Source organism: Lepidochelys kempii, chromosome 21 (assembly GCF_965140285.1).
Source record: "Lepidochelys kempii isolate rLepKem1 chromosome 21, rLepKem1.hap1, whole genome shotgun sequence".
Taxonomy (NCBI): Eukaryota; Metazoa; Chordata; order Testudines; family Cheloniidae; genus Lepidochelys; species Lepidochelys kempii.
The window spans coordinates 8,818,229-8,960,111 of record NC_136400.1 but is presented as its reverse complement, the minus strand read 5'-3'; the positions used below and the strand labels follow the sequence as shown (position 1 = coordinate 8,960,111).

At 46.5% G+C, this 141,883-nt stretch overlaps 6 protein-coding genes across 17 annotated transcripts in view; 2 read left to right on the top strand and 4 right to left on the bottom strand.

Moving 5' to 3' along the window:
- The window catches only part of FRS3 (fibroblast growth factor receptor substrate 3), a 23,768-nt gene extending 21,016 nt beyond the window's left edge, over positions 1-2,752 (bottom strand). For 2 of the 5 annotated variants that reach the window (XM_073319521.2, XM_073319518.2), the window contains exon 1: positions 2,568-2,752. The gene's annotated coding sequence lies outside the window, so the exon portion shown is untranslated. Of the gene's footprint in view, positions 584-606; positions 841-2,567 lie in introns of those variants that run through there. The other 3 variants (XM_073319523.2, XM_073319522.2, XM_073319519.2) reach the window with 2 other exon arrangements.
- Positions 2,753-6,702: 3,950 nt separating this feature from the next.
- PRICKLE4 (prickle planar cell polarity protein 4) lies at positions 6,703-27,535 on the top strand. Of its 2 annotated transcripts, none has more exons than XM_073319593.2 (8): positions 6,703-7,305; positions 17,358-17,526; positions 19,348-19,455; positions 20,330-20,458; positions 20,617-20,820; positions 21,258-21,444; positions 21,695-22,033; positions 22,532-27,535. In XM_073319593.2, exons 1-8 carry the CDS (start codon positions 7,085-7,087, stop codon positions 23,083-23,085), a joined length of 1,911 nt encoding a protein of 636 aa, XP_073175694.2. In that variant the 5' UTR covers positions 6,703-7,084; the 3' UTR covers positions 23,086-27,535. The 2 variants fall into 2 exon arrangements, with proteins under 2 accessions (XP_073175694.2, XP_073175695.2); XM_073319594.2 differs by having other exon boundaries at positions 6,704-7,305; positions 17,347-17,526.
- Positions 25,176-48,949, bottom strand: LOC140901196 (uncharacterized). 5 transcript variants are annotated; one of them, XM_073319599.2, is made up of 14 exons: positions 48,839-48,949; positions 38,663-38,738; positions 37,651-37,806; positions 34,660-34,809; positions 33,741-33,812; positions 33,023-33,146; positions 32,435-32,490; positions 31,390-31,509; positions 30,536-30,667; positions 29,647-29,847; positions 28,641-28,772; positions 28,153-28,284; positions 26,505-26,636; positions 25,176-25,632 (listed from the first exon to the last, which is right to left on the bottom strand). In XM_073319599.2, the coding sequence occupies exons 2-14, from the start codon at positions 38,729-38,731 to the stop codon at positions 25,450-25,452; spliced, it is 1,659 nt and encodes a 552-aa protein (XP_073175700.1). In that variant the 5' UTR covers positions 38,732-38,738; positions 48,839-48,949; the 3' UTR covers positions 25,176-25,449. The 5 variants fall into 5 exon arrangements, with proteins under 5 accessions (XP_073175700.1, XP_073175696.1, XP_078705887.1 ...); XM_073319595.2 differs by lacking the exon at positions 48,839-48,949 and adding an exon at positions 46,916-47,132; XM_078849761.1 differs by lacking the exon at positions 48,839-48,949 and adding an exon at positions 46,916-47,131 and having other exon boundaries at positions 29,647-29,772.
- A 7,991-nt stretch (positions 48,950-56,940) lies between these two features.
- Positions 56,941-60,898, top strand: TOMM6 (translocase of outer mitochondrial membrane 6). The gene is made up of 3 exons (XM_073320481.2): positions 56,941-57,176; positions 59,361-59,465; positions 60,523-60,898. Exons 1-2 carry the CDS (start codon positions 56,974-56,976, stop codon positions 59,455-59,457), a joined length of 300 nt encoding a protein of 99 aa, XP_073176582.1. The 5' UTR covers positions 56,941-56,973; the 3' UTR covers positions 59,458-59,465; positions 60,523-60,898.
- Positions 60,899-64,215: 3,317 nt separating this feature from the next.
- Positions 64,216-124,442, bottom strand: USP49 (ubiquitin specific peptidase 49). Of its 2 annotated transcripts, XM_078849735.1 has the most exons (8): positions 124,370-124,442; positions 113,647-113,760; positions 86,144-86,289; positions 83,387-84,797; positions 79,335-79,539; positions 75,085-75,193; positions 71,519-71,724; positions 64,216-70,767 (listed from the first exon to the last, which is right to left on the bottom strand). In XM_078849735.1, the coding sequence occupies exons 4-8, from the start codon at positions 84,767-84,769 to the stop codon at positions 70,577-70,579; spliced, it is 2,094 nt and encodes a 697-aa protein (XP_078705861.1). In that variant the 5' UTR covers positions 84,770-84,797; positions 86,144-86,289; positions 113,647-113,760; positions 124,370-124,442; the 3' UTR covers positions 64,216-70,576. The 2 variants fall into 2 exon arrangements, with proteins under 2 accessions (XP_078705861.1, XP_073176581.1); XM_073320480.1 differs by lacking the exon at positions 113,647-113,760 and having other exon boundaries at positions 124,370-124,431.
- Positions 124,443-129,275: 4,833 nt separating this feature from the next.
- MED20 (mediator complex subunit 20) lies at positions 129,276-141,245 on the bottom strand. 2 transcript variants are annotated; one of them, XM_073319921.2, is made up of 4 exons: positions 141,052-141,245; positions 135,604-135,758; positions 132,491-132,744; positions 129,276-131,153 (listed from the first exon to the last, which is right to left on the bottom strand). In XM_073319921.2, the coding sequence occupies exons 1-4, from the start codon at positions 141,207-141,209 to the stop codon at positions 130,938-130,940; spliced, it is 783 nt and encodes a 260-aa protein (XP_073176022.1). In that variant the 5' UTR covers positions 141,210-141,245; the 3' UTR covers positions 129,276-130,937. The 2 variants fall into 2 exon arrangements, with proteins under 2 accessions (XP_073176022.1, XP_073176023.1); XM_073319922.2 differs by lacking the exon at positions 141,052-141,245 and having other exon boundaries at positions 132,491-132,739; positions 135,604-135,678.
- Between the last annotated feature and the right edge of the window lie 638 nt (positions 141,246-141,883).

Below are 141,883 nucleotides of genomic sequence, written 5' to 3'. Positions count from 1 at the left end.
CACTCCTCATTAGGAGCAGTGGATGCATAAGGCTAAATTGAAAGCTTTTGGTTTGCAAGCTGATTGACAGCCAGCATTGAACATGTGAGCGAATACCCTTCCAATTGGCACAACACTACCAGCAGAGACCATGTTAAGACCGATACCAGCCCTGGAGCAAAAATGTTAATAAGACACAGGCTTTCAGGAGTCTTTAACCCCTATTTATTGTGTCTTCAAATCCCAATCTGGAGATTGCCCACTCTGTGGGTATGTCTATATTGCAACCAGGAGGCGCGATTGCAGCATGCATAGGCATAGCCGAGCTAGCTTTGAAAACAGCCGTGTAGCTACAGGGGCATAGGCTAGCAGCCAGGCAGGATCATATGCAGGCAGCTAGCCCATGCTGCCTCAGCTACACCACTATTTTGAGTAAGCTGGCTTGAGCAAAGCTAGCTCGAGCATCCCAACACGTGTTGCAAACTTGCCTGCCGACTGCAGCGTGGATGAAGCCTGCGAGAAATGCAATGCCTAGTCCAGCCATTTGTATCTGGAAACAAGGCATATATCACTCCCAAGCTCAAAAATTTTCACTGCCTTCCTATCCATTAGAATTCAGATCCAAACCTCCCGGTGAGTCTTCATGCTCCTCCATGGACTCCCCCAAACTTGAATTCATCTCTAATTGACAGTTTTCTTCCGCTCTCTAAATATCTCACATTTGTGTCCAACATTCCCTGTCTCTCCAGTGCCGGGGGTGTCGGGGCAGGAGGTACTGAGGGGTCAGAGGGAGGGGATAACAGGGTGTCGGGGCAGGAGGTGCTGGGGGGCTCAGGAGAAGGGATAACAGGGCTCAGTGCTGGGGGGGGTCAGTGCAGAGGGTGCTGGGAGTAAGGGGAAGGGATAACGGGGGTCAGCGCTGGGGGGTTCGGGGCAGGAGGTGCTGGGGGTCAGGGGAAGGGATAACGGTGGGTCAGCGCTGGGCGGGTTGGGGCAGGGGGGCCAGGGAAGAGATAACAGGGGTCAGTGCAGGGGGGTCAGTGCTGGGGAGGGGATAACGGGGGGTCGGCGCTGGGGGTGGGGAAGTGGGTGCTAGGGGGAGGGGATAACGGGGAATCGGCGCCGTGGGGGTCAGGGCAGGAGATGCTAGGGGGAGGGGATAACGGGGGGTCAGCGCTGGGGGTGGGGAAGTGGGTGCTGGGGAGGGGATAACGGGGGTCGGCGCTGGGGGGTCGGGGCAGGAGGTGCTGGGGGAGGAGATAACGGGGGTCAGTGCTGGGGGGCAGGGGGTGGGGCAGGAGGTGCTGTGGGGTGCTGGGGAGGGGATAACGGGGGTCGGCGCTGGGGGGTGCTGGGGAGGGGATGACGGGGGACGGAGCTGGGGGGGTGATGGGGGGGGTCAGGAGAAGGGATAACGTGGGGTCGGCGCTGGGGGTGCCGAGGAGGGGATGACGGGGGTCGGCGCTGGGGGGATGGGGATGACGGGGGGGATGACGGGGGTCGGCGCTGGGGGGGGGGGTGCCGGGGAGGGGATGACGGGGGTCGGCACTGGGGGGGTCAGGAGAAGGGATAACGTGGGGTCGGCGCTGGGGGTGCCGGGGAGGGGATGACGGGGGTCGGCGCTGGGGAGGGGATGACGGGGAGGGGATGACGGGGGTCGGCGCTGGGGGGGTCAGGAGAAGGGATAACGTGGGGTCAGTGCTGGGGGGGCAGGGGGTGCTGGGGGGGCAGGAGGTGCTGGGGGGTGCCGGGGAGGGGATGATGGGGGTCGGCGCTGGGGGGGGGGTGCCGGGGAGGGGATGACGGGGGTCGGCGCTGGGGGGGTCAGGAGAAGGGATAACGTGGGGTCAGTGCTGGGGGGTGGGGGCAGGAGGTGCTGGGGGGAGGAGATAACGGGGGTCAGTGCTGGGGGGGCAAGGGGTGCTGGGGGGGCAGGAGGTGCTGGGGGGTGCCGAGGAGGGGATAACGTGGGGTCGGCGCTGGGGGGTGGGGGCAGGAGGTGCTGGGGGGAGGAGATAACGGGGGTCAGTGCTGGGGGGGCAGGGGGTGGGGCAGGAGGTGCTGGGGGGTGCCGAGGAGGGGATGACGGGGGTCGGCGCTGGGGGGGTCAGGAAAAGGGATAACGTGGGGTCGGCGCTGGGGGGTGGGGGCAGGAGGTGCTGTGGGGTGCTGGGGAGGGGATAACGGGGGTCGGCGCTGGGGGGTGCTGGGGAGGGGATGACGGGGGTCGGCGCTGGGGGGTGGGGGCAGGAGGTGCTGGGGGGTGCTGGGGAGGGGATAACGGGGGTCGGCGCTGGGGGGGTCAGGAGAAGGGATAACGTGGGGTCGGCGCTGGGGAGGGGATGACGGGGGTCAGTGCTGGGGGGTGGGGGCAGGAGGTGCTGGGGGGAGGAGATAACGGGGGTCAGTGCTGGGGGGGCAGGGGGTGGGGCAGGAGGTGCTGGGGGGCTGGGGCCGGGGCGGTCCCATAGGGGTGGCGGGTCCCAGGTGATCCCGGGGGGAAGGTGCCGGGCGGCGGGGCGGGCGGGCGGGGGGGGGTCCCCGAGGGGCGGGGGGGGCCCTGCGAAGCGGGCCGGGGGTCTCTGTACCTGCGGCGCTGCCCGGCCTCTGCCGTGCGGGCGCTGAGGCCGGGCCCGTCCCGCCGGCCGGCGCCGTGGGGCCCCCGTTCGGGCTCCGGGACCCGCCAGCGCCGCCTCCCTCCCCCCACCCCAGCTCGGGCCGGGGCCGGGCCCAGACTCGGAGCCGCCGGGAGCAGCGAGTCCGGCAGCCGTAGCCTAGAGCGTCTCTCGCTGGGAGGACCCGGGCGGGGAGGCGGTGCGGCCGCTAGGTGGCGCTGGGGACACGCGGCTGCGGTCCTCCGGCGGGGGGCGGGGCTCCGAAGGGGGCGGGACCTTGGAGCGAGCAGGGGGCGGAGCTTAGCTGCGGGGCGGGGACATAGGGCTCTCGGTGTGGGAGGGGGAGCTCTGGGACTGGGGGCCGACTGAGGGGATTTGGGGCTCCGGGGGGGCAAGGGAGGGGTTCTGGGGGGCAGAGAGGGAGGGAGGGCCGCTGGGGCTCTGGGGGGCAGAGGGAGGGAGGGGGAGCTGGCAGTCAGGGGGGCAAGGGAGCAGCTCTGGGGGGCAGGGGAAGGGGAGCTGGGGTTCTGGGGGGCCAGGGAGGGGCTGTGGGGCAAGGGAGGTGGAGTTGGCCCTGGGGGCAGAGAGAGGGAGGGGGAGCTGGGAATCTGGGGGGCATGGAAGGAGGGGAGCTGGGGAAGGAGGGGAGCTGAATTAAAAAATGTTGCACCTAAAGAGAGAAAGCAGCTGGAGGAAGGGGCTATGCAATGTACAAACCCATCCCACCCACCCCACACTGCACCCAGCTCATGCCACAACAATGTACATACAGCTCACACGCAGGCTCCCCCAACACAGACAAAACCCCGTGTGCACTCCCACACCGTATACACAAAACAAGCTGTACTCCACGCACACTAACCCCACACCACCCACGCCCGTTTCAGACGGATCATCCCTTTCTTCTAGCAAACTATTACTATTACCAGTTAAAAACCTCCCTTTGTCCCCATGAATTTAGATGCAGTTAAAAGGTGTGTCCCTGTTTTTCCTCTCCATATATCTTGTTTATAGCTTTCAAATACCTACACACTCCAGTCGCCTCCAGTAATGTCGCAATATTAACATAAAAGAATAATTCATATTAATAATAGGTCATCCCCACACACCATGGTAAATGCCTAAACAGATGAGTTAATATTAATGATATTTTTACAATATTCTTCACTTCCTGTAGTGTAGATTGCTGTCTGCTATTAAACAGCTATCAGAAGCGGCTATATGTCCATGGGTGTCTAGTGATCCCTGGATTGTGTATTGGGGGCTCCTGTGTGATGAAAGATGCTGTAGAAATGCAAGGTGATGTCATGTATTAAAACCTGATTCGGTAGGACTGTTCCCTGTAGTGGCAAAGTGCCCACACCTGGTCCATTACCCATGTATCTTGCACCACACCCTTCAGAGGCTATGGGATGGCCCAGTATTCAAACATGTGCTTTTTCCATTTTTTTGGTGGAAAGATTGCACGTGGCCAGAGAGACGCACACAACAGATTTCCCAGGGCACTATGTCTCCTCCCCAGCCATTTATCTGCCAAGTACAATATTCCCTGATTGAACTAAAGTAGCAGATGTAAACACGCCAGCCAACCGTTGCCCTGTACCTACCTGCTCACAATTTCCCTATAACCTCTCAGAGTAGAATTACCATTGCATGCAATCTGAATGCATGGGATACAAATAACAATCATAATTAATAATGCTAGTGACAATTAATTAAAGGTGGGGTTAACATGTTTTCCCTGACTTATGGACAGGGATAGTTTATGATTGTTCTAGCCAACCTACTCTATAACTTCAGAGTTAAATTCTCTTCTGAAGTCAACAGGTGTAACGGAGAAGCTTTTAATCCTGACCTCTGAGAGATCATGTGCATTTATGTTTTAAACAGGTTTTGAACATGGCTCAGACAAAATATCCTTGTCCACACCAGTCAGGGGAATTAATGTGAGACTTCTGCTGGCAACGGCATGCTTCTGATCCCGCAGTGAAATTCACCCCTGCAGAGGGGGCCGTCTGAAGGCATATGCGCTACATGTGTCTTCAGAATAGGGCATAATAAATCTGCAAATATGGTTCAAGCCATACTACAGGGATGGTAGGGGGCTGTCTTGTGAGAGGGAAAGTAGGGAGGTCTGTACATCTGACAAATTACTTAACTATTTCTGTTTTCTCTATGAGGCTGTAACAATGCTATAGACAGAAACTGCCTTTCATGTTTTGTACAGCGTTTACCACAACAGGGGGCCCGACTGCACTTGGAGCCTTCAGGCTCTACTGGGGTACAAATAATAACAAACAGCACAGCGCAATGAAAGGGGTTGACTAAACGATTATATTTTCAGGGCTGTAACACAGGTCCCTTAAAGTGCTTAGAACACAGACTGGTTCTGTCTAGCGAGGCAGAATCTTCCGTGCTATGGTTGTGTTGTAATGTTGCCAAGAAGGCCAATGGCATTTTGGGATGTATACGTAGGGGCATTGCCAGCAGATCAAGGGATGTGATCGTTCCCCTCTATTCAACATTGGTGAGGCCTCATCTGGAGTACTGTGTCCAGTTTTGGGCCCCACACTACAAGAAGGATATGGAAAAATTGGAAAACGTCCAGCGAAGGGCAACAAAAATTATTAGGGGACTGGAACACATGACTTATGAGGAGAGGCTGAGGGAATTGGGATTGTTTAGTCTGCAGAAGAGAAGAGTAAGGGGGGGATTTGACAGCTGCTTTCAACGACCTGAAAGGGGGTTCCAAGGAGGATGGCTCTAGACTGTTCTCAGTGGTAGCAGATGACAGAACAAGGAGTAATGGTCTCAAGTTGCAGTGGGGGAGGTTTAAGTTGGATATTAGGAAAAACTTTTCACTAGGAGGGTGGTGAAACAGTGGAATGCATTACCTAGGGAGGTGGTGGAATCTACTTCCTTAGATATTTTTAAGGTCAGGCTTGACAAAGCCCTGGCTGGGATGATTTAGTTGGGGATTGGTCCTGCTTTGAGCAGGGGGTTGGACTAGATGACCTCCTGAGGTCCCTTCCAACCCTGATCTTCTATGATTCTATGACTCTATGAATGTCTGCGCTTGGGGATGGGATCTTAGGTGTGACTGAAATGCTCCCCTTTCTGGGGGAATAGACACAAGTGACAGTGAGTGAATGGACAAGGAGGACTTAGAGGAGGCAGCAATACTTCAGATTGTGCGGAAAATACACAGGAAAAGTAAAGAAAGGCCCAGCAGCTCAATGGGACAAAGTCCGGAACAGCAAGCAGTCAAGATAAAGCTGACACCAAACCCAAACATAGTAGATTAACTTTCACTGGGTACAAGTTGGTTGAATAGTTCCCTTTAGGACTCTGGTCGAGCTGAATGTGCCTGGATTGGAGCTCCTTTTAGAAAGCCGCCCTGGGTGAATTGAGAGGGGGTAGTATTCTTTGATACACACCTAGGGATTGGCACAGGTCCCTTCTTGTTGTTGTTTTTGACAGGCGGACAGCGAAGGAAATAAAATGCCGTAGAACAGGCATGAACAGATGTGATGATACATATAGGGCACACTGGGGAGGGCTCTTCCCACCTCTGCTACTGCCTGGCTGCGTGGCCCAGGGCAAGTCACTTCACAGTCAGCAGCAGCATTTGAGTTATTTGTGTTGCAGTAGTTCTTAGAGGCCCCAGCCCTTCTGCTAGGTGCTGTAGAAATCAACACAAAAGCAATCTGTGCCCAAAAGACCTTACAATGTAAGTATGAGACAACAGGTAATGCAGCCAACAGAGGGGAACCCAAGGTATAAGTATCAGGGGGGAGCCGTGTTAGTCTGTATCCACAAAAACAATAAGGAGTCTGGTGGCACCTTAAAGACTAACAGATTTAAGGTATCAGTGAGACAATTATGATAAATGTGATTAACCATAGTCAGGGCTCTCCATCTGCTTAACCACTGTTCATTTAATTATTTTAGGCATCATGGCAGAAGCGAGTTTTAAGGAAGGAGTCGCTGATCCGTGCCTCAGTTTCCCCGTCTCTAAAAAGGGGATAATTATCTTGACCTTCTTTCCTGAGGCCTCAGAAGAGTTTGCGATCTGCGTAGCATAATAATCACCACAGAGAGGAAAAGCAACGCACTAGTGAAGCAGGGGGATCAGGCACCAGATGGAGGGAAGGAGAGAGGCAGAGGACGGAGAGGTGGTGAGCCGCAAAGCAGCGCCCAGATCTTTCCCCTGCAGGGTTAACAACAGTCTCCTCTCGCCTCCTCTGCTCGTTTCCCTCCCTGCCTGCTGCCATTGGCTGCCTCTGTAGGTTTAAGCTAAGAAGCCCCGTAATTAGGACCCCAGCTGACACAGGGCCAGGTTCCTGGGCAGGCAGATTTTAAAAAAAGAAGAAAATCCCTGGTGGAGCCTGGGTGTTTTCCTTTCGCTTTGCTGCGCAACCTTCCCAGCCATTCCCCCTCTGCCTGCGGCTCTTTGAAGCAGGTGGAGAAGGGGGTGACCAGCCATCCCAATGTTATGGGGCTGTCCCAATATTAGGGGCGTTGTCTTGTATAAAGCCACTATCCTCCCCTCCCTGGGAAAAAAAAGTGTCCCGATTTTTTCACCCTTGTTTTCTGGTCACCCCTCGGTGGGGCGCGACAGGAAAAGGGCAGGAATACAAACCTCTTTGCGTCTGGGCGAAGCAGATCTGGGCTCCGGCGCTGGAAGGAGGGGACCCCCAGGAAGCGGCAGGTATGTGATCTCTTGGGGTGCTGTGATTCCTGGCAGGCAGGTCCTTTAGGGGTGGCATGCTCAGTGGTGCTGGAACAATTTATATAGTGGGGGGTGGGGGGGGCTGAGAGCCACTGAACCAAACTGTAAACCCTGCATATGATGGAAACCGCTTCAAGCCAGGGGGTGCAGGAGCACCCCCCAGTTCTGGCACCTATGGGCATGCTGCGCCAAGCTCCGGGAGCTGGGCTGGCATATGGGGCAAAGAACAGAAGGCAATATCCTAGAGTGGGGGAGATCTCTACACGCCCTGCCTGGGAAGTTACTGCAGTGTGATGGCAGGAGAAGGGGGAAAGAATTGGGGGGGGGAGTTCCCCCTGTGAAAATCGTGTCAGGGTGTATAATAGAGGCACCCCCTCGCTCTTGGGGAAGCTGAGGGAATTCCCACAGAACAAGCCTCAGGAATCCTATATGGAAGAGGGGACTCCCCTTCCCATAAAACAGGAACTGGGTGGCTCAGCTACTTAGTTGGGGGAGACCGAACTTTTTCACTTCCAGCTGACCCGTCTGCCTGTTTCTGAGTGGGACAGGAAAACCCACTGCGATTGGCACGAATTGTCCCCCCTTGCCAGCAGGCAGGCCGAGCGCTGAATGGGCAGGGGTGGACAAAACACCGCCCTCCCTACTCCCCAAGAGGTGGTGAGACAACAGGGGCCAGATATTCAATAGAGCTCAGTGCCCACGATGGGGGCCAGGGCTGTGTATTTACAAAGAGCCCAGCTCCTATGTAGGGGCTACTCGATTTTCAAAAGAGCCCAGCATGTCGGGCAAATCTGGCTGTAATTGTCACAGCCGGGAGAGGCCGTCACTGGGTGCTGAGTGCTTAAAATGGGCACCTAAATGAAGGGGGGAGCTAAGTGGGAAGGAAAATCTAGCCGTGTGTGTGAGAGAGACAGCGCTGGGTGGGAAAAGGCCATTCTGTCTTGCAGGGATTTTGATATTCTGAACATTTGCTTTCATTCGGAATGAAAACGAAGAAATTTGAAATATTCCACCAAAGGGAAGGGAGCCCTGGCTCAGGTCTACCGGGTGGGCTGTCTTGGAGCCCTGGGGTCCTTCTTCCAATCCTGACCACCAAGTGGAATGCAGATCTTGAAAGATCCTGACCCTAAGGCAGTCCAGTCCTAGGCAGTCCAGTCCTAGTCCTAAGGCTAGGGTCCCTGAGGCGGGCTGCCGAGAAAGCAGGGATGTGCCAAAACTTAGTGGAAATCGTTCCACGTCCACCGAACATTTTGATGAAACAGCAAATGTTGATTTTTATTTTTTTTTTCAAAAAAAGTTTCATTCAAATTTTTCTGACCAGCATCAGCCAACACCTGCTCGCACGTTACTATGAATTCAGGGCTGCCAGCCCTGGATCCTCTCACCAGCACTCAACTCAGCAGATTGCTCAGCACAGCTATGAACAAACCTCTTGTTATAATGAATCACAGTCATCTCCCCTAGAGCTTTTAGCGTAGTAGGCAGGTGACAGTAAGTGGTGAAAATGGAGCATAGATCTATATATTCAAAAGTGGCCTGGGATTTTGGGTGCCCACCTTGAGACCCCGACGGCCTGATTCACAGAGTGCTGAGTAGCTGCAACTCCTGCTGACATTGGGGGTGCTCAGCACTTCAGCAAATCAGACCCCAGGTGCCTCAAGTTGGGCACCCCAAAATGCATGGACATGTTTGAAAATGTGGGCTGTAGTGAGTTTGCAGTAGACAGTACGTAAGCTCCTTCATTTTCAGTTTAAACCAATTTTTACCAAAAAAATTCTGGGTTTTACAAAAAGTATTATTCACCTTTTGCTGATTTTCACTCTATTTTTGTATCATTCAAATATTGTAAAAAATAACTTGTTTTATTAGGACAATACCGTACATGGCATGAAATATATGTGTTATGATAATACGTTAGTCCAGGGATTCTCAAACTGGGGGTCGGGACCCCTCGGGGGGGGGGGTCGCAAGATTATTACATGGGGGGGGTCGCAAACTGACAGCCTCCACGCCAAAGCCTGCTTTTCCTCCAGCATTTATAATGGTGTTAAATATATAAAAATCTGTTTTTAATTTATAAGGGGGTGGGTCGCACTCAGAGGCTTGCTATGTGAAAGGGGTCACCAGTACAAAAGTTTGAGAACCACTGCATTAGTCTGTGTGTACATGCAAAGCTGCCTGTTGAAGTAAGGTTATGCATTAGTCTAGAAGATACACACAGTAAATAAACAGGCACGCACGCAAGCTCTGAAGTGCGTGTGCATCTGAACGTACTGACGAATCTCACGCCCACCACGTACACATTTGAAGCTGTTCACAGATAACGGTTTCAAGAGCTGCCATGCACTAAAATGGGAAGAAAACGAAAATCTGTCTCCGAATACATTTCAGAACACAAGGAAGTATTCAAAAGTTTTTAAAAAACAGGAGAAAAGGATGAAGTTGAGGGTATGTGTTGCAAACGGTGTGGCCCAATTATTAAATGTAAATATTTATAGGCTACTAGTTCTAAGTGTACAACAGTAAACTGTTTATTCAAATGAAAAGTTTTATTTGGGGATTAGAGAGCTATTGTTTTCTTAAACTCGGAGGTGGTGTTGTGTTTTGAGTTCTGTTTTCATTCTGCAGCAAACCACATTGATGAATGGAATTCAAAACACGAATCTACTGAATACTTTGCCGCCCGTCTTTCCGTCCACCAAAATAAACCCCAATATTTACCCAGAAAAAATTATTAATAGTTTTTTGCACTGATTTTCACCTATTTTTGTTCTTGTGATAATAAACATTGATACATTCCCCGGAAAAATTAAATAACAAAAACTGAAATGGAAGGGCCCTTAGATTATGGTGTGCACAGAAAGAGAGTGATGAAAGATGGAAGGTAAATCCTTATTGTTTTAGTCTTAAACTGCATTTGGACCCAAGGAAGGAGTAAGTTACACTGAGCATGAGTTGAAAGTTAACGTTCCGGTCTTGGCATAAGAGAGATGGAAGGTAGCATGCGTGGCCCATGGGGAGCTAATGTAGGAAAGCAAGATACTATTTCACATTCTTGTAGTGCCTTTCATCTGAGGATCTCAAAGTGCTTCACAAAGGTTCATGTCACTACTGTTGTGCCCATTTTACAGCTAGGGAAACAAACTCCAAAGGGGGAAGTGACGTTCCCAGGGTCACACAGCAGGTCAGAGCCAGGAACAGACCTTAGGAGGCCGGCCTCACCATTTTGGGTTCCAAGCCCTATGGGCAAATTCAGGCCTGGTGTAAGCAGGAGAAACTCGATGGTGGAGCTGTACCTCCTCACTGCAGCTCTGATTTGGGGACGTAGCTGTTGAAAAGCCCCAGCGAGGCGTGTGTGTGGAGACAACAAGGTACTCTCCCAAGGGATCCCATGAGCCGCCCAGCACCTCAAGTTCATGGCTAGTCTAGTCTCCCCCAGATATTTGTCACTTCTGTGCAAAGGAATAAGCATGCCAGCAAAGAGAACAACCTTGCACCAGAGGGGCGAGCCGGACAAGGTCATTAAATCCTCTTTCACATAGAAGAGCGAGCGCCAAAGCCAGTGATTAATGGCGCTGCCTTCAGAGAGGGGTAGGGGACAGGACGGGAGAGAGACAAGGACATGGGGAAGGAAGGACTGAGCCAACAAATTGAGGAGGGGGAAGGAGCTGAAGAGAAACAAAGGAGATGAACCTGTGGGAGCTGCCTGGTTCCGCCTAGGGAGGTGCTAGCTATTGTTATTCCCTGCTAATTGTGGGGAATTGTCCAGATGGCCAAACTGATTAGTCACATAAAACCCAAACACAGGGTAGGACTCCAGGGGCTGGATTAATCTCTAGCCTAACCCTCCCTGACGGCCTTACTCCAGTCAGGGATACCACCCTGTTATTTGTCGTTAAGCAACATTTACTGCTCTGATGGAAGGTCCCATCCTGCCAGCCCTGAAGTCTGACGTCTGTACAGTGTCAATGCCAGTTCCTCTTATGTTACCTTCACCCCTGAACTGGAGGAAGAGAAGACCTCAGCCTCCAGTCCATCCTTGGCCTCTCTGCTGAGACTGCCAGGAGAATACAACTGTGATGGAAGGCCCAGTCCCTTGGAAACTGGCGTGAAATCACCAGTTGGAATTTCAGTATGATGGCAGCCCGCACCCCAGTGAGAAGCCGCAGTAGCAGGAAGAGAACTGGGTATGGTGGCCAGGGTGCAGAGCCTGGGGAGTTTGCTATTTGGAAGGCCACAGTTGGAAATCAAGGGGAAAGGCTGTTCCTGAAACTCTACAGAATTATTAAAAACATAAGAATGGCCATACTGGGTCCGACCAAAGGTCCATCTAGCCCAGTATCCTGTCTTCTGACAGTGGCCAGTGTTGGGGCCCCAGAGGGAATGAACAGAACAGGTAATCATCACGGGATCCATCCCATCGCCCATTCCCAACTTCTAGCAAACACAGGCTAGGGGCACCATCCCTGCCCTATTGTTATTTGTGTTTCAGTAGCACCTAAAGGACCCAATCAAGATCAAGTCCCATTGTACTAAACACTGTAAAGAAACATAGTAAGGCACAGACCCTGTCCTGCAAAGCTTATAGACAAGACAGACAAAATGTGTGAAGCATTATCACCATTTTACAGATAGGAAAACGGAAGCACAGAGGATGGCCCTGATCCTCTAGGCCAGTGTGACTCAAGACCTCGGTGGTTCAGGAGCCAAATTAGTGATCAACATTACCCAAAAGAGCCACAGGAGTGTGAATTCATGGTTTCCTTTACTAGCTATACACATACATATATATTATTCTCACAGCAAAATGACCAAGTATTCTACAATTGGTTAATAACATAGTCAAAGCATCCTGTTTGGTTAATAATTAAAATCACACATTTTAATATCGTGTGCTGCAAAGAGCCACAGGAGACACGTTAAAGAGCCACTTGCAGCTCCCAGGCCTCAGTCTGAGTATCCCTGCTCTAGGTATTTAGGTGCCCTTAACATTTTCAAAACTGCTGCTCAGCTACTGCCTAACCCCGTAGGTGCCCAAATCCCTATAACCCCTGCTGGACAGCATCCACAAAGCCCTAATGCTGCCCTGCAGCAAACCAGTGGTTTGGACCCCTGGGGGCCCTGAAGCAGGATTCTCAAACCAGGCAAGGGAATTCCTATCTTGTTGGGGGACCTGATCCTGTAGGTGTGCACTGAACACACCTATGACCTGCTACCTGTCAGACCCCACAGTGGAAGGACTGGAGGCAGGCCACCGGTAGGACAGCACATGCAAAAGAGAGTTGGTGGCACAGGGAAACCGAAGGGCAAACGAGAGAGGTACTGAGTGTGAGCAAGAAACAGCAGAGACTGCTTCAGCTGTCCAGGCATGGGCTACCTAAGCCGCTGAGCTGGCCTAGGTGCATAACTCCAGGATGGGGTTCAAGGCTGAGGAACCCGAGTGGAAGGAGGCACCAATCTCTGGCCCAACAGCCCGGGGCATCAGGTTAGTCATTTAGGTTTCCAAATCCTTCTCCTCTCCCCAGCATTTCATTTCTGGCGACCATAGGCAGCTCCCCACTCAGCTTGTGGGCTTCTGAGGATGCCTTGCTTAGGTGCCTAATGCTGCCCAAGGGCTGCCACCGCCAAGATGCAAAAAACCCCCAAAAAGCAGCCACTGGCCACCCAACCACCACCAAAAAAGGCCCTAGTACCACTGGTGGGCTTGGAGTCCATCCTGCTTCCCAGAGCGCTTGAGGGAGTCCCCCTACCCTATTCTCCCCATACATTGTATGGGGAGCTTGGGCACCGTGGGCTGGGACCACTAGGCAGCATGGCCCCAAGGGGCCAGGCTAGGTGTTGCAGTACTGAGCAGAAAATCTGGGCCAAAGTGGTTTGCCCAAGGTCACGTAGCAGGTCAGTGGCAGAGCCAGGAATAGCATCCAGATCTCAATCCCAGTCCAGTGAAAGGCTTCTGTCCTCTGAGGCTCATGCACCGGAGATGGAGTTCTGAAGTGCAAAGCTCTCCCTTGCTGGCATTGCAACACCAGTGTCATCACATAGTGGTGCCAGGCCAGCCAGTCAGGCGGGCCATTTGGTCAACAAAATGCAGAGATTGGTCAGGCAAGTTTGTGTCTGTTCCCCCCTTTTTTCCCCAGCGGTAATTGTGGTCTCTCTGGAGGAACCACAGATTTCCCTTCCCTCCTCCAAGTTTGCAGTGAATTCTAGAGCCTGCCACTTGCTGCTGCCTTCCTGGGAGCAGGGTGCTGGGAACAAGGCAAGCAGTCCTTTTTGTTTTTTCCTCCTGGTCTTTGGCCAATCTGCTAAGTTAATTATTGACCCAGGCACCCAACAGAGAAACCTGAGCTCCCTGTGCTAATTACCTTGGAGGAGCTGGTCTGAGACCCTGAGAGGCATGTGGATGAGACTCAGAAAAAGAGCCATTCCCTCATTAAAACCAAGAATTCCTGAAAAGCTGCACCGATGGCTGGATTTAAAAGCCCCAGTGCACCCCTTGAGCTCTCCGTCCAAAGCTCGCTCTCCTAGGCACAGCTGGAGCACTCCGAATTCCAGGCTCTTCTGAATGGCGTCACAAAAGAGGGATGGGGGCGGGGAAGAGACCTACTTCACATGCCTTCTGTAAGGCTGATCCTACTCGTGGATGATATTTCTGTGCCTTAGAAAGGTGCAGGTTATCCTGGGATGTGGGCGACAGGGTAGGGGAGTATGTTGCAGACACAAACATTGAAGTGCGGTGTACTTTGGAGTGGCATCTGCATTGTGGAAGGGCATGTGTTGCAGTGGGATAGTGGAGCAGAGGGGCAGGCTGAAATGGCATTGCAGATGGGTACACGCTGGTCATCGGGCAGATGCCAAAGGGACGTTGCAGAAGGGGATAGAGAACAAGATAAGAACAGCCATGCTGGGTCATACCAATGGCCCATCTAGCCCAGTATCCTGTTGTCCGACAGTGGCCAATGCCAGGTGCCCAGAGGGAATGAACAGAACAGGCCATCGTCAAGGGATCCATCCCGTGTCATCCACTCCCAGCCTCTAGCAGTCAGAGGCTAGGGACACCCAGAGCATGGGATTGCATCCCTGGTCACCTTGGCTAATAGCCATTGATGGACCTATCCTCCATGAACTTAGCTGATTATTTTTTGAACCCCGTTATCGTTCCGGCCTTCACAACATCCCCTGGCAACGAGTTCCACAGGTTGAGGGATAGCTTGTTGGAAAAGGCCTGGGAGCACAGAGAAGTGTGCATGCTGGAGAGGGGTACGCGTTGGGAGTAGAGATGGGTCTGCCCACTGCAGAGGGGTGCATGTGGGAAACGGGCTGGGATCATGGCGGTGCTGCAGAGGTACATATCTCAGGCCACGCAACTCAAGCACGGTTCACTGGAGTTGGGAGCAGAGTGTGCTGGCTTTGAAAGTTACAGTGTGACCCCCGTCTATTAGCCAAGTCAAGGGAGTTAAGATGGACACTTTGCTGACACTGACACCAGGCATAAGTTACAGCAGCTTAGACTCCCTCTCTGACTTGGGCCTCATGAATGAACTGATTTGGGGGGGGGATCCAGGAAGTGCTAAAGGATCCCGCCCCCCAGCCTAAGAGGCGGGTCCACAGGACCTGGAAATGAATTAATTACGGGGGACAACTAATGAAAGAATAGGGACAGGAGTGCGGTCAAAGGGTCAAACGAAGGGAACCAGACAGGGACACTGAGCAGAGAACCCCGGACAGCGCCCACTGCTTCTCGAAGCCGTCAAGAGAGTCAGTGGATGCCGCCCAGAGGAACTCTGCCCGGAGACGTGAACGGACGGAGGATTGCAAATAGGCCCCACAGTCACAGGAGATTCCATCGGCCCACCTCCTCACCCTGGTTTTATAGATGGCCACTTTAGCCAGGGCCAGGAGGAGGTTGACCAGGAGGTCTTGTGGCTTAGGGGGCCACGTATAGGGAGTGCATAGATGAGGGGAAAAGTGCAACCAAAATCGTAACAAAATATTTGTGAGGAGCCGGAATAGGGGCTGCAGCTTGGCGCACTCCAGGTATACGTGCGCCAGGGTTTCCCTCATGCCGCAAAAGGGGCAGGCGTCTGGGATAGGGGTGAACTGCACCAAGTACATGCCTGTGCTCACAGCCACTGAAGCAACCACCAGCTGATATCCCCGGCGGGCCTCGGGACCAGGGTGGAATATAGGCCGGCCCACCGGGGCTCCTCACCCTCTACAGGTGGCAGGAGGTCCCGCCACTTTGTGTCAAGGCGGGATGCAAGGGTGACGATGTGATGCCGGTGAGATTTCTCACAGCAGCTCACTTTGTCTGTCCAGCTCTGGACTCTCGCCCAGTGGGGTGACTGGCTGGATGCAGCGTAGATCAAGAAATGCCTTACAACCCCCACATGCTGCAATCTGTGTCATATGGCTCGTAAATTCCTCAGCTCGTTCCCCTGGGCAGTGCTGCTGATCAGTCATAGCCCTGCAAACCCACCACCTCTGCTCTTCCTCAGCCCCAGGCTCTCTGGTTTCTCTCCGCTCAGAGCTAGGACAGGAAACCCAGCCGCGGAGCGTCGGCCTTTGGGAAGGCATCCAAGGAACTGCAGGAGCTGAACGAGCGAGCCATCACATTGACATCTCGGCTTTGTTTTGGAAACCGAAGTGCGGAAGGAAGCCAGCGGTGAAAGAGAGACGCAGGGGGGATGGGGCTGGTTTCCACAGTGTAACCATTAGCTAGGAGAGGTGCCCGGTGTCTGCTGGGTTAGGTGGCTGCTTGGGCAGGAGGGAAGGATGATTAATAACAGGCCTGTGGGGGGCTCACAGGGAAAAATAATCATTTTCCACTGAACTGGAATAGACAGATTAAAGCTGCTTCCTGCTGCTGCACTGAGTGACAGGATGCGAAATCATGGGATAACTATGGGAACATACGGCTCTCACCAGCTGGGGAACTCTCCCCTACCTGGCCTATGTGCACCTCAGAGTCCATTCCAGCTGGGTACAGAAATCTAATTCTGGTTCCCTCCCACCTCAGGGGCCTCTCCCAGGGTCTGTCACGGCTCCCTTTTAATTCCTTCCAGCCATGGCTCAGCACAGAATCCAACCCTCCTCCCCCGGCTTTTCAAAGCAACATGCACCCTTTCCACAGTCATTAGTTGAGCCAGAGAGCTCCTGTTATCTCCAGCTAACTTTCCAAGGTCTCTCTGAATAATCCTTCCTTCAGCTGAAAAATTCCCTTGCCTTTCACTAAAGGCTCGAGACATGGGAGGTTCAGTGAACCCCCGCATTGCTTTGCCTGCTACTGAAATGCAGCTACCTCTGGGGTGGAATTGCTCACCCCCCCCCCCGCAGTAAAGATGGAAGGTTCTCTGCTTTCTTTTGATGCCATATGTATATACAGTAGGCTCCATATCAGTTCTGTAAGGCGGTAAACATACATCACTAAGCACTCATGATGCAGGTTCTCCATAGGCTCTCAAGTGTTCTGTATGGGTAAAGGCACCAGACCAATTCTGCAATGCTACCAAGCACTATATAGGTTCTGTATGGGCACAAAGAATCCAGGCACTATGTAGGTAACTATCCCATATAGACACCAAAAGAGTTCTACTTGTGGCACCTTAGAGACTAACCAATTTATTTGAGCATGAGCTTTCGTGAGCTACAGCTCACTTCATCGGATGCATACTGTGGAAACTGCAGAAGACATTATATACACAGAGACCATGAAACAATACCTCCTCCCACCAATGAAGTGAGCTGTAGCTCACGAAAGCTTATGCTCAAATAAATTGGTTAGTCTCTAAAGTGCCACAAGTCCTCCTTTTCTTTTTGCGAATACAGACTAACCCGGCTGCTACTCTGAAACCTGTCAAAAGAGTTCTGGTTCCACATAGGTTTTGTATGACCAGCTGAGCCTGGCCTGGACAGAGGTACCATAACAAGACTTCAGGTCCCATCTGAAAGCCCTCCAAGCAGCACCAGCCTGCCTGGACATCCTGCCTGCCCCATTAACAGCCCTGTCCCATCTCACTTTAGCTTTGTTTCAGTTCTTGCTTCCTGCTGATGTCCCTGCCGAGCCCTACATGGCCCCAGAGAGACACACCTCCCTGCAGTGGGACACTCGCTGGCCTTGCACCCACCTCCTCTTCGGACAGTGACTCCGGCTGCGCCCTGGAAGAGTACCTGGAGCCCGCAGCAGACGCTGCCCCAGCAGAGGTAGGCAGGAGTCCTCCTTCGGCCCAGCAGCCCCTGCTGCTTTTCCTCCGCTCAGCGTTCTGCGAGATGGTATCAGGGAGCTGAGACTTTCCCCTAGGATCTGAGCCTGGGCTACTGCACGTGCCAAACAGGCCACCTTCGCTGCGCCTCCCTCAATGAAGCATGCCTCTTTGCTGTTGCGCCCACCTCTGGTCCCCACTGGGTCGCTGTTGTCAGTGCATCTGGGAGCCACCATGTCACTTACCCCCAGTCTGCTCTGCCACTGCTGGACCCCCCACCCACTCATTCTACTCCCGTGCAAGCCCTACAGTGGCTCACGCCCAGTGGCAGCCAAGAGGGGAGAGGGCTGCAACCGGTCCCGCTTAAACCTCCCATTCCATCACAGGATCGCTCGCTTGGCTTCCCGGCATCCACGCAGCGCCGAGGACAGAGCAGGGCTAGTGTTGTTAGCGGGGTGCAGTCTCGCTGGGCTTCCTTAGGGGCTTGTGTCAGTGGGCGCCTGCAAATACAAGGGAGGGGAACAGTGCTGATGGGGACTGTGCGACTGCTCTCCGATGGCCCTGCCAACGCGTTTATTTCAGGCCCGGGTTTCTCCGGCAAGCAGGCTGCTAACATGAAAGAAACAAAACTTCCAGGCACATCCTGAGACAATCCAACTCCCTTTATTTGGGACCTAGCTCAGGTCCACAGCACGCCCAGATCTGCATTCTCCTTTTGCCTGTGAGAGATTAACCCAGCAATGGAATTTAATAGCCGTGTTGACACTTAAAACAGGCCAAAGAATGAACCTGGGGTTTGCTTAGGAGCAAGAGTCCCATGCTGCTTTGCAGTTAAGCTCATTTTAAGCAGGGGTTTTACTAAGCAATAACTTTAGACCAGTGGCTCTCAACCTGTCCAGACTACTGTACCCTTTTCAGGAGTCTGATTTGTCTTGCGAACCCCCGAGTTTCACCTCATTTAAAAACTACTTGCTTACAAACCCAGACATAAACATACAAAGGTGTCTAAATACACTTGTACTGAACCATTGCTGACACTCTCATTTTTACCATATCATTCTTACATAAATCAATGGGAATGTAAATATTGGACTGACATTTCAGGGTATAGTACATAGAGCACCATAAACAAATCACTGTCTGAACTTTTAGTTTGTATTGATTTTGCTAGTGCTTTTTTATGTAGCCTGTTGTAAAACTAGGCAAATATCTAGATGAGTTGATGTCCCCCCTGGAAGACCTGTGCCTACCCCGGGTTAAGAACCACTGTTTTAGAAAACGGCTGCAGCCGATAGGGTAGTGACAGTAACCACAAAATGTCTTCAGGTGGTATAACACGACATTACTACCAAAAAAAGAACAAACAATCTCTAATCAGATCTTGTTGAGGCAGCTGGAAAGGTACAAGGGGACAGGGAACTTAGAAAAGAATCTAAGGAGATGTGTACACCAAAAGAGGGAAATAGATATGGATTGGAATGATAAACAATAAGAGATAAGGGTATAATTAGCCTAAGAAATCACAGGGGAAGTAAGACCATCTGCAGAGTGGACGCAGGTTGTCAGCGACCGTCTGCCTCTCTGAGTTTGTGCTGTCTTTACTAACTGTTAAATCAATGTATCCACTCAAAGCTGATCTATTCGAGGCTTGTTGTTATTGAGCTAATCCAGACTCGAGAGAGCTCCTCTCACTAAACGGATCATCACCGTTAACATTTGCATCAATTATTGGTGATCGATTATTGACCAATTATTAATCCTTGATTTGTCATTATTAATACCCTGGAAATCTTTTCACGTCTCTCCTGTGTGAATTCCCCAGGTATCTTCGCGCTTCGACTCTCCCTCAGCGGACACGGTGCCTGCTGCCATCAGGAGCCAGCTCCGCATCAAATCTCTCCTTCGGCAGCTGCCCCCGCAGGACTGCAATGTAAGATGGGCAGTGCCTTTCCCATGGGGATTCTGTATGCTGGCTATGGTTCATGCATCCATCACTCCACAGCATGAGCCAAGCTCGCTCTTCCCCACCCCACAGGCTTTGCCACCCTCTGCTACTCCAGCCTTCGCTCCCTCTCCCATATCATCCTGTGCACCTCAATCCTGTCCTGGAGGAACCAGTCCTCCCACTCCAAAGACAGCTTTGATGCTTCTCAATCCTGCTTTGCAGCCTCTCTCCCCTGCCCCCCGCCCCAGTATTCCAGTTCTGGGATCCCCCATGTTCTGCTCTGCCAATGCCTCTTATCCCTGGCCTGCCGCTGCCCCTGCTATTCACAGCCCTTGTTGCGAGTTCAATCCTTGAGGGGGCCATTTAGGGATCTGGGGCAAAAATTGGGGATTGGTCCTGCTTTGAGCAGGGGGTTGGACTAGATGACCTCCTGAGGTCCCTTCCAACCCTGATAGTCTGTGATTCTTTTGAGTAGAAGCCAGTGATGCCAAATTCTGCAGTGGCTCTGCAATGTAGACATGTGCCCATGGCGGCCAAAGCTGTGACCACTCCAACCAGTGCTGGTTCGAGGGGCAGGGGAGCAGGGCCTCATGCTGGCCCCCAACTGCTGCTCCATTCGGCTTAGTTCCTCCACTCCTGATTGGCCAGCCAGCCTTTTAGGTTTTTTAAAATTATTATTTTTTGCTCGGCCACCTGGGCTCCCAACTCCATCCAAACTCCTGGCACTTGTACCTATGCTCCAATGCGATGCCCATCACCACAGCATCCAAGCACTTCTTCCACATTGGAGCACTGGGTTGCAGGGGTGAAACCCCCAATGTTCCTGCTGCTGTGATGCTATCTTCTGGTTCCTTTCCAGGACAGGTACTGCCCCGGCCTTGGGGGGGAGGACAGGAGGCGACTGCAAGCATTCAGCGCCCGTCGCAGGCAGGAGTCACTGGGGCAGGGATTTGCGTGCCTTGTGCCCTCTGCCCGCCTTTGTGAAAAGGTAAGACGTTGCTATGCCCATTCCAACCTCCTTTGTTTCCAGGACATGCGAGGCTGCAGCCTGGGGCCCATCAGCACCTGCAGCTATGCCCCTTTCACTGGCCAGCTCACAGGTCCCGGGACAATTCTCGGGGCTGATGATATCCATTTGCCTTGCAGTGCGGCAGGAGGTTGAACACAGGGGACCTGGGGGTTTTTGCATCCAGGCTGGGAGACCGGTCCTGCTGGCATCCCTCCTGCTTTGTCTGCCACTCCTGCCACCAGCCTCTGGTTGACCTGATCTACTTCCACCAGGAGGGGAAGATCTTCTGCGGCCGACACCACGCGGAGTTCTTCCGGCCACGCTGCGCCGCATGCGATCAGGTAGGCACACAAGTGACTGCGCAGGCACCGGGGGCCGTGTCCCACTTTGAAGGCAGCGGAACTGCTATGCCACGCTAGGCCTCGGCTCCGTTTAGTCCGGTATCCCTGCCATACGGCACCAGCCCATTGGTCCCTCTACTCCTGCGTCCTGCTCCAGCCAGTGATGCTCAGAGGAAGCTGAAGATGCCCAGTTGTACAATGCTGTCCCTGGGGTGTACAGAGGCAGCGGCGGGTTCCTTCCTGACCCTGGCAACAACCCGTTCATGCCCTGAAGCATGAAGTTTGATCATTCCCATCTTAGCATCAGAAATAAGCTCAAATCCCCCAAAATTTGCAGGAGGAGGGGTTCCAACCCAGATCCAAATGCTACCAGCTTGGGGGCTCCGTCTCCACCTTTGGCGTCTGGCTGAGGTCTCCCTTGTGCCTTCTCTCGCCAGCTGATCTTCACAGACGAGTGCACGGAGGTCGAGGGCAGGCGCTGGCATCTGGGGCACTTCTGCTGCCTGGAGTGCGACCTGCCTCTTGGGGGGCAGAGGTACGTCATGAACGGTGGCAGACCCTGCTGCTGCAGCTGCTTCGAGAGCCTCTACGCAGAGCTCTGCCAGGCCTGCGGCGAGCTCATCGGTAGGTAGCAGGCAAACCGGGCACGGCTCTGAGCTGGCCAGTCGCACCAGGCGTCGGAGGGGGGACAGAGTAGGCTGAAGGGTTCTGCGGGGGGCTTGGAGCAGCCAGCGTTCCCGGGCGGAGGGATTAGAATGAATGGGAGGCAGTGGGCACGGGGTGGCCCAGCTGAGACCTCCCTGGGAGAGGACGGGCACCACCTTGAGGAAGAGCCTCCTACCCTTGTAACGGCTCTGTGTGGGCTGTCCCTCAGGTGTGGACAGCGAGCAGGCCACTCACCAAGGCCGGCACTGGCATGCCCGGGCCTCTTGCTTCTGCTGCACCCTCTGCCAGAAACCGCTGCGAGGGCAGCCGGTCACGTCCCACCACAACCTCCTCTACTGCTCCGAGGCCTGCAGCTTGGAGAAGGCGACAGGGGCCTCCACAGCCTCGGACTCGTCCGACTCCGCCTTCGTCTCGGCTCCGTCTCCTGACTCGACGCCTGTCTCCCGGGCCAGCAGCAAGGGCGGCAGGAGCGCCCCGGGACCAGGGAGTGCCCCTCTGGCTCCAGCAATGGGTGGCGATTCCTGTCAACGGCGGGCAGAAGCAGAGGGTACAGTCACGCGCGAGCCACTTTCGAAAGCAGGGGGGGGGAGGCGGAAATCGGGGGCAAGGAGAACGTTGGTCCTGCACGGCCAGGACAGGGAATTTTCCCTTAGCAGCAAGAGGCATGTCCTCCTGCCAGCATGTAGTGTCCAGGCTGGCTCGAGCGTAGAACCATTCTGCTCTTGCCCACACCAGTGAAGTCCCTGGGAGGCTGCATGGTCTGCAGGATCAGAATCAGGCCCATAGGCTCTACCAGGACAGATCAGCCGGTCGGGCCTTGGGAACATCTCCAGCGGTGGCCAGCAGCTGATACCACAGCGTAAGACGTAGGGTGGGGACAATCCTGCCCTGATTTACGCAGCCCCATCGGCTTCCATGTACATGTCAAGGCAGAACTCCGCTTGGGCTCCAGCATTGTGCGGCAGTTGTCATCAAGCGGGGATGGGGGGCATGGTGGTGAGGGGCACATTTGGATCCTTTTCTTTCTCCTTCTCCCCTCGTTCAGAGATGGAGGACTCTCCAGATCAAGCCTCCACGCGCCCCGCATGCAGAAGCCAGGATGGCCACGGGACAGCATTCCAGGAGAGCAGTAAGGGAACTCCCTTCCCCAGTGCGCTGTCACAAGCAGCTGCCGCTCCCCCGGGGCAGGAACGATCCTCCACCACCCTGCCCAGTGAACTGGGTCTGAATGGACCTGGGGCCTTGGGCGACCAGCTCCCAGGGAGCACGCTCGCAAGGCTTCCCCCAGGCCGGGGAGCTCCGCGCTTTAGAGTCAGTTCATCCACTGACCCCAGTCCGGCAGCACGACAGAGCCCGGGCCCATCGCTCAAGGATGCCCGCCCACCAGATGTCATGGAGGAAGAAGATTCCTGGTGCCCGACCTGCTCTTCCTCCTCGGACTCAGACTCGGAGCAGGAGGGCTTCTTCTTTGGGAAACCGATCCCGAAGGCTGGGCCAGCCCTCCCCGACAGGGAACGGAGCGGCCTTGGCAGGGCGGCAGGAAGGAGCAAGCACTTGGCCAGGCTGCGAGGAAGCCGCAAACACTGCAGCATTTCCTAGCACAGGGAAGGCTGGGCAAAGAGCAAGGGCTCCCCAGGCAGCATGGAAAGGACAGAAAGGGGGTGGACGGCAGGAGGAAGAACTTGTTACTTAGCCAAGTGTATTTAACCAGAGGGTCCCCCCAGTAGACAAGCCAGGGGACCAGAAGTAGCCCCATGATGAAGAACAGGTACAGCAAGCTGGGGAGGGGAAGGCAGACAGCCCTCAGGTGGAGGCACAAACATCCCCTCTCTTACCTCACACCCAGACATGGGAAAAGACAAACCAGCCAGCCCTGTTTGTTCTCCAGAGCCTGCTTCACTGTGAAATGCAGGGGGGGTGGGGTTGTTAACACAGCAATGGTGCCTGCAATCCAAATCTCTCCATTGCCCTATCAAAGGATTTTGCAAGCACTGGAGAGCTCCGAGGGGCAGGACACAGGTGGCTCGGTTTGGCTGCTCCGGCAAAGGGGAACTCTTGCTCTGAGGACCTCCCTGCTGAGAATCCCGTTCAGGGAGGTGCGCACATTCAGGGGTGGCCTGGCCCCTTTCGCCAGCCCACCGGGACCGATCAAAGGTGGACACCGGATCCTTCAGCTCAGGGCCAAGTGCGGCTTTCTCCCCCATGGTGAAAGCTCTGAAGGAGGATGACTGGACTTTGGAGAGGGAAGAAGGGTTTTGAAATCCTACAATCAAACTGTAAGCAATGAAGCGCCCCCAGCCCGGGGATGGTGAGGGGCAGACTGTGAATGTGCCAGAGTATTCAAGAGATCAGTTCCTAAGCTTCACCAAAAAAGTTCAACATGGACCTGAAAGGGGTTGGCGTGTGAATAAGAGAAGCAGGTCTGGGTGGGACATGTTCTGCCACCTGCCTGTCTGCTGCCTGCAGGAGGAAGAAGGAAAGGGCCTCACTGCATTAAGGGGGTCCAGTCGCTGCTCGCAAGGGGCTTCCCTTCCACTCAGGGTACGTCTACACTACAGCTGCTGTAGAAGCCCAGCTATGTAGTGCTTCCCACAATCACGGAAGGAATTTTTTCCGTCCATGCCGTTAATGCGCTTCCCTGAGAGGCGATAGCTGCCTCGATGGAAGAATCCTTCCGTTGGCCTGCCTGCGTCTGCACAAGGGATCAGGTTGGCCTAAATTTTAGGCGTGGACCAGATCTAAGTCATTGGCACGGAATATGCTGGCGGGATAGAGCACAGCTTTTAAACAGGAGGGGGTGGGAGTGCTGCAGGGCCGGCAGAAGGAGCCCAGGTATGGAAGAGCAGGGGAGCTGCAAGTCAGGAGTGAAGTGCATCAGCAGAGCTGGGTAGGGAGTCCAGGATTGCAATCACAGAAGAGCAGGGCGGCCATGCTTCCGTGGAGCTGCCTTGGGACTGAGGATTAAGCTGGCCTAGGGCCATATTTTTAGAAGAGTCCAGCTCCGATTTAGACAGAAAATTAAGCAGACAGAAGAGCCCAGCACACTGGGTGCTGAGGGCTTGAAAATAATCCAGCCCTGAGCTCCTTTAAAAATCCCACCTCCTGTAGCTACCTGCATCACACCTTGCGCCAAGCAGAGCCACCAGTTCCTCCTACGGGAGAAACGCCCCAAACTGAATGTTTTGAAACAAGCTTGTAATGGCCTCAACCAAACAGCTGCTGCCTTATTTACCAGCTTCCCCGTTAACTCCCCTCAGTGGCTCCGTCTGTGAGCGGCTGTATTCACACTCGAGCAGACTGACACAGGAATGCTGATGGCGCAGGGGCAGCTGCAGGGGGGTGCTCTGCCCTCCGTCTGCCATTTTATTTTTCAGAGATAAAACAATTTTCTCCAGAAACAAACAAACAAAGAAACATTTCAAAGTTCAGGGAAGCCAAGCGGGGACTCCTCTCCTTCAAGGAGACCATAAGGCTCAGGGGCCCTGATCCTGGCCGGGTGAAACCGCTGCAAGTATTATCCCGAGGAGGCTGTCGCTCATCACTCACAGCCTCGGCTTCTGTCAGCCCCGCCCGAGAACCCTCCACCCATCCCCAGCCCCTCTGACACCACTTATCCATCCCCACGGCTACTGACCCCTTCGGCCCTACCCCCAGGCAGTCCCCTCCCCTCCTAAATTACAAACCCTCCCTGCCACTTCAAGCCAACGGCCCCTTTCCCATTCCACGCCGTTGGCCCGCATCAGCACCGTGATTGCAGCCCTCCACGCTGGGGGCTCTGCTCCACCCCGTCATCTCCAGCTGCAGCCACTCAAGTCCGCAGCTGCTGGTTTCTCATCCCAGCCCGGCCCGCTGCTGGGGCTCCAGCCCCAGTCCCCAGCAGCGCTCCTCCCCCCCCCGCCATCGCTCTCACCCACCACCCATCGGGCTCAGAGCTGGAGCAGACGTTGGCCGCTGTGCTGCCTCTCACAAGCGGGCGGAGCCCGAGTCGTAGCTGCTAATGAAGCGCTCCAGCTCTCGCAGGCAGTAGCCCCCGACCTGCCGCAGGTTGGCCCGCAGCGCAGAGCCCATCGCCGCCTCCATGGAGGGCTCCTTCTGCAGCAGCATGGCGGCCACCACAGCGAAGGCCAGGCTGGACTGCTGGTAGGACTGCAGGGAGGGGAGAAGGGGAGCTTGTCAGACGAGGCGGTAGGCAGGCAAGTCCCTAAACTCAACCTGGGTGCCTGAGATTCCCCCCTGAGGCCCGATGGGCAGCCCCGTGAAAATGATCAGAGCTACCCTACGACTCAGGCCAGTGGCACCCCCTAGGGCTGGGGCAATAATTAGTGCTTTCGTTGATCCCTGCTGCTGTCATGACACACCTCTGCCGGGCGGCCCGAGGACCTCTCCCCGCTTCTGTTTGGAGGGTCCCTCCCTCCGCCCAGAACATTTGCTACCACCAGAGCCTTGCAAGGGGTCAGGCTCTGAAGCCTCAGCCGCAGGGGCAGACAGATGGGCCAGCCAGCCAATCACCAGGGAGTGTTAAGACAACAGGGCCAGCCCTCAGACTGCCCCCAGCTCCTGGCAGTTTAATCCACTCCCCAGTGGAGTGTGAATCCAGGAGGAAGAATATTTTTCGCATGCCGTGATGGCCACAGGCACAAGAAAACAAAGCAAGGAGGAGGACGGGGGTAGGAGTGAGGTTGCTTTGACTTCCTGGCACCAAGCTCACTCATCCTGAACTGCTCAGGGCTGGCAGTGGGGTTTTGCCTCCAACCTCATTCTTCCCAACCCAGGATCACGCTGGTTATTCATGGATAGCAGACACATGAAGGTCTGAGATGCCCCCCCACCCCAAACCTATTGCACCTGCTTTGAAGCCCTCACTGCAGCTGTTGCAAGGGATTTGGGGCAAGCCATGCAGATGGCGGAGGTGGTTCGGGAGGGGAAGGGAAACCTAGATTCTGCACACATCAAGAGCCTCAATGCATCTAGGTCCTACCCTGCTCCTGGGTGAGCAAGAGGGGACAGTTAGAACTTACCAGCTCAATTTCTTCCTTTCTGGCCAGTATGGCAGCAGAACGAAGGTACTCCATGGTCTCCAATGGGGCAGCCAGAGCAGAGCAGGCCTGGTAAGGATAACCTGCGTCCTCCTGATGAGCGGCCAGCTGCTCCTGCGTTGATTTCAGACAGGGTGAGGGAAGGAGGTTAATCTGCTTGGGGGGAAGACAGGGTTGGGCGTTTGCAGGTACATGAGTGAAGAGGGCTACTGACAAATCGTCCCAAAGTCAAATCCAATAGTCAAGAGTGGAGAAGCCAGGGATAAACTCTTCCCCCTTACCGCTTGCTGAAAGTGGGAGCATTAGAGGGATGGCTGCAGAATATTTTAAAGCATTTTTCTGAGCTTTACGCCACCTGCCCCAGCTTCCTGTCTGGGTAGCAAGGGGCAGTTTCCCTTTAAAAAAAGAACAGGGGATGCCAGAGATGGGCACCAGTCCAGATCAGCTGCGATGCAAAATCGCTACAGTCGGATCGCTGTTCTTGTCCCTTGCGTGAAGGGAGGTTGTGATAAATGAAGCAGGAGGCAGCTCCCTTTTATGGACACCCAGCCAGCCAGTTAGCTATAAAATCCCTCTTAGTAGCTGTTCTCTACTTGCTTTACCTGTAAAGGGTTAAAAAGTCCACAGGTAAAAGGAAGGGAGTGGGCTCCTAACCAATTCCCTTTGTCTGGTCTGTTGTTCTTTGGAGAGAGGGGACAGAGCAGAGACAGGGCTGTAAAAAGCTTTTTGTCAGGTATGGAAATCATAGGATCATACCTAAAACCTACTCATGAATCAGAAAATGTCTAGAAAGACACAATTAGGTTTATTTCTGTTTATTTCTTATTGGCTTGTGGACTCCTCTGTGCTAACCCCAAATGCTTTTGTTTGGCTTGTAACCTTGAAGCTGGACCTCAAGAAGGTTATTCTTGATGTTTAATTTTTATAAGTGGGTTTTTAAATCTAGCAAAAGCCTAAGTTCCAGATGTATTTTCATTCTTTTTGTTTTTAATAAAATTTACCTTTTTTAAGAACAGGATTGGATTTTTGGTGTCCTAAGAGGTTTGTGCACATGTTGTTTAATTAGCTGGGGGAAGCAGCTAATTTCCTTTGTTTTCTTTCTCAGCTCTTCCCCGGAGGCGGGGGGGGGGAGGGATGGCTTGAGGGTACCCCACAGGAAGGAATTCCAGAGTGCGCCTTCCCGGGCTCCAAGGGGTTTTGCATTTGGGTGGTAGCAGCATCTACCCATCCAAGGTCAGAGAGAAGCTGTAACCTTGGGAGTTTAATACAAGCCTGGAGTGGCCAGTATTAATTTTTAAAATCCTGGCAGGCCCCCACCTTCTGCACTCGAAGTGCCAGAGTGGGGAATCAGCCTTGACAGAGGTCGACGGCTCTCAGCCCAGTTCACAGTGGGCAGGCACCCCTGGCAAAAAAGCCACCACCACTGGCAGCCCTAGCAGAGCTGCCAAGAAATTAATGGCTCACGGGGGATGCTTCCCAGAATCTACTGCCTTGGCACTTGCTTTGAAGCACCCATGCAAAGGATTCTGGGGGTGTTTTAGGAAACAAAAGTGGGCTGGACAAGAACTTAATCCCTCCCAGGCCTAAGGTGCCAACCTGGGAGAATGGGGGCAAACAGGTCAGTTCATACCAGCTCAGTTTCTTTCTTTCCCACTGGAGGCAGCTCCTCTGTGATCTCAGACCAGACAGGAGGTAAAGTAGCTAGAGCAGAGACAGCTTGGCTGAGAAGATCCGGGGCCTTCAGGTTGTCTTCCAGCTGGAGCTGTGGAGATTATAGAGGGGGCGAGGGAGGTTATGCCATTCCAGAGCATGGGGGCTGTGGGTTTGCCAATGCATGGAGTGAAACGGCGGCAGCGAAGACACTGACAAATCAAAGCCAAAAGACTGGATGGGCCATGGAAACGTACCCCAGAACCCTTCAGGTGGGTTCGTCTTCTTGCCTCCACTGATGCACGGTTGGGATAGTGCAGAGGATTCTGGGGACTACAAGCATCAGTTCCACAGGATGGGGCAGGCAAATGGAAGCAGATAATGTGTGGGAAGAGGGCAGCAAACCCCACCTTATCCTAAGGCCCCAGAGCATCTGATCCAAGGTGAAGGAGAAGGGTCAGTTCATACCAGCTCAGCATCTTCTGTTCTGATAGGATAAAGCTCCTCTGTAGTTTCAGGTGGGGCTGGTGGCTCAGCAGCTAGATCAGAGCCGGCCTGGCTGGGACGGTCTGTGGCTTCGTGGCTGGCTTCCAACTGGACCTGTGGAGTTTTCAGATGGAGGGAGGAACAGTTAGATTGTCCCAAGGGAGGGCGGGGCTGTGCGTGCATGAACGAAACAGGAGCACCAGAAGCTCCAACAGTGCAATCAAACTTTGCAGCTTCAGAGGCGATTCTGCAGGAATAAAATCCCTCTGTTGTCTCACAGCAACTGGGAGACTACTGTAATAGCAATCCCTAGCGCTTAGCTAGTGCTTTTCATCCCTAGAGCTCATAGTACTTGACAAAGGAGGTCAGTGTCATGAGTCCCATTTTACAGACAGGGAAACTGAGGCACGGGGAGGGGAAGTGACTCGCCCAAGGTCACCCCGCAGGCCAGTGGCAGAGCTGGGAACAGATTCCAGATCTCCTGAGTCCCAGTCCAGTGTTCTAACCATTAGACAAGACTGCCTCCTGTTCCACACCATGGAACACATGAAACACACTTGTGACCCATGCGCCCTTTTATCCATTCGCTACGTTAGCAGAGGAGGCAGACTCCTATCTCAGCAGCCTTGCACCTCGACGTCACCAGCGATGGAACAGTGCGACTGCTGCTGCTGGACAAATGCCCACATCGCATTCCCCATCATCAACTCTTGGCTGCACTTAGCTGCCTCCTGGACTGCCTTGGCGGAGTCCAAAGGACTGAATGGACCATGCAGATGCTATCCACAAACTTTTGCGCCGGTCGTCTTGGAAACTCCTTTGATGTGCTACTGCAGCCGGTGCCAAGGATTATGGGGGGTGTTTGGGAATTAACGGCAATCCATTGTCAATCAATGCCAGGTGGGCACAAGGAAGGGACTTCAATCGCATCTCTCAACACGTCTAGCCTCGGGGAAGAGCTGAAAGTGGGGGACGGATTAGCTCATACCGTCTCTATTTCTTCCTCTGGGAGACAAAGATCCCCCGGAGTGTCAGCCAGGATTGAGTCAGTCGCCAGAGTGCAGCCAGCCTGGCTGTGATTGTCTGCAGCCTCCAGACTGGCCCCCAGCTGGACCTGGAGAGATTTCAGATGGATGAGGACTGTCCCAGGGCAGGATGGGACCTGTGGGGGCAGGACTGAACAGTAGCCCTGGAAATGGTGACAGTCAATCAGACCAAGGAGCTCTGTGGTGCTAGAGGAGATTCAGCAACCAGAGAAGCCCGGAATAAAATCTGCCCCCATCCCATTACTCTCTGCAATGGGGAGTGTTGCAGAGACACACACAGAACATTCTCTGTGTACAATTTCCAGCTTGCTGCTGCACTGGGAATTCAGGCTCCCCCTGAAAATCAGCCTATTGATGCAGAGTCATCTGGTGGTCTGCGTGAAGCGAGTTCGGTGGGTCTCAGCCCGAACTGCCCCCAGACAGTTGCCCACGCCACAAAAAGCTGCCATCATAATTAGCCTCCTTTACAGCCAGTCTTAGCAAAGTGTCCAAAGATTAAAGGGGAAGACGCTCCCCAGAATCCTTCACACTGGCTACTTTGACACCCTCCTTGCTGCACTGCTACAGACATCACTAAAGATGCTGGGGTGCTTATGAGATCCAAAGGGGAGCCCTGCACAAGTCAAGGTGGGAGAGTGAAAGGAAGCGGCGCATAGGGACAAGGAGAACCAAATTCCATTCTGTCCTCCTTAGACTGCAAACGCCTTTGGGCAGCAAGTGTCCCTTTGTTACAGGTACATACAGCGCCTAGCGCAAGGGGGCTATTGCACTGCTCTAGGGCACCAACACATCTGCTCCAAGCAGAGTGAGAAGAGCTGGGTTAGTTCCTACCAGCTCAGTTCCTTCCGTTCTCATGGGATGAAGATCCTCTGTGGTTTCAGGTGAAGCTGGGGGTTCTGTATCCAGTGCAGAGCCGGCCTGGCTGGAAGGGTCTGTGGCTGTCTGGCTAGCTTCCGACTGGACCTACAGAGGTTTCAGATGGGATGAGGGAAGGAGATTAGACAACCAGAGGAGGACAGCAAACGGGTGAGCTTGCGTTCCCTCTGCCCAGGCTACAGCTTCACGCCACGATGTTGGCCATGAGGCTGCCAGTGCAGCACCTTTCACCAGCACTTAATTCACACCCTCGCTACGGCAGAACAATCACCAGCCTGTACCTGGGCCTAAGAAAGGGGAAACGAATCTCCCCCTAGCAGGCTTCTGTACCTGAGGTTCACTCAGCATCTCCAAGAACTCGACTGAGCCCTCAACAAGGAGATGAAAGGGGAAACCGCACCAGGGACTTCTCAGCTGGAACAGAGGGAGGTGCAGTCAGCAGCTGCCTGCTGCAAAATGGCCCTGGTAAGGCTGCTGCTGCTTGCCTTTGCCAAATATAGAGGGCCCATCCCAGCAAGGCATGCTGGGAAAAAGAATTTCCCATAAGACGGTGACCTTGCTCTAAGAGAGTGAGTAGGCATCAAAAAGTCGCTAGGGAAAGGGGCTGTGCCGGTTATCTTCTCCTATGGCCCCACCTTAGATTGGACGCTCTTTGGGCAGAGACAATACCCGCCTCTCTCCCCATACCCTGTAGCACCCGAGTTTCACACAAATCCCCCTACACCCAAGGGACTTAGGACACAACCTCGTCCTTGGGACCCATCCATTGGCCAGGAAACCCAGCCCGTTCCCACCCCGCCGCCCTTGACCTGGGGTGGTTTGGGTTCTTCCACTGGAGCTGCGGAGTCTTTCTTGGATTTTCCAGGCTTCTTGGGCGCTGCTGTTTTCGCTTTCTCTGTTTTAGACGAAACACTTTTCTTTCTACTCGACTGGAGGAAGGAAAAAGAGCAGAGGCTGGAATCTCTCTTTCTCTTATGTCTTCCTATGGCCCTCCATTACTGCTCTATCTTAGCCCCTCAGATTCTTTATTGTGTTTATCCTTGCCACACCTCTGTGAGGCCGGGCTAAACACAGAGTGACTATGTGACTTACCTTACCTTACAGGTCACACAGCGACACTGTGGCAGAGCAGGAATTGAACCCACGTCTCTGAAATCCAAGGCTCAGGCCCTAACCCCTGGGCCAGCCTTCCCCTCCTTGGCTAGCAGCCTGCAGGCTTTTCTAGCTGTGGTTGGGGATTCCAGTGAGACTTTGGGCATCTCCCTTCCCCTCCCTGGCCCATGGACCGTCCTCGGCTGAAAGACAATGGGTGAGACTTCCCAAAGCCGCCTCCAGGGGTTGGCTACCCAGTCCATATTCGATTGCCGCAGGAACCAGACATCCCAATCCCTCAGTCAGCTTTGGAAACACCAGTCCGTCTTTCCAGGCTGCAGTTCACCGGGGGCAGCCAGGCTCTAGCTTTGTGGGGCTTACTGCTCTGGGGAATGCCCACCACGACCAACTCCACAGCAGCTAAGGGCCAAGTTCTCCGCTCGGTTACGTTGAGGCAGCCCCATTGACTGTGACATGCTCGTGTAAGGGGGGGGGGAGGATTTGGTCACGCATGGGGGGCGCCCACCCTGTGTCTACTCGGTGGGTCCCCACGGGCAGTCACCCTTCAGGGCTAGCCAAGCAGCGCAAGCAGGAACCCCAGCCACAAGCGGGTTGGGTATAAGACCAATTCCTCCTCACCGGCCCCTCTGCCCCCTGCCTGGCTGGGGCGCGGAGAAGCATGAGGGGCTGGACTCCAGAACCCGGCTCATCCCCTCCGCCGCCCTCCTGGCGGGAAGCAGAGAGACGCCGCTCTCCTCTTACCGCCGAGCGTCTCTCTGGGGAGCGGGAGGCCGACGACCTGGACAACTTGAACTCTTCTGCAAAGAGACCAACAGGGACAGAATGAGGCAGACAGAACGAGGGGGCAGCAGGGATGCTGGGCCTATGGGGGCTGGGCCACGTTCCTCCTCCTGAGTGAGGGGCAGGAGCTCTGGTTTTAACACTGCCCTCCAGTCCCAGCCCCATGCTGGGTGGAGAAAAATCAGATGGGTCCTCCTGGGCCGCTCCTCAGCCCAGGCAGATTCTGCCACCCAGCCTCTCCTATGGGCTTCAGTCTTCCTCCTTCCACCTCTGAATCCTTCTCCTAACAGAGCCACGTGCTGACAGTCAGCTGTGCCCCATACCGCCCTGCTTGCCGCTCTTCCTGGGACCCCTGCGATCGATCCCCGGGGATCCAGACCCTGCTCCCCAGGCCAGAGACACCTCCGTGGCAGGCAGAACTGGCAGGACTTTCTCACTCAGTGCTGAGACCCTGGAATGCAGCTCGGGATGGGGCATTGCCACCCAGGGGCTGTTTCCGGGGCTAAGGAGCCCATATGGTGTATGGCCTAGGCCCCCCAAGGGACTGACCTCTGGAGGAGCAAGACTGAAAGCGGTGGTAGTGAGGGTCGAATTTCCCCCGGTAGCCGCCTCGGAAAGGGCCGCGGTGATGCTTCCAGCCGCGGCCACGATACTTCCTGGGGAAGAAGCCTCGCTCCCTGCGGAAGGAACAGGTGGCCCTGTGAGTAGCTTCTCTCATTCTAGTCAAAAGAAAGTGTTAGCCCTGGAGGCTCCATCCGGGGCTCCAGACAAAGGGCAGAGCCAGGTCCTCACTGGTATTTAGATCCCACCCTGGCGCTCCAACCTCCAGGGCTGGCCGGCTGCTTTTACCTTTCCCCAGGCCGGCACGCCCATTTCCTCCTTCCCCTGGTATCTACCCCCCTGGCAACCCCACCCGTGTCCTTCCCCTTCTCCCTCCAGATGAGATTATCCCCCTTAGAGTGGTGCTGCCTGGACAGTCACAGCTGAAAAGTGGCAGCAGTGGGAACAGCCCAGCCAGAGATGAGCCTGGGAGCAGTGGGCTATCCTGGGATCACTTGACTTGAGTGCAGATTGTGGGTCATGCCAGCACTGCAGGGTGATTGGATGTGCTCTTTGGGCAACCCTCGCCTGGGATCTGGCCCACTCAGCGAACCTCTCTGTAGGCCCCCCTTGGAATTTCAGAGCCTTGGCCCCAGGCAATAGGCCCATCCCCGCCAGCCAAAGCCCCCTGCTCCCGCCAACACCCACGTGCGTCCCCTGCCGACACCTGCCTGTCCCAGGAGTTGCCATGTTCCTCCCTTGATATTGACTTCAGGCAGTGCTGGTTAGGTGGCGTGGCCTGAGAAAAGGGAGACTTGTTACACAGGTTGTGGAGATGGCGGGGTAACTCTGGGCGCTTTGCACAGGGTGCTTTGCAGAAGCTCAAAAGGCAGAGCAAGGGGAGACCTGCTCGCTCACTCCGCCTCCCTGAGCAAGGAACAGAGCCCAGGCGTCCTGGTTCCCAGTCACCTGATCTAAACACCAGGCAACGCTCCGCTCCCAAGGTCTGGGGATAGAACCCAGGTGTCCTTGTTCCCAGTCCCCTGCTTTATATAGAGTTGACCATGCTACTTCTCTGGAAGGGACTCTTCTGAAATTTGACGACGCAGAACAGCAGCAGTGCAGTATAAGAGGGGCGGGGGGTGCGCACACACTGGGGACACGTTTGCTCAGCTCCAGTCCCTCAGCAAAGAGCCCTCAGGACATGGATGTACATGGGTCATGCTCCAGGGGTAAGTGCAGGGAACTAGGAGCCGGGGGGCAAGGCAGATCCAAGTGGCAGACGGACAGATCTGCAGGCTCGGACTTGCCAGATTCACCAACGTACAGCGTGCCCCATGAGAGACTGTATACAGTGATAAAGAAATCAGCTCCAATAGGTCTCCTGCAGAACATGACAGAGGACAGACTACATGGCGTTTCTCCCCGAGTTTGCAGGGTGGGAGCAGAACATCCCTCTGGTTTGTCCAGCACAGGAAGGCTCCGTTCACTTGGGATCCCCAGCACTGTAACCAGCCCTGCAGAGATTATACTAGTGTTATCCTTTGCCTGCCCCCCAACACCAGTCTGACCGCTGCCCACCTCTCACTGTCTGCATGGGCACAATGGTGCCCTGCGCACCAAAGCTCAACCCCAACCCCACTTACCAGGTGCCACCCATCCCTGAAGCCTTCCTCGTGCCACCCGGGTTGGTTCTCCCACCTGGCTGGCTGTGGATGGTCCTGGGGTGCCCAGCACCCACCGTTGTCACCCCCGTAAAAGTCAGCGGGATAGGGTTCAATATCTCGGGAAAAGGGCTGCAAAGACACAACACGTGGGGTGAGGGCAGTCCTGAGTGAGATACGCGGGGATGCATGACCTGCCCTTGTGTCACAGGGACAGAGAGATCTCATTCGCAAAGATTGCCAGACTGGATCAGACCTGGGAGTGGGGCCATCTACTCCAGCATCCTGTCTCCATCAATGACCAGCACCAGCTGGTTCAGAGGAAGGTGCAAGAACCCCTGCAGTGAACACTATGGAATAGCTGGCCCAAAAGGGAATTTTCCGCCTGACCCCATCAGTTAGTGGCTGTCTCCTACCCTGAAGCCTGAGGATTTGTAGCGTTTACATGATATTTTTATCCTATGAACTACAACTGTGGAAGCTCTCACTGTCCCTATAAAGGTCTCATCCTATTGGAAATCCTACAGAGCTTTTGCCCTCAGTATGATACCTTGTGGCAATGAGTTACACAGGTTAATTTATACACCCGGACTAAACAGTGTTTCCTTTTAGGAGCTTTCAGTTTCCTTCCAAGGTCATTGGCTGTCTTCTTGTTCTTGGACCGGGTGGGAAGGTCAGCAGGCACCCCCCCCCCCGAAACTACCATCTCCCCCATTCATTATTTTACAACCCACTCTCAGGGGTTCCCTCCTTGTTAAATCACAGAGGGAAGGTGGGCAGGGGTGGTTTCCCAAGGAGCTCCCAGGGCTGTCAGCTGGAGGAGTGCTATTTCACAGATGGTGTAGCGAGTTGCCAAAGGTCCCACAGCGAGTCAGTGGTAGAATCAGGAACAGAACCCAGGTGTCCTGACGCCCAGGCCCCTGCTCTAAACTCCAGACCAGAATGTGGAGTGAACTGTACGAAACCGGATGGCTTGGGACGGCAGTACTAAGAGGAACACCGTCAGTGGGGGCAGGGGTCTCGGGTCCAGATATAAGCCTCCGGCCCTTTCCCTCCCAGACAGGTGGCAATCGTCTTCCTCTGCCCACCGCCCTTCAACTGGGGGGCATTAGCACTTCAGGCCCTATCTTCCCCTCCTGCCCCATCTTCCCCTCCTGCCCCCTTGCTTTTGCTGGGAAAGAGTCAAGCCCGCAATGATGTAACACCTTGGCCTGCTCCCAGACTTCATAGCCCTTGGGAGGCAGAGGCTGGTCAGGACTCCAACAAGAGGCAGTGCTGACCCTCAGACCCTGCCGGTGCTCCCCATTCTCTGCCCTTTGCTCCTGACCTGCCCCCCTTCCTCCGACAGTTAGTTCCTGACCCCCTTAATACTGTGGTCTCTGAATTCCTCGTTCCCTACCTCTCAGGGAGGCTCTGTTCATGGGCATCCCTCCCCCGGAGCCGTGACCAGCTCAATCAGCCAAGCAGATCTTGCGTTGGTCACTTACAGACAAACCAGGAATTCTCTCTGCTATCCACAGCCCTCGCACTGTCTGCATGCACACAACAGTGCAGCAGGGCTCAGCCTGGACCCCACTTACCGAGTGCCAACCACCCCTGAAGCCTTCCTCATGCCTCCCAGGTTGGTTCTCCCACCTGGCTGGCTGCAGATGGTCCTGGGGTGCCCAGCACCTGCCCGTGTCACCCCCGTAAAAGTCAGCGGGGCAGGGTTCGATGTCTTGGGAAAAGGGTTGCAAAGACCCAACACGTGGGGTAAGGGCAGTCCTGAGTGAGACACGTGGGGATGCACGACCTGCCTTTGTGTCACAGGGACTGAGGTCTCATTCATAGGGATTGCCAGACTGGATCAGATCTGGGACAAGGGCGGGAGGGGGCATCTACTCCAGTATCCCATCTCCGTCAAGGAGCAGCACCAGCTGCTTCAGAGGACGGTGCAAGAACCCCTGCAACGAACACTATGGAATAAGTGGCCCAAAGGGGAATTTTCTGCCTGACCCCATCAGTTAGTGGCCGTCTCCTACCCTGAAGCATGAAGGTTTGTAGCCTTTATGTGGTCTTTTTAGCCTGTGAATGTAACTGCAAATAGTCACATTATCCACATCAGTAAATGTCTATTCCCCTTTGAACCTGACTGAACTCTAGGCCCCAGGTTAATTACGGGTAGTGTAAATAAAAGGACCTGCTCCAATCAGTTTAATCAATGTCCCCTTTTTCCTGGGCGATGAAGGAAGGTGAATAGGAGCGACCCATTTACCTTCTCTCAGCCAGTCACCGTTTTATGCCTCTCCATTGCTGCTTTAGGGCACTTAACTGTGAGGTAGGTGGGCAAACCCTGTTTGCTTGTGGTTAACTGCTGGGGAAACCGAGGCAAGAAAAGGTCGAATGACTTGCCAAGGGTCACACAGAAAGTCAGTGGCATGGCCAGGATTAGAGCCTAGGTGTCCAGCCACCCAGGCCCCTGCTAGGGCACTTGGGCTCTCTGGGAGTGAGCAGCAGGAATGGCCTGGGTGGCCTGGAACAGCAGCAGCCAGAGGGAGGCTAAGATGTTCTCCTGGGAAGCATTAGCTGGAAGGATACTGGCTGGTCCTCAGGGGGTGAATCAAGCCCCGGGCATGGAACAGCTTGGCCTGTTCCTATGGTTTGGTGGGTTTGTGACCCCTGGGAAGCAGGGCCAGATCAGGACACCTGACAGAGCCAGTCTGGACCCCCTAGCCCTCACAGGGCTCCCTCCCCGTCTTCCTGACCAGCCTAACATCCTCCCCGCCACTCAGGAAGGCTCCACTCATTTGCATGCTGGTCACAGAGCTGTGCCCAAGCAGCGATTGCTTATGCCTGCCCCAAGAATTCTCCGCGGGACATCGTCCTCACGACCCACGTCCCCTGCTCCTGCCCTAGCCCCAGCTCACCTGCGGCCCACCTCCCATGCTCTGCCTGGGCACAATGCCCCTCCAGGCTCAGCCCAGACCCACTTACCGAGTGCCACTTGTCCCTGAAGCCTTCCCCACGTCTCCTGTGTCGGTAATCCCAGTTGGCTGCCTGCTGATGGTCCTGGGGCGCCCACCCCATGTCCTCGTCACCCCTGCGAAAGTCGGCAGGGTAGGCGGAGGGGTTGATGTCCTGAGGGCAGGGCTGCAAAGAGGATACATGTGGCGCGGGGGGAGGGCAGCGATGAGCACGACACATGGTGAGGCAGGATCTTCTCCTTTACCTCAGTGACAGCACTCTCCTTGCTGCCTCTCAGCAGGTGGACCGCGGGGGGCACAGTTACATGGGTGGGAACGGGCACATTTTTAACCTACTCCTGGGAAACGATTCTTGAAGCAAAGGGGAGACTGAAACGCCTCTTATTCCACATGTTCTTCCCATTCCCAAAGCATCACAGCAAACATGAGATACAAGTCAGCAACGAGCCCCCTGAATCAGCTGCAGCTTCTGATGGAGGCAGGCCAGAGCTGTTCCCAGGGCCATGACACAACGCCTGTCTGAGACTCGGAGACAATGGATTTACATCAGAGATGGAGCTTGCTGTGTAGCTCCATGGTCAGGAAAGAGGTGTGACTGGCCCCCCAAGTTCATCTCAACTGACCATTAACTCTGGAGCCTAATGACGGGGATGTACAATATTTGACACCATCAGCCATTTCGCTGCTGGTTGTATTGGTGGAAACAAGCCAGCTATTCAGGGAGCCTGGCCAAGGACTGGGTGGAACACCACCATTTCCCTCCCCCATACACACTCTGACTCCCACTTGGAAAGCAAGGAAAGTAGACTGAGAAGGGAGAAAACCAGGCGCCTCCTGTCACTGGTGACCTTATCCTTCCGTCCATGCTTACAACTCCCTCCTCTCCCCAGCCATGTCCAGGGCACGCTGAACCATTTGGAAATTAACTCTTTGTTCCCCGGGGAACGAGCAAACTCTGCCACGGTCCCATCTCTTCCCGCAGCACCAGGTTACACCATCTCCTCCCCTCCGAAGCCACTTACGTAGAAGAAACCATTTGGGTGCCTTCTTCCGGGGAACATCCTGTTGCTCAAGGCGAAACCCCTCCTCATTCAAGCCCTGGGAGAAAAGGGGCGGGGAGGGAAATGTTGTGAGTTCAATTGATTAACAACTGAAACCCCACATAACTCAATCAATCAATCAGCACAGACAGACCTCAGCCCTTCATAGCCCACTTGTTTATCACCGCTGAAGCGTGGCGGTTAGCTACACTGACTTCCTTTTCCATTTCGGTAACACCCCTCGCTTTGCTATTAGTACATTTCCCTGCCCTTAGGGCACGTTTTATACAAGTCAGTAGGATCGCAGACCTGTCTGCCACACCAAAGTCAGCTGCTACCAATTTTCCACGATTTCTCTCACCCCAGTTTGTTGGTAAACCGTACAGTCAATTGCTTGACCACACTTTGGCTTGTTACGAAATATACTCAAGAGAGTACATAACCAAAGTCAGTCAGATTTACAGCTCAAAGTCAGTAATAATGGAGTAGAGGTAAAAAGTTTCAATACAATACCCGTTTCCAGGAAGCAGCGTGGTTACAAAGAAGGCAGGGGTCCAAAGTTACACCCCTCAAGCTATCCTTTTTCTGTCCAACCCCTCCACAAGTAATGAGATACTGTATGCATCATCTGAGGCTAGATTTAACCAATCATCTTTCTACTTTGTTTTTCTGGTACCATGCTGTACCTGTTAGCTCTCTGTTCTGAACTCAGCCATTCCAGATACCAAGGGCGTGAAGGCATCCCCTGGGCTTGTTCCAGAGTAGAACACTCATATATCTTGTCCTTATCTTTGAGACATTCTGTTAGACTTGCAACAGAGGTCTCCCTACGGGATGGGGAATAGGCAGATATCGGACACAGTGTTGGTATATAATACTCTAAAATGCTCTTTTTTGATTACAAAACAAACCTTACTCACTCCACATTCACACCCCAAACATACTATACCAGAGCCCAAAGGTTAGAATGATCCTGATGGCCAGCCGAGATTCCCTCTGATCATAAGATTATAAGATGAGGGGAGCCAGTGAAAACCACATCTATATCCACATGGACTCTAGATCAATAAACGACTCCCATTTGTAGAAATCATAGGCAACCATTTATAGTCCATTCCATCGCGTCATCGGTTCTTTGCCTTTGTTTACTAGGCCTTCTACCCACACAATTCCAAAGACACTATCCAGGGCGGGCCACCATGATCCAAGACGGGCCGCCATGATCCAAGACGGGCCATTTCCTCCAATTCTTATACCGTTTTATATCAGTCCGGCTGGTATTGTTTCCTTTTCTGCTGATTTTCTGTATTTTTCTCGGAACATAACAAGATTGTTTTTCCACAAATAGTTCTAATAGTCCTTGACCTTAAGTTCTTGCTTCGGTTGTCAACTTACAATGCACGTATTCATGTCAAGCATGCGTCATTCATACCAGGCCTCAATAACCTATAACATATTTCTACATAAAGATATAAATCACAATGTATATTGATATATATATGTATATCCCAACAATTCCAGGATTGGTCAGAGAGACTAACTCCCTACCCGTTACTATGGTAAAACATCCACATGTTCTGTTCCTGACAGTTTTACTATCTTCTTAAGCCGAAGTTTACTTCAGCTAATGCAAGGTGCTGTATGATACTTAGCACAAGTGGACAGGGTTATAGAAAGACAGAGGCCAATTCAGGCTGTGTAACTGCTTGAAATATATATATATAATCTAATGGCACAGAAGAACCTCAGAGTTATGAACAGCAGAGTTACGAACTGGCCAGTCAACCGCACACCTCATTTGGAACCGGAAGTACACAATCAGGCAGCAGCAGAATCATAGAATCATAGAATATCAGGGTTGGAAGGGACCCCTGAAGGTCATCTAGTCCAACCCCCTGCTCGAAGCAGGACCAATTCCCAGTTAAATCATCCCAGCCAGGGCTTTGTCAAGCCTGACCTTAAAAACCTCTAAGGAAGGAGATTCTACCACCTCCCTAGGTAACGCATTCCAGTGTTTCACCACCCTCCTAGTGAAAAAGTTTTTCCTAATATCCAATCTAAACCTCCCCCACTGCAACTTGAGACCATTACTCCTCGTTCATGACTGAACGTTCAGAGACAAGCCCCACCCTCACACAAAAAACACCCCCCACCAATACAGTACGGTACTGTGTTAAATGTAAACTACTAAACAAAATAAAGGGAAAGTTTTAAAAAAGATTTGACACGGTAAGGAGACTGTTTCTGTGCTTGCTTCATTTAAATTAAGATGGTTAAAAGCAGCATCTTTCTTCTGCATAGCAAAGTTTGAAAGCTGTATTAAGCCAATGTTCAGCTGTAAACTTTTGAAAGAACCATAATGTTTTGTTCGGAGTTACGAACAATCCCCATTCCCAAGGTGTTCATAACGCTGAGGTTCTGCTGTACGTTGATATTGTTACTCCTGGGGGAATTCCGCGCCACTGCGCAATGCAGAATTTAAGGTTGTGCGTTCAGGATTTCCTTCCCCGCCCCAGAAATGGGCTGCAGTACTGCTAGCTGCCACTAGCAGGTGACACTGCTGTGGGGAGGGAGCTAGAGGGATCCTGGCAGCTGCAGTTCCCAGCATGCCTTGAGGGAAGGAGAGGGTGGCACACAGGAAACTCAGCCTGGGACCCAGCATCAGTCTGTTTCTCCTTCTGGATCCTGGGCTCTAGGGGAAAGGGAGGTGTCTGGGCAAGGGGGGGCCCTGCGGCTGGGCTCTGGAGGGAAGGGCTTGGGGGGTGAGAAACTGCCTTGTCATAGGGGTTTCTTTCACTCTCTACTCCTGGGGGAATTTTTGCGTGTGGGTCTGTATTGTTACAGACATACTTGCTGACAGCTATTTTGAAATAAATTACCAAAATAAATGAAACTGGCGTGATTATGTAGTGTTATTTTGACAAATAAAATTTGCAGAATTTTAAAATATTGTGAGCAGAATTTTTATTTTTTTGGCGCAGAATTCCCCCTGGAGTAAATTATTGTGTGTTTAATGCATATTGATATCCGTAGCCCAAACAGTACATATTGATATCCGTAGCCCAAACAGTACATATTGATCATGTGATATGTATTTATTAGACCAGCATATATTGGTCAACAGGGGAGTCATCCGTTATTAGGTAGGCCAGCGTCACCAGCTGATAGGGAGAGAGAGCACTACAGGGGGGTAGAGCGTGTGGGGGAGGTTGAGGTTGTATATTAGGAAACACTTTTTCACTAGGAGGGTGGTGACACACTGGAATGCGTTGCCTAGGGAGGTGGTGGAATCTCCTTCCTTTGAAGTTTTTAAGATCAGGCTTGACAAAGCCCTGGCTGGGATGATTTAGTTGGGGATTGGTCCTGCTTTGAGCAGAGGGTTGGACTAGATGACCTCCTGAGGTCCCTTCCAACCCTGATATTCTATGATTCTATGTCCCCTTCCAGGCCCTGTCTCCACAGGTTTGTAGGGGGTGGCTTTCAGCCCAGCTGGCTCAATGGAGTTGGAGGAACATGACTGAGAAGCCCCCTTACTGCTCATTGCAAGTTTACACCAGCTCAGCTCTCAGATGGTGGATGTGTGAAGCCTACATGACACTTGCCCTTAACGGAAATCCACTGCACGTGGTCAGGAACAGCTCCGGAGCACGTGTCCTAACTACCATTCCCACTACGGATGAAAAGCACTGGTGACAGGCGAACACACACCTGATACAAAGCCTACCGACACCAACTGTCCATTGACGGGGCCTTAGGGGCTTGATCCTACCACCTTCATTCACGTGAGCAGCCTTGTGAACTGGCTTGGGCAACTCCGGCAGTACAATCTATCATGCCGAGCGTCTGCAGTGAGAAATATGGAAAACACTCCCTTGCCCCCCAGCACTGGCCTTAGGAGGTCACATGTGCTGAACACTCCAAAAAACCTCCATGGGCCCAGTCTTGGACCTGCGGCACACTGCAGATTGTTCTCAGCCCTACTGAAAGTGATAAGCGCTGAGCGTACTTAGCCCCAGGAGGGGTCTGGGGCCTGTTATTTTTAGCAGCTCTCCTTCACTACACTGCCCAGGACTATCCCCTGCAATTTTAAATGAATGCCTCAGATTTAAATTTGGCCTCTGCTAGACACACAGTAAATAAAAGCTTTTATAAAAGCTATGACCAGTAGGAAGGATATTGCACACACAAAAATCCAGTGAAAGCTGTTTGAAATAGATAAACACTGTCCTGCCCTCTGCAGTCCAAAGGCTGGCCCATTAAGAGCCTGAAAGCGAAACTGACCATAAACAAAAATGAAACTGATGTCATCTATTTGCATTGTGAGAAATGGGACAGGAAAGAAAACAAACTGGATGCAATAACAAACAGCAGGGCTTGGGAGTGGGGGGTTATGGTTCTTTTCCAGCTCTGGCACTGGCTCACTCTGTCACCTCACATCCCCTCTCCGGGCCTCAGTTTCCCACCTGTAGAGTGGGCATGATGAAACTTCTGTGCCTTCACAAAGCACTTTGAGAGCAGGGGTGGGGGGGACTGGCCATTGATTTTCCCAAGACACATGCAGTACTGCTAACCCCAAATGTTCCAAAATCATGGAGTCAGGCCGCCCAAAATCATGACATTTTTAAAAAAATAATATTTTGGGGGGTTCTTTCTATTTTCCTTCTGTTTTCTGGGCCCTCAGGATGCATTCGGGTCACAATTTCACTTATTTTTACTTTTAATGAAAACTAAGATTCCCAACTAACCATGCATCTCTGAGTGCTGGAGCTTTAAAGCAAACAGGAAATATTGCAATAAAACCACCAGAGCAGGCAACACTGTCTTGCCTCTCAAAATAGACCACTTGATTCGGGGACCAATTAACTTCAGTTTTTGAATAAGGAACTTGAAACAAGTAAAATGCCCAGGCAGGTTGAGCACAGGGACAAGGTCAGTTTTTATAAATGCCATTTTTATTTAAGATTGGTGGGGGAAGCCTTTTGTTTGAAACTTTCCCAATAAAAGTTGTGGACTTCCAAATTGTACACTTAGGGCTTGTCCACACTTGATAGTTAGCTCAGATTAAGGTAAGATTTGGAATGAGAGCATCCACACATGGATTTTATCAGGAATAGTTTCTTGCTTTAAATTCACACGTTACCTTATACTGGATTAACTTTCATGTGTAGACAAGCCCAAGCGCCCAGGAATAACACTAGAATAGCAATTCCTCAATAACTGGCTCTCTCTTGTTTCCACACAGCACCCAGCATAATCAGGGTTTCTGGGCATTACTACAAGCCAAACCCTCAGTGCTAGTCCTATCGATCTCGTCTGGCCTGCCTTTCCACAATGGTGTAATTAATAACAAAAACACCTGGCCCATATTCCAGCCCAGAAGCAAAATATGCTCTATAAACCGCGAAGCAGGGGTTCCCAAACTGTGGGCACAGTCCTGGGTGCTCTGCCATCATGGGCAGAGTATTTTTGGGGGGGGCCCAGCAGTGACGCCAACCACGCTGTGTGTCCAGGGCAGTTTCCCCATACGGGCTGGGTAATGGCCACCACGCCCTCCAGGCTCAGACAGATGTAGGCCTTGGTGCCCACGAACCACGGGGTGCTGGTGGCCACAGTAACAGTGTAGGGCCGACATGACCCGGCCGAGTGCACACACAGCCACAAGGAGTGGAGATTCCCACACTGTGCCAACCAGGGACTGAGTGCACAGCTGGGCCCTGCAGCAGCACCCCCTCGGACACAATCCCTCCCTACATCCCGAGCTACCCCCCTCTCTGCACATAGCCCCGAGCTATCCCATCTCTGCCCCCTGAGCTACACCCCTCTCTGCACACAACCCCTGGCTACCCCCTTTCTGCACCCTGAGCTACACCCCTCTGTTAGCCGATGGCCAAGGATGTTTGGTGAGGTGCCAGCTATGCCCGTTTTATACCATCCGTGACTTTAACCGCTAGGACGCACTGTCCCTTCGCGGCGGGCAGCCCGGGCTAGGCTGACGGATGCCCCAAGGTCCTAAACACCCGTGACTTTAACTGCTAGAGCTCAGAGCTCCTTCGCAGTGGGCAGTCAGGATTGACTGACAGGCGCCCCAAGAGTTTGCCCCGTGGAGGCGGCACAACTCAACGCTAGGCTCTTAGTACTCTCACCTAATGGCCAGGCTTTAGAGCCAAAACGGCTGAGGTTCTTTAATTGTGTTGGCTGCTTTACAGTAAACCAGAGAAACAAGTCAGGCTTATGCACAAATGGTTACCAAAATTTATTAAACTAGATTCTAATCATGTGGTTACAAAATTGCTAGTGCCTACTTATTTAAATGTAGAGATGTTACACACACAAACAAGTCACAAAACTGAAGTCACAATCCCAAAGAGAGAAACCAAAGTATAGAGCTCTATTTCAAAATATGTGTACACTAAAGATAGGAGATCAGGTGTGGGTGCTTCTTACCCTCCTTGCATCTCTCGATTCCAGCAGTGCCAAGCCAGGATCGGTCACTCAATTCCGCGGAAAGACGAATAAGGGACAAGGCGTAGGGACCCTCTTAGCTGCAGAAGCCTTGGGAGGCTGTCACTTATCTGACCAGCAGATAGATAGTGAAAAGCACTCAAAAATCATGGTGCTGCAGGTCCCCTACTTATACCTCTGTACTCCTTTATTCTCTTTCTCCTTTCTTATGCCAAATTGGGGCTGGTCTGTCTGGGCGACGCCAGCTCTCACAAGAGTAGTTTACACTTGCAAGGGAGAGAAACAATAAGTGTCGACTACTGGACATTCCTTTCATTAGGGTAAATATTTTCCCACCTAGGATGTTGGGGGGTGTGCATCACGCTATTTAGTAGGGGTTAAGAGCCATGTCTGTCACAGCTTCTTTGTCTGCTGGGAGCCTAATCGTTGTATATCTTCCCAGAGGCACATTGTAGGAGCACACCTGTGCTTCTCACAGCTTCAAAGGCTGTGCTGGAATTGATGTTAAGTGCCCTGTTGTTTTGGCTCCCTTGTGTTCCCAGCAATGCTGGTCTGAGAGGGGGGGGCTGGCTGTCTGGCTACACCCCCTCTGCACACAACCCCTAGCTACCCCCTGACTGCACCCTGAGCTATCCCCCGACCTGCATGCAGGCCCTAGCAACTCCCTGCCTGCATCTTGAGCTGGCTGAAAGGCTGAAAATGGAAGGGGAGATCAGCTTGAGTCTCACGAACTTATGTCCCCAGCTGGAACACCTGTGCAAGGAGAAGCGGGCACGGCCATCCCATTAAGAGGACTCCTGGTCTGCAAATTATTTTACATCTGGATTTACCCTATTTTTTCTTCTCTAATTAGTAGAGAACAGGGTTGGGTCTTTACTCACACCGCACAGAAATGTAGCTATTCCGCTTAAAAAAAATACAAAAAAAAAAAAAAAAAATCAAAGGGCACAGTGCGGTTTTCAACAATGCGGGGCACAGGGGTGCGTGACCGAGCGTTCAGGTTTTATGCGGAAGGGTGCGCTGACCACCACATTTGGCTCTCAGCACTTGTTCCCCGTGGGGGTTTTACGAAACCCGGGCGGCTTCCGAGGTCTTGCAGCATTTCTCTGCGGGCAGCGTGCCGGGCAGGTCAGGTGTGGTAGCACACAGGTAACGGGCTCAGTGTTTATGTGCAAGGGGATGGCGTGTATGGATGGCACACCGAATGTTCACCGGTTCCCTCAAGAAGCAGCAAGGGCGGGCCACAGGCTGCACAGGTAGGCCGCGGGCGGCGGGGGAGGCTTGGGAACCCCCCTGCCAGAGAGACACGAAGGGACCCATCACCCTGCAGGAAGGGCGGCAAGGGGGCATTTTGCTAACAACAGCCAGGCAGGCAAAACACTTTACTAACCAACATTCTCGCTACCCTTTGCAAGCGGGACAGCAGTTGCTATAGGGCAAGGGGGATGGGGGGGGGAGTGGAGCAGCCCCTCCCCAGATTTTTTTCATAGGTCTATAGGCTCCACTTCGACACAGGCGCCCACGCCCTTTGCAGGATGCAACACAACCAGGACGCTGACACAACTTTGCAAACCCCCCCGTCCTCCCCACACACACAATTTTTTTCTGCAATGATCCCCAAGGCTTTGCAATGCACTGAACACATCCAGAATATACTCAGGCCACTCTCTGAATCTTGCATCCTGGCTTTATTCCCCCCACCCAAAACCTCCAATTCACCCGAATTTTGGATTGGTCAAGAAATGCGGGATAGGGCCCACATAGGTCACTCACCCCAACTCCAATGCCCGTGACTGGGCACCCGGGTACAAATCAGCTGAGCGAGAGTGGGCGGTGAGGGGCCGGGGCGGGGGGGCTACTCCAGGCCCCACAGCAAAGCAGGCGTGGGTCTAAAGCTCGACGGGAGAGACCTGACTCCCCACTGCAAGGCTAGCCTAGGGATAAAGAGCCCATCACAGGCCCTTGCTCCTGGGCAGCTGGGGGGCAGCAGCCCCCTTAGCAGCCGTGTGCCCGCGGGCCCTGGCTGCAGACGGCACAGAGCGGAGGGGGAAGCGAGAAACGCGAGTTTCCTTCCAGCGCAAGCTTCAGGAGACTTGGAGTATTTCTGACTCCCCTGCACTGAGCCTGTGGGCGGGGCTGGGGGGGGACACACAGGCCGGTGGCAGCTGCTGCTGATTGCCCTTGATGGGTGGATATTTTGGTCCCACCCAGGCGCTGGCTGGTATATTAACGTCTCCGGGAAGGGAAGTGGTGCTGAGGTGTTCGGGGTTGCACCTTTGCACTTGCTGATGTGTGACACTGGAAACAACTTCCCCTGAGGCCCAAGGACCAGGGCAGCAGGCAGCTAAACTGAACTAAACCCTGAACTAAACCCTTTGAAACTTTCCTCCGGGCGTGTGGCCCTTCCGGGGTTTTAAATTCTGCAGAAAACAACATACATTTTGAGCAGGGGGTGAGACTAGATGACCTCCTGAGGTCCCTTCCAACCCTGATCTTCTATGAGTCTATGACCTCTCTCTCTACAGATCTGTATCTATGGCACCCTGGGTGTCTGCACGGCCTTTCACTTGGGCAGAAGACCTCAAAAAGCTGTGTCTTGATGCAAATATGCCAGCAATTGATGTAATGAGGAACTAAAGACCTGCTGCCCCCCTCTTCTGGTTCCTGCGTGCCTACGGGGAGTATTGCCTCGTGTTGGAACGTTGGCTTGTGAGGCTGAAGTTGTCGGTTCTGTTTTTGGCTACGACCCAAGCAGATGGGAACAGACAGGCACTTTCTATTCCAGTGTCCCAAATACAAGGGAGGGTGAGAAAGATACTTGCTTAGATGATCAGGACCCGTAAAAGACGTCTCACTGAAAAGCAATGAGGACAAACTGTACCCAACTCTGGGCAATGGAGAGAGATGGCACAGATGGCATTGCTCTAAAAAGCCACCTGCCACCAGCTCAGGAATAGACATTGCTGACAGAGGACACATGGGATGGAACCCTGACCACAGCGCGTGACTCTTTCCTGGGTGGACCAAACCGGCCTCTGACAGATACCCGAGGGGGGCTGTCCTATCCTTACACGCTGGCAACCCTTGTCTAGCTTGCCATTGAATAGAATTCACAACGCTGTGGGACCTTGGGCAAATCGTTTTGGTTCTCTGTACCTCAGTTCTCCAGCTGTAAAAGAGGGATGAAAACTGATCTGGCCTCCTGGTTCTTTTCTGCTTTACAAATAATTAAGATTGATGCGGAGGCCTGTTGGGTGAAAAGCCCAGTCCCCATCAATTACTAACCTTCACTAGTTTAAAGCTTTAATAAGAAAACATCTGGCGTGTATATCACTGCCTGAATCATGCCTAAGAGAGAAGTAAAACAAACAGAGCAAGATAGGGTAATGATCAGCTACCCAGGCCTGGGCACAGGTAGGCTGTTTCTGTCATCATCAGGTCGGTGTTGGTCCAGTTGAGTGGGTGCCCTGTGTTGCTCCACATCCCTTTCTTACACACACATCCTTTATGCCGGTGCAGATTATTAAAACGAGTTTAACTATAAATATTCTATTCTAAATATTGCTGGATGAGGCATGCCACACGTCCCTCGGGTTTATTAATTCAAACCTTTATTTGACCCAAAAGCATGGCCTTGTGTTTACAATTAGAAAGCAACGAATGACAGAGATACAGAAAAAGATATTGTCCAATTACCTCCTTCTGGGGCATAGGCGGGTCATGATGGATTTCTCCCACTGGTCTCCAACCACGTCCTTCCTCTCTAGCAGGTTTATGCCTTTTCCACAGCGTGACAATCCAATAAACCTTACAATACGCATCTGCATGCTACAGTTTACTTAATGTTTGCTGACCTTGCTATTTTCATGTCAGCACATCACCTTCCTCCAGACAGGCACTTTCCTGTTTTTCCCAGTACAGTGACTTTTTGGCCACTATATTTGGTGTATGAAGAAGGTACTGATTAACTTCATTTTATCTCGGCCTTTCAGCACCTTACCAAATATCACCTTTGTCCTAGCGCGACATTTAAGCAAGCGCACACGAGGCGACACTCATGTCAAGCAAAGACCAGGCAGAGTTATTGAAGCAGTGTTGGTCCCAGGATATTAGAGAGCCAAGGTGGGTTAGGTAATATCTTTTATTGGACCAACTTCTGTTGGCGAGAGAGACGAATTTTCCTTTCCAAGACCTGAAGCAGGGCTCTGTGGAAGCTCGAAAGCTTGTCTCTTTCACCAACAAAGTTGGTGCAATAAAAACAAAGACTAGGCCAAAGTCAGTTAGCTGAGCAAGCATATTACCCTGGCCTGTATACATGACCCAGGCTTATGATCTTTCCAACAATATATTTTCATGCACACAACATAATAACTAACCCCAAATCCTTCTAATACATTTTTACTTATCCTGGTCGTTGTAAAATTTTAACTGGTACCTGCTTGTCTATTTTAAACCATTACCACCCTCCTCGTGACTCAATCCCGCTGTCTTTTCATTGCTTTTCTGTGTTCCATTATTTCTTACCATGGTCTTATTCTTACTTATCTGCTTCTTGTGGCCTGGGAGTTTCTGGATGGCTTGTTCTGATCAGTCACTGTCGGTCTATGACCTAGCTGGTCTTACTAGGGAGATCTGCACCTGGCTAGTAAATCATCCATTTGTCTGGGTTGCTTTGCCCTATTATCTACACAGACCAAGAACCCACTGTAGATAAGACCAGACAAACCAGCTTTCTGTTTTTTACAACCTCTGAAGTTGTCTTAGCAGAGTTTTGAGAGCTGTGTCAAAAAGTCACACAAAGAAAACAGAAAATTCCCTTTCACATTTTCTGATAACACTGTTAAATAGATACTAGCTACTTTGCTAACATTATTTAATCTGCATTTATCTAACACAGTTAATTATACATTTTTTTACAGATGAAAGGCACTGAGGCAAAACACAGCTCTGGTTGCCTCAGTGTTCAAGCTGTTAGTACACTGCCATCTGCTGGCTTTGGAGAGATTAACATCCCCACATCACAGGCTGTGCTTAAACTGGCCAAACTTCCATTCATTTAAATATTATTGTTATTATTATTATTATTATTCATGTTTATTATGGAAGTGCCTGGGGATCAAACAAAGCCAGGAGCCCATTTTGTTAGGTAATGCACAAACACTGCTCACAAATGCAAGTCCCTTATGCTTTCAATGGGACCTGGCCAATTTTACCAGTTCAGTGCAGGTTTATGAATCACCAAGGGAAAAACTACTTAAGTTTTCCCTAGAGTAAAATGTTGTTGCTTTTTAAAGCCCCCTCCCCACTTTTCAGAGACTTTTAAAGGAATCCATCTGTGGCTATAATGATAAGCAATATATGCTCTGTATCCCACAAAGCCTCGATCCTGCAAATCTTTATGTAGGTGCTTAACTTTACTCCTGTGAGCGGTCTCCTGCCATGACTTTAATGGAAGTAAAGTTAAGCACCTGCATAAGTGTTTGCAGGATCAGGAGTTAAACCAGAAATGCCTGAGCTCTCCAACTATAGGTACAACTATTATTGACAGGTTCCAGAGTAGCAGCCGTGTTAGTCGGTATCCGCAAAAAGAACAGGAGGACTTGTGGCACCTTAGAGACTAACCAATTGATTAGAGCATAAGCTTTCGTGGGCTACAGGCCACTTCATCGGATGCATAGAATGGAACATATAATAAAAGATATATATTACACACACACACATACATACAGATAAGTTGGAAGTTACCATACAAACTGTCAGGTTTCAGAGTAGCAGCCGTGTTAGTCTGTATCCTCAAAAAGAACAGGAGGACTTGTGGCACCTTAGAGACCAACCAATTTATTTGAGCATGAGCTTTCGTGAGCTACAGCTCACTGCATCGGATGCGTTCAGTGGAAAATACAGTGGGGAGATTTATATACATAGAGAACATGAAACAATGGGTGTTACCATACACACCATGCATCCGATGAAGTGAGCTGTAGCTCACGAAAGCTCATGCTCAGATAAATTTGTTAGTCTCTAAGGTGCCACAAGTACTCCTTTTCTTCATACAAACTGTAAGAGGCTAATTAGTTAAGATGAGCTATTATCAGCATGAGAAAAAACCTTTTGTAGTGATAATCAAGATGGCCCATTTAGACAGTTGACAAGAAGGTGTGAGGATACTTAACATGGGGAAATAGATGCAATATGTGTAATGACCCAGCCACTCCCAGCCTCTATTCAAACCCAAAAAGAAAAGGAGGACTTGTGGCACCTTAGAGACTAACCAATTTATTTGAGCATCAGCTTTCGTGAGCTACAGCTCACTTCATCAACTTGGGTTTGAATAGGTTTCAGAGTAACAGCCGTGTTAGTCTGTATTCGCAAAAAGAAAAGGAGGACTTGTGGCACCTTAGAGACTAACCAATTTATTTGAGCATGAGCTTTCGTGGGCTACAGCTCACTTCATCGGATGCATACTGTGGAAACTGCAGCAGACTTTATATACACACAGAGAATATGAAACAATACCTCCTCCCACCCCACTGTCCTGCTGGTAATAGCTTATCTAAAGTGATCATCAAGTTGGGCCATTTCCAGCACAAATCCAGGTTTTCTCACCCTCCGCCCCCCCCCACAAACTCACTCTCCTGCTGGTAATAGCTCATCCAAAGTGACCACTCTCCCTACAATGTGTATGATAATCAAGGTGGGCCATGTCCAGCACAAATCCAGGCTTTCTCACCCCCCCCCTTTTTTTTTTCCCAGGGACACACACACACACACAAACTCACTCTCCTGCTGGCAATAGCTCATCCAAACTGACCACTCTCCAAGTTAAACCAGAACGTTGGGGGGAGGGGGGGTAGGAAAAAACAAGGGGAAATAGGCTACCTTGCATAATGACTTAGCCACTCCCAGTCTCTATTTAAGCCTAAATTAATAGTATCCAATTAACTTGGATTTAAACTTGGAGAGTGGTCAGTTTGGATGAGCTATTGCCAGCAGGAGAGTGAGTTTGTGTGTGTGCGTGTGTCCCTGGGGAAAAAAAAAAAGGAGGGGGGGTGAGAAAGCCTGGATTTGTGCTGGACATGGCCCACCTTGATTACCATGCACATTGTAGGGAGAGTGGTCACTTTGGATGAGCTATTACCAGCAGGAGAGTGAGTTTGTGTGTGTATGGGGGTGGGGGGGTGAGAAAACCTGAATTTGTGCTGGAAATGGCCCACCTTGATTATCATACACATTGTAGGGAGAGTGGTCACTTTGGATCAGCTATTACCAGCAGGAGAGTGAGTTTGTGTGTGTGTTTTTTGGAGGGGGGTGAGAGAACCTGGATTTGTGCAGGAAATGGCCCAACTTGATTATCATGCACATTGTGTAGAGAATTGTCACTTTGGATGGGCTATTATTACCAGCAGGAGAGTGAGTTTGTGTGTGGGGGGTGGAGGGTGAGAAAACCTGGATTTGTGCTGGAAATGGCCCAACTTGATGATCACTTTAGATAAGCTATTACCAGCAGGACAGTGGGGTGGGAGGAGGTATTGTTTCATATTCTCTGTGTGTATATAAAGTCTGCTGCAGTTTCCACGGCATGCATCCGATGAAGTGAGCTGTAGCCCACGAAAGCTCATGCTCAAATAAATTGGTTAGTCTCTAAGGTGCCACAAGTCCTCCTTTTCTTTTTGCGAATACAGACTAACACGGCTGTTACTCTGAAACCTATTCAAACCCAAGTTGATGAAGTGAGCTGTAGCTCACGAAAGATGATGCTCAAATAAATTGGTTAGTCTCTAAGGTGCCACTAGTCCTCCTTTTCTAGTTTGAATATTAATTCAAGCTCAGCAGTTTCTCCTTGGAGTCTGTTTTTGAAGCTTTTCTGTTGCAGAATTGCCACCCTTAAAACTATTATTGAGAGACTCGCAGGGAGGGATCCACGAAAGGACTTAGGCTCACAGCACTGAGCGTCACAGCAACTAACCTCGGGGTGCCCAGAAAATCACACGAAGAGCACTGCAACCCACACAGCCGAGTTAGGCATTTAGGCTCCCTGGACAATGAATGGGGAGAGAGAAGCGCTTTAGAATGTGATCCGCAAAGCAGCGTACTAGACAGGGAATCTCCTGAGCTAACCGATGGGAGATGCTGAGTGTGTGTGTGTGCACACATGCATGCACACCCATGTACAAGCCAAGCTTTGCCCCTCTCTTTCGGAGACTAGGCTGCAGGGAAGCCCCAGACTCTGCTTCGCGATCAACGAACAGGAGCCTGCCCTCCATGGTGTTTCTTGCAAGACTGAATTAGGCCCTCAAAACAAAATGGTCAGAAAAGGAGGTGGTGTCGATGCACAACAGAGCAGCTTTGCAAGATCAGGACCTTCTCCCCTGCAAACCTGAGCTGCAAAATCCTGCAAATCCTTGCGCACTTACTCAACTACCCTGAGCTGTCCCACCAGAGAAGGCAGTGAAGTTAAGCACGTCCGTGTTGTGCAGGATTGGGGCCTTACTGACGTCTTTGCTGCTTCTGGCTGTTTTTTGGTAGTGATTTTTTTTAAGGCACGCTCCTCCTTGGAGCTGCTGCCCTCCATAGGTCTTCCCTATAAGTTCTTAAAAACATGGCTGTATTTCCTTAGAGGGGCTGAATGGATTGAGAACTTGCCATTAGTATTCATTAATTATTATTATGTATATGACAGTGATGCCTAAAAACCCCAGCCAATCTCAGGGCTCCCTTATGCTGGGCACAGTACACACACAGAGTGAGAGACAGCTCTGGCCCTAAAGAATTTGCAGTCTACATAAACAAGGCAGACAAAGAGTGGAAAGGGAAACTGGAGGCACGGAGCAGGGAAGTGATTTGACTGCAGTCACCTGGGACCAGGCACAGAACCCAGTTCTCAAACGCTAATGCAGGGCCTTGTTCACTGGACCATGCTACCTCTCAGCATTCCCGAGGGCTGGACTACCTTGAAACTGTCTGGGTACTAGAGGTTTAGGCCCCAATAGTGAGTTCTACGGAGAAGTTTCCCTTACTGAAGTCCTTGCAGGCTCAGGGCTTATATCCCATTATCTAAATATGCTGGATGAGGCTTTAGCCCCAGTTAGTTCCTGTTTTATGCAGAGAAGAGGCATATGGACAAACATTTTCAAGTTAATTTCCGGGAGCATCCTGAAATCCAGCTCCAATCACACTACCCTCCCATTAACCCCCCACTAGTACCCTCATTCAGTCTCTCCCCTCAATGCCTTGTACTCCCTGGTGTTAGTAGATATTAAACCTCTATCATTCTCTTAGACCTATACTAACCACAACCTTTGTATGCAAACCAAAGAGTATTCTGCCTTCTAACCCAAAGCATTTTGTCCTTTCTCTGAACTAGGGTGTATGTCCAAACACTGAAGTATATAGGATCAACAATGAAATCTCTTACCCTGACCCCACTGACCCATGGAGAATACGTCCAGATGTTCAGGCACAGACCCCTGGCAACTAACAAACAATGCCTGTTACCACAGATGTGTGTTGTGATGAACAAGAAGGTATGATTGATGAGGGGTACTTATGATCTAAATATGTTCAGTTATTGTAAGGGGTATGTTTATTGCATGTTATCTGTGATTTAGGAAATGACCCAGTGAAAGGTGTTCTTAGCTCATTGGGAACGACTTGTTGGCACAGATGTTCTTAGCAATAACAACTGGGTTAGAAATCCCTTTAGTTGATCACTCGTGTAATCTGAGATACCATAAAAGAAGTTCCATAAGCAATTAGGTAAATTGAGATATCGAAAACAGACCACAGAGTGGGATCAATTGTGAGAAAGTAGCTTCTCTTCCTCACAAAGGAATTTCTTTGTCCCACACACTATAGAAGGGAAGAGTTTGGGGAAGTTAAGCTGGAGGTGGACAAGCAGCTATCACTCCCCTCATGCAGAGGGGCTGGTAAAGGGTGCTGTTCTTTCTGTACTCTGCTGGATCCATAGCTGACTAGTAATCTCTGATTAAATAATTCTAGCTGACATCACACATTATTATGAATCAGAACACGTACCGGTAGAACACACAGCAAGGCAAGAAGACTTGCAGTCCCCACAGCTGGGACCTGGAGAGGCTTTAATAAGCTTGGCAGCATTCATGGAAGCAGGGCTGCAATTACACTCAGAGACATAGACTGCTCTTTGCTGGGTGTTGCAGCAGAACAGAACCAAACCATGCAGGCTTGCCTCCCATCCCTGCTGCCCCAAGTCCTGAGGGGGCTTTAACCCCACCCTTAGGAGGCCAGGATAACCCCCTGCTCCTTACCTTTCCATTACTGACCTACCTCCACCTAGCCCAGGTGTCTTCAAATCTACCACCCTGCCCTGCCATTGGATGCCGAGCTCAGACAAGCCCACCCCTCCTGCAATCCCATTGGCAGAAAGGAGAGCAACCACATTACCTAAAAGCCTGTGCTTTAGCCACACATACACATCACTCTCTTTCCCTGGCTCAGGGAGAGAGGGCTTGGTGCGCATATGTGACTTGATGCATGTGGTTCTGGGTAATGTAGTTTTTAAGGAGGGTGATAATAACATTACTAAATAGGGAGTTTGGGGGTTGTTGCAAATGGGAGTGTCCCTGACATGCCAGGAGGCTTGGTCAGTCTGAGCCCTAGTCTACATTACAGAGTTAGCTCGACGCAAAACAGCTTATGTCGACTTAACTACATAAGCAGCTACACTAAAATTTTGCTTCCGCTGATGTAACTCGCCCACTACACCGACTTAATAACGCCACCTCCGCGAGATGCGCTGAGACACAGCCAATGTGGCTAGGTCAAAGCAGAGTCAGTGTAGACACTGCACTGCTCACATCAAGTGTTGTTGGCTTTCCAAAGCTGACCCACAATGCCCGACACTGACAGGTCAATCGGTGCAAGCGCTCCTGGTAAGGACATGCCCCACCGACACAAGGAGCAAAATGCAGACGTGAAGAAGTGATGTAATTACTTCGGGTTTCAGAGTAGCAGCCGTGTTAGTCTGTATTCGTGTTAGTGATGCATCCGATGAAGTGAGCTGTAGCTCACGAAAGCTCATGCTCAAATAAATTGGTTAGTCTCTAAGGTGCCACAAGTCCTCCTTTTCTTTTTGTAATTACTTTGGCGGCTGTACGCCAATGTAAATTAGGTCGCCTTAATTGTGTAGTGTAGACATGCTCTGAGAGAAGGTGCCTTGTTAATGTGCTGTTCGTAGGAGGCATTTGGATCCATGAATAATCTTAGCAAACTTTCCAACAGTGATTGTCATTCTAACTCTCTCCATCACTCACGTCTCAGTCCATGTCCTTTTCTTCTTTAGTCCCTAGTCCGCCCATATCCATGTTCTCAGAAAACCATATTCACGTCCTATCAAAGCTAGGGGTTATTTCTTTGGGTGTTCATGGGTTTGACCCTACAGGCATTTAAGGATGCAACTTTACAAACCAGAGCAGGGACTTCAGGGTCAAGGCCCTGGACTAGCATTATTTATATTCATTTTTCCCTATTTTATCTTTCAAGGGCTTGCACTTTGCACGCGGGGCGTTGCACGGGCCCTTGTACTTTGCACCCGGGGCTGGCATTTACCCTTGCGCTTTGCACACGGACGTTGCACGTCACTGCCCTGGGCACATGGCCTGGCCCCAGGCGTGTGCTTTGCACACGGAATAAGGCTCGGGGGCTGCACGCTGGGATCGCACTTTGCACGCGCAGTGCTGCAGGGGGCCCCCTTCTGGGTACGTGCACGTGGCCCCTGCGCACGCGCAAGGCTCCAGGCCGCCACGCGCTCCCACGCCGCTTTCCCGCGTCGGCCCCGCCACGGAAGTGACGGAATGGGGCCGAGCCATGAACAGGATGTGACGTTTTATCCGCTGGCCGCACGAGCCGCGGCAGCCTCGCCCCGAGCACGCGGAGCAGCCATGGCACCGGGCGGGCAGGCGGGCGGCGGTGGCGGCCCCGGGTCCCCCCGCGAGGGGCTGCGGGACTGGGTCCGGAGCGCCTGCCGCTTCGCCGCCGACAGGAGCGACTTCCGCAGGTGCCCCCTGGCCGGGCCCCCGGGCTGAGCGCGCTGCTGTGGGGTGAGGGGGGCCGGGGCCCCCCCGGGAGCCGTGACAGCGCCCCCCGACGGGGGGGTCCCCCCCCCGGGAGCCGTGACAGCGCCCCCCGACGGGGGGGTCCCCCCCCGGGAGCCGTGACAGCGCCCCCCGACGGGGAGTCCGGGGGGTCCCCCCCCGGGAGCCGTGACAGCGCCCCCCGACGGGGGGGTCCCCCCCCGGGAGCCGTGACAGCGCCCCCCGACGGGGAGACGGGGGGGTCCCCCCCCGGGAGCCGTGACAGCGCCCCCCGACGGGGAGTCCGGGGGGTCCCCCCCCGGGAGCCGTGACAGCGCCCCCCGACGGGGGGGTCCCCCCCCGGGAGCCGTGACAGCGCCCCCCGACGGGGAGACGGGGGGGTCCCCCCCCGGGAGCCGTGACAGCGCCCCCCGACGGGGAGACGGGGGGGTCCCCCCCCGGGAGCCGTGACAGCGCCCCCCGACGGGGAGACGGGGGGGTCCCCCCCCCGGGAGCCGTGACAGCGCCCCCCGACGGGGGGTCCCCCCCCGGGAGCCGTGACTGCGCCCCCCGACGGGGAGTCCCCCCCGGGAGCCGTGACTGCGCCCCCCGACGGGGAGTCCCCCCCGGGAGCCGTGACTGCGCCCCCCGACGGGGAGTCCCCCCCGGGAGCCGTGACTGTGCCCCCCGACGGGGAGACGGGGGGGGTCCCCCCCCGGGAGCCGTGACTGCGCCCCCCGACGGGCTGTGACCTCAGCGTGGGGGAAAGCTGCTCTTCACGTGCCCTTGCAGGATCTGAGCTGTGGGCCTGTGGCTCCCCCCCAGGAGTCAGGCCTGGTTCCATGGCACTTATTGGAGCTGAGAGAGGGGGGAGGCTCTACATGTGCCTGGAACCTACCTTGCTCACTGAGGCTGTGGCCCCCAGAGCCCAGGAAGCGCGCACAGGCCTTTAAGCCATGACCGGGGTGGGTCACTGCAAGGGGTGGTGGCAGAGTTGGGTCAGGACATGGTGAAGACAAGTTAAAGGGAAACATTGCATTCAGTGAAAAATGCCGTTGAGGAAACAGAATCTGGAGCAGTGCTGTGTCTGCCCCATTGTTTTCAGCAGGGCAAGGTCCCTAAGTGACACCCTGAGAGGTGTGAGATTGTAAGGAGAAGGAGTTGTCTGGTAGCCAGAACTGGGGCCTGGCAGTCAGAGTTCCCTGGGTTCTGTTCCCCTCCAGCTGGGAGGAGGAAGACTGTGGTGTTGCAGCTAGACCAGGGAATGGGGCATCAGGAGTCCTGCAATCTACTTGTGGCTTTGTTACTGACTTGCCCTGTGACCTTGGACCAAGTGACAGCCTTCCTGGGGCTCTACTTCCACATCTGTAAAAGGGAGGAGGAGAACCTTTCCTATCTAGTAAGGAGGTTGAGGATGTATGTTTATTTCCTTTCAAATTTAAAGCACTTAATACAATTGTTATTAAGAGTTTGGTACTTTAGGGTAAAGATCCCAGACGTGTGAGGCAGGTAACATTTATCCTTTTACACAACATAAGTCAAGAATAATTCACAGGGCATCTCTAATAATTTTAAGCCTCTGTTGAAGAGAATACACTCCTGAAATAATTTTAAAAAAAAATCAAATTAGAAACAATTAAATCCTGTTCTCTGCATTTGCCTTTTTTCTGTTACCAAGATCTCTGGTATGTGAAAAACCTGACATCTGCTTGAGTTCATCTGATCCTGCTGCTTATTCCCTACCTGAAGTCATAATTCTGCTTGCCATAATTGTGGCAACAGCTAGTTACCATAGGAGGGGGAATAAGCAGCAGGAGAAAATTATTTCTTAAGACAAACATCCTGTTTTCATGGAAATCTCCCTAATATAGGATGAAGCAGGGGAAATACAGAATATAGATGGGAGTAGAATGGCTTCTAAACAGCAGGCCCTTCCTGAGGAGGCAGCAAAAAAGGGGAAACCCCCACCCACATCTAACATTGTTGCTTCTTCCAGCTATAGCATAGCTTGGCAATGACACTTAATATTTGTTTGTTTTTAAAGCCATCAGTGCTGGAGGTCTTGCTCTGTACATTTACAGTTGGTATTCTAGGTAGGAAACACTTTAATGTAGGCCAGACAACACCAGTTGCTTCAACAAATCTAACTTACTATGTATTTGTTTCAGAAACCTCATAGTTAACCTGGGGCTTTTTGCTGCTGGAGTCTGGGTAGCCCGAAACTTGACAGACATTGATTTGATGGCTCCTCAACCAGTTGCATAGCAGTACTAGTGAGTACCTGACATTGTGATGGTGTGGAAATACAGTTGTTGTTTGAATAATGAGAGGAAACAAACTAATCAGGATAATCAACGGTTTGGATAAAGGAGCAGCAATAGATATGGGAAGTTCTGGAGCTTTTGCATGACACAGGATTAAAAGACCGCAGTGCATGATTTTCTACAGAGGAAGACTGCTGCAGTCAAGTTGTGGGAACTGCACTTCTGGCTAATAGGGGCTCCACTGTGTGGAGCTATCAAACTTCAATATTAAAGTCTGTTTTGTGGAGGAGGAGTGTGCAAGCTAGAACTGGACTACGGGGCTGCGCAAGAGACTTCTTTAAAGTTCCAGGGCCTATGTCTCAGTTTCAAAGACTTACATAAATCTATGTCCACTTCCTTTGTAGGAGTCTCCCCTCCACTGCTTTATACTACCCCTTAGAGTTGTCAACAGCCTTCCACTTCCTGTGGATTGAGCTCCTCCCCCTCCTTTTTTCACACCTATTTTAGTGAAGCTGTACTAGTGTGATTTGCTCATTACTACATCCTTTTTTGCCAAGGCCTCAGGGTAAGGATGTTGTTTTGTAAACGGCCACTTACTGTGCAATCTGTGTTATGCCTTCTCCAAATATGTTGCGTATCTAAGACATTCTGATTAATGTAATGTACGGCACAGTCTCAACCTAGCCTCATGGTCAGTAATGGATATTCCAACCCAGCTGATTTTTAAGGTTACCTTAGGCTCTGAAATGCCCTTCAAATGGGCAGCAAAATTCAAATTACATAGATTTTTCCTTGATCCACATAATTATATAATCAGGTGAACATGCAAAAAGGTAGGCCCTGTAAAACTATAGGTATTTATATTGTGCCCTAAAATACAGTGTTCAGATACAAGACTGAACACCACCCATGCATTTAACCATCAACGGTAAGGTGTTTCACAACTCAAAGTGGTATTCTAGGGGAAACATGATTACCTTAGTGACTTCTCACCCAATGTCATTTTGTTACACTAGACCAGACACTTGGCTCTCTAACCCATCCTTTGTCTGATCTTTAATTGCAGATGTGAATAAAATGTACCTGCATCAAGTCTGAAGAGCTTCTAATCTCAGTGTGACAGGATGACCAAAATGATGATCAGAAGAGCTGTGTGGTGTTTGTTGCTTTTGTTCTAGTTAACTGAAAGTTCAGCAGCAGCTCTAAAATTGTATTTTAATTCAAGCATAGCTATCGTTCCACAATGAACAGTGATAAGTGAGGAGAAGCCATTTAACGCTTGATGTTTGTTGTATATTCAGTTCACCCCACTGAGCTCAATGTCTATTAAAGTAATCAGTTATATTTTCAAGACTTGTGAAGCTGTTGCATATTGAGTTTAATTCTGTACCATGTCTAGAAGCTTCTTATTAAATTATCATAAAATGTGTGAAATAATGACATTCTATTGCACTGGAATTTTATTCTTTTAATAGGAAACTTCATCTTACAAAACAAGGTGTAAAAAAGAGTAAAGATTTACAAAAATCATAAAAACATGATTCATATTTCACACCCAAAAGAGAAAGGAACAAGTCCTAATCCTGTGTTGTAAGCAGGACTTGTCAGCTATTTATTCAAAGGGAAAACAACATTTTTAAAAGCCCTAAGTAAACTCTAACCACCAGAAATGTACACGGATAAATGTTCAGACAGGATAAAGCTGGTGCATTTCTTTATCTTAAAGGAATTATGATTGTATGTTATACTTGGGGAAGAAGCTGTTTGGTGTTGCATAGCATTTTAGTGCCTTGGACTGGTTCTGCTAGTTGCCACCATTAAGTTGTTGTTGGAATCCAGCTGATCTTGGTGAGGCTATTCTATGGGAGGTGAAAGTGATGATATGGAGGATAGGCTCAGAAGCACTGCTCCTTTCTAGCTTTAATCATGTGCGTTGTCATGCTATAGCTACACAAACAGTAGCACATGTTCCAGCCCTGAGCATTATGCAGCACCACTGCAGCATGGCTTCAGATCCTTTGGAATTTTATGCATGAGTTCATCTATTACTGTGTTAAGAGGAGTCCTACACAGCACAGCCAACAGATTCAGGTGTCTGTTTTTTGGTGGGGTGTAGTGAGGGCCCTTCAGAGCAGATGGAGGAAATAAGTCAATTTCAGCTTTATCTAGTAAGTTAATTGGAAATAATCTCCGCCTAAATTTTCAGAACAAGTATTTCAGTATTCAGCAAAGGATGCTCATTATGAACTTAAGTCTCACTAAACAGGAGACATGTCCTCTTCCAACAAAAATTAAAAAGGGAAGAATATTGGATAGATTTAAACTTGATTCCTAAAGGTTTTTGACTTAACATCCTAACTTCTTCCTAGAACTTGGGTTCAGACAGGAGCCAGGTTATGCAGCTGTAGGCACACAATTCTGTCATGGTGAGTTACTGGATGTTGCCTGAAATAGAGCTCGTTTAACTTCCATAAGATTAGGAGCAGTCCTTCACCAATACATCTATGCACTGAAATGGCCAGCAATTAGTTAGATTCCTAGCTATCATCTGTGAAAGTCCTTGCAGCTAAGACAGCCTTGTTAATTACCAGAGCATGGTGTGTATCAGCTTAGGTAATTATTGATCAGGTAGCAGAAGCCTCTAGTACAGCTACACATAGCTTTGACTTAAAGCCCCCCACAAAAGTCACTGAAAAGCCAATGTCTGGCCAAGTTATTTTTTTCCCCTTCACACTTTGGGTTTCTCGCTCAAAAAAGCAAAAGAAACATCCATCCTTCATTTGTGCTTTCAAGAGAATGTTTAATGTTAAAAGAAAACTGTTCTTTCCAGCCTTGGCAAATATTTAAAGAACAGCAGTCTTCCAATGATCACCAAGCAAAGTGTTACTTTATAATGGGATTTTAAAAAGTACTTGGCCCTGGTTTAACTGCTCCTATTGAAGTCAATGGTGTAATTCCTATTGATTTAATGGGAGAAGAATTAGGCCAATCCAAGGGCTCTTCAAAATCCCAAACTTAATCACTATTCCATAAAGAAGCTTGGAAATCCATGATCAGAACTTGTAAATTAAGTTTACAATCTGGATCTAGACTGTTCTCAGTGGTAGCAGATGACAGAACAAGGAGTAATAGTCTCAAGTTGCAGTGGGGGAGGTTTAGGTCAGATTTTAGGAAAAACTTTTTCACTAGGAGGGTAGTGAAGCACTGGAATGCATTACCTAGGAAGGTGGTAGAAGCTCCTTCTTTTGAGATTTTTAAGGCCCGGCTTGACAAAACCCTGGCTGGGATGATTTAGTTGGGAATTGGCCCTGCTTTGAGCAGGGGGTTAGACTAGATGACCTCCTGAGGTCCCTTCCAACCCTGATATTCTATGAAGTTTATCTGTTATGTGAACATTTGTTTAAATTGGATTTTAAAACATTAAAAAGGGGAAAACTCTTGGAAAAACATTGAGGGGGATTTTATTTCAGGCAAACAATTTAGCTAACTTTTTTCCTCTCATATGAACTCTCTCTTTAATGGACACTAATAGTTATGGCATTGAGTAAGTTTCCCCCTTAATTTGTAAATGCTTATTTAAAGCTAAGTTAAAATGGATCAGTTCTACTTCACACCATGGGCTCCTCATGGTGCCAGTATCAAGGTCACTTCTGATTGGCAGCAGCCAGCAAGGGGCCCCTCAAACACTTACTCAAAGTTGAGTTTTCACATATTTGTGTGGTTTATTTGAGGCAGGGGGAAATCTGTACCTATGTGAATTTTAATTGTTAGGCCAAATGGTACTGTCAAGTGGTAAGGGCTTTCTAATACGATTAGGCAGGAGCGTATACAGTTGTAGCCTTGCCAGATCAGGAGTACTGAGTTAGACAGACTAAAGGTAGTATTACTTATCCAATCAGAAAGGTGCCAAGGTGTAGCTAGGCAACTGTTTAAAAAGGGACAGATTCTAGACTAGAGCAGGAAAAGCTGGCAGAAAAAGTCATTCACTTAAGGCTCTAGCTTGTCTCTTTTGATAGATACATTGTTAGGCCTTGTCTACACACAAGAGTTGTAGTGGTTTAACTATACTGGTATAGCTAAAGTGATACAATCCCCCCCACTCTCCAGTGTGGCTGCTGTTATACACGTATCCCACTGCAGCTTATTCCACAAATGAGAAGGGGAATAAGCCATACTGGTTTAAGCACTTTTCACCCAGCCACACGTAGGACATCGTATCACTTTAGTTATTGGTTTAAAAGAACCAAACTACACAACCCTAACTAAAAGTTATGCTGATAGAAAATGTGTGCAGACCAGACCTATTAATGTGCAACACACAGTACACTTCAAAAAATTACACTCCCAGAGCATGCATTACCCTACCATGTAGACAAGCTCTTAGATTGAGACTCTAATTACAAGTGCACTAACTGCTGTTCCATCTCAGGCCCTAGATGTTCTTTCTGCTCATCAAGCAAAAAGCCAGCATCAGAAAGTTCTCTACAGAGTTTAATTTTAACATGAAAAGAGTTCAGTTTCTCTCTCATATCTAAGGCAATAGTTTTCTACCCTGAAATGCTTAACCATAATTTTTTAATATTAAATCAAAGTACAAGCTATTAGTTGTCTATTCATTCCTTTTTTACCTCCAAGTGACCATTGTGGGGTTTAAGCAGGTGACTTCCTTTATATTTTTCTTTAAATCTCCAGAGAAGTGAGTGGATAGTTTCTGAGAAGGAATAGTTTTCCATTAAACTTATACTTTTTGTAGAATGAATGGTTAAGTGGCAGGCCCTCAAGGGTTAGGATTTTGCTGCTGATCAGATTCCATTCTTTGATTTTATGCCCTTTGCTGCCGCCACCACCCACACACAAAAGCATTCACTGCTGGATCCTCTGGTGATTAAACTCTTCCTGCCTCATCTACATATACTCCAAAACGTTTTACAGTGGTCACTTCAGCTTTGTCAGTGGGTTGTTTTTTTAACTCCTTCCCTTTCCCAAACTCCAACCTGAACAGAATTCAGTAAAAGAGCTGTTCGTGCACAAGCTTCAAACAATAAATAGTTAACAGTGGTTAAAGTCAGTCTTGGGCCCATTGGGCTGGTCATTTTTTTTTTCCTTTTGGAAATGTAAGTTGAAAACATTTTTAAGAAGACTTGTTCCAGTTTAAAAGTTCCATTTGAAAGCATTTTGGCCAACCATACAAATTATTCTTAGAACAACTGGAACTCATACATACACACAAAATAAAATAAGCACAATGGAAGGAATGGCCCAAGGCATACCCTAAAATTAACTAAGACAACTAATTACAAATTGGTACAGGTAACTAACAAATGCAGTTTTTGATCATGAAACCTGTGTTGTGGTTTTATAAATTTAAAAACTTGCAAGAATGCTTCACATTCCCACTTGTAAATACATGGATATCAATATTGATGTAATAGAAACCAAAAACCCTCCCAGTTTAGGTTTTATATTCCCACAGGCAAGAAATTCCTACTCAACTCCTTCCTCCCTGGCTAATCTCAAACCAGGTGCAGAGATTAGACACAAAAGAAGGCAGCATTCAGAGCAGGAGTTGGGATTTTACCATCTACAGTTTAAGGAGAGATATTTAGCCACCTTAAACAACCGTGCATCTTGCATATGAAACTGCAGTATTGTGGGATTGTTTACTACACTGCTAACTGGTAAATCTGTGCAAATAGTACCATGTCAAAGGTAACTCTCTCTCTCCCCCCTCCCTCCCCTTCTTAAGTCTCCAATCATCAGTCAATATGTTTAAATCAGAAAGGCCTTTCCAAAACTCCTACTACTCTACCAAAATGCTGCAAGTGGAGATTTTATCCCTCATATAACACAGGTCTTATTATAAATAAGGTTCTTGTTTTGAGAGGCGTAACCTTACTGACCTGATTGGAAGTGGTCTGAGTAACATAGAAAGAAAATAAAAAAACAAACAAACAAACAAACAAACAAACATGTTCTGCCTTTGAACAAGTAGTCATTTGAGTTATTACAAACACAGAGATTTCAGACATGTACACCAAAATATATCAAGTTCTGAACTTGCTGGTAAGAACTGTTTTTCTTCATTCACAAACAGATATGAAATGTAAAAATGTCAATGACACTGAAAAGTACTTGTAAAAAACATACAGATTTGTCTGCCACTTGAATGATGAGAGGGGAAATTCTTTTAAAACTCCCAACTTTTCGGTCCCATGCAAAATGTAATTGGATACAAGGCACCAAATTTAATGAATCATATAAAAATTAGTTCACAAAGCTTTATCAGTAGGTAAAACTAACCCTTTTCCCAGTCTTCCATTCCTGCCCCCCCCCCTTTTTTTTTCAGTCTGTAATACTGTTGACCTCTCCCATTTTATGCTGGGGTATTTTGATGGCAGCCAACACCCACTTGCTTGTCTCTCCCACTGGGAAGTAACTAAGCATATTCTATCAGAGCTTCTGTATGGCAGGGAGACTATTTACACTAGAAGCCTTGGCTTTTAAAAACAAAAATAATCTCTGCTTACGAGTCCATAGGACACATTTAACATTTTTACCATTTCCAATTTTATTTCTACACTCAAGATGTCTGGAAGTTCTTAACTGTGTGGAGGTGGTCCTGTCACCCGGAAGGGAACAATTCCAATATGACAGCTCAGTCCCAGACTGTTTAATATGCATTATTCTATCTACTGCCTCACCTGTGACAATGTTTGAAGTTATCAAACTGGAGTTCATCTAGTCAGTAGACTACAAAAAACTTTGTCAGCTTTCAGTATTTTGCATTAAAATTCCTCTTCGCCCAGTGCATAGTGTAACTTGGCAGTGCAGGCAGTAAGAGAGTAAGGTACTGGGAAGTAGTTGTAATTAATTTGCTAGTGGTGACGTTAGCCTAAGATAATGTTTTCCAGCAGACCTTGGGACTTAAAATTTACAACTTCATGGTCAGGTTAAGATTTTCATATTTAAAAAACTAAGTGAAATAAAACTGGTTTACTTAAGATTTAAATAGATTAAGGAGGTGCTGGTGGTGCCTCCATATTTCAAGCTGCACATACGTACGAGTATAAGTAATTCATTAATTTACAGCAGCTTCCTATGCTTCTAGAGGCCTATCCTGAAAGGTGCCAATCACATTCAACTCCCATTAGCTTTGGGTGTTGCTCAGCACCACCGCTCTCAGGAGGCTCTGTTCACCTGACAGGACTGGGCTCCTAGAAAGCCACAGGAGCAAAGGTAGGACAGAAAAAATGGTGACAATTATTTTTCGTCTACTGTAGCACTCCAAGGTTTAAGGCTAGCATTAGTTGCTGCTTCAGAGCCTTACAAATTTGGTCATCGACATCCTTGTATTTGCATATGCAGCAGCAACCTCTTGCAAATGGTTTCCATCAAGCCAATAAACTTATACAGAGCAGGCATAATTTCTTATTCATCCAGTCATTTAAAAAAGAATTGAGATATTAGCCTGTTCCACCCATTTTTTCTTTTTTTAAATTGAAGAATTTTAACTACCCATACAGGACCAAATTCTGCTCTTAATTACACCAATTTAAGGATCTGATTCTGCCAACATAACTACTGTACATAACTACTCACATGAGTAGTCTTATTAAAGTAAATGGGACTACTTGCATGATTCAGGTAGCACCCATATGTTATGTGTTTGCAGGATAGGGACCTAAATCTGGAGTAATTCAATTGACTTCAGCTGAGCTACTCTAAGTATATGCCAGTGTCTGAGCATAATTTGACTCATAGGATTAAGGAGGGACAAAGTTTATTTTATAGGTTACACTTTTGTCAAGCATTCACTTAAGTGGACTTCACTGTAATTGCAAATAACATCTTCATCTTATTGACCTAGACATGTAACTTCCAATCAGAATTTCTGGCAACCAGGACACTATAAAACAGTGTACAGCACAGTGGGAGCACTGGGCGATGCTTATATAAAGAAGCCTGCAGTAGACAAATATAAACCAAACAGCATAAAAAATGCTATACGCTATCGCTTCCAAATAAAAGCTAAATATTACAGAAACCTCACAGTGTTGGAAAAAGCAAGTTTAATTTAAAGTATAATTATTTCCTTCCCTACCAGGGTAAGTCATTTTTTCTGACTGCAATTTCTCCACATCTCAGCACTACTGGGTTAATATCATATGGAGAGGCCACTAATCTCAAAAGATGTCAACAGCAAATGCTACAAATCTGCTTGGGAAATCTGATACATTGATGGCTAAATGTACACCCTCCTTCCAGCCTCCCTTCCCTCTCTGCAACCTACTCAATTCAAGTGACAACTGTATTACTACCTGAATTCAAATATTAATGCAACACACTCAGTCAAAAGATGAGCATTCATAGTGATAAGTCTAGGCTCACTGCAGTAACAATTGTAATGCTGCATTGTGGTTTGCCTTTATATCATAGACTTTTCTATAACAGCGTTACCATGGCAGGAGTTTCCAGAAAGTAAATTTGCCATTATGGTCATCAGTCATGGTAAACTGTGAATCTGCTGTTTAAAAGCAAATAATCTACTTTCTGTTAAATAATGGGTCCAATTTCATCTTAAAAGAACTGATAGGCTTGGAAGGATAATCAGTGCTTTGGAAAATATCTATTTCTCCCTCCACCCCCAAAAAAGATTAAAAAGGTATTTTAGTACTTCAGCTTTCTCTTCTCTACTTTTTGCTTTCAAATATTGTTTGGACTAATAAGTATGTACTTTTTGTATTAGCAAAGAACCAATCATGCTTATAAATATTTGATAATCACAGCTGCATGATTTTGTTTCTAAATCTTACGGACCTCAACTTTTACATTCCCTGGGCCAAATTTGGACTGCAGTGAATTCAGTGGAGTTGAATCTCCTTACATTCTGTCTTAATTTGGCCCATTACAGTTTGAATAGTTACTATCTATGGGGTTTGTTTTTATTTCCTTGAATTGCCCCCCAAAAAACCAGTACATACATCTAGGAAATAAACAAATACCTGTCAGAATTCATAAGAAATAAAAATCAAATCCTTCCAAGCCTAGTTACAGATAAGGCTTTTTTTTTTTTTTTTTAAACAAAACAAATTTCATTAGCACCTATGGGACTGCCTCAAATTGCTCTGCCTCCAGTGAGTGAAAATGTAGAATTCTGAAATTACAGTTACTAGCAAAACAAAACCAGGCAATTTTTGTAGGCTCCAAAGCAACACGTTGCTCAGACATACAGGAAACATGGATTCTTGAGCAACTCCCACTCTCCAGGACAGTGAAGACCAGTGTCTCCTTGAGGTGACACACTCAGTCTTTGCTCTGGTGACAGGAAAGAAGTTGGTTGTCTGCCCTGCCATACTGCTCCCTCCCTCCCGGATAGTTGGAGTGATTAACAACAACCTGAGAGGAGAGTCTGTTTTGCCCTTAAGACAGGAGGTTAATTGTCATGATAGTGGCAATGGCAAGAGGGTATTACTTCAGGAAATTTATCCCACCCTGTAGAACAACAGGATGGCTCTGCCAATTAGTTTATATATGGTGGGCAAATGCTGACAAGAATAAAAGGAAAGAAGGAAAACCAATGATTTCAGGACTTTTTATCTGGATTTTAAGTTTAAATTTCTGAGGTTTAAAATGTCCCACTGGATTTTTAAATAGTTTCCACCTTAGCCATCTCCACCAAACAAGACTGACTGCACAGGGAACAAGAGACCCTCTTTCGAACTCTCAGGTCTGATCTCTAAAATTGAACATGGACAGCACAATCCTCAAACTAAATAAATGTTTTAAGTGTGGTTCTACTGAGAAAAGAGACTAAAATGGTACCGTGAGGCCCTATGGTTGCTGTGTTTCAGTGATTTCTATACCAAGCTCAGATTGCAAGTATAAAGATGTTTTTACAAGTCTGCAGCTCTGCAAACTCAAACTGGGATTTGAGAGCCAAGCCACCACTTGAAATAAAGATGTGGCTGGCCAAATTCTTCCCTCCATAATGTCTATGTAATCTCATTGTCTTCAACAAACTTGCATAAGCGTAACAGGTTGGAATTTAGTAAGCAATTGTGTTTATGCACAAAAAAAACCCAAAATCCAGCACACTCCCCTATAGCTGCGTTGGCACTGTAGTGCTAACAGGAATAAAAAACAACTCACACTTATTTTTGCTGCTAACGTCTGCAGACAGGATTCTGAACATGTACTGGGGCAGATCTGATCAATCAGAAGGTTCCACTTTTACATGATCTCTCTCCAGAGCAGAACCACATTTATCACATTCCATATCAGAAGTGAACACTAAATTTCCAAGTCAATTTAGTCCAGTTAAAGAAAAATGCTGCCATGTGTGTACCAATGTTAAATTTAGGCCCTGTCAATACTCAGAAAATGATCCGTTGCTGACAATGGAAGTCAGTAATGGGCATCCTCTAGTCCCTTCCTCTACTGGTGGTGTCCTATGTGCACTAATCTATTTTCAAAATGTTTTCAGCACTGTTACAGACAATGTGATTAAGGCTTGGTGAAACGTTTTCCTAGGGCAAAGGGCCTTAGAAGACTCTCCAGCAAGAATGCCTTTTGAAAAATACAACTCCACCTATTCAAGATATTTTGGGGAAATTGAAACCACTCAGACAAACACAGGTGGGAAGGGACTGGGTAAGTGATTCACACCAGAGAATATCATTGACATCAAGGGAATGAAGGTTAAGTGAGATTCTACTGTACCTCTATTTTTTCTGGAGATCTTTTTTGTAATCCGTATTAATTACTAGCGAATTTGGGAGTCAGTTTGATAGGTTTGTATTCTGGATGAACAAATGGGTTGTACTTACTTTACATGCTTCATTTAATTTCTGTTTGAAATAAGATGAACGATACCAGGCATCTGTGGCTGTTTTGAGGAAAGTGAGTTTTACCAATGAAAAAAAAAGAAGAAAAGATTCTGACTACAATTTTCTATGACGGAATTGCACAGCCTGATAGGCATTTTTCCGGACCCTGGGGTGGCAAACATGGTGATTTGATCTGTTCCTGCAGTAAGCCTTTATTCCTACGAAGAGGAATGATGTGTGAACACCAATGGTTTAAAAAACTGAGAGAGTCAGTTGAGTTATTAATGCTTCCCATCATGGGAATGTCAGTCTTCTGTCCTTATCGCTGTTTTTGGACGGCACCTGAGCTTGGAGTTGTGTTTCTGAGATTCCTGCTTTGCCCTGCACTGTTCTTTGAGTGTAAAAAAGAATGTAGGCCTGGGTTTTGCACACCTCCTCCACGCTACATACATTCAGTTTGGAATCATTGCAGTGGACCCAAAAACCTAGGAACCAAAGGAAGAAAGAGGACATTAGTAACGAGACCATAATCCTTTTGATTGTCTCTTATAAATGTACCCTAAAAACAATCACAAGAAATGGGAATTTCCAGGGGAGGGGGAAAAGAGAGGTGTTTTAACCTGCAGGTTAGCAGGCCTGCATAGCATTTCTATGCTATTAACCCAGTTTACCACTATGTGGTGGAGCTGTAACTTGATTTTCTATTATATCCTAAAAAAACCTCCTCAACTAACAAAAACTAAAAGCTTTCAAGACAGGCCTAGTTATAATTCTCCCTTCTCTGTAATAAGGTGGGGAAGAGTAGTATCAATACTCATGCTGTGGAAAGAGGTAAGTGTTCGAGAATTTAGAAAAACACTGTGGATGTTATTCATGACTAGTCCAGCTCCAGTTTCAGCACATTTTCTGTGTTATCTCCCCATCCCAAGTAGGGTCAGAAAGATGCCAACCAGAGCAGCACAATCGAGTTACGTAGCACAAGACAATGAAACGCCGATGGTACGAAGCAAGCAGTAAAGCCATCCCAGTGGGCTACAAGGAAGGGAAAGGAAAAGCAGTCTTTGGTCCTTATGCAAATACATGCTACTAGCAATACACTCTGGAAATAAAGCTATGGAATGGCAATAAATTTTATTTAAAGCTCTGACTATAAACCTTTAAAATACACTAAGTCTATGGAACAAAATATTAAACAGACTTTTAAAATCTGTTTCCCCAGTAATAAGGCACACGCACCTCCCTCTGTGTTGTAGCAATATGCTGTGTAGTGTCCTGAGCCAAACCCTTTACCATGATGCATCACCACAGCGGAGAGGTCATAGACAAAGGTCTCTGTGTCAAGAGAGGAGAGAGAGTCCCTGCAGCAGTAAGGTTCCATGTTTAATACCTGGTCAAAGAGGACATGGACCCCAATCTTCTCACGGTGATTACGTCCAGACCACCTGCAACACAAATGTATGCAATCAAAATAAACCCCCCCAGACACTCAAGGACTTTACAAAGAAATAAAGTGGTAGGGAGCTGGGGAAAAGTGGGGATGGGACCAGTAACCTGCTCCTACTAAGAGATTTTGAAGAATTCAAAAGGGGAGAGGTAGATGTTAAATATGTTTTTCTTCTTGCTCCCACTCTGAAGTCTATTATAGTTTGTAGACTGGTGTGAAATAATCCCAGGAAATGCTCTAAGTGTAATATAGCCCCATATAAATGTGTTGTCTCGGCACCACTTACGAGATTCAGTTATGGATATAAACTTCCCCAAATACGAAGCATACTCCCCCATAACAAGTACACTAGGGCTGGGTTTATCAGTCAAAAAGACACTTTCCAACCGTAGTTTCAGCATCTGTTATATTATGGAAAAAACAGAACAAAAACATGACCTAGAAGTGGCAAAAGTGGGGGTCAGATAAATTACCAGGGGGAGCAAGTTCCATAGATGAAAACCTACCACCGTGTTTCCAAAATGAGATTGGCACCCTGACAGCAGGATTGTCTGGCTATGTAGACTCCCTCCTCAGGCCCTACGCTACCAGCACTCCCAGCTACCTTCGAGACACCACTGACTTCCTGAGGAAACTACAATCCATCGGTGATCTTCCTGATAACACCATCCTGGCCACTATGGATGTAGAAGCCCTCTACACCAACATTCCACACAAAGATGGACTACAAGCCGTCAAGAACACTATCCCCGATAATGTCACGGCTAACCTGGTGGCTGAACTTTGTGACTTTGTCCTTACCCATAACTACTTCACATTTGGGGACAATGTATACCTTCAGATCAGCGGCACTGCTATGGGTACCCGCATGGCCCCACAGTATGCCAACATTTTTATGGCTGACTTAGAACAACGCTTCCTCAGCTCTCGTCCCCTAAAGCCCCTACTCTACTTGCGCTATATTGATGACATCTTCATCATCTGGACCCATGGAAAAGAAGCCCTTGAGGAATTCCACCATGATTTCAACAATTTCCATCCCACCACCAACCTCAGCCTGGTCCAGTCCACACAAGAGATCCACTTCCTGGACACTACAGTGCTAATAAACAATGGTCACATAAACACCACCCTATACCGGAAACCTACTGACCGCTATTCCTACCTGCATGCCTCCAGCTTTCACCCTGACCACACCACACGATCCATCGTCTACAGCCAAGCTCTGCGATACAACCGCATTTGCTCCAACCCCTCAGACAGAGACAAACACCTACAAGATCTCTGTCAAGCTTTCTTACAACTACAATACCCACCTGCAGAAGTAAAGAAACAGATTGACAGAGCCAGAAGAGTTCCCAGAAGTTACCTACTACAGGACAGGCCTAACAAAGAAAATAACAGAACGCCACTAGCCGTCACCTTCAGCCCCCAACTAAAACCCCTCCAACGCATTATTAAGGATCTACAACCTATCCTAAAGGATGACCCAACACTCTCACAAATCTTGGGAGACAGGCCAGTCCTTGCCTACAGACAGCCCCGCAACCTGAAGCAAATACTCACCAACAACCACATACCACACAACAGAACCACTAACCCAGGAACTTATCCTTGCAACAAAGCCCGTTGCCAACTGTGCCCACATATCTATTCAGGGGACACCATCACAGGGCCTAATAACATCAGCCACACTATCAGAGGCTCGTTCACCTGCACATCCACCAATGTGATATATGCCATCATGTGCCAGCAATGCCCCTCTGCCATGTACATTGGTCAAACTGGACAGTCTCTACGTAAAAGAATAAATGGACACAAATCAGATGTCAAGAATTATAACATTCATAAACCAGTCGGAGAACACTTCAATCTCTCTGGTCACGCGATCACAGATATGAAGGTCGCTATCTTAAAACAAAAAAACTTCAAATCCAGACTCCAGCGAGAAACTGCTGAATTGGAATTCATTTGCAAATTGGATACTATTAATTTAGGCTTAAATAGAGACTTGGAGTGGCTAAGTCATTATGCAAGGTAGCCTGTTTCCTCTTGTTTTTTCCTACCCCCCCCCAAGTGTTCTGGTTTAACTTGGATTTTAACTTGAAGAGTGGTCAGTTTGGATGAGCTATTACCAGCAGGAGAGTGAGTTTGTGTGTGTATGGGGGTGGGGGGGATGTGAGAACCTGGATTTATGCAGGAAATAGCCCAGCTTGATTGTCATGCACATTGTGTAAAGAGTTGTCACTTTGGATGGGCTATCACCAGCAGGAGAGTGAATTTGTGTGTGGGGGGGTGGAGGGTGAGAAAACCTGGATTTGTGCTGGAAATCACTTTAGATAAGCTATTACCAGCAGGACAGTGGGGTGGGAATAGGTATTGTTTCATATTCTCTGTGTATATATAAAGCCTGCTGCAGTTTCCACGATATGCATCTGAGGAAGTGAGCTGTAGCTCACGAAAGCTTATGCTCTAATAAATTGGTTAGTCTCTAAGGTGCCACAAGTCCTCCTTTTCTTTTTGCGAATACAGACTAACACGGCTGTTACTCTGAAACCTCTCAATAGACTGCAACTTTTCATGATTATCCCCACTTTTACCAGGGCTTAATAGATATTAATGTTGATATTTAAAACGGTCATAATCAGAAACTCCATTGAATGAATAGAGTCAATTTGGAGCTGTTTCAGGCTGCTGCAAACTCAGGCAGGCATTGAATGCACTGCACAAAGGATACATAGTTGTACTATATTAATATTTACACACGTTGACCAGTATTTGTATTTGCAAAAACATTAAGGCTATGTCTATACAACAGAGGTAGGGGTGTGATTCTCCAGCCCGTGTACACACTTTCACGCTAGCTCTCATCAGGATAGTCCAAATATAAATAGCAGTTCAGCCACAATAGCATGAGTAGTGGCAATAAAAGCACGGGTGAGCCGAGCCAAGTACATATTTGCCAGTTTCAGGTGGGTTTGTACTTGGCATGGCTCAGTTGTGCCCCCATTACCCATGCCACTGCGGCTGCACTGTTATTTATACTTGTGCTGGCTCAATGAGAGCTACCACAAGCATGTGTACATGAGCAGGGGAATCACCCCCCTAGCTTGAAGCGGAAATGTAGCCTAAGAGCAAGATACCCATTTTAATAAGAACACTACGCTGAGTACACAAGCCACCTGTACTGTGAATTAAACATTTGTTGCGTGTAAGATGTTTTATTTGCTTGCACGATGCAGGAAATAAGATAATTTCATAGTGTGTATGAACCACTCATGTCCAAAAAGAAGGTAGCACATCTTTTCCATGCAACTATTTCCCTTGCTAAACACTACCTGTGGCCCGCAAAACTCACCTGAATCGTTTAAGGTGCAGCCGGAGGACCTGAGGTAGTCTGTAGATCATTAACTGCTTTTTAGCTTCACTCAAAACAAGAGGTTTAGGAGAAGACTTCCGTCGTTTGCCTACAAAAAGTTTAAGAAAGGCATAAAACATAGGTTGAGTTGTAAATTGTCTTCAAAAGAGGAAGCGGCACATGACAAACCCTTCCTTCTTCCTTTTTAGTCATGTCAGCTCACAGCAAAGACTTACCAGCGAAATACAAAGTGAATAAGGATAGAGGTACACCAGGGGAAGTTTTGCTTACAAACACCTGCATCTGCAACTTCTAAGCAGGAGGATTCCAACCCCATGGATTTGTTGGAATGGTAAACCATGCTGTTTAAAATATTCACAACTTCACATTTTTGTGCTGCTTATAATCTTCATGCCTTCAGTTATCAGTTTCAGGCTGCTTCTGTTAACATTTCACACTGCGATGTACAACAGGGCTGATAAAGAGATGGCTGGGACCACAGAGCATACAGCCAGTTTCAATGTTAAATAATGCTAGGTTGTCCCCAAGTTATTGAAAAAGCATTGTGGATATTTTTTTTTTTTAAATACAGCACCAGAACTGTGTACGGAGCTTTACAGGCAGATAAAAGACAGCGTTCCTGTGCTGAAGAGCTGATAGTCTAAGTTAAGATAGTTTGACAAGAAATTGCAACAAATATTGTGAGGACAAGGGTTACTATGGAAAGATCATGTGGTTACTGTGGGTTAGCAATGTGCGTATCTGGAAGATTTTTCACTTGTGACTGTGAGGGGGAGAGTAAAGTGTATATGGCTAAATGGAAAAGGCGTGTTTTAAGAAGCCACTTGAAAGAGAAGAGGGGGAAGGCCTGGTGACCAGATCAAAGACGCAGTTTCGTGTGTAGGGGTCCACAAGGGAAAGAATGGAGAGAGTGGGAGAATAAAAGCAAAGGGGTAGTAAGGTGTGCGGCTTGGGTGAGCAAATGGAAAACAGAGGCCCTTAAGTTCTCATCTCCACAACCACTCACTGTCAACTTCTATTTGCTATTTTTTAAGTAAAATTTTGATCACTAACAGGAATGTAAAATTAAGAGGTGGCTCCTTACGCTGCCTTGAGCCCAGAGTTTGCAGACATGGATTCTCACTTTGGAGTGTTGTAATCCACGCCATAAAGTACAATCAACAAGAATAAAATAATTTATTCTAATTGGAGTGATTTGTTACAGTGCTGAGTGGAGCTACCACTGCAGAGCACAGATTACAGTACAATGAAGGTGCCATAATCAACACGTTGCCAACAACGAAAGCAATCTGAGAACGAACAGTAAAAGAATCAAAAGGATTCTTAGCCACTATTTACATTCTATCAACTAGCAGATTTGTTATTAAATTAAAAATATAACTGTCCCCATAAACCCTGTAGAAGTAGCTCTCTTTGATGGGAGAGAACAAAATTATAAAAAGCTACATTCTAAAAACGTTCTTTGTACTTCACCTTAAACAGGTTTGAATTAAACTACAATGAAGGGGCAAATCCTGATGATTGCCTCTCCATATTTACTCACATAATTGCGCAGGCAAAACTGTTGCCTTTATTGCATCAGGATTTTGTAAAAGCCAAGTAAGGAATTCAGAATTTGTATCTAAAAAATTAACCAATTTTTATTAACTCTGCTTGTGTTCTACTAATTAATCCTTATAGAAAGCGATGTATCCCACGTTTAACCATAAACAATAAAGAACAAATGTCACGTGTTTCCCAATGGGCTATCATTTTCATGTTTAAGCGAGTTGCTAACAAACTGAGGCGGAGGGAAAGTAGTTTCAAGGCAAAAATAAAATAAAATAAAAAGCCACTCTATTATATATCTAGCAAACACCTCCACCCCCACCCACTGAAAGCAAAGGTTCTGAAATGTGCGCTTCATTTTTTCATAAAGAGAATACAGAGATAACTGCTTCATAACAGACCTTTGCTAACTCAGCCTCCTCTGTAACTCAGCATTCAAACAAGGAAGGAGTATCGCATACAGTCATGTTGGCTAGTTGGCTTTATGCAGCACAGTCTATCTTAAATGTCTGACGCGTGGTTTCTCAAGAGACTGAGGTGAGATATTTTATGTTGCTTTTCAAAAAAAAAAAATGTAAAACAGCAAATATTGAAACAATTTTTGATTACCAAGGGCTGGGGGGAGGAAGGAAAGGTGTATTTATTTGTTTGTTTTTGGAAATCACTAGAGCTAAAGCATTGTATGCAACACCCCACACAATCCATTTCTGTCTTCAACATTTTTGTTTTTACCTCCATCCAAAAGGACTGAATATCAGCTTGCAAAATCTGGCACTGTGTTCTACTGACAGACTGATTTGACTCACTTATATTGCATAGATAGAGCAAGTAAATCCTGCACTTCACTATCTTTGGGGGCGGGGGGTGGGGGCGAGGGAGGAGGATGAGATTCATATGAATCAAGTTAGAGATGAGAGCTTTCAACAAGATACCAAGCCTGGTAGGGCAGAAGGGAAGTGTGTCTGCATACGGAAGCAAGTTTACTCCAGGGTAAAGACTATTTTAAAATTTATCGACAAAAGATGGGATAAAAGTGTGTGTGGGGTGTCTTTTTTTCCTAATCGGAACCTGTCAACTTCACCAGGGCACAGAGGACACAGCTTAGAAAAAGGGAAGAAAAAAAAAATGGACAGGTGACAGCCAGAGCTTCCAATAAGAAATGTACCTGTTAAGTGGATTTCTGCATCTCACTGAACCAATTCAGAACAGATGGGTTGCTCCTTCTCTTTATCACTTCTGACAAGCAGTACCACCAATGATTTTTGGCATCTACTGGTAGGACTGCTGCCTCCCACTAGGACTTGCTTTTTTCAGTTAATGCTTCCTTATCCGATTCAATTATAATCGGCAAACTTTACATCAGCAAACTTTAGGTCTGCACAAACAAGAACTGCAGAATACAAGGCTAAGACACAAGCCAAACTGAACAATACTGATCAGATTTGTGTGAATGATTCACAGCAAATAATTTAGCTGATGAAATTAGTTCCCTCTTTTGCTTATAGACTATCCACAAGCAGATGGCTATTTCCTCAGATTTTATCATCTGAAAGTATTTAATAAATTTGTGATTAAAAATACTGATTGCAAATCACTCCACACAAATGTTTGCTATTTCAGCTGTGCTGATTAGTTGTGACAGGTCAAATAAGTCACTCTGTTTCCTCCCAACTGGATGAACATATGACGACGCCATCATAAATAATCACGTGTCAGAATTTGAAATTCAGTTTTGGTGAATGTGGGTGCCAGTACAACTAAACCACATGATTATTCACAAGCTCAAAATTACTTCGTTCAAAAACGTAAGCAAATGTTCTTGGAAAGTTTTCTGCAGTATTCATCCAGCCCTAATATTAATCCTCAGACCACCACGAAAGCTAACAAGAGATATATTCTAAATGAGAGTAGTGAGATGCACATGTTCACTTAACAGAAAATACACTAATTTGAGAGTCAAATAGCAATTTCAGCTCATTGGTAAAGACACCTACTAGTCACAAAGAAAGGGAGCACCTTTTCTCTGACATGGTGGCCCTTTAGAACTCTTTGCCTGAAAGCTACAGCTGCAGAGACAAAAATGCTCAAGTCTACAGTGCCTGAAGGAGACATGATGCTAAGCCTACACTGCAACTTACCAAGACTACACTAAAACTCACATACTGCAGGACAAACAACAACACACCTGGCCAGGATAGTTTGTTCATTTCTGCCATGACAGGGAAGAAAAGAAGATGATAAACTTCCTTTTGTACCTGCCTCCACAATCTCACCTCTCCCCCCCAAAATTACTGTGACCGATTTAAGTGGGGCAGAGGAAGCAACCAACTAAAGAAAGTCATAGTAGGAGGGAGCAGTTATAGATGGGGTCAAAATATATTCTTAGCAATCTGTGCTGCTGAATGTAAGGAATGATAAAGGGAGCACCTGGTCAGTTCTGAACTGGTACACAGAAGGTGCAGAAGCTATCAACAGGAAGAACCTGCACCAGAACAGAGTAGTGATGAAGGGTGTGGGTATTTTTTTAAAAAATATAACAAACACACCCCTCTCTCACACATGCATCGAGGTACCAATTTTTAGATTTACACACACACACAAAAGTGCACTATGAACATCTCTTACCCGGAACAATGGACAGTGTATCTAAGCTGCAGGTAAAGCATCAGCACTTCACTTACTGTTGCATTGGTCACACGCATATATCCTCCCTTCCAGAGCTTCTGTTTCTGTGAACTTGGCCAACATTTCTGTCAGCATGCACTCTGTCTGGTTAACGGGGACAATCCCTTTCTCAATAGAGTGATAGCGTTCAGGGAATTCCAGGGAAAGATCCCAGAAGGGCTCAATGGTGTTGGATTTGTAGTTGCATGTTATGCAGGTGACCTGGAAAGGAAAGGTTTATACACAAATGATGTTATGTGTACACATACCTACAGTATAGGCATTTATATTCACGTGGGCCAAAGAATTGTTTGGTTATGCCCGTGTGGCAATCCAGTCCAGTGGACAGGAAATTGGGCTGGCAGTCCAGAGAAACGGGTTCTATTCCCAATACTGACCATGACTCATTGTGTGATTTTGGTCAAGTCATTAAACCTCTCTACAGCTCTTTCACAATGTATATGGGGATGATACTTATCTTTGTAGCGTGCTTTGAGATCCTCAGCTGAAAAGTGCTATATAACTGCAAAGTATTATTATACATGTCTCAATAGTTCTGAACTATTTTCTAATACTGTCGCCCCTTTTTGACCCAAGTGGCTAGTCAAAGTTCAGGGCCCTGGAAATGTTCCCATTAGGAGGAGAAATCAGTGGTAGTCAAGTATTTCTTTGATCCGATCTTGTTTATTTACAAGGAACGTACAAAGTTCTGCTTCTCCAAATGCAGAAGGAACCAAAAACAAGACAAGTTTCTTAGGCCTTGTCTACACTGCCACTTTACAGCGCTGCAACCTTCTTGTTCAGGGGTGTGAAAAAAAACATCCCCGAGTGCTGCAAGTTTCCGCACTGTAAAGTGGCAGTGTAGACAGTGCACCAGCACTGGTAGCTACTCCCCTCGTGGAGGTGGGTTTTTTTATAGGCTGGGAGAGCTGGTGCTGTGACTACATGGCAGCGCTTTAATGTTGCTAGCGAAGACATGCCCTTAGCTTACAGCCCCAAACCTCTAGCCAACAGAGCCAAAAGCGCTCTCTCTAGCTTTTCCAGGGTCACACTGGGCTCACCAGCTACCTCTTGGCTTGGCTACACTTGCAAGTTAGAGCGCATTAAAGCAGCCCCGGGCGCCCTACCTCACTACCCGTCCACACTGGCAAGGCACGTAGAGCGCTCTGACTCCATGGCTAGAGCGCTCCTGGTACTCCACCTCAGCGAGATTAACGCTTGTTGCACCTTCGCTGAAACGCCCGGGCATCAGTGTGAATGAAGTGTTGCATTACTGCGCTCTGATCAGCCTCCAGAAACGTTCCATAATCCCCTTAAATCAAGTGGCCACTCTTCTCATTGTTTTGAACTTGCTGTAGGAATGCGGATATGCCCTTTGAAAGCTCCGTTTCTGACAGCCAGCTGCTTACGTGCTCCGAGACAAAGCAACCATTACTGTGGGATGCTGTGTGTGTGTGGTGGGGGGGGAGGTCTGCTGCTCTCTGAACTTACAAGACAGCATGCGGACATGCTCTCAGCCCCCCCCAAAACCCACTCTCTCCCCCACATACACACAACACACTCCCTGTCATACTCCAGTCCACTCCCCCACATTTGAAAAGCATGTTGCAGCCACTTGCATGCTGGGATAGCTACTACAATGCACTGCTCTTTGTGGCTGTTGTAAGAGCTGCTAATGTGGCCACGCCAGTGCACCTGTAGCTGTCAGTGTGGACAGATTGCAGCGCTTTCCCCACTGCGCTCTGCAAAGGCTGGTTTAACTCAAAGCACATCTGCAAGTGTAGCCATGCCCTCTCCCTCTCTCTCTGTTCTTAGTATCTGTGTCTTCTGTTTTCCCTCACACTCACTCATTCTCTCTCTCACTCACACATCCAACCCCTTTACTCCTGGTCACAATACCCAGTGGAACCACCCTCTCCCCCACACCACATGGTGTTAGTTTCTGAGCAGATTCTATTAGGCCTTGTTTTAGGTGTGGCCCCTCAAGTGTTTCTTACAACTATCTTAACGGAAGGGCACAGTCACACATTAATTTAAAGGGGTTTTAACTCAACCCATAATAAGGTTTCACCCAGCTCATAACAATACAAAGAATTCATGTTAACATTTAGGGCCCAATTCTCACCATTTCTTCTCTTTGTTCACTTGTGGATTCAAGAATACCATCTATACTCACTTTCGTTGTTATGGTCAGTTTCAGTTCCTGTTTCATGCACTAGCCCTATGAAATCACTCATGCTCTGCTCTGGTAGTGTGGAGGAGGGAGCTCAAATGCACACTGTTCCTCATGTCCTGCAAAATGGTGCTGACCAATAACAAATTGCAGCAAAGTTAAATCTAAAACTAAGGCAGCAGCAGGCAGGGGCATGCAGAGAGAGAAAGGGGAGGAGAGTATATGCATGCAGGTTTGGTGTTACTCTGGGTTCTACTCAGTTTTCCGAGCTGGAAAATGATCTTTATGAAAAAAAAAAGATTTCTTGACCTTGAGGTATGTTCACTTACTCAAGGGCAAATGTAATTGGTCAGAGGGAGTGATGACTAGCAGTTAAAGCAAGGGACCGAGAGGGAAGACTTCTGCGTTTTATTTTGAGCTCCGTCACTTGCTGTGAGAGACTTTAGGCAAGACGCTGCATGGCTGTGTATCTCAGTTTATCCATCCATAAAGCGTAAAGCCTCAGATGAGGCTTAATGAAAGAATATTTGTAAAGCACCCTGGGGGAACCTTGGATGAAAGATGTGATGTGTAAATGGGAGTTGCATTGTCACATATATATAATAAACTCTTGGCAGGAGAAGCATAACAAATAAAATGGCTCAAAATATATTCCATCACACACATTGCATATAACTCCATAAAGAGTTGTTAATACAGAAGTCTTAAACACTGTGGCTACATCTATGACTCTAGACATGTATTGAACAGTATTAAACAACTAGGATGATGTTTCTGAACACAGAACATTTAGTTAAAAAAAAGGGTATGAAGAGTATGTGCACCATAGACACCTTTCAAAATGAACAGTGATTTTAAATTAACCCTTGCTCACCAGAAAACCCAACGCCCACATCTAAATAGAGGTCTAAAGGGTATATATATTCTTCTTTAATATGCAAATAGTTTCTATTAATGCTAATTCAAGATAACCAGCACTGGGAAAAAAAATGGTAGTAACAATAATAGTGTCATGTGTTCATTTTTATGGCCCAATCCTGCAAAGTGTCTCTTGCAAAGTGCTAAACACCTTCAGGGCCCTTTGACATCAATGGTAATTGAGGGCTTGCAAAGACACACAGCAGCTCTTATTATCAGACCCTTGGGGAGTAACGTGAGATACTCAAGGGGAAAATACATCCACAAAGGACCAGATATTGAGAGATGCAGAGCACTTGCAACTCTCACAGAAATCAACAAGAGTTATGGGTGCTCAGCACCTCTCAAGATCAGTCTCAAAATGCCTGCAAATATTCATTTTAAAACGAACTTTATTCTTTTTGAGACACTAAGACTGGATTCTCTGGCCCTCTCCCCACAACTCCCCTCCCCCTCTTTTGAGCACAGAAACAAAACAAAAAAGCCAAATTAAGTATAAAGACATTGTGTAAAACAAAAACCAACTTGCACTAGGGCTGAGGCCTTGTCTACCCTGTGTGCATTTGTCATTTTAAAGTGATAAAATATAGCTAAATTCTGATACCTTTAGATGTGGGTTATATGGGGGGAGGGATAGCTCAGTGGTTTGAGCATTGGCCTGCTAAACCCAGGGTTGTGAGTTCAATCCTTGAGGGGGCCATTTGGGATCTGGGGCAAAAATTGGGGATTGGTCCTGCTTTGAGCAGGGGGTTGGACTAGATGACCTCCTGAGGTCTCTTCCAACCCTGATATTCTATGATATGCTGGAAATGCCAACAGATCCCTAACAGCTCTAATACAGTGCTGCAATGAATTCCATCTTCATTAGGGTCACCTACCTAAGCCCTGTTGAATATCCAGTGGTTCCACAGAAAACAGAACCTCTGCTCCCTGGCACTGAAAGCAGCAGCTGGTTTCAGTGATAAGCTATGTGCATACCTGACTGAGCAGCTGCCCGTGAAAAATGGTGTTCACCACCTTCAGGACTTGCTTGGTGAGCTTCCTCTGTGAGAAAGGGATGAGAATCCTGCGCTTCGTTCCTTCCGACTCCAGCTCCTGCTGCACTTTGTCCAACAGCTCACAGAGAAATTCCTGAGCGTCCTGCTGATCATAACCTCGAAATGCTGGAATCAAACTCCACACGGAGTGCAGCATGGCAAATGGAGACACTAATGCCCACTTCCCAGACCACATGACTCTGAAGAGGGTGTGCAGTTCATGACAGAGAGAAATGTGCTTTGAACTCGGTTCCTTGGGCTGTATTAGTTCTAAACTCCTGCTTATTGAGGACCCACCATTTAAGCCAGCTGGCAAGCTTTGCCTGCCATATGACCCCATTTTATCATTCCTCCCCGACTCATTAGCAGCAGATCCATTTGCCAACTTGCCAGACATTCTAGACTTTCCATTCACGGTTTTGGCTAAGAGTTCTTCAGTTTCACAGAGGTCAAGTGTCAAAAAACATTCTCTGAACTTCTGGAGGTGACTAAGCACTTGAAGGATTGAGTTCATGTAGCATGTGTTTCCCAGATTCCTTAAGCCAGTCACACCAGGAGTCATTAGGGGTTTACGCCGGATGGAATAAAACTGTCTGAATCTGCTGCTCTGCACTCGCCTTGAGGTAGGGGAACTTGCTGCCATCTCTCTAAACTTCCTTGGAATCAAATTCTCTCTGTGAACGTGAGACAGAAGTCTCGCACTCTTTCTAGGAGGAGTGTTTGCCAGTTCCTCCAAAAGTCTCCGTTTCATCTCTTGCCGCCTCTGCCTGGCTGCTTCCTTCTTTCTCTCCAGTTCCTCCATTTGTTTCTTTTGTTCTAGTTTTAGCCGGCCTCTAGAACTCTTATCAAACCAGGTCCGCAGTGCTTTTGCTAGCAAAGATTGGCGCCTGTGCCAGAGAGCAGTGAGCATCTGAGGCTGTCCTTGAGGGGTCCTTTGATGGCTATACACCTCCTCCCCCAAAGCCATTGATCGCAATGTCCTCCCACTTCTTGCTGATGGGTCATGCTTCTGACTTCTAATAGCAGAGAGAGAGCTTCTTAACAATTTCAAATCACCCTCAGGATTATCATTCAAGACATAGTCTTCACAAAGGTAACAAAACACATACAGATCGTTAACTTCCATAGCCAAGGGATGCTTGGTCTCTTCAAAGTGTTTACGTGCGTGTTCCTCCAGGTACCTTCCACAGGCCACGTGGGAGCATTTCAGACAAGCCCATACAGACTCCGTGGTGCGGCAGTCTTTGCAGTGCCACTTCTGGGGATTCAGGATAGAATGGTCCTGGGCGAGTCGTAGCCGCCCGACATGTTTGCATCTATCCATGTCTTACAGAAGGCTCCACTGCTGTACCCTTGCAAGACAAAAGGAGAAGGATTTTAGAGCCACAGGACAAATTTAAAGTCATGTCTCTTTTGTAAAGATATATATTAAAAAAAAAAAAAAAAGACCTAAAAAGACAGACGTGTCACGTCTTGCCAGCTCCAATTACAGTATTTCCTTTCACAGACTGAAATACCTCTGGTAGCAATTTTTAAAAGCTATTTTTAGTATCAGTGAAAGACACTGGGTTGACAAACTCCAAAGAATGAAGCTGACTATCCACCTACTGCCAACAGCCCAGGTAGTGCCTCTGCAAGCTGACAACACGCCTTAGTGAGCCTGCGCTCTTAAGATGGACCATTTTAAGGCCAATAGTGAAGATGTTTTTGTGACAGACATACCTGTCCACTAGGAACTTGATGGAGATTACAAAACTTTTTTTCATAAAAGCCACATAGATGCCAGATAATTGTCATGACCAAACTGGACTATATTTGAAATGAAACCTGAAAGGTAAAGGCGCTATATCACACTATTGGTCTCTTGAAGTCTCTCATTTTCCACCATGTAATATTTTTTTTCTGAGTTGGGCACGGTGCAGGAGCAAGAGTTTCAAATATTTCACTAAAGTTGAATATAAAAATTCAGCCATGACAAAAAAATGAAATGCAACCATCGCATTTATAGGTCTCACGTAGTTTATGCAGTCATATTATGGCAACATGTGTCTGTGATTGTATTTGAGCAGATATGGGTTTGGTTTTTGGCTCTTTCGCTGAATTCTCCTCAGCAAACCTTTAATTTAAAGGAAGACTTGCAAGCAATATGAGTCACAGACTCACCCTACAAAAACCATTGGATAAATCTTCAGCTGGTGCAACTGTCATAGCAGTATTGACTTCAATGGGGCTACAACAATTTACATCAGCTAAAGATTTGCCTCTATACTTCTAAACTAAGGCCAATATATTTGTTTTTAAAAAGTTGTTTGCATATTACAGCCTTGCACAGAAACTGCAGGTAGAAAATACATTCCAGGATTTTTCACTTGTGCATTCTGACATAATGCACAATTGAGTATGTCTGCACACAAAAGAAAAGACAACCAAGTTACTCTATTTTTAAATAAAGTACAAAGCAGGGATACTGGAATACTAAAGAACCACACGCTTCCAGTTGTGTCTTCTACATCCATATGTTTTATAAATGATTCAGTTATGTTCTACAAATAACATAACGACAGAGAGTTCTTCATGCTAGTAAAATGGTTTCTTTTATATAATCCAGTCAGTGATCGGACACAAATGGAGAAAAATTGGGATGAAGACGTGTCAGACAGATACATACATACATACAAACAAACAATTCACTACTCACTGTGTCATCTTTAAACATTCTTTTTTTCGCAACTCAATGACCAGAGCCTGGAACATCCCCATTTCAGCCAATAGGAGACTTGGCAGTTCTTCAGGAATTTAATTACTACTTAGGTCTTCATCACAAAGCAGCACAGCTTCAAAGCCCTAGAAAGAGAATATTCCTGTGATACATGTAAACAAACTAAAAACAACATAGTAGGGCTGCTTTAGAACATGATTAATCCCCTTAATGGGAAGAGCTACCGCAGAGAATGTATTCATAACAAGGAACAGAATTAGCTGGAAGTCATGACATTAATGCATCTAATAACCCAAATACTCGATTGTGACAAAATGTCAAATGGAAAAGGGTACTCCAGAATTTCATTTTTCTGATCATCAATAAATCTGCTGATCACACACATAGCCTCTTCTTCAAAAGTTTTTCATAGTGGATAACCTACCATACGGGATAGTAAAATCTCAACAGGAAAACTAAGCAAACTTATACACCTCTTGTGACCACTTTAATTTTGGCTATGCAGCAGGAAAAACTCTCTGTTTCCTATATGTTTTTCACAATAAAAATGTATAAATGGAGAGTTGTCAAATGTAGATGATATTAAAATAAAACAAGCGTAATGGGAAAAAGAGGGGGGGTGCGGGAGATTGTGAAATGCATTCTATCCATAATGGAGGAGGAAAGATTAAGACAGAAAGAGGGTTGTTATTTATTGTAATAATGAAGAAAAGTCGATCTCACCTCAGACACACATTGTGTGATCACAGTACCTCAATACAACACAAAGTAATAATATCCAGCGAGACTAGCAATATACACAACATGGTTACAGACCATTCAAAACACAGTTACAGAACTGGCATGCAGAAAGCCTTATTTCAAAATTCGGAATGCTATTTTATGGGGAATACAGTTGAAATGCAACTAAGGAAATAGCATACTTTCCAGGACATTTAAGATGAGCACTGTAACAGCCAACTACAAATAGTATGCAGACTGCACATTTGACAACTCCATGAAAATACGCCTTAGAGTCTCTTAAATTTATTATGCAAGTTTAAATTAAACTTTACTATTAGCACCACCATATTAAGGATGGAAGATTTCAGAGGAAGTTAAACCTTTTCCACTCCATCTTTTGTTCTCCTCTATTTGAAAACAGCAATACAAGTGGCATCTTTAGAATTTGTATGTCTCTGCAACAGAGATACTTAAACATCAGAGTAACTTTTTTTGTTCACTGGCTGTTTAAAACAGCTCTGGATTTAACTGTGCCTTTTACTTGGGCTTCGCTAGTTCATTCCCACATGCCAAATAACTGGTAAGGCACTTTCAGAAATAAAATGAAAAACAAAGAATGGGAATGGTCTATTTATAAATAAGTTCAAACTGTTCCCCACCACTACCACCACCACCACTTATTTCTCTTTCTGTCTGTCTTTCCTTCCTTCTGTTCCCTCTCAAATCTTGTCTGAAAATTGTGGAATAATCCGGTCTAGTCTTGGTGAGACTAAGTGGCATTGATTCCAGCTCGAAAGAAAGTAGACACTATGGTAACATTGACAACCTTCATTTACATAAAAGAATACTAATTATGTTGCATCATCAACATCTGCAATTCTGCTCACTGCCATATGCGACAGTGTTGGGAATTTAACCCTTAAGCCTCACAAAGGTGCCCAGAACTGCTCCTTACTACCAAAATAAATTTGTTTCAAACAGTGTCTAGAATTTCTTATTATAAACAGCAGTGAAGTGCTTCCTTCACTGGTTTCAAAAAGACAGTATTCTTAAAAGGCTTAAAAATTACCCCAATTTTCCAAGAAACCAAGAAATCCCAGTAGATGGTTGCTTTTAAACAAAAACAAAACAAAACAAAAAATGTAGCCACGAATAAGATACAGCATCATACTATAGTGTTTAACAATAAAAACATGCTGTCCATGTTTGCATTACAAGGCCTTTGACAGATTTCAGAGTAGCAGCAGTGTTAGTCTGTATCCGCAAAAAGAAAAGGAGGACTTGTGGCACCTTAGAGACTAACAAATTTATTTGAGCATAAGCTTTCGTGAGCTTCATCAGATGCATTTGACAGTTTCTTTTATTTTTACTGTGTGGACTAGTAAGATTTCCTGCTATTAAAATAATTTTATTCTTTTAAAATCGTGGTCACTTAGCAAAATAGGCATTTGGAGAGCTAGATGCAGTTATTCATGGCACACAGATATTCTCAACTTTGCATGTAATATTACAACCTCCTTTCTCCTTATATAGCACATTTTCTTGCGAGTGCAGGCCCAGGAGCATATACCAATTATATGTAACTGCTCTGGAAGTGACAACAAAGGAACAGTTTTTATTTACTCAAAACTACTTAAACATACATCATCTTTCAGGTTTACTCCTCCTTCAGCGTCGGTTACCAAATGAAATCTTTCCCTCTTCCACCACATTGGTTTTCATGTCAAAACTAAAAAGCAGTCTGCATAGCCAGCTGGGGTGTCTGAAAAGTCTGCATTGCTCACTAAACATGCCCTCCCCATCTCCAAAAGCAATTTAGACTTGCCAGATACTATAATCTGAGCTTCAACTGCTTCCTAGAAGCAGTCGAATCCCTTCTTCAGAGCAGATCATGAATTATTGACTCATGTTAGCCATGCTCCTCCTGAGGTCTGAGTTCTCAAAGTATGAGTTTCTCAGCAACAAGTGTAATGAAGGGACCCACCAATGTCTGGGGCTCCTGTTCTCGCCCACAGACACATGCAGGTAACTCTCATTAATGAAGTTAGCAAGAGCTGTATGCACCCAACTGAAGACAGAGGTCAGCCCGTCTCTGTTTTTATGCAACTATTACAAACAACTGCCAGCTACTTCCTACTTCAGAGGAGAGGATGAAGTCAACATGGACCAAAGTAATGGGGAAAAATAAAGAGCAGAGCTAAAGGAACACAAAAAAGAGAAGAAAACTGGAAGATGCAAACAGTTCCAGGGAAAAATAATTAATCTTATTGCAAAGCCTGTAGAGAGCTGAAGTAATTTAAAATGTCACAACTCTCAAACATTAAGTCATATGGTTGAATAAGTAGGCCTAGTATAAACTGAATAACGACTGTTTTAATACCAGAAAGTTAACATCCTAGCATGTTTTCTTAACCACTTAGAACAAAAAGCGAGTTAGCTCTTTTTTGTTAAGATTACAGTAACTTAGTTTTATGGGCACCTTTTATCTAGCATGGGACATCTCAAACTTTTCCATGCTGTGGATCTCATTTTAACAAACACTATCTCAGAGAGACACCTCCTCTGCCAGTTGCTGACTGCTTGGGCTATTTTCCTGCCTCATGAATAGCTGAAAAGCAGTGATTGCTCTGGATGGAGATATGATACTAGGGGAAGTGCTAAACTTCATTAAAATACAGCTAAAAAATACATTAAAAGATGGAAATAAAGAAAAAGCCAGCACCACTCAACTAGCCAGCTCTCTGGTGGACCACCAGCAAGGGTTCCATGAACTGTTGTTTGAGCAACTATAATCTACAAGGATCCCATAGTGCTTAAAACTGATGCCAAATCCCACTTTCCTTACTTACATGGGTCCTCCTAACCCCGTAATTTACCTGGAGTGAAATTCTCTGCTGCATCTCTAAGAAGCATAGCACAAAACCCACAGTCCCAGGGAAAAAGGGGCTAAGGTGGCTTTAAGCCACTTTTTCAGTCGCTCTATACCAGGGGTGGGCAAACTTTTTAGCCCAAGGGCCACATATGGGTATGGAAATTGTATGATGGGCCATGTATGCTCACGAAATTGGGGTTGGGGTGCGGGAGGGGTTGAGGGCTCTGGCTGGGGGTGTGGGCTCTGTGGCAGGGCCAGAAATGAGGAGTTCAGTGTGTGGAAGTGGGCTCTGGGCTAGGGCAGGGGTGCGGGAGAGGGGGGAGTGAGGGCTCCGGCTGGGGGTGCGAACTCGGGGGTGGGGCTGGGGATGAGGGTTTGGGATGAAGGAGGGTGCACCGGGCTGGGACCAAGGGGTTTGGAGGGCAGGAGGGGGATCAGGGCTGAGGGTGAGGGTGTGGGCATGGGAGGAGGTCAGGGGTGCAGTCTCCGTGCGGCGCTTACCTCATGCAGCTCCCAGAAGCAGCGGCATGTCCCCCCTCAGGCTCCTATGTGGAGGCATGGCCAGGCGGCTTTGCATGCTGCCCTGTCACAGGTGCCACCCCTGCACCAATGGGAATTGAGGGGGTGGTGCTTAGGGTGGGGACAGCATGCGGAGCCCCTTGGCTGCCCTTACGCATAGGAGCCGGAGGAGGGGGGGGGAACATGCTGCTGCTTCTGGGAGCCACGCGGAGCCATGGTACGCACTGAGTAGGGCAAGCCCCCGACCCTGCTCCCCAGTTGGAGAGCTGGGGCGGGGCAAGCCCTAGACCCTGCTCCTCGGCAGGAGCTCAAGGGCCTGATTAAAATGTCTGAAGGGCCGGATGCAGCCCCCAGGCTGTAGTCTGCTCACCCCTGCTCTATACTAACCCTGAGCTGTCCCAGGGCTTGGAGAGCACACACCCTAAGCTTGTGGCCCATCTAAGTTACAGAAGCCTTCCTGGGCTTCCCTACCTCCCCAGTGCTGTAGCACTGAGTGTTGTGTCTCACCCCCAACAATCCACCCTCCAGGCTGGGGCTTGTGAGAAGTTCTGTGTGAGGCTGCCTTATAGCTGTCTTCCACAGTGCCTGCACCAAGGGACTCCTACCACACTACTCCACTGTAAAGGGCGAGAGCAGGGGGAAGGATCTCACCTTTATTGTCCAGTCCATAATGCTTACTAGCATGGACAGTTAATGTAGAGTGAGCAGGATATTGCTCATGCATTTTTAAAAGGACAAAACAAACTTCACCCACCACTGAAATACACCAACCTCTGGGTAGAACATGACAGCAATGTTTTGTGGTCATTTAGGGCAGGAAATGAACAAAGTTTCTTTAACTCGTAACACTAAAGCATACAAAAACATGAAGCCATTTAGCCATGTTTTGCTCTAACAGTATTTACTGACTATCTGAGAAGTATTTTTCAGCGACTAGATGTAAGACGTGTTTATAAATGAACATGTGGATATATTATTATCCTTTGTATTGTACCTTTCCTGTTTGTGTCACATATTTGGAAACAGATTGAAGAAATCTATACAGATTTGGCAATGGCCACAGTTTTGTTTTTAACTTATGTGTGTGAGAGAAACATTCAGCAATGATGAGGAGTGTTGGACTGACAGCCCTGGAAACTGAAAGTTCTCCATTTATTCATGGGAAAGGTACTGAGCAGGGAGCAGCAAGGTTCCTCTACACCAACCTACCAAAGTCCCTCATCCACAACCTGGAGACCACCTTTAATGGTGGGAGGAAAGTTCACCCTCAATGGCCCTTTCATTGATTTAGTCCACCTACTGAAACTGGCAAGAGGAAAAAAGAGCAGTGGCAGCTTTGCTGTTGTAGACACCTGTCTACTGTGAGCTGGAGTTACATTAATACTAACTTAAGGGTTTTTTTTTTGTTTTTGTTTTAAATAAATGCGGGGAGGGGATACATGTTTGAATCCTACCAACAACAGAAAAACAAGGCTCAATTTGAGTCTAATTAGGCCAGCTAATTTTAAAATTCTGATGGAAATTTTTTTAATTTGTCCCTTTACTTTGATACTGGAGCCTACTTTTCAAACATGCAGTCTTAGTCTTATACGGCAGAATTTTCCCTCTGCTGCGTACGTTCAGAAGTTCTCAAACTGGAGCTGACAATAGGGAGAAAAGAGAGAAACGTGTCTAAAATTGTGTGCCGATTGTTTAACCAATCCTTTTGCAAGGATCACATACAATGGCCGAGCGTCTATGACTGTACATGGATACTGAACGTCTGAATCTATCATTCTGTCAAAACTGGGCATGTAGCTATCAAACGTCTCACAGTTAAAATGGTAATTGGCAAACTGAGAAGCATACCCATTCTGTTTGTTCGCTGCTGCAAAGGAAATGAAACAGAGCAGGAAGGATGAGTTTTGTGATAGCCTCCTGTAAAATGCAATAGAGTAACATGTTTCTTTTCTTGAAGGAAAGTGAGCCAATATATTCTTATTGTTTTAGCTCTGCTGACCGGACTGCTTGGTTTTATTTCATTATTCATAGGAAAATACTGCAGGAGGGTGTTTCCTAAAAGCACCAGGCTCTCTGAGATGGTGTTTCTGTTAGTCATTTTACAAGTGAAATTGATCTAGACTGTTTTCTTTAGTGAATTATTGTGCTTAAGGCATTTGCGTGTGTTCATGCGTGCAGTTCACTTGTTGGTATTTATAGCAAATTAGACTTTTCTATTGCACTAATTTATATTTATTTTTAGTACTATACTTTGGGCAATACAATTCTGCTTCATTTGTTTCTCCTCCAGCCTTAAACTTACTTGCACCCCCTAATGTCCAAGTGTAACTTAACTGCATGAACAAGAATACACCACGGGATTACTGTTAGGTGTGTTCTCATTTCTGCAATCCTCATTACTCTGACATTGGTCTGACCTGTTCTTCTGGACAAGTAGGGATGGACATGAGCTTAAAAAAAAAAAAAAGCCATCTACCTGGTTCATAGTCAGTCAGGTACAGGGGTTTGGGGGACAGAAATGAGATGTATGATTGGTTAATTTAGACAAAGTAAGGAGCAACACACTCCCTTCCTCTGTAACAATCTGTGGCCACAGGAATAGAGACAGGGTCATCAGCTAGCTGCATACATGGAGGAAGGGGAAAGAACTAGTAACCTGCTCCAAAAAGTCACAAACCTCTAAAGGAAAGTTCCTCACAGCAGTCAGCCACAGGAGAATTTATAGCCTCTATTTTGTTCTCAAGCCATTAGAGGAGTGAGACTATTACAAACTAATAAACAGTTAAGTAAATCTAACATTCCATTCAGTAGAAGGGAGTGCTATCCATACCAGACAAACTAGTGCTAGTATCACCTACTCTCTGTTCAGACACTATGATCCATCTTGCTGAAATTACTGGTGTACTGGCCACCAGAATCATCTGCTGACTCACAGTACGTGGCTGCTCAGTTAAAAACCAAGCACTTTTTTCAGCTTTTCTTTCTCCATGGACTAGTCACTTGGCACAGAAATCCATTCTCCCAGTTAGACTCTTACTTGCTATTCGTAAGCTTTCAAATCCCATCTCTAACAAGTAGTAACAGTCTTAGCAATTTTTTAGTCTGTACCTAAAGCATATTTTCTCAAAAGCTGTCTGCTCTATGTTCAATGATTGCTGGATTCTCTCTATTCAAGATGACAAATTTCCAAGTAAATGGCCTGGAGGCAAATTAATACAACTACCAAAGAAATAAAAAATAAAAAGAAAGGAAAAGAAAAGAAAAAACATTAGCAAAAGCATCAGAAGATTGTGACTATATTGCATCTTTGAAAGGCGAAGGGCAATCAGACCAGATAATTAAATAGCTGCTGTAACTCAGAGTAGAAAAACACCAAAGAAGTCTGGTAAATAAAACTCAAACCCCTAGTACTTGCTCAATTCTGAAACATACTTTGCTAATAACACACACAAAGAGGCCCTCAAGATGACTAGTGCTCTCTGTTTATTCTTTCTGAGTTGCAACAAACTCATGCAAGTGTTATCTTACCTCTGTATTTCAATGTACAAAACACTTTAGCAAATCTCAGGGCCTAATGCACATCTTTCTGCTTTCAAGAGTCAGCTTAAGTTTGGAACCATAAACACAAGAGCGATGAACTAAAACTCAACCTTAATGCCAACTTCCACAACGAGCTCTATTTTATTAACTCAAAGGAGTGCATTATAACCATGTTAGTGTTAAACAATTTCTGGGAGTTCATATTGTGCTGTAAAAATTTGCTCTGGGCTGAAAGCTGGTATCTTAGAATTTTCAAATAAAGGTGGCCATTGCAAAATGGGGGAGGAGGGAAGTGTGGAAGTGTTAAAAAAAAATCCTATTTAATTTGACTTCCACCTGAGAATTTCAGGTTAGTAATATGGCCTCTGTAGAATTTCGCCATTCATACAAACCAGGATGAAAGAAGCTAAAAGTGAAGGGGCTGTGGGTGGTACTGGAATTCTGGGTGCTTTTCATTCAATTACAAATCAATATTAAACTGAGTCTAAAAAAACCCCCAAACCCACAGTTATTCCAATAATGAAAGGGACATAGTAAAGCTCTAAGGATGGACTCAAATTCTATCTGAAAAGGCACAGCTGGACACTGGGAATAGTGCTCCTGCCCTGAAAAGTGCAGATATTTTTGAGAAGGATGGATGGAGATATAGAGATAAAACCTGCCTCACACTGACAAGATAAATAACTTCCACTGCTGAGCCTCCTAAATAATCATTCTGATTCCATTCAGAAATATGAACTGAGATTCTCAGAGATACTGAGACCCTGTGAACCTACAACCAGGGCGGAAAAGTCCACCAGATTTTGAGGGACTAAAAGGTAAGTGACCAAACACATTTACCTCCTCTTCCTCACTCTCAACTTCCATTCTTCAGGTGTGCAGCTAATTGACTGTTAACTCATTTCATGCAGGTAGTGTATATGTATATTACAGCACCAGACAAATTATTAAGTCATAAGATTCTAGGAACTATACAGACTCAAAAAGGGCTGAATTCAGTTAAAAAGCCCCCCCCCCCCGCCCAGTCTGATAATTTCCACTTTAGTAAAAATATGACCTGTGTGCCCCTTTAGGCAAATGACAGGCTTATGAGCCATAGAAAGCTTTTAGCAGATTGTGTCGCGTCGGATGAGGGACAAAAATGAAAAGCATCTCTTTTTTCCTTAGACTCTGGAAGCTGAGAGTACTTTAAGAAAAGGATTGCTGTCTTTGAAATTATTTTATACATGAGGAAGGCACTACACAATTCTAACTGTTTTTGTTATGCTAGAATAAATTTGGAGCTTTAAAAAAATCCTTGTGTCTTCATGGAACAAAAGGTCACACCTCTAAAACACAAGCTCATAAATGCTTACGTTTGAAACCTTGTCTTCTGAGTGTACAATATCATAACACATCTTTTCCTGCTGAAACAGCTGCTATCTTATGGGCCAAAGTTGCTATCCACCAGGAACTTAGCTGACAGTTTATGGGTTGAAAATAATCACACAAAGGCAAACAGAAAAGGGGGATTCCTTTAGCTCTCAAACCCATTTCAATATAGCCCTCTTAAAGGCTGAGCACACCACATTTTGCATTGCTGTCCCTCTGCTAACCAATCTCTATTGTTCCAGACACCCTTTTAGAGCTATGTCCATTTTTCAAAGAAAGACTCTGACATCTTATGATACATAAAATGGTCTCAACAAAAATTATGTATTTCTCTTATTTCCTTTACAGACAGGAATATTTGCATTAAAACAGGATATTTAAGAATTGATCTGCTCCTGTAGGGAAACAGCAGCAGGAGCAGATGAATGCTTAAAACAAAGATCCTGTTTTTTTGTTCAAGATCACTACAGAGGGAAGAAAAAAATCCCAGAAGACATGTTACACAGGAAGAATTATTCTGAAGGGTAATTGTTATCAGGGTTTTCCACAAGGCATCTGTTACTCTTTAAGAGATTCCCTGTGTGGCTGAATCCTCTTCACCAGGATTATAGTCCTTTTCCCCATGGCTATGACACTGCTCGGTTGACTTTATGAGTTTTTGATGCTGAAATTACAGATTTAAAATATTTGTGGCCATGCGAAATACCAGCCTGACTTTCCCCCGCTTGTCAGCTAGCTTATCAACAGCCTCCTGAATAAGGAAAAAGTATATTATGACTGCAGTCAGGACCTGAATCCTCATTGAATTTCAGGCTCCTAGACACCATACACGGGGGGCCTCTTCATCCCTTAGGGATGGTCTACATTACCCGCTGGATCGACGGGCAGCGATCCAGTGAGGGTCGATTTATCGCATCTAGTCTAGATGTGAAAAATCTACCACCGAGCGCACTCCGGTACTCCACCAGGGTGAGGTGTGCAGGCGGAGTCAACAGGAGAGCGTCAGCCATTGACTTACTGCAGTGAAGACACCGGATCTAAGTACGTTGACTTCTAAGAAAGTAGCGTAACTTAGATGACCGCCCGCCCCAGTATAGACCAGGCCTTAGAGTCCCAAAGATTTTCTCCACACCTTCTTTAAATCCCCACTGGAGCCCATCAGTGCTGCCCACTTAGCCAAAAGTTGCTGTTAACGTAATGAAAATGCACACTGAAGTCTCTACACTTAAAAGTTTTGCAAGCGTAACTATAGTGATTAGGAGTGTGAACAAAATAACACCCCCGCCCCACCCCCAACTGACAAAATGGCAAAAGCTCCAGTGTAGATGCAGTTATACTGGCAAAAAAGTCTGTTTTCCAATAAAGCTTACTTTGTTCCACAAACTGGTATCAGCTATGCCAGCAAAAGAACAATTTTGCTGGTATAAGATGCGTTTCCACTAGGAGGGCTTGCCAGTATTGCTATATCAACAACCCTTTCTAGCGTCAATGAGGCCTGAATGTACTGCTCTTGCAGAACACCTTCCAAGAGGGACATTCAGACCTGAAATCGAACTCAGATCTTCTTTAGGGCCATGCAAAATGTTACCACTAGTTCAGGATCAACTTCTGAAATTTTTAATTAAGTTCTTTAGCTTAAAGAGCCTACGATCTGTACTCAATCATACACATCTCCTTTCATAATGCAAAACTGGGATTAAAAATGGTTTTGGAAGGTAGAGAAATAAATGTAGGTACCAAAAGGTGGAGGTGGCCCTGGAATTGTCCCAGGAACTAAATATTAACTAGACTGCTCTTCCATTTTAGAGAAGAAATTCGTGCAAAAATGAGCCTGTTCTTTTAGCTGATTGAATATCTGATTAACTCACTTTGCCATAGCTGGAGTCTAACTCAACTGTCCATTAGGATCTGGAGAATACCAGAGGGACCGAAGAGTTCCAAGTCTGATCAGTCAGAGGATGGGCCAATAAAACCAACAGCAATCCATGCCAACTTCCTGTGGGGAAGAGAAAGAACGTGATATGGCTAGGTCATTGAGGCCCTTTTTTTTCATGGCAGAAACTACTCATGATATTACCTTATGAGGCTGTTAAATTATTTTTAGATGACTTACTTCTCCATGCTGCTTCTTGTTGTAGTAGAGACAGAGCCAAATAGATACAGGCACAACTCCCATTTATTGTTTACAACAGAGCTGAATTTCTTCCCAAATCTGAAGATCAAACTGCAGACTTGTCCCTGCTCCTTTCTTTTGCTGGAGAAATCACCACCTTTCAGATCTTCTAGGCCTTTAATAGGCTGGAACCTGGCTATCTCGAGGGATGCCTCTCTCTGAGACTGTGACCCTTCAAGATAAATGCATTCATCAGCTCTGTTGGAGCTTACTTTCTAGGTAAGACTCAAAGATCCATAAGGCTGGACTCTTAAAGCAAGTGGCTCACTGCTACCAAACGCACTCATACCAGTTATCAGGCTCATCATGCATGTCACCCCTTCATAACAAAATGCCAGGTTCATATCTCCACTTTAACTCCTCCCTTCTACCACATCTGCAGTAACTACCCTACAAGGGATTTGGGGGAGGAAACAAAAACCACAACACAACATTCTATCAAGCATACACAACTCTATTATGAGAGGAAAGGGTCATGGATACAGTCTGATTTTTTGTGCTCAGACTCAATATTACAAATCTTCTAATTAGTTTTCTACCATTTTCTACCATTCTGTGAAGGAAAAAGTAACTATCCTTCTCTATACCACATTACATACAAATATTACTTTTGTAAGAAAACTAACAGAAAATTCAACCTTACAAATCAGCCTTACTTTTGAATTTCATGCGGGTTTTATTGTGTTCGTATCACAGCCTCCATATTAACTTTCTATTTTTCATTTAACTCAAAGACTGTTGAACCCAGTGAGCCATGAGGTAGAACTCTGGCTGCTAAGCAAGGTTTTGATCGTTACACCTGTTAAACCTTCAAGTAATTATTCTGACTCGAACTAATGAGCTAGGTAATTTTTCTCTATATAAGAGCCTCAAATTACAGAGCTTTGGGAAGCAACTTTCAATGCAGTGAAAAGATCAAACAAGTCTAGAAGTTTGTTTAGAAAGGGACTCCTCCTCAAGGTTCACTGGCTCAAAATTTTGATTCACCCTAAAAATAATATTTTCTGTTTCAAATACTTAACACACTGACAGTCAAATTTGGAGGTCCTTATTCAGTCAAGCTCCCATTGACTTTTACCTAAGTAGTGGATGAGTAAAAAATTAATAAAGATTTGCTCACAAAATAGCTACATTTTAATGGGATGATCAAACTTTGAACTCACCAACTTTGAGAATGGCTGTTGAGAAACTGGGTTTCCCCAATGCTATATGATCATGGAGTGAACCAGTATCTTTGTTTTGTTTTAACAGGGTTACCAAGAAAGTATAAAATGTGAAAAACCACCATTACAGGTTCTGAAGGTCCTTGAAAATGCTTAAGTTAACTGAGCATCAACCGTGGATGTTATACTGAATTATTGGAATGCTGTGTAATTCTCATTTTATGGCAGTTTAGAATTTATAACTGTTTTTTACTCACATAAATAAAACCTTTTCCATTAATTTTAATAGGCTTCTAAGGTGTTTTGTTTTTTAAATCAACATCAAGTTGAGAATCATGTCAGAGTAGTCTGCATGTGTGAAATGTATACACAGATATACTTAGTAAGTATTAAATACAAACATTTCACTTGTTTCCTATAATCTCCATCATTGGGATTAAAAATGAAAAGTCAAGGCACAAAATTCTGCTATTAGTTACCCTGTATAAACCTTGAGTGACTTCAAAAGAGATAAATGACCAAAATCTGATATGGAAAAGTGCTTTGAGTTAGAATATTTTTGTTTTAAATCTAGCTGTACAATACAAAGAAATAATTGCGGCTCTCAAAATAACAGCAACCAGGTTTTAGAATGTATAAATTCAGTGTTTTCTATTTCCATAACCTATGCCAACATCATCACAGATCCTGATTCACAAACAAGGTTTCTCGAGAAGCCCCCCAGTGTAGAAACCGCACCATTCTTTAATAATTGTAGTTTGTATTATTGTAACATGTAGAAGACCCCAGTCATGGCCCAGGACCCCATTGTAGTAGGTGCTGTCCAAACACAGAACAAAAAGACTGTCCCTACCCCTAAGAGCTTTAAGTTGTCTGCACATTTTCTTCCCTTACACACCAAAATTGTAACTACCAAAACAGACAGGGCCAGAACATCATGTTGTGTAAATTCGTGTCACTGAACTAAAGAAAAGTCAGTGGAACTATGCCAATTTACATCAGCTAAAGATCTGCCCCCCAGTTTTTACTTTCCCACATTCTCCAAACTTTCTGGGTACAGACTGAAAGAGATAACTTTCTGCCTCCCTCTGCATTTACTAATGCCCCAATCCTACAAATATATGAGTTTGATAAAATTAAGAATGTCCCTAAGTGTTTACAAGGTCAGGATCTAAATTCTTGATACAAATCCTGGTGAACAAAAAGCCTTACAAATAGTAAAGTGCTGCAGAAATTAAACAAAATGAGCCATGTTGTATTTCTGCAATGTGCCATTTTCCTTGATACTCTGCACTTTTTAAACACGGCCTACTATATTTCAACAGAAAATATACAGATGTTTTAAGAATGCAGAAACCAACATCTTAAAGATGGAAGATAGATTTTTAAATATATACATATGTAGAGATCAATGATTGCATTTTCTATCATCTGCTGTGTAAAGCATACATTCAAAGCTGAAGTTAATTCTCATAGCTCAGACATTATGTTAAAAATACTTCTGGATTTCACAGGCACTTTTTCTAAGAATAATTTGAACAGAATCTCTCTGGCTGTTTTGTCAATAATATTCATTAACAGGATGACTGAACTATTTTCCAGTACTGGAAACACTTTAAAGACAGGTTTCAGAGTAACAGCCGTGTTAGTCTGTATTCGCAAAAAGAAAAGGAGTACTTGTGGCACCTTAGAGACTAACCAATTTATTAGAGCATAAGCTTTCGTGAGCTACAGCTCACTTCCTCAGATGCATATCGTGGAAACTGCAGCAGGCTTTATATATACACAGAGAATATGAAACAATACCTACTCCCACCCCACTGTCCTGCTGGTAATAGTAATAACAACAATAACAACAACCTTGAATGCAACACGTTTTGATCTACTGCAGAAAGTGTCTTAACTCATCCCTTAATAACGGTTATAACAGATAATTACTTCCTACTGTAGTATTAAAATATGTATATGTAAGAGTTATAAGAAACAAACGTCTCAGAAGTATGTTTTATAGCTAGATCACAGAGAATTCTCTCAGTGCTGATCACACATTCAACTGGTTCAATTTAACAGCCCTCATACATACAAGCAGGCCAACATTCTCTTCAAGAATCTCCTCACAACAGACACAAAAGATGAATTATACTAGACAGTGAGGATTTGGTAAATTATGGCCAGTTTTCTTCTGCTTTTCCTCCTTCATTTTAATTCACATTCATCTTGGCAAAATCTTAAAAACTATTAACTAATCTCCTAAATAACATCACAGCTGACACAACATATAAAATAAACAGTCAGTTAATAACCCAAATAAGCATGCCAGGACCAACAACTCACGTTATTTTAAAATAATAATACATAACAACAACATGCCCCATCACAAACTATCAGATTGTGGTTTCATTGTTTTCACAGCCACAATGAATAACCAGCAATCCATATTAGACTTAGTTACAGTATTAGATATATGTAAAGGATTTCTGAGTCACATTTTGGTGTACTTAAACAGAAATGGGTTTCAAAGGCTTCTTCAGTACATGTTGTTTGAGACATATTAGAGATTAAAACAAAAGAATAGAAATCCTCAGTAATCTAAGTCATTTTTCCATCTTTTTTTGCTTCACTTACCAATAAATAATGGTATTTCTCTTTTAAACCCCTCAGAGGAAAAAAAAAAAAATCAAAACACGGGCTTCTTTTACATCCTCTAAGAGTTTATAAAAAGAAATACTGTTAAGTGCCAAATGAAGGAAAAGAAAATGACAGGAAAATGACTGAGACAACTTGTCCAAGGACAACCTGGATTTCAAAATGTTTTCTCCAACATCACCATCCCCATGTATTATTATTTGTATAAAGCTTGTAAAAAACTATATTATATGGATTTTGTACATCTCCTCATTCTAGGGGAGGCTTCTGATCTGATCTGACCTGCACTTAAAAATCCTGGGTGAACCTACCACTATGCCTGACCCAAGGCCCCTCCACAGTTTTCTAATTAACATAAAAAAGTAGAAAAACAGAGATTTGCCTGGCACTTCGCTAAATTCCTCCTTTTGCTCTGTTCACCCATTGTGCCCCACTTAAGCGAGAATGTATATGGCTTACTCGCACTGTCCCAAAATGTAAAATAAAATGCAATTGCTTCTCAGTGGTATTTACAAGGAAACTGAGGCAGCAGGCCAGCTTTCATTCTAAACCTCAGGTCTGGCAGGCTGGACAGCCAACGCACAAAGAATTTTTGCATCCCTATCAGCAGATTTTCTGGTAGGCAGAAAGTAATACAATTTCGCTTGTTCAGACCTGTTGTTGTTCCAGACTGCCTGACAATAGGGTTTTCCTAGCTTGCATACTATGGGTCCATCTTAGCCTGGCTGGAATCCTCTCTGAAGGCTTATACCAGATGTCTCTGAGAAATACACAATCCCCCTCAATAATACACCTAAATATTTGTGATTCTATAGGCAGAAGGCGGGGTTTGAGAGCTTTGATGTCTCTGAGAAATACACAATCCCCCTCAATAATACACCTAGATATTTGTGATTCTATAGGCAGAAGGCGGGGTTTGAGAGCTGATATTCTATGATTCTATGATTTGTCTCGGATATGACACCACAGGCAATTGGTCTCCTTGAACAATTTAAAATCAGTTGAGATCTGATTCTGTAGTGTCTGTCATTTTAACAGATGATCTCAGTCAGAGGTTTAGAGCTCACCGACTCAGTTAATTTGTCATCAGGTGACTGGTAAACTGGAGAAGAAATAAGAGGAGGAAAGGCAAAGAGGTTATTTGATTGTGATGTCACAGTCCCACCATCAACAAGCAGCTGTTCATAAGGCAGCACCACGGGGAAAGGGTTTCACTAAACACATTTCTGAGTGTATACCGTACCCAAAGAAAAATTTTCTCACCCACTAAATGTGCTCTTTCTTCCCTATTACTCCAAACTCATGTATTAGGTTTCCTTCAACCTACTACCCAGGGAGAAAAACGAAATATATGAGCAAATCTTGGCGTATACAAAAAAAACAAGGTGAAAAGCAGAGTATTACAGTTTCATATTTTCAGCCTTCCCTTTTAAAAAAATAGTTGCCAGTTATTTTCATTCTTTATTTCATCATGAATGCCATATTTTCTCAAAATAAAATTGTGAGACAGATATTCAGTTCATGGTGTACTTGTAATTCTTAACTAATTAAAATAAACAGACCTCCTTACAATCTCGGTCTGATTACAGATTAACCCATGACTGGCAGGAGGACATAGATTTACCTCCTCGACTAAATCACTTCTGCATCTGTATTACAACTTATAGTTCTTTAAAGCTTAGCTGAACAATTTTTAGTATTTCCTATTCATTGTATTTTCACAAAATAAATGACTAAATTAAATGTTTAGTGACTTTAAATCTCAACCTCTCCAAAGCTCAAATAAATGACATGCTCAAAAAGTTGTTAGGTTTCAGAGTAGCAGCCGTGTTAGTCTGTATCCTCAAAAAGAAAAGGAGGACTTGTGGCACCTTAGAGACTAACACATTTATTTGAGCATAAGCTTTCGTGAGCTACAGCTCACTTCATCTAATGCATTCAGTGGAAAATACAGTGGGGAGAATAATACACATACAGAACATGAAACAATGGGTGTTACCATACACTGTAACAAGAGTGATCACTTAAGGTGAGCTATTACCAGCAGGGGAGCAGGGGGTGGGGGAAACCTTTTGTAGTGATCATCAAGGTGGGCCATTTCCAGCAGTTGACAAGAACGTCTGAGGAACAGTGGGGGGTAGGGGGACGGAATAAACAAGGGGAAATAGTTTTACTTTGTGTAATGACCCATCCACTCCCAGTCTCTATTCAAGCCTAAGTTAATTGTATCTAGTTTGCAAATTAATTCCAATTCAGCAGTCTCTCATTGGAGTCTGTTTTTGAAGTATTTTTGTTGAAGAATTGCAACTTTCAGGTCTGTAGTTCAGTGACCAAAGAGATTGAAGTGTTCTCCGACTGGCTTTTGAATGTTATCATTCTTGACATCTGATTTGTGTCCAAAAAGTGGTGTTTTTTTTAAAAAGCAAAGGCATACCACAATTTTACCCAAGCTCCTCTCTCTTGAAACACTTAATACCATTTTCAACCTTAGAACTCTCTCCCCCACCCTCAAAAAAATGAAACCATATTCCTCAAATCCTGAACAACATTAGGAAAGCAAGAATAAATTTTTCTACACATAAACAACCTTCACTATTCTCCCCAGAGTTAAAAGGCTAGCCAGCACAACCTGCTACTTTTCACTCGTCTGCTTTTATTATCCCTTACAATCTGCCTAAAAACATAATGACCATCTAATTCCATGAAGCTTGAAGACCTGGCACTCACATTTAATAATAAGTTAATGGTTCCTTTCTACTGAGAAAACCCATCAGCTGCCAACCTGAAATAGATTTTTATTTTATATTAATAGAAATACTGTTTATATTAAATAGCAAACATATAAAATTAAATAATTCTCAGTGTGCTTCCTAGTGGACAAATTTCCACTTTACAAAACCACAACTGCCAGTAGGGGACTCAGCAAAGAAGTCAAGGATTAAGCAGACATCAAAACAGAATTACCCTTTCACCCACAGAGGTGTTCTCTCCAGATGCATTAGTGGGAGAAGTTTGTCATGCTGTTTCCCATGCTATGCCAGTTTTGGGAATTTGAGATCCTATACTATCAGATGCTGAGCAACTATTCAAAGGTGCTAAGTGTCCTCAGCTTCTTCTGATTTCAACAGGAGTTGAGAGTGCTCAAAGCATCACAGGTTCCAGAGTAGCAGCCGTGTTAGTCGGTATCCGCAAAAAGAAAAGGAGGACTTGTGACACCTTAGAGACTAACAAATTTATTTGAGCATAAGCTGTAGCTCAGGAAAGCTTATGCTCAAATAAATTTGTTAGTCTCTAAGGTGCCACAAGTCCTCCTTTTCTTTTTTCAAAGCATCACAGGATCAGTTCCAAAAGGGGGATAAAAGACTTCAGAACTATTGGTCAGATTGACACCTTTCACCAGCACTAAGTTTCCTAATAACAGTAAAATAAATTTTAAGTTTATATATGTCTAGGACACTGTGAATAAGAAGCATTCATAAAAGGTAAAGACTTGTCACCTGTTAGATGAAGTGCCAAAGTTGCTACTTTCCAAGGCCATCCTTCCCCCTCTAATTAGCCGTTTCCAAAGTTTGTGCACATTGCAAACGATTCTTGAAGCATTTACAGAACTTAACTGATTAAAACAAAACAAACAGAAGTTTTTGTAACTCAGAATTAAGGTCAATGGAAAGTGAGACTGCAGGTCACAAAGACACCGAAAGAATGTTTAGCTGGAAAAATTGTGTCTAACTCAGTTTCATGGAAAGGGATCATGCTTTGTGCATCACAAGCCAAACCAACATTCTCAGAGATCAAACATTTCGTAAGATTTGAGTACCACTGACGATATAAGTTTGGCATTAAGAGGATTCTTAGTCTGATGGAGTTATGTTGAGTAAAGAATGTTTACAGTTTGTCAACTAACAGTTTGACTTCATGGGCTTCAGCTAAGCAGTAACAGAAATTGTGCTTTTATAGCACCTTTCACAAGGGCAGACCAAGGTATAACAAGCAAAGCTCAGTCAGTCAGAGTACGCAAAAGAAACCAGCAAAATTTGAGTTTGGATTGAAAAACAGAGATAAATAGACCATGTCAAACTTGCACAGGCAATGAATTCCAAATTCAAGAGGTGCAGTAGCAGCTGGGAAGCATGGCATCTCAAAGACTTCGATATAAAGCTGGGAGCTGTCAGGAAGCTAGTAGTGCAAGAGATCTCAGAGGGCAACCATGCATACAGGAAGGCAGCAGGTCAGGCAGGCAGCATAAAGAGAGCTACACTGTTGTATCATCTTTAAAGTTAATGTTGTGATGATGAATTTAATGGGCAACCAATGCAGTGACCAAGTAGAAGAGTAATGCTCTGTCACGTCAGAATGTGTGTGACAAAAACAGACAGGTCCTTCCACCACCACATTAACTCAGGCTTTAAATGTGCTGGGTAACCATAAGGATCATAGTTTTGTTAAAATGCCTTCATAATTTCACTTCCCCACAGCAGGAGAGTCACAACTTCACTAGAACAGTGGGGCTGCAGTCTGTGCTCAGCAGTGACAGTTTGGAGCCTCTTCTCAACTCTTCTGCCATTTGCTAAAGGGATGGGGGTTGAGTGGTGGGAGGGGGTTATAGCTTTCTATCTCTCTTCCCCAATGAGCCTGCAGCAATGGGAAGGGAAGAAAACTCTGCCTTCTGAGCCAGTGAGGACAGCTACTGGGAGTTAAAGCAAGAGGTTTGAAGGAATGTGTCTCTTCCCCTTCAGAACTGCTATAATGGCTCAATGTGAAGGGGTAAAACAGGCATCTCCAGGGAACAATATGGCAAACAAGGGTGACAAAAGAGACCCGGGGCGGGGGGGCGTGGGGCGCAAAGAAAACTCACAAGGGAAGAAAAGCAGTTAGGCACCTTGCCTCAAGTCAAAGTCCCAAAGGGGAGGGGGCAACAGACCAGCATGAGGTGGACTGGGCAAAATAAGGCTGAAAAGGGAAAGAGACTGTATAAGGAATAAGAGAGCAGAGACAGACAAGAGGTGATGACTTCATCATAAAATCCAGGAAGGTGGGGGGCAGAGAATACCTGAGCAACAGTGAATTGCTTATGTTTGGGTTGAGTATTATAGATGCATTTTTTAGCTATCAATCTGATTATCTCAGTTCAATAGAATGACAGTCAAAATCATTCAAATAATGCTTCTCTCTAAATTCTTTATTCCTTATTCCTTCTCTACCCCTGCCTTAGGAAAAGTGTGGAGTTCAGAAAGAAGAGAGCCCCTCAAAGATAAAAATAAATCAGAGCCCAATATCTGTTAATCAAGAGCCACAAAAGGCAAGGCTGGAGACCAGGTGAAGGAGAGAGAGGCTTTAAGTGAGCCTGCTGCCATCCACGTTCCCAGGTTGCGCTGAACTCAATCAGTGACCAGAGGAAGCTGGGCCACCTGGAAACTCTATCCCACAGTCTGCAAACTCCTGATTTACACAACAGTGAAGAGTGTGTTTTGAAGCAGATGACCGATCAAAATTCAGTTAATCTATCATTAAATACTTCTCTGGCTCACATTAAGTTCACCACAGTTTCTAAAATAGAACATCTCATTTTTCATTGTTCATGAATCAGTAAAAAACACCTAAATGTCCCACAGCAGCTAGTGTTGCCCAGTCATGGAGACATTTTTGGTATTGACACATTTCAAAGAGAACTGAATGGATTCCACCTGTTCTATCTAATGTATAACTAAATATTTAAGTGCTATTATATGTCTGCCACCTTCAGGAAGAGATGGTTGCTATTTGGGTTAAAAAAAAAAAAAAAAGAATTTACAGGGCCTAGTCCTATAAAGTGCTCAGCGTCTTTTGACGTCTATATATGTTGAGAGATCTCAGTTTCAAGAGATCAGACCCCTACTGGCAATATACACTGTTCTATACTGAAAGCTGTGTTGGCATTTCCATTGTTAGCTCTTATTTTCCAACTCTTATTTTGTCTGAAACTTCTCAAACATCCCTCAGAATGATTTAGTTTAAAGTTCATTTCTAAACATTACTGGAATGTAGAACATCACAACCACAGTAAATAAAAACACCCAAAATGTTGTGGGCATTAAGAGGCAGGACACTAGCCTCTCAGCTAAATTTGTGTCTAGAAAGGAAACAAAAATTATAGAAATCAAATAGGCAGTGGATTCAACTCCTTATTCATCATCCCTCAATTGGCTGGCATTTTTAACCAAAATTAAATTAAAAGGTAGAGACGATTAAAAAAAATGAAAACCACCAATTTATATAGACAGCACACAGGAATACGTAAGAAAACAAAGTACGTGCCTTGCACAAGAAAAGATTTTCAGACTCAGGAGCCAGGACCATACTTGGTGCTAGTAACAATACATACCAAATAAAATAACACTTTCATTCAAGACATCTCTATTGCCAAAATGGCTATTATTATTATTTAAAACATTCATTCTGAGCCTATTAAAGTAAATAGGATTATCTGAATCAGTAGATATTACTCAAGTGAATAAGGGTTGCGGGATCTATCTTTTTTACTTTCTAGACTATCAAGTAAGGAGAACAAAGCTTAACAGCCACATCAATATTTGGGGAGGGGGAGGCGGCTTTGAGCCAATATAGTTTAGTTGAGTGGGAACATACTGAAAAACCACTATCAAATACTACTGAAAGTGTTTAAATTGCAAGCAGCTTCATGTAATAGAACTTTGAAACCTTCCAACAAAGTAAAAGGTCAAAACTACAACTGTCTCTTTAGATTGAAAAGTAATGTATCAAACAAGCCAAAAAATACTAACAAGCGAAAGGATACTCCACACAAGTTTGATCTCCCCATGTTTGGAGGCACAGACCAATCTGAGAGATTCATGACCTGATACACAAACTGAGGGTACAATAATCAAGGGAAGTAGCATTTCAAAGACCTTTGTAAGAACTGAAAAAAGAAACTACGTTTCCCTTTTGTGCAGCACCAAATCAATTTCTCTTAAAGCAGCAAATCATATATTGATGAAGGGAAAAAAACCACCTGTAATTTAGTCCAGCTGCCAACCACCAGAAACATGTTAAAGGACAAACTACAACACAGGTTAAATTTGAAACTCTGATACTGAAACAGAATAAACTTAAGTGCCATGCAAAGAAGAGCTAGATGTATATTTAAAAAAAAATAAAACACACAACAAATGAAGCCAAAAATCTTATCTACTGAAACAGATTTATATTAAAGGGAAAAGGTGTAGCAAAGTAAATACACATTAGAGAAAGTGTGAATTATTTTGTTCTTAAGCCCACCCAGGCTAGCATATAATAATGTAAAAGGTTTCTTTACCCAAGAGCTGTGTATGAAAAATGATTTGTTCTTATAGACCACAGTTCAATATTCAGTAAGACAGATATTGCTCTAGTTAGAAGTCAACCACAAACACCATGTAATTTCCTTAGAACACACTGCCCTTGTTATAATTCAATTGGAGCATGTTAAGTATGCAATAGTATAATGTGAAATTCTAACCAAGTTATTTTAAGATTCTACTCTTATTAAGTAAACTTGGTTGCAGAATCAGTGTCAAGAAGAAAAGGAGTACTTGTGGCACCTTAGAGACTAACTAATTTATTTGAGCATAAGCTTTCGAGAGCTACAGCTCACTTCATCGGATGCATACTGTGGAAACTGCAGAAGACATTATATACACAGAGACCATGAAACAATACCTCCTTCCACCCCACTCTCCTGCTGGTAATAGCTTATCTAAAGTGATCACTCTCCTTACAATGTGTCTGATAATCAAGTTGAGCCATTTCCAGCACAAATCCAGGTTTTCTCACCCTCCGTCCCCCCCCCCCCACACACACACACAAATTCACTCTCCTGCTGGTAATAGCCCATCCAAAGTGACCACTCTCCTTACAATGTGTATGAAAATCAAGGTGGGCCATTTCCAGCACAAATCCAGGTTTTCTCACCCCCCTCCCTTTTCCAAAAACTACACACACAAACTCACTCTCCTGCTGGTAATAGCTTATCCAAAGTGACCACTCTCCTTACAGTGTGTATGAGTGAGTTTGTGTGTGTAGTTTTTGGAAAGGTGGGGGGGTGAGAAAACCTGGATTTGTGCTGGAAATGGCCCACCTTGATTATCATACACATTGTAAGGAGAGTGATCACTTTAGATAAGCTATTACCAGCAGGAGAGTGGGGTGGGAGGAGGTATTGTTTCATGGTCTCTTTGTATATAATGTCTTCTGCAGTTTCCACAGTATGCATCTGATGAAGTGAGCTGTAGCTCACGAAAGCTTATGCTCAAATAAATTGGTTAGTCTCTAAGGTGCCACAAGTACTCCTTTTCTTTTTGCGAATACAGACTAACACGGCTGTTACTCTGAAAAGTGTCAAGAAGCCGACCAGTTCATATCACATTTATGGCAAGAATGAAAGCTTCAATATAAAATCCCCTTTTTTTTAAAAAAGGGGGAGAATACATCTATTATGAGTCTATTGGAACAGAGAGAGGAGAAAATGGGATCAGAGCCATTGATCCTTCTTAGGAGTCTGGGGAACAAAGCAGTTAGTGGGACAGAAACACAAACCAGCACTGACTGCTCTTCCTTTCTCAAGACATTCATGTAATATTTCTGACCAAATGGCACTTCTCTTTCAGGTCATCTGCATATCCACTTACAAAGGCTGCAAGAATGCTTCCCCCACCCCCTTTCTTTTTTAATTTAAATAAAAGCCTTGAATACGTCTTCTGAGGCTTTCCCTTTCATAGTATGCACGAGAGAGAGAGAATGCAACTGTAGGACAGTATTTCTTAATCAGATCTAATGCCACCCACTGAAACTGAATGGGAGAATATGATTGCAAGGCAGCACTTCTTGATCAAGTGTACGGATCTGCCTTTCAAAGTGAATACGGCTGTGGTCACCATTTTTTAATTGGCTCAGCTGATACCCTATACAAGTTTTAAATGGAAGAACACAGCTGTGGCCTATAATTCTTGACTTGATCTTCCACAGAAAAGACTGAAAGAACACAAATGCACTAAAGCATTTACCCTATTAAATCAGTTCTTCTTTCAAAATATTCACTGGATTCACCATGAGAATGCTTTATTTCTTATTCAGCCACACATGATAAAGTGTTCAGTGTAAAAGCTTCACTGCTCGCACCATAAAGAAGCAAGACAGCTCCTTTTGCTCAGGTGTTCTTGGTTCCTAACATCACAATCTTAATTTCAATTTACCATAATATCTTAAACTGTACTATTTTCATTTTTTTAAAAAATATTCACAAACATCTCATGGAGGAAGTTAAGGTTAAGGCATTTATTTTAAAAAGAAACTTTCCCCCTTAATTCCTACAGTATATAATTGTCTAGATCAGTGTTTCCCAAATTTGCTCCGCCACTTATGCGGGGAAAGCCCCTGCCGGGCCGGGCCGGTTTGTTTACCTGCTGCGTCTGCAGGTTTGGCCGATCGCTGCTCCCAGCGGCCGCGGTTCACTGCTCCAGGCCAATGGGGGCTGCGGGAAGCGGCGCAGGCCGAGGGACGTACTGGCCGCCGCTTCCCACGACCCCCATTGGCCTGGAGCAGTGAACTGCGGCCAGTGGGAGCCGCGATCGGCCGAACCTGCAGACGCGGCAGGGAAACAAACCGGCCGGCCCACCAGGGGCTTTCCCTGCACAAGCAGCGGAACAAGTTTGGGAACCACTGGTCTAGATATAACTTACATGATTTTTAAAAATTCCACCCAAAGAAACACTTTTTTGTGGTGCTGACAGTGGTTTTTCTCTTTGAAACGAAAAAAGGATGCTTCACCAGAAAAAAAGTGTTTGTTACGATTTGTATGTTATACAAGAAAAATTTCAAGTGAAAAAAACTCATACTATTCCTGAGATAACAGCAACTACATATATCAATTTTCTTTCTCTGTGTATGGAAACACTGTTGAATTATACAAGCAGGGTAGTGTGGGACACAGGAGCTTCTGCAGAGGAGAAATAAAAGATATTGGAAAAGGCTTCTGCCATTTCAGGGCTAAAAATGACAGACTTCTCCCTGAATTGCATAATAATTACCTAATTAATGAAACCCATCTATTAGGTTTTCTTAAAAATGTCTTGACTGCTGGAGAGGTGCCCCTAACAAGTATTCCATTTTCTCAAAGATTTCACACTCTGATCTTTGGCTGCCAATATACTGTAGGTGTTACAGTTAATGTATACTCATTACCATGCTGTGAACAAAAACTGATGAACAACACTTATCACAAAGCAGTGAGTTTTCTCCACACAGAGGAGGTAAAACAAAGAGAGATACCAATCTCATGTTCACATTTTGCCAAAAATTTACGATTTTCTCAAAAGAAACAGTAACCGAGTGCAATGCAGTAAAATACATTTTATTTTGTATTTTGATATACACTGCATGGTGATGTTAAACATTATGACTGCACAAAGAGCTCACCATAGGCAATCTAAAAATTATCACAGGGTGACAGAGTGTCAAAAGTAGGGAGCTTGACATTAAACCTGCCACCTTTGTTTGTTTCAGTTTCTATAGCACATAGCAGTTGCCTCATCTTTTTTTAAGGTTTTCAATATCCTGCCTGATCTCCATTTTTCTATATTTCAATACTGCCACTCACACGAATGAAGCAAGCAAATACAACTGCATTTTGTAGATCATCTTTCCTACAAACCGTACACAACACGGTACATGACATATGCCTATCCATGCACTGGAGTATGGGGGCACACCAGTAACTGCAAAGGAACCAAAAGCCTCATATTTGCTCAGAGTAGTTCCCCAGCTGAATTTGAAAAGTGAAGATTTTATCTACATTGCAGCTCTAATTTTGGGACTACCAACAGATTTTTCTGGATAAGCATGAGGTCAGTTTAAAAAACAACCACACTGCACTTTTGTTCTCATCAATCTTGACATCCTCTCCTTATTTTCAAACCCAAGACCTTTCAAACCTTTCTCTACTCTCCCTCTGATGTCACACATCCTTCATATCTGGACCACCGATCATGCAAATGATCCACTACCCAGACCTGAGAACTTTCTACATACCACCGTGGTAAATTAGGTAATTCTTGGATGTGTTAACTCCCACAAAAATAACATGACTCAAGGGACATCAGAAAGTCCTGGATCTCCCCACATAAACAATAAAACCCTCTCCTGCCCTTCTTCTCCCACCCCTACTTCTCCAGGCCCACTCTCTTTGTTCCAATTTCCATGCACTAAATAATTTCAAAACAAATTTAAAATTTTGCATTTGGCAAAATGTTTCCATGCCTCCTCCTAATCTCCTCTATGGCACTGACTACACTGGCGATGTTTCTGTGACACCACTTGTGTCCCATTATGCCAACACACTGGATGTGCACTGTAGTTCATATTGCAATGTGTCTTGTGTTTGGCACAATGCACTTTCCATAGTGAGTTTTCAAATACAAAAAGAATTAATTTCATCACAGGGAGCCCAGAGCTCTCCCCTGTACAAGTCATGGAATCTATTGGCAGAGCTTGAAAATTCTACTTGCTTATGGCAAGTAAGTCACAACGTTGCCAACTGTCACGATATTTGGTGCGACTTTGTTTTTGTTTGTTTTTAAAGTCTCAGCTCCTGGAAGCATGTGATTAGATGAGAACTCTCAACTTCCATTTTTTTTTTTTTTTTTAAGTTTCTAGCCCTCGTGACTGTAGAGAAGAGCTTGAAAATGTTACCCAAATTCACCTAAGGCACAAAAACCAGAACATGTTGGGGGTTTCTGACTTTCTTTTTCTTCTTATTTTAAATAATGATTTTTAATCCAATCTCATTTTTGGAGGGCTAGCAATACTGATTTTACCATGCTGCAGCAGAATTTTGTCTGTTTTCACCCTGGTATTTTGAACCCTGCTGGCAACAATGGAACTGACAAAAATCAGGTCTATTTCACTCTGTGGCTGCTTGTAAACTACAGCAGAGGCAGGCATTGGAGATATTCACTGGGGCAGAGGATCAATAACAGAAGTAGTGAGAGGTCTGTCTCCACAGCCAGGAAGTTCCAGAGGGAAGCAGATTAAAGACTTGTCTACATGGGGAGGTTTTTTACATGGGGTTTGTTTTTCTAATTAAAATGATGTGCATCAAAACAATGCAATCCCTTCTTGCAAGTTAACTGGCCAATTATTATGAATTAGATAATCCACTTTGAAAGTGGAGTAAATTCATTGCAGAATGAGTAAGATTTGTATGGACACATTTTTATTTTGCAGTTACTTGGCAGTCCTCTAACTGCTATCCTATGCTGCACTGTTTCACCCTAAGACTGACCAGCAAGGAGAGGGATGTGGGAGGTATTTCAAATTTTATCAGACATCTAGTAGACCAAGAGAGAGCTTCTGCCTCTGAGCAGGGTCCAGAGACAGCAACCTAACAGAAATCCCAGAACCCTCCCCTTTCCTTCCATCTGGCAAGTGAGGGTTATTTTCTCACCTGGGCATAAAGCGCAGAGCCACTCATCTTTCATCTTAAATCTTAGGCTGGCATTGTTTAGTCCTCTCTGACTAGGAGACATCTGGTAACATTTCCAAGCACTAGTGTGGGTGGCTGGGTGGGAAAAAATGATGGGAAAAGTTACAAAAAAGAAATGAGGAACTGAGAAATTTCTGTGGTTGGGAAGAAGAAAGAAAAGAGAAAAATATCAGTTAGAGGAGAGTGAATGGAATGTGGGGACAGAGACATAAATAATGGGGTGTGGTTAGAAAGGAGGAAAAGAAGTGACGGATTTGTGAAAAAAGAAAAGATACACAATAATCTGTTACAGAAAAGAAAATGGAGGAAAGCAAAGATGGGTAAAGAGATGTAACAAAGATAAGGGATGTTGTAAGATACGTTTTAAAATGTATTAAATAGAAAGACGATTGACAATGTTAGAATTAAATACAATACACAACTGTTTATTTCTTTAAACTGCCCAGAGGCATGGTTTCAAAGTCATGGTACTGTGTGTGGAAGAGAGGGGAAGAAGCATGGCAACATGGCACTTTTCACCCCCGCTGGCTCCTGCATTACTAAAACAACGTTGGTTAAACTTTTCAAGTGCCTGAGTACATGTGTCTGCCCTCCCCTCTCAGCAACTTTTCTGGCAACTATACCTGGAGTATCAGATGTTTCCACACAGGGCAGCTTTATACTTAAAACACTGCATTGGCACAGCTGCACTGCTGCAGCGCTTAGATGAAAACACTCCTATGTCAATGGGAGAGCTTCTCCCATCGGCCTAGTTAATCCACCACCGCAAGAGGTGGTAGCTGTTTTGATGGGAGAAGCTCTCCGCTGACATAGCACCGTCTGCATTGGGGGCTAGGTCGGTATGCCTCTGTCGCTCAGCGGTGTGGATTTTTCACACCTCTGAGTGATGTAGATATACCGACGTAAGTCTGTAGTGCAGACCTGGCCACAGATATGTTAGAAGAACTATTTAAAAGTGTAAACTGCTAGTTAGCCAAATGGATGCCAAAAAGATAAGGTCACAGTCACAGAGTAGGGTTTTTATTTAGTCGGTCATGCTGCAAACAGATACATATTCTACCCTGCATATTATAACTAGCCTCACTTTTCAGATTTGGGATATATATTATGTTCTGCAGTTGGAATGCAAGGAAACAGAAACTTCTCTTCTATCACTTCCCCTCTCCAAGTCATCCAACTTGCTGCCAACATCCTTTCCCTTTTCTGCTGCTCCAATATGACTATTACCATCTCAAATCCCTTTGCTGGCTTCCCAACATCTATCTCAAGCTTCTTCTCTTCCACATAAAATGCAAGATTCTTCTCTCTAAGGCATTCCACTGCCAAAATCTCTACCCTCATCTCTCCCTATGCCCCCTCCATCCAAGTGTTACTCCTATTTGGTCCATTTTTCTCCACTCACTCCCAACAATAAGGTGCTTTCTCTACCACAACTTATGCCTAGAACAGTCTGGTTATAAACATGTGAGGTTCCCTCACTCTCCTACTTCAAAACACTCTTTACAACCCATGTTTTAAATGCAGTGCAACTAGAATAAACCATTCTCCTGGGAACCAGCTCCACCCTCAAACTGGGGAGGACTGAGTACACCTCTCTGATATAGGTGCCGATTTCTTCCTGGATGATCTTGGTATTAGGTTTGCCAAACTTCCAGGTAGCCTGTGAGGGGTGGGGTGGAGGCAGCCAAGGTGATGCTGGCACCTGCTTCTAGCAAGTGCCTAGTGTAGGAACTCACTGATTTAGGCTCCAGATCCAAAAAGTTAACATAGGGGGCATCCCGAGGGCATCTCCTTAAGGGATGGGGCAACACTTTTAAACCCCTGGGGCCAAATGCAAACCAGGGGCTGGGACACTAGCCCACCAATGTGCTTTATGGCACTGCTGGCTGGAGTAAAGGCACACTCTCACCTCAACCCTTGAAAAGGGGAGGAATGTCAGTGGGCAGGGGGAGGTGCCCAGAGAACCTCCTATTGCAATGATTGGCTCCCTGTTGTGGGAGTACCCCAAGAATTGGCAAAGGATCAATTGGATGCAAGTGACTGCACTGAGCAGTCCTCGATGGGAACCTTGGCTGTAATTTGACTAATAAAGTTGCAGCCTGGCTAAAACCCATGCCACGTATCCTTGCCTTCTTCCGCGCAGGAAGCACACCAATAAACCAAGCTTTTCTACTCCATTTCTGGGTTGTATCTCTAGTTTAGCACTGAACCAGTTTGTGCCTTTAGAATGTAAGCAAGCCACCGCCCTATGCCTCAATTTCCATCTGTATAATTAGGATAATAGTATTTCCCAGATCAAGGGATGTAAAGTGCTATATAAGACCTAAGGATTTTTATTACATACACAACGTACATTTACAAACACTACATACAACACAATCAGTACATTTAAATCTTTAAATTTACTAGGATTTGTTTTTTAAAAAATGTATGCGTTTGTGTTTAATCAGTTGAAATTTTACATCACTGCCCATCCCTTTCCAAAATAATACATCTTTTAAGTTTTTACACTAATGAGGGAGATCTTCCATTCACTGAAATAAGGGGGGAAAATACTTTGTTCTGTAAAGCATGCCACAATCAAATTAACTGTTCATAGTGGCTAAGTGTTTAGGAGGGTGAACTGTTAATTACCTTGTGTGTCAACAATAGGGCAGTTTAGACAAAAATCTCTGAGGGTGTGTGTGTCTGGGCTTGTTTTTCCCCCCCAAAGAAAAACTTGATATTCAGACTGATAGCCACAGCGTGTGCTACATCAAGTTAAAAAGCAGTGGTTCCACACAGGTGCACATCCTCCAACCCTGAAACTGCACCCTAAACCTTCCTTTCTGCAGTGAAACACAAGGAGCTATGCTCTTCAGCTTGCATGGCATGAATCCTCTGCACAGGCTCCCACAATCCTACCTTTTCCTCCTCAAGCAGCAGCACTGTATTGACTGATTCTGCTACATAAAGGGTTTTCCATACCTGGAAGAACAGGAGGCCATAATTTGGACCCATAATAGGATCTTTTATTACACAATCCACAAAATATATACCTTCAGATCAGCGGCACTGCTATGGGTACCCGCATGGCCCCACAGTATGCCAACATTTTTATGGCTGACTTAGAACAACGCTTCCTCAGCTCTCGTCCCCTAACGCCCCTACTCTACTTGCGCTATATTGATGACATCTTCATCATCTGGACCCATGGAAAAGAAGCCCTTGAGGAATTCCACCATGATTTCAACAATTTCCATCCCACCATCAACCTCAGCCTGGTCCAGTCCACACAAGAGATCCACTTCCTGGACACTATAGTGCTAATAAACAGTGACCACATAAACACCACACTATACCGGAAACCTGCTGACCGCTATTCCTACCTACATGCCTCCAGCTTTCACCCAGACCACACCACACGATCCATCGTCTACAGCCAAGCTCTGCGATACAACCGCATTTGCTCCAACCCCTCAGACAGAGACAAACACCTACAAGATCTCTGTCAAGCTTTCTTACAACTACAATACCCACCTGCAGAAGTAAAGAAACAGATTGACAGAGCCAGAAGAGTTCCCAGAAGTTACCTACTACAGGACAGGCCTAACAAAGAAAATAACAGAACGCCACTAGCCGTCACCTTCAGCCCCCAACTAAAACCCCTCCAACACATTATTAAGGATCTACAACCTATCCTGAAGAATGACCCAACACTCTCTCAAATCTTGGGAGACAGGCCAGTCCTTGCCTACAGACAGCCCCCCAACCTGAAGCAAACACTCACCCACAACCACATACCACACAACAGAACCACTAACCCAGGAACCTATCCTTGCAACAAAGCCCGTTGCCAACTGTGCCCACATATCTATTCAGGGGACACCATCAAAGGGCCTAATAACATCAGCCACACTACCAGAGGCTCGTTCACCTGCACATCCACCAATGTGATATATGCCATCATGTGCCAGCAATGCCCCTCTGCCATGTACATTGGTCAAACTGGATAATCTCTACGTAAAAGAATAAATGGACACAAATCAGATGTCAAGAATTATAACATTCATAAACCAGTCGGAGAACACTTCAATCTCTCTGGTCACGCAATCACAGACATGAAGGTCGCTATCTTACAACAAAAAAACTTCAAATCCAGACTCCAGCGAGAAACTGCTGAATTGGAATTCATTTGCAAATTGGATACTATTAATTTAGGCTTAAATAGACACTGGGAGTGGCTAAGTCATTATGCAAGGTAGCCTATTTCCCCTTGTTTTTTTCTAACCCACCCCGTTTTTTCTAACGTTCTGGTTAAACTTGGATTTATGCTGGAAATGGCCCACCTTGATTATCATGCATATTGTAAGGAGAGTGGTCAGTTTGGATGAGCTATTGCCAGCAGGAGAGTGAGTTTGTGTGTGTATGGGGTGGGGCGGTGAGAAAACCTGTATTTGTGCTAGAAATGGACCACCTCGATTATCATACACATTTTAAAGAGAGTGGTCACTTTGGATGGGCTATTACCAGCAGGAGAGTGAGTTTTGGGGGGGGGAAGAGGGACGGAGGGTGAGAAAACCTGGATTTGTGCTGGAAATGGCCCAACTTGATGATCACTTTAGATAAGCTATTACCAGTAGGAGAGTGGGGTGGAAGGAGGTATTGTTTCATGGTCTCTGTGTATATATAATGTCTTCTGCAGTTTCCACAGTATGCATCCGATGAAGTGAGCTGTAGCTCACGAAAGCTCATGTTCAAATAAATTAGTTAGTCTCTAAGGTGCCACAAGTACTCCTTTTCTTTTTGAAAATATATATGCAATACTAAATGCTATACATGCATATCAAAGGTTATATAGAAAAGTGCATTCAAATGCAAGAAAATTTTAAATTTTCATGAATTCTTGAATGATGCACTGGATAAATTTACCACCCAATAAAGATTGGCAACTAGGCTAAAACAGTATCAGATAGGATGGTTTATTATTAATTATTATTATTATATTTATAAATAATGTGAGGCACAGAAATCCTACAGCAATTGGCAACGTAGGTAAATACATTTCAACATAGTCACTGAGATTTACTGGAGCAACAGTAGTTCCTTTTCATTATATTGTACTTGCTGAACATTCACATTGCTCATTGTTGCCTGTATGCCTTACAATAAGGTCTTTCATGGCAAGATGATAGAAATGGTCAGAGCTAAGGTTGCTGTGGAAACTTGATCTCTGAATTTCCTGACTTTTGTGCAATTAAAGCCTCATCCTTACTGTCATTTTAACATACTTTGGGGCTTTAAAAAAATCTGTATAAATGTCCTTTTTATAATGCATTTCAATAAATATTTTGTCAGAAGATGCATTTGCATTTATTTTAATGACTGGTCCTCAAAAAGAGCGTTTCTCCAAACTTCCTAAAACACTATTTCACTTAGGGGCCCTAAGAATAAACAGGAGGAATTTCAACTCAAAAGGCAGTAATTCAGGAAAGTCGTAAGCCATTAAGAATGACATAAATTAGAAATGGGAGATCCATCCTTTATACCATCTTATGCCAAGGCAGAATTATTTCTCACAGAGTATTCTTAAATGTTTTGCCTCAACCATGACTAATAAAAACAGCTAATGATTAAGTGAATTCTGGCAAAGAAAAAAAAAAAAAAAAGAGTTGCAAAGCCTGATGTGGACAGGACAGAATACTGAAAGGATTCCAAGTGAGCAAACATCAAATGAAGGATTATCCTTACTTGTGAGGAATCCATTGCAGCAAGAAATTGAACCAGAGACCTTCACATCCAGAAGCAGAAGGGATACATATTGAACTAAATGAGAATCTTCTTTTTCTGTCAGTCGTAGTCCTATGGCTATGATTAACAATATGGTATACAAAAGATACTTCTTTCAAAGACTTCTCTTTGAGGTCCGCAGTCCAAGTATTAACCAGGCCAAGCCTTGCTTAGCTTTGCAGGCCAGATGAGGCATATTCAAACCTTATCAGTTCTTAAAAACAGCCAGCAAATGTCTTGTCAACCACAACATCCTGTAGCACTTATAATTCGAGTCATCCCAGAAATCACAGTGAAAGATGGCTTAATTATGCAAAAATTAATCCTCAGATGCACACCTGCTAAAAAAATTAGTTTGTTAAATTATCAGTTTTAACATTTTATAAACTATTATTTGAGATGTTGACAATTTAAAAGAGCTATTGTCGAGCAGAGTTCACTCTAAGCCAAAGGGCAAAGCTCTTTATCAATGAATGAATGAAACTTGTATGAGGCCAAGAAATATCTACAGATGTGAAAAACTGTCAGTTCCAAACCACTCCTTTTCCACTTGTGAAATCAGCTAGAATTGTTAGTGAGAATAATTGTTAGTGAGAAAAACAAGCATCTGCCTTGGGAACATTTGGAATGTCACACTTTGGTGCATGCTTAAGTAAGAGAAAAGTTATACATTGTGAGTGGTCAGCACAGGAATTTCAAATATTCACACCTTTTTATTTTCCAAACAATTTTTTTAAAACAAGAACAAATTTGCATTTCTCATTCAGAGGGGACAAGGTTTAAAACAAAGTCATTTCTTTGTTACCTGAGCATGAAAACAGATTCTGAAAAAAATTTCAACTGATGAAAAATTTCGCTCCTGATTCACACACACAGTTTACTCAGAACTGCTGACAGGCTTTTATGAAAAAAATTTATGAACTCCCTTTTACGGTGAAACCAAGCATGAGAAATTTAAGTACAACAAATATTTTGAGAAATGTAAGTGAATGAAAATAAGGGTTTGATATGCATGTGCCATTCAACTTTTATTGTGTTGCTACAGTTATATGAGTCCTTTCAAGCAAAGACGCTCAGAAGATGACTACACAACTGAGAGAACTAAAAATGGAATATTTCATATTTAACTGTGCCATAGGATCCACCTGTCAAGAGTTCAACTGGACTCAACCACATGATATGGTACAGAACCATACTTGTGAAATCTGCAGTCTCAGAAAGCGGAAACAGAAAGTCTAACAACAAATGGTAATAAAGCACGCAGAATACCAGCCGACAGATTCCAGTTCTTCAGCTTTCAATTTATGCACCTAAACTTTGAAACTAAAAGTATGAAGCAAAATGACCCAGATAAATAGAGCCTGGATACCTACTAGATATCAAATCCTCCTTCAGTTTAGCTCAAAAAATCTACTGCATTGTAAACACTATATAATAAATATATATTTTTAACAATTAAAGCAATGTGTTGAAGATGCCACTGTCAAATAAATCACAGCAAGCTCCAAGTATAGCTAGTTATCTTAGACATACACCAACAGAGATCAAGTACAATACACCAGGGCCAAATTATCCACTAGCTTAAGCAGTCTGCTATTCTATTGACTTCAGTTAAGTAATACCCACTTATGCCAAAGGTGAATTTGTCCGACCGTATTTACACAAACTGAGGGATTTTCATATTCTCGATCTCATCCATCCACCAACTTATCTGCTCTAATTCCTTCTACTCCCCCTCCCAATATCCACTGCCCCTTTCATCTTTTTCCTACCCTTATCCTCTAGCCTTATTCATGCTGTTCCCTTCTCTTGGAACAGCGTCTCAGATTTCATCCACCAAGAGCCTTCCCTTCCCATCCAAATATCACTTTAAACTTGTTTCTTCCAAGAATCCTTGTAAGCTTATTGCCCATTCCAATCATCCCTCCTTACCATCCTTAATCTAATGTGTGGTCCCCAGTTTTTGCCTAGTCTTTCTATGGGTTTGATCTGTATTTCCTTAAGAAAAACTTCCTTTGAAGTCAGTTAGAATTTTGTCTAAGTAAGGAGAAAGTACTGCACATCAAACCTCTTCACTTCAAGCTCTTCAGGGCCCAGCAAGCAACTTAATCTATATTCTGTGAAGCAGCACTATGCAAAAAGGACAGATCTTGCAAACCCACTTCAGGGGTTTGTAGAATCCAGCTCTAACGGATTATTAAAACAAAACACAGCTTTTTTTTCTTATGTTCATCTATATAATCCAAAGAGAGCTGACACTCCTTAATGAGAACTCAGAATTCTTTCATAAACAAACATTTCTTAAGATTAGGAATTATTTCTTTCAGGAACAAAAATTAGCATGTTTGCATTTCCAGTGCATTATAGAACACGATATAGCAAATATCTATTTCTGAAAATGAGCAGCTTTTCAAAGATCTACTCATGTTTGTGTATGCAAATATATACATAAATACACTGATAAGTGTATTTAGAGCACAGAGATATTAGCAGACAATATGTTTATTCTTACAAAGCAGACAACATATAAATGTTTTCAGACCTATCCCTTGTGAACAAAACAATAAATCTGGGATTTTCTAAATCAGATAAAAGGGAGGGGGACCAGAAATAATCTAAAAAAACCCTTCCTTTGCATATCACAAACTTTTAGACATTGGGCTTGTAACTTCAAATTCACTTATAAGAACACTAAGCTTCTTGCATTCCCAATAATTATGTATTCTTAGAGTCTTTTTACAAGTACTCCAGAAACTAAGCATAATCTGAGTTTACTTTTCTTTATTGACAGGGGGGAAAGAATACATGTTTGTGGGAGGAGCACTCAAACTGCTGCCAGTTCTCCAGGTTGCAATTATGTTTTAAATATGATTTAAATGTGGGTCTGGCTTCTCAAGACTGACAGCAACAATCAAAAGAACTAAAAGGAGATGCCTATATTTCTGCCCCTCTGCTATTATTTTCTATTTCTCTCTCTCTGCAATGCTTTTGGAGAATACTGTTTGTATCAAAGAGGCTAAATCAACTAGTATGTATTTCTCTTTGTTAAAAACCTGTCAGTAAACACATTCCTCCAACCTCAACTTCTTCCCCACTACCATCACTAATGCTCGCTCCTCCCAAATAAAACAAAACAGATGGAAACTTCAAACAAAGTGAACAAAAGAGATTTTTTTGTTCCCTCTTTTCTAGAAGATAGAGGATAAAATCGTGGTAGTTGGAAGAAGAAAATATTTTGTGTTCCATCCTACAACATTTACTCAAAGCACAGCAACTTCAGTGGGACACGTGAGTAAGGACTACTCATGGGAGATAGGGATGCAGGTCTCTAGTAGGTCATCTAGTCCATCCCCCTTACAATTTCGAATTATTTCCCTTAGTATACATATACTGGGGCTTTGGATAAAATGAGAGTTAATCATTTTATTTATAAAGAAGCACCCAACACACTCTCTGCCATTGCTCTGGTTAGAGAGAGGGGGAGCTTGTGTGCCATACATTTAAAATGAACTTTAAATATTGTTATGAAACTATATTAGTTATTTACAAAGTATCACCCTCACAGCCATTATATTCCAACAGCAGTATTTACACAACTTAAATCCTGTTCACCTTAAACTCAGAGTCACACAGACTTCAATGGTTCTACTGGTATGAATAAGGCAAGAAGGATTTAAGGAAAAGTTGTTACACAATTAGGGCCCAATTCTGGGAGGGTCCTGAGGGACCTGGCCTCTTCATAGTTAGCTCTAGTTCCAACTCCCTACCCAGCAACCCATGGTTTCTCTCTATATTGCCTGTTCTAATCACCGAGGGCCCCAACCACTGCTCAGCCACCATCCTCACCTCTTCCTTGATCCAGCCTCCACTCATCATCTCTTTCTCCCAGACCTACCTTTCCCCTTCAACACTTGCCCCAGCCTCCCTTATAACCTCTGTGCCCAGGTCCCCTTCACCTCCAGCACCTGCACTCTCTAGTTTTCAGCCCATCTCAGCTCCCTCAAACACACCAGTCCTCATCCCCTGAGCTCTCCCTCCAGCTCCCTGAGCTCCTCCTCCAGTCACATGTACCACTCCAGGGCTGAACCTCACCCTAGCCCCAAAAGGGCAGTAAACTGTCCCTTGGCCTCCATCACCAGCTTCCCCCCAACCTCACATTATAGGGGGTGACCCCCCCAGCCTCCTTGTCCCCACTTGCTACTGTGGGCATGAAGGCCTCTTTAGCCCCTGCCTGGGGGTGTGTGAACCCCCCGTAGAGACGAATCCTTTCAGCTCCCTCCCGCCCCCCGTCACTCTGGGAATAAACTCACCTGATCCCCCGCATTGAGAAATGAGGCACTTCACCCTCCAAACTGGGGATTAAACCCCTCAGCCCCCATGGGGGGTTATGCCCCCCCAGCCTCCGCACAAGGGAGTGAAGCCCCTGCACACCTCACAGCCCAAACTGGGGGGTAACCCCTCCTGTCCCCAGCCCCCCTGGGGGGCTAGACCCCCCCCCAAGCCTCCCCACGAGGGGTGAAGTCCCCTCGCCTCCCAAACTGGGGGTGAACCCCTTCTGTCCCGAACCGCCCTGGGTGGTTAGACCCCCCCAAACCCCCCCACGGGGGGGGTGAAGCCCCCTCGCCTCCCAAACTGGGGGTGAACCCCTCCTGTCCCCAGCCCCCCAAGGGGGTTAGACCCCCCCCAGCCTCCCCACAGGGGGATGAAGCCCCCTCACACCCCACCCCGGGGAGTTAGACGCCCCGTACCCAGCCCCTGCGGGGAGGTGAAGCCCCCCGGACCTCCTGCTATATGGGGGGCTCACACCCCCAGTTGGGGGGGTTGAACCCCTTCTCCCCAGCCCCCCTCAGGGGGGGTGAAGCCCCCTCCCCCGGGGGGGTCAGAGCCCCCCTCCCCCACTAACCCCTTTATTTACCGCCATCATCAGCACGCGCGAGCTGTCACCGAGCGCGAGACACCCCAACCGGGGCCAGCCCCGCCCCCTCCCCGCCCATTGGCCGCCCGCCCCGCCCCGCCCCCCGACGCCATTGGTCGGAAAGCACGCCACACACTCCATCGTCCCCGCCCTTCGCTAGCGCTGTACGCCCCATTCACCGACACCACTTACGCCATCTCCGCAAGGCTCTTGTGAGCGGCCCTGCGGGGTTCTTCGGCGCTTTACGCCCGTAGCCGAGCAGAGCGGAAACTTTCCTTTATGTTACGCCATTTACGCTGCCCCGGCGGCGAACGTTTTACTAGTGTACGTGAATGGCGTAGGCTTTGCCGCTGAATTCTTCGCGGCTTTACGCTGCTTGCGTTGCCCGAGCTTCGAACACGGGACTAGCTTACGGGGCTTGCGTAGCCGGCCGGGGGGCAGGCGCTTCAGTGGCTTAGGGCAATTGCGCTGCGGAGTGGGAGGGGGAGAAGGGCGGAGGGGCGGGGACTCCATAGCCCACCCCCGGGCCGGTGACGTAGGCGGGCTTTGTGAATCGCAGGCTGAAGTTTGGTTGAGTCACACGAGGGTAAATAAGGATGTTTCAGAGACAAAGAGACTCTTAAAGGGGCAGGAGCGCCTTGTGCGGCCCCCCCCCCCCCCCGCGCTCAGAGGGGCCCAGGCCTCAGGGCGCTGGCCTCCCCTCCCCCTGCCTCCAGGCCACTCAGTGCACCTGGGCAGAGCAGCACGGGGCTGGGGAAAGGGGGGCAGCAGCACAGGGTCCCAGCCGGGGCCACGGCCACATTAGGCATGTCACCATCCAGGGGCCACGTCCAGCACCACCATTGCACGGGGCCACTGCCATGGGGCCGCGTCCGGCACCACCATTGCACGGGGCCACTGCCATGGAGCCGTGTCCGGCACCACCATTGCACAGGGCCACTGCCATGGGGCCACGTCCGGCACCACCATTGCACGGGGCCACTGCCCGGGGGCCACGTCCAGCACCACCATTGCACGGGGCCACTGCCATGGAGCCATGTACGGCACCACCATTGCACAGGGCCACTGCCATGGGGCCACGTCCAGCACCACCATTGCACGGGGCCACTGCCATGGAGCCATGTACGGCACCACCATTGCACAGGGCCACTGCCATGGGGCCACGTCCAGCACCACCATTGCATGGGGACACTGCCATGGGGCCATGTCCAGCACCACCATTGCATGGGGCCCTGTCCAGCACCACCATTGCCCTGGGACACTTCCATGGAGCCACGTCCGGCATGCCACCATTGCACGGGCACACTACCATGGAGCCATGTCCAGCACCACCATTGCACGGGGACACTGCCATGGGGCCATGTCCAGCACTACTATTGCACTGGGCCACTACAGGCATGCCACCATGCACGGGCCAAGTCCAGCACCATCATTGCACGGGGCCACATCAGGCATGCCACCATTGCATGGGGACACTGCCACGGGGCCACGTCCAGCACCACCATTGCACTGGGCCACCACCGGCATGTCACCATGCATGGGCCAAGTCCAGCACCACCGTTGCACGGGCACACTACCATGGAGCCATGTCCAGCACCACCATTGCACGGGGACACTGCCTTGGGGCCACGTCCAGCACCACCATTGCACTGGGCCACCACAGGCATGCCACCATGCATGGGCCACGTCCGGCACCACCATTGCATGGGGCCACATCCCTCAGGGCCACTGGCACCAGCCCACATCCAGCACCACCATTGCATAGGGCCACATCCGGCACCACCATTGCACAGGGCCACTGCCACGGGGCCACATCAGTCGCCACCATTGCATGGTGACACTGCCACAGGGCCACGTCAGGCAGGGACACTGCTATGGGACCATATCTGGCCCCATCATTGCACGGGAACTTTGCCATGGGGCCACATAATCTGCTGCCACACCGCACAGGCCACGTGAGGCACCACCGCTGCCCAGGTCACTGCCGTGGGGCATGGGAGGTGTGTGGTACAGTGCAGTGGTGAGTGAGACAGGGACATTTTCTATCATTAGCACCTACGTAGGCAGCCTCAGTCTTGAAGAAGGCAGAACCATTCCAACAGAAATCCAGACTGTCCTGGCACAGTGGATCCCAGACAATCTCAGAGCACTTCACAAACACACACAAAAACTGAAGGAGAGGTCATCTAAATTGCCTTTGGAAATGATTGAGCCTCTTTGTCGACTAACAACCTCCCTTTCCTCATTAAAATCTCTCCTTGAAACTCACTTCTTCCAGGAATCTTTCAAACTTTCTTCATACCATCATCTTTGGCCCACCACTGGTCTATTTTAGGCCCTGGTCCTAAACAGAGATCCACCCTGGACTTCAGTTGGATTTTACCCATGGAGTGCAGCCTTAGACTGTGAACTGCAGCCAAATTCAGCCTTGGTGTTATTCCTTTAATGTCAAAAGAAGTTAAACCAAGGGTTATTTTGGTCCTTTATATACTTATTCACTTGGTAAAGTGCTGCATCAACATGCAGGCACTGTATAAGTAAGGAGAATAAAGGTACATAAATAAAGAACATAAGAACTGCCATACTGGGTCAGACCAAAGGTCCATCTAGCTCAGGTTTCAGAGTATCTTAGTATCCTGTCTTCTGACTGTCGCCAATGTCAGGTGCCCCAGAGGAAATGAACAGAACAGGTAATCACCAAGTGATCCATCCATTCCCTGTTGCCCATTCCCAGATTCTGACAAAGAGAGGCTAGGGATACCAACCTTGCCCCTCCTGGCGAATAGCCATTGATGGACCTATCCTGCATGGATGTATCTAGTTCTTTTTTGAACTCTGTTATAGTTTTGACCTTCACAACATCCTCTGGCAGAGTTCTACAGGTTGACTGTGTGTTCTGTGAAGAAATATTTCCTTTTGTTTGTTTTAAGCCTGCTGCCTATTAATTGCATTTGGGTGACACCTAGTTTGTGTGCTATGAGGAGTAAATAACACGTCCTTATTTACTTTCTCCACACCAGTCATGATTTTATAGACCTCTATCATATCCCCCCGTTAGTCATCTCCTTTCCGAGCTGAAAAGTTCCAGTCTTATTAATCTCTCCTCATATGGAACCCATTCCATACCCCTAATCATTTTTGTTGCCCTTTTCTGAACCTTTTCCAATTCCAATATATTTTTTTTTTAGATGGGGCGACCACATCTGCACACAGAATTCAAGATGTGGGCATATTATGGATTTATATAGAGGCAATATGATATTTTCTGCTGTCTTATATGTCCCTTTCTTAATGATTCCCAACATTCTGTTCACTTTTTTGACGGCCTCTGCACATTGAGTGGATGTTTTCAGAGAACTCTCCACAATGACTTCAAGATCTCTTTCTTGAGTGGTAACAGCTAGTTTAGACCCCATCATTGTATATGTATAGTTGGGATGATGTTTTCCCGTGTGCATGACTTTGCATTTATCAACACTGAATTTCATCTGCCATTCTGTTGCCCAGTCACCCAGCTTTGAGAGATCCTTTTGTACCTCTTCGCAGTCTGCCTGGGATTTAACTATCTTGAATAGTTTTGTATCAGTAATAATAGTCTCATTGTGCTATTGGCTCCCTCCCTGAAGCCACTATTGAGTCAGGAGACAGATTCTGTTCCTGTCTCTGCCACTGAATTGCAGTGTGACCCTAGGTAAAGTCATTTAATCTCTTTGTGCTTCAGTTTCTTCAGTGGTAAAATGAGGATAATAATACATCCCTCCATTCAAAAAGCACTGAGATCTAGAGCTGATCACTGTTATGTAGAGCCCAATCCTACTCCCATTGAAATCAGTGGCAAAGACTCCCAGTGACTTCCAGAGAAGCAGAGGCAAGCCCCAAGTTGGTGCACAGGAGAGCCTCCCTTCCAAAATTGTATGTGCACTCTGAAAATGCTGCAAAGTAGCAGGGAAATCTAATCTGTAATGACAGGCAAAAATGGTAGAGTTTTCAACTGCGTTGGCTCAATAAAGTTAACATGACATGACTGAAAAACCTTCTTAACACTCAGCGGCAGACTACTGCTGTTTGAAGCCAAGTCAGCTGGCCCTGGAATAGCCTTGACGGGATGGGGAGAAGGGCTAATAATTTTCCCCATCAAAACAGGGGCCCCAGAGAGCAAAAGAAATGTCAATCCCCTACTTTAGAGAAGGCAGTCACATCAATGGATGCCTTTACTAAGAGATAATGGGCCTAGATCCTATCCTCACACCCATGCAACCTCACTGACGTCACTGGAGTGGTACAGATGTGATTAAGAGCAGAATTTAGCCCAAGGGGTCCAGCTCTGTGACTGCAGAACAGTAACCGGCTTTAAGAAGAGAATGAACACCAATAAGATCCAGCACACACATTATACTCTTTAAAGACATGTGACTTTGGTTACAAAATGCATCTGAGATACCAAAACGTGTTTTGTATTGAAAGAGACATTTGCAACATTTGATGTGCCTAATCTTCCAGTCACAATTCCACAGTATTTTCTTTAAAAAAAAAAAGATCCTAGCCACACTTAATTACACAGAGTAATAATGAGCTAAGGGCCACACTCTGCAAGCTTTACTCACAAGACTCTCCCCTGAAGTTAGTGAGAGAATTAGAATTCAGTGAGTAACTTGCATTTGAGTTGCAAGACTGGACCCCAAACTAGCTCCCCCTGCTTCCAATATGTTCAAATTGCTAATTTATTTAAATACTGTTTGTTGCAAATCATTTAACCAGGGCTTACAACACTCACTGCCAAGTTATTTAATTTATTCAGAGTTAAATAATAATAAAAAATGTCCATATAACAAGCTCTAGGTGCCATAACAATAATGAATTACACTTACAGACATAAATGACCCCCCCTTCAGCAAAAAACACAACCAATCAATCATATATAAACAATGAATTAACTAACTCAGCCAACCAGTAAATCAAAGCAACAAAACAGTTGTTCTCTCTCCAATCCTCCAGAAACATATCTTCAACCTTCCTCCCCAGACCCTGTCCAACTGCAGCTTGCCTGGAAGATCATTGGGTTTCTTTAGGTCCAAGACTTCTGTTTTGCCCAGTTTACTTTTTAGACACAGGGCTGTAGGGCAAGTTCCGTGTATGGGCTGGAGATGCAGAATCTGCTTTTTAAAGAAGGCACACTCTGGTCCCTCAGGTTACTTGCTCAAACTGGTGTGACATAAGGCATGAATTAAGGACGGACAACCCTGCAAAGCCTCTGGACATGGAACTCCCACTGACCTCAGTGGGAGTTCAGCAGGAGGAGTGGCTGCAGGGCCAGGATAGTCCTGCTCATTTCAAAGATGCAGAATTCTGAAATTAAGCAGAGAAGATCCTTGCCTAGCAGCTATTTACTTGTGAAGTTCCTTGGGAAGGCGTTTCAGGGAAGCTACACAAAGGTCTTGCAGCTGCAGAACCGAGGTAAACAGGCCATGCTGCTATCTATTTAGCAAACACCACAAAACACAGAAAAATATAAAGAGGAGAGAGGAATTTACATTCCCCAGCCAGGCAGCTACTCAGTGTTTAGAGCCAAGGGCACAGATGGTTTAAAGGGAGGGAATTGCCCTAGCTTTCCATCCAGATACATAAATCATTGCTGTATGATATTCAAGCCCTGCAGTAAATCTACAGTCTGCCTCTTGCAAACCTTTACTCACCTCAATAGTCCCACTGAAATCAATGGGACTTCGCAGGTGAGTAGAGATTTAAAGCAAAGGGACCTCTATCCATATTATCAGATCCCTTTCTAACTATGAGATAGGGTGGCAGATACTTTGTTTCAACAGATGAGAAGAATCCTTCAGGAAGGCCAGACTCCATTTGTATCATCGGAGAGCCAGAAGGTTTTAATCCACTCATCAGCTATCAAAGATGATAGCAAGTTAGGAACATAACCACAAGGGGACAGCAAAGAATTGATAGAGATTTTTGTCACAAAAGGAAATTATTTGCCATTGAGGGTGTGAAGATAAACGCGGCTAAGACACAACTTCTGCACCAGAGACAAATTATTAAAATTTGTTACAGACACACACACAGACTGACAGACTACCCTTGCTGGATAAAGAGACTCCACATCCTTATATGAAAATAAGCCTTTTAAAAATTATTATTATTAAAGTGGTACCAAAATGCTTCCATATGAATATCCCCCAAACCCACATTCACCAGTCAGCCGCTAGGGAAAATGAGGGACAATAAAACCCTGCCTGTGTGCACACACAGCTGGATCTTCTACTTTATCCTTCTGCAGAAGAACATTTATCCCCAGAATCAAGCATTACCGGTGGATTGAGACACACCAGCGCCAATGGGCTAACCACTGAATGGAGCGATGAAACACACACTATATTTGAGACCAAGCGTGGAGGTAGAAAAAACTGATTCTACCCCTGCTATATGGAGATGAATGGTGCTTTTCTACAGGGGGAGACATCTTTAGGACATTACTGAGCAAGGGGATCCACGAGGACAATTGGGAAAAAAGAGGATAGTCACTTTAAGAAAAAAGAACGGTCTCCTGGAGTCTTCTTCATCTGATCCCAGCTACAGGCACCTGCTGCTGTTTGCGGATCTTGTTGAACAGTTCCATGTACTGAGCCATTGTGTCACCTGGGCTGTAGATGCTGTCGTGCTTGTTGCCAAACACAGATGGGATTCCAGGCGTGTGATTCCCCATGAAGCTCTGCATGAACTCCATGAGCAGGTTCCAGCAGTCGTTGGCTACCACACATGGGCAGTATTCCACCTGGCAACAGAAACAGGAGCACGGAAGCACGGAGCAGTGGATGGGAACCACACAGGAGACAATTAACTTTGAACCCTGATACAGAACGCGTCAATCCCTTGGGGACAAAGGGATATACAATCCTCCTCATATATGCAAACTAAAAGGAGATGTTTATCAAATAAGCGAAGGAGGGAAAAAAATTAAACGAGCCAGCACCCTGGAAAACATTCAAGGAACTCACCTGAATTTTACTTACAAAAGCAATGGGGATGAGGGAAGTTAAAGGTTATCAGAAAGCTGCAGATGCATCATTATTAAATGACCTAGGTACTCCAGGGGCTAGATGGCACAGCGGAGGTTAATGCACTAGCCTTTCATTTCTGCAGACCTTAGTTCAAATGCCACTTTGCCCAGGAGGGACTTGGGTCTGGAATAACAAGGATGTTGCGTGTCAGAAGTGAGGTGGATTGTTAGATTGTGTGTGTGTGTGGAAAAAAAAAAAAAAAAACCTCAAACATTTTTGATGTACCCTGGCTCTCCATCTTGTTTGCCTTGGTGTTTTGGAAGAAGGGGTGAGGGTGGGGGCATTGTTTATAAGCAGAATTAAGACCAGACACGTACTTTGGAAACCCTGTTTAACTAAAAACAAGACAGGCAGCTCAAATTGGGTCCCAAACTCAAGTTTGGTATAAGGCAAGCTTCTGCTAACCCTAAGATCAATAGAAATGCTGCTATCATTATGGCAACTGTCTTTATTCTACAGAAATATAGAATAATGCTATTGACTAGGCACGCTGAAATGCATGTTTAGAGATGTCCAATGAGGTGATCAATCAAATATTTGTAAAACAGGATTTAAAAGTGTTTAGAAAAAAAAAGACAAAAATCTGGCTCCCCTTTTCCACTGCTTCTAAAACAAACCACTCATTTTCACTTTCAGGGGCGCTTCCTAGCTTAGCACAGCCCCACCTATCCTCTCATACACACGACTGAGCCTTCAACACATGCCTCTACTCTGCTAACGATGCCAATTGTTATTACCCATTAGTCTTATTTTCCCCTCAAACACCTTTGCACTTTTTCCCGGGTCATCTCATACACACTGGAAGATCTCCCCTTGAACGTCGGCAAAGCCATGGCATCGTCCTTCAAACGCACCTCTGTCGTGATGCCTACAAAGTACTTGCCCATATTTAGGCAGCTGGTGTGCTGGGACTGATGCTCCTGACTCTAATCGCAATCCTCTCATTGTTAGCCAGAGGGAGCACAAGGTCCCTTCCGGTCCTACGATTCTGTGATTCTATGTTTCACTGAAGTCAATGAGACTAGCCACCTCAAGGAACGAACAGCCTTACCTCCACAGATATTCCTCGGGCACTGGGCCCCATGGTAACAGTGCCAACCTTCACCAAGAAGTCACAGTACTGGTACCGCGTACCCCGGCTCTCTATCTTGTTTGCCTTGGCGTTTTGGAAGAAGCCTTTCAGTTTCACCATCAGGACGTCGAAGTTGGCATCTGCTATGAGGCAGGGGCCGTTTTCAAAGAGAGCGAAACAGCTGAGGGGATATTCAGAGTTATGCATCACGTACATCAGCTTGCCAGCCTGCCCTGGAACAAGAGCAATGGTATTTTAACTGTAGAAAGGATGCCTCTTCCCTCTTGCATGCTTTCAAGAAGAAACAGCTGTTACAATCAACAAAGACAGGGACAAAAGAAACGCTATTTCAGGATTTCTGTATTCCTAATGAATGTTTAATGAGATTCTGGACACTGGGCGTATGGGTTTGGTTTATGATCTAAAAACAAAACATAAAAAAAAAAAAACCCTCAAGCTGGTACATTAAGGTTTCTGCCATTCCAAAGCATGCCCTGATCTCTGTATTTCCTGCACCCACTGAGATGTAGGAGCCCAAAACTCAAATTTATAAACATGTTTTATATTTACTCTAGAGAGCCATCTGACTGCTAACTTTACTGCCGTGTCTCCATTTACCAATTCACTCACTCATACACACGTATGTCAGCTTGGGAAATGGGACATTTTACTGGGGAAGGGAGGTGGGAACGGTCTACTGAACTGAAGATACTTAATGTCTAACAAAGAGCGCGCATACTGGATGCCCTCCAGCCTTTGTAAAAAGAGAGCCCAACTTGAACAAATTCAATATTTGCAGCCAGGTTTCCTTTAATATTCCATATGAACGGATCGAACCGTTGACCCACCACGATGAAGTCTCAGCAACTTTACTCCTTAGGGGCACCGTCAACTCATGTTTGGGCCAAAATTTAGGCACTGGAGTGAAACTAAGAACCCTTCCAACACTTCTGCAAAACTGAACACAAATAGGAATTGTTTTTTTTTCAAATCCCAATGGAAACAGTTTTTTAGATAAATAACCCCTGCTCCACTCCCACAGTACGCACAACCCAAAACCTGCAGTGCTGAGACAAAGTGATGAGAGACAAAAATGACCTTGATTTACGCTGCCCAAGATGAGAGAAGGGTAACATGTAAATAAAGAGCATGAACACTGAGGAGTACATTGGATTTCTAATATTCTTTCTGCTTTAACGATCTAAGGGCCAAACTGCGAAAGAGCAATTATACAAACAGCCCCAGTGAAGTCAACGAGATTAGCAGCATGAGTAATTCCTCATGCACAAAAGGGGGTTCCAATGTGGCTCGAAGGCATTATAAATAACATAGGTTGTGACTTGCATTGTACATCCCTGCACGGGAGTTCGGGGAAATAAAGAATCCCCCTTGCCCATGTAGTTCCGGAGTCTGGGCACCTGCTTACTGTCCTTGTCCATCCCTGGAGTAGGTGTCCAGGGGGATAGGTGGAGTCTAGTCTTAACTCTCATTCACCGAATCATCCTGTCTGGCCGCCTGTATATCACAGGCCACCACACCACCCAGTCACCCACACACCAAGCCCAACAACCAGAATTAGACTCTTAATGAGAGCTTAACACAAGAAATGCCATACCACGTAGCCTTTACTTAGCTGTGAAGGGAAGTTCTTTTTTAAAGATGTTACATAGGAAAAGACCCAAAACTAAATTTCTGATCACTGTTGATTCATTAACCACTAGGGCACGCCCTCAGCAGAAAGCTGTTTTGGGTATTCAAGGAAAAGTGTACGCTTTATAATTGCTTTACATCGGGCTTCACAACTAAGAGCTAGGACACTGTGCAGCTGCCTATTTAAAGAACTAGCCCCTGAGCAGATTTGTGCAGACAAGACTTCCCTCCATGGAAATCACAAAAAAAAAGAAAATATAAAAATCAAACTTCTGTTACTTTTCTTCCACGCTGTTTGCATGTAAGTGATCAGCAAAATCCAACAGCAGGGCAAGGTTACAAGAAATACCTTGAGCCAGAGAGCCTAGTGTTCACAGAGAACTCTGCACAGACCACATTCACAGACCAGACAGATACGCGATGCACAGGCTCACTGCTGACCTCTAGAGACACTTATAGCGAAGCTTAACACCATGACAGTTGAAGGTGAGACTAGTTGAGTCGTTTTTTTAAAGCGCTCTGTAGTCTACATGCTCGCTCAGATGATCTTGAAAAATTCCCGTGCATCCTGAGGAACCAGGGTAGGGCTAGGGGGTTACATCTGAAGTTGCTTAAGAAAGGGTGCCCTGAGATAGAGCCCCTCCACTTAAAAAGAGTGACACCACCATTCTTGGTCTCCCTAGGAAAACTGTCCCCTGCCCTCAGTACCACCACTTCCTCAAAGAACAAGGGAAATTCACTACCTAAAATACTTGTTAACAGTTAACCTTGACCAGCATTTCCTTGTACCCTTGCAGAATGACAAGCAGAAGGACCGATTATTACTGTCTGTAACAGCAGGTTTGGGGTGTCACTCAAAGAGGGTAGTATGAAGGGTGCAGGACTGGTGAGTACCATAACTCTGTACTTCCTGGTTTTCAGCAGTCTAAGTACAGATGCACTCAGAAGGTACGAGGCATCGCAGGTCAGTCTTAACTCTGTGTTAATGAAGTTTTTGGGGAGTGAATCATAATCTTCATTGATGTAACATCTTTCATCCAAAGACCATCAAGTGTTGTATTATCAGCAGTCAAGCCACCCAACCCCATGTGAGGTAGGTCAGTATTGTTATGTACATTTTAAACATAGGGAGAATAGAATGCATGGATTCTGAGAACAGAATCCATGCATCTGGTCCCTATTTTACTTTTCTTCCCTACAGCTACCACCAAGTTATTGCAGTAGTGACACCCTGAATAATTGGAGAAAAGAAGGGGGGGAAAAAGCATTAGTGGGATTGAGATTCAGACTCAGAGCTGGCATTAGACGTCCTTGTCAGAAAATGAGAGCACAACTACTTCCCCGAACATTGCTCGAGTGGAGTTATACCAGCTCCAGCCATCAGCCTTAACCATCGCCACAGGGCGCTTTGATCGCTCCATGAAAGGAAGTGAAATGCAGACCTTGGTTGCCCATGGTGGAGGCAGCGGTGTGGTAGGTCTCACAGTCCACACAAAATGTTCCTTGTTTCTCTGCTCCCAGCAGCTCCAGTTTCCTCGTTAGGATTTCAACTGTTTGCTGGACGCTCTTCCCCTCTGCCACGGGCATCTGAGACACACTGTCATAGAAGACAAGGAAGCAACAGAAAAGATTCAGTAATCGCATACATAGAGATATGATAACCAAGTCAGAATCAAATTCAGCCAGTCAATGTACTTATAAAGTCTAGAATAGAGATTAGAAGCCAACATGCATGATAGTTATCTGATCTGTAGAGTACTTCCATACTTGACTCATTCACTTTAAGGCCAGAAGAGAGCACTGTGATAGTCCTGTCTGACCTCTTGAAAAACACAGAAAAATTACTGGCTGAGTTTCCCTGCCCTATCAAAGCCATACACTTCTTTTTGAGCTACAGCACTGCTTTTAGAAAGACATCCAGCCATTAAAGCAGGGAAGAGCAAACTCTTTGGCCCAAGGGCCACAACTGGGAATAGAAACTGTATGGCGGGCCATGAATGCTCACAAAATGGGGGTTGCGGTGTGGGAGGTGGTAAGGGCTCTAGCATGGGGCTAGGACTGAGGGGTTTAGAGGGTGGGAGGGGGATCAGGGCTGGGGCAGGCTCAGGGGTGCAGGCTCCGGGCGGCACTTACCTCAAGCAGTTCCCAGACGCAGCGGCATGTCCCTTCTCCAGCTCCTACACGGAGCTGTGGCCAGGCGGCTCTACACGCTGCCCCATCTCAAGGCACCGCCCCAGAAGCTCCAATTGGCTGCAGTTCCCGGCCAATGGGAGCTGCGGGGGCAGTGCTGGGGGCGGGGGCAGCGTGCAGAGCTGAGCCCCCCTGGCTGTCCCTATGCGTAGGAGCCGGAGAGGGGCCATGCTACTGCTTCCAGGAGCTGTGTGGAGCGGCCCCCGACCCTTCTCCCCGGCTGGAGCAGGACAAGCCCCAGACCCGACTCCCCAGCAGGCGCTCGAGGGCTGGATTAAAACAGCTGGTGGGCCGGATCTGGCCTGCAGGCCATAGTTTGCCCACTGCTGCATTAAAGAGATAGGTCAGGAACAGGATTTGAACCCATGGCTCTGCAAGGAAGCTAGAACACCCAGGAGAGGATAAGAAGAGCTTTGAATCTGGCCTGTTAGACCATTCAGCCATCCCAACTCAGCTGTGACGGGCATTTAAGAAAACCCCAAGGCACGCAGAGCAAGTGTAACAGGCAGTAACAAAGAACCACTGCAATGGGTGCTGGCCAAGTGCCGGGACAGATGGGACACTGTCAAGATATATTTTCCTCGTCACCCTATAAACATATAAAACAAGCGTCACACAGAAGGTTTTACACAAGGTTTTTGCTCTATTACGCTGGTAGCTCCAGATAACCAAGAGCACATTTGACCACAGATGTTCTTAGAGCTCTTCTGTTTCCCTCCTGAGCAGTATAAAGCCTTGATCTCCTGTTTTTAAATACATGTCCTCCATGCCCTTAATGTCCATTGCAATATGGACATAGCTTGCTGAAACCTAACGAAGGGAGGGAAGAGCATCTTCGCAGGCAGGCTGGCTAACCTAGTGAGGAGGGCTTTAAACTAGGTTCGCCGGGGGATGGTGACCTAAGCCCTGAGGTAAGGGGGATACCTGAAGAAAACACAAGGAGGAGGGTGCAAGGGGGAAGTGGAGGGGAGCTTCTGATTCATACTGAGGAAGCAGGGCCATCAGCTAGTTATCTTAGGTATTATGTGCACAAACGCAAGAAGCCTGGGAAACAAGCAGGAAGAATTGGAAGTCCTGGCACAGTCAAAGAACTGTGATGTGACTGGAATAAGAGACTTGGTGGGGTAGCTCACATGACTGGAGCACTGTCATGGATGGGTATAAGCACTGTCATGGATGGGTATAAGCTATAAGCCAGGAAGGACAGGGAGTGGAGGAAAGGTGGAGGAGTTGCACTGTATGTAAGAGAGCGGTAGGATTGCTCAGAGCTCCAGTATGAAACTGGAGAAAAGCCTGTTGAGAGTCTTTGGGTTAAGTTTAGAAGCGAGAACAACCAGGGTGATGTCGTGGTGGGCGTCGGCTACGGACCACCGGACCAGGAGGATGAGGTAGACGAGGCTTTCTTCGGACAATTAACTGAAGTTTCCAGAACACAGGACCTGGTTCTAATGGGGGACTTCAATCATCCTGACATCTGCTGGGAGAGCAATACAGCAGTGCACAGACAATCCAGGAAGTTTTTGGAGAGTGTTGGGGACAACTTCTTGGTGCAACTACCAGAGGAACCAACCAGGGGCCGTTCTCCTCTTGACCTGCTGCTTACAAACAGGGAAGAATTGGCAGGGGAAGTAGAAGTGGGTGGCAACCTAGGCAGCAGTGACCATGAGATGGTTGAGTTCAGGATCCTCACAAAAGGAAGAAAGGAGAGTAGCAAACTACGGACCCTGGACTTCAGAAAAGCAGACTTTGACTGCCTTAGGGAACTGATGGGCAGGATCCCTTGGAAGGCTAATATGAGAGGGAAAGGAGTCCAGGAAAGCTAGCTGTATTTTAAAGAAGCCTTATTGAGGGTGCAGAAACAAACCATCCCGATGTGCAGAAAGAATAGCAAATATGGCAGGCGACCAGCTTGGCGGAAGAGTGAAATATTTGGTGAGCTTAAACACAAAAAGAAAGCTAACAAGAAGTGGAAACTTGGATAGATGACTAGGGAGGAGTATAAAAATATTGCTCGAGCATGCAGGGATGTAATCAGGGAGGCCAAAACACAACTGGAGTTGCAGCTAGCAAGGGATGTGAAGGGTAACAGAAGGGTTTCTACAGGTATGTTAGCAACAAGAAGGTGGTCAGGGAAAGTGTGGGACCCTTAATGAATGGGGGAGGCAACCTAGTGACAGACGATGTGGAAAAAGCTGAAGTACTCAATGCTTTTTTTGCCTCGGTCTTCACAGGCAAAGTCAGCTCCCACACTGCTGTCCTGGGCAACACAGTATGGGGAGGAGGTGAGCTGTCCTCAGTGGTGAAAGAACAGGTTAAGGACTATTTAGAAAAGCTGGACATGCACAAGTTCATGGGTCTGGATCTAATGCGTCCAAGGGTGCTGAGGGAGTTGGCTGATGTGATTGCAGAGCCATTGGCTATTATCTTTGAACTCATGGCGATCGGGGCAGGTCCCAGACGATTGGAAAAAGGCAAATATAGTGCCCATCTTTAAAAATGGGAAGGAGACCCTGGGGAACTACAGACTGGTCGGCTTCACCGCAGTCCCTGAAAATATCATGGAGCAGGTCCTCAAGGAATCCATTCTGAAGCACTTGGAGGAGAAGAAGGTGATCAGGAAAAGTCGTCATGGATTCACCGAGGGCAAGTCATGTCTGACCAACCTGATTGCCTTCTATGATGAGATAACTGGCTCTGTGGATATGGGGAAAGCAGTGGACGTGATATATCTTGACTTTAGCAAAGCTTCTGATACTGTCTCCCACAGTATTCTTGCCAGCAAGTTAAAAAAGTATGGATTGGATGAATGAACTATAAGGTGGATAGGAAGTTGGCTAGATTGTCGGGCTCAACGGGTAGTGATCAACAGCTCAATGTCTAGTTGGCAGCTAGTTTCAAGCGGAGTGCCCCAGGGGTCAGTCCTGGGGCTGGTTTTGTTCAACATCTTTATTAATGACCTGGATGATGGGATGGATTGCACCCTCAGCAAGTTCGCAGAGGACACTAAACTGCAGGGAGAGGTAGACACGCTGGAGGGTGGGGACAGGGTCCAGAGTGACCTAGACAAACTGGAGGATTGGGCCAAAAGAAATCTAATGAGGTTCAACAAAGACAAGTGCAGAGTCTTGCATTTAGGACAGAAGAATCCCATGCACTGCTACAGGCTGAGGACCGACTGGCTAAGCAGCAGGTCTGCAGAAAGGACCTGGGGATTACAGTGGACAAGAAGCTGGATATGAGTCAGCAGCCTGCCCTTGTTGCGAAGAAGGCTAATGGCATATTGGGCTGCATTAGTAGGAGCATTGCCAGCAGATTGAGGGAAGTGATTATTCCCCTCTGTTATGCACTGGCGAGGCCAATCTGGAGTATTGCATCCAGTTTTGGGCCCCGCACTACAGAAAGAATGTGGGCAAATTGGAGAGATTCCAGCAGAGGGCAACGAAAATGATTAGGAGGTTGGGGAACATGACTTATGGGGAGAGGCTGAGGGAACTGGGCTTGTTTAGTCTGCAGAAGAGAAGAGTAAGGGGGAGATTTGATAGCAGCCTTCAACTACCTGAAGGGGGGTTCCAAAGAGGATGGAGCTCGGCTGTTCTCAGTGGTGGCAGATGACAGAACAAGAAGCAATGGCCTCAAGTTGCAGTGGGGGAGGTCTAGGTTGGATATTAGGAAACACTATTTCACCAGGAGGATGGTGAAGCACTGGAAGGAGTTCCCTAGGGAGGTGGTGGAATTTCCATCCTTAGAGGTTTTTAAGGCCTGGTTTGACAAAACCCTGGCTGGGACAATTTAGTTGATGTTGGTCATGCTTTGAGCAGGGGGTGGGACTAGATGACCTCCTGAGGTCTCTTCCAACCCTAAGCTTCTGTGATTCTACAATTACAAGCCCAGCTAGATCCCTGACAGAACATGACCCAGCTCCCTCTTTGCATTCTCTGAACAGCAGCGTCTCTTCACACAACACACAGTCAACCTGTGGAACTCTTTGCCAGAGGATGTTGTGAAGGCCAAGACTATAACAGGTTCTAAAAAGAACTAGATAAGTTGATACAGGAGAAGTCCATCAATGGCTATTAGCCAGGATAGGCAAGGATGCAAAACCATGCTCTGAAGTGTCCCTAGCCTCTGCTTGCCAGAAGCTGGGAATGGGCAACAGGGGATGGATCACTTGATGATTCCCTGTTCTGTCATTCCCTCCAAAGCACCTGGCACTGACCACCGTTGGAAGACAGGATACTGAGCTGGATGGATGATTGGTCTGACCCAGAATGGCCACTCTTATGTTCCACACCCTCCTAAACAAGAATCCTGCCTCACCCGTGTTCTTCTCTGTGGGGTGCCTTCTCCCCCTATCCCCACCGGGACCCATGTGACGATGACCAAGCGGGGGCAGCATGGTGGTGCTGGCTCGCCAGCGCCAGCAGCAGCTCAAACACCAACAAGGAGCACAGGCTGAAGAAGCTGCCAGGGTGCATCCCAGCAAGGACCAAGGCAGTCTGGATCAGCATCCCTGAGCTCATCCTTCTCAGGAAGTAACCTTTCAGGGCTTGGTGCCAGGAGCTCGCCCCACCCCCCGTGCAATGATGGGACCTATCCTGGCAGACACCAGTCTACAAACCTCATGCAGTCACATTCATGGCAAGTCAATAAAGACCCAGCCACTGGCATGCTTTTTAACCCCGCAACATAGAAAGTCCTACCAGGTGACTCCCATGGTTCCTGAAGTCTGCACGTAGGGCTGGACTAGTCCCTGGGAAGGAGAAGGAGGCTCAGCTGATACTATGTAGTCTTTCAAATCTATTTGCAGCAGTGACTTGTATATGGATGCCTCTCTCTCTCTCCTGGGCAGGAAGCACATTTGCTAACCCAGCAGCCCCTCCCTGTCCACTATCCCAGTGAGCAGCAATAAGCAGGAAATGATGTAATCAAGAGGGGAGGATACCAGTCTCAGGCCAGGCCCCCTGCCTCTCTGTAGGTCACGGTGCTACCTTCCTCCTCCTGCTTGCAGATCAGTAGCTAAAGACTGTGAGCCGCAGATGGCAGAGAGCGCGAACGGGGGGGGGGGGGGGGGGGGGGGGTAGATTAAAACCAGGTTTTAAGAGCCTAGGGGCACATGACCACTGATGCTAAAGATTTGAACGAGCCCTAGTGGAGATCTGGTATGTGTGCTGCGGATCTTGGTCTCTCCCCCCTCGAGTAGACACACTGCTTGGCAGGGGACTGCAGAACCAGGGGACACGATTCTTGTGTCAATGGTCCCCAGTGTCCCAGCAGGAAATTGACAAAGGCCTGAGGGAAACACGTTGCACAATCCTTCGTCAGAAAGAGGGCAACATTTAGGAGGGGCAGCTCTTCTAAAGAATTGTTAAGCCCTTTCGTTTTCAGTTTAAACGGATTTTTACCAAATAAAGCCTGAGTTTTACAAAAAGTATTATTTTTTCCACCCTACCTTTGTACCAGTCAAATATATATAAAAAAACTTGTTTGATTAGGAAATACAATACATGGCATGAGATATAGCTGTTGTGATAA

What these genes read in the sequence shown, in the direction of transcription:
- PRICKLE4 (XM_073319593.2), top strand. Translation starts at nt 7,085, where the DNA reads ATGTTATGGGGCTGTCCCAATATTAGGGGCGTTGTCTTGTATAAAGCC. An exon ending in CAGACGCTGCCCCAGCAGAG is followed by an intron (nt 17,527 to 19,347) that starts GTAGGCAGGAGT and finishes TGAATTCCCCAG; the next exon opens with GTATCTTCGCGCTTCGACTC. An exon ending in TGCCCCCGCAGGACTGCAAT is followed by an intron (nt 19,456 to 20,329) that starts GTAAGATGGGCA and finishes GTTCCTTTCCAG; the next exon opens with GACAGGTACTGCCCCGGCCT.
- LOC140901196 (XM_073319599.2), bottom strand. Translation starts at nt 38,731, where the DNA reads ATGAGGAGGGGTTTCGCCTTGAGCAACAGGATGTTCCCCGGAAGAAGG. An exon ending in CCCCAGAGAGACGCTCGGCG is followed by an intron (nt 31,510 to 32,434) that starts GTAAGAGGAGAG and finishes TCCTTCCTCCAG; the next exon opens with TCGAGTAGAAAGAAAAGTGT. An exon ending in GAAAGAAAGAAACTGAGCTG is followed by an intron (nt 26,637 to 28,152) that starts GTATGAACTGAC and finishes AAATCAACGCAG; the next exon opens with GAGCAGCTGGCCGCTCATCA.
- TOMM6 (XM_073320481.2), top strand. Translation starts at nt 56,974, where the DNA reads ATGGGGCCGAGCCATGAACAGGATGTGACGTTTTATCCGCTGGCCGCA. An exon ending in GACAGGAGCGACTTCCGCAG is followed by an intron (nt 57,177 to 59,360) that starts GTGCCCCCTGGC and finishes TATTTGTTTCAG; the next exon opens with AAACCTCATAGTTAACCTGG.
- USP49 (XM_078849735.1), bottom strand. Translation starts at nt 84,769, where the DNA reads ATGGATAGATGCAAACATGTCGGGCGGCTACGACTCGCCCAGGACCAT. An exon ending in TGCGTGTGACCAATGCAACA is followed by an intron (nt 75,194 to 79,334) that starts GTAAGTGAAGTG and finishes AACTTTTTGTAG; the next exon opens with GCAAACGACGGAAGTCTTCT. An exon ending in TTGCTACAACACAGAGGGAG is followed by an intron (nt 70,768 to 71,518) that starts GTGCGTGTGCCT and finishes TTTGGTTCCTAG; the next exon opens with GTTTTTGGGTCCACTGCAAT.
- MED20 (XM_073319921.2), bottom strand. Translation starts at nt 141,209, where the DNA reads ATGTGCTTCCTGCCCAGGAGAGAGAGAGAGGCATCCATATACAAGTCA. An exon ending in GGAACCATGGGAGTCACCTG is followed by an intron (nt 135,759 to 141,051) that starts GTAGGACTTTCT and finishes CTTCTATGACAG; the next exon opens with TGTGTCTCAGATGCCCGTGG. An exon ending in CCCGAGGAATATCTGTGGAG is followed by an intron (nt 131,154 to 132,490) that starts GTAAGGCTGTTC and finishes TTCTGTTGCCAG; the next exon opens with GTGGAATACTGCCCATGTGT.